The following is a 144,179-nucleotide window of genomic DNA, read 5'->3' on the forward strand; positions in this document are numbered from 1 at the left end:
TGAGCATCTTTCAATTTTTTATCCCTAGTTACTACCCTAACATTGTTAGGAGATAAACTCTCATTGATTAACAAAGTTTCAACCAGACTTACCCCACTAGGCATTTCCTCGAGTATGGCCTTATCCCTTTGCAAAATTTTCTTATTGCCCTCTCCTTTAGTATTCTCCTTATTTGCACTATGGTTCACAAGCCCAGATTATTGACTACCTTGTTGGAGAGAACTAACCCTACTCCAACAGGTAGTGACTAAGTGATTATACTTCCTATATATATCGCATTTGACATAGGACAATTACGAGGGAAATGTTGTCCACCACACCACTTACATCTGAATTGTGATGGGCCCGCATCATTGGGCTTTCTCGTATTCATCAAATTTTGTTGGCGCTTTAAGAAATTAACATCTACAGTGATCTGGTTCTATTGCTCACTGATCATATTTGTATAATGTTTCATCATGTCTTTTACTTCCCCTACAATATTTGATGCAAAGGACTCATAACCAATGGCTTCAGGAGCTACCCCCTGCCCCTAGGTTGCACAACTTGCAAAGGTATTGCTACCTATACTAACCCTTAGTTTACAAAAGGAGCTCTTTGGCTAGTTGTTGGCTTAATGATATTTGGAGGAACTAGCAACAAAAGCACATTCTACATCATGCTTCCTCTACCATTTGAGTTGTCACGAGGGCACTGATCATACCTTGATCTCCACTAACCAATCTCAAATTATTTATAGGATTGAGTGTTACCGTGTTTCCGACAGTGTTACCGCAGCACAAAGGAGCGGGAATTGGGAAGAAGGAAAAATAGCGAAAAATGCGTAAAAGCAGAAATGGCACCTTGACTGGCAACCAATCCCTGAAAAATTCAAATGTTCGGACACGACCCTCAAGAGGCTTCGGTGTTGGGCCACGGTAACGAAAGAGGAAAAGGCACACCATTAAAATGTGGAAGCGCCCCCGAGTCTATGTAAAAGAGTGCCAGGCTCGCTCTTGTGCAAAGTGTATGCATTAGTGGGAATAGGATAAATTAGAATGGTGGGAAATGGAAAAAGGGGCCTAGGCTACGGCTGGCCATGTAAAAGATGAAAAAGGGGATGATCGCTCGAAAGGGATTTAGGGTTTTGTATATAAAGTTGAAAAGTGAATGAGAAGCTCATTCTTTGGTGTGTGGCAAAAAGAGTCTTCTTCTTCCTCTCTTCTTCTCTCCTCCTTGCTCATGTGTGCTCTTGAGAGAGGGAGTGTGAGAGTGTGAGGGAGTGAGTGTGTGTGAGAGTGAGGGATCAAGAGGGTGAAGCTCTTCACCATCTCCTCTCCTCTTCTTCAATTCTCTTCTCTCTTCTTCTCTTTGCGCGCGCGGCTATGGAGGATGGAGCTTGGAGATGGAGGAGGCTTGAGGATGCTTGAGCTAGCATCAAGGATCGTGGAGCTACCGAAGTGCAAGAGAGAGGAGGGTACTCGATCGGGCATCAAGGTAAGCTCACAACACTCATAGGATCAATGGCGCATCGGCTAGGTGAGAGATAGCCATTAGAGCTCGCTTGGAACGCTTGAACAATAAGCAGTCCGTGGGTCTTGGCGGTTGAGTGAAAGCTCCCACATTTTGGTTCCGTTGTCGGGACCACGGATTCAAGCTTGAGCACTTGCGCGGCTCACATCAAGCATCGAAGTAGGGTATTCACCCCCGAAACGGAGCTTGAGATAGGTAGGAAGTTGGGTGCTTTTAATCTTCGGAACAAGTAAGTATTTTGGGATATTTTGGTTGTTTGATGATTGGAAAGCATGGAAGATCTATTTCAATTTTTTGCCTTCGATTTTTGTTGCATTTAGCGTAGGTTAGAGTTAGGAAATCGAACCGGAAAAGGGTAGGGTTCACTGGTTCAAAACAGGGCAAAAATAGGGAGAAAATCGTGCAAAATGCGCAAAATGCTCGCTAATGAGGACTAAGATCGACAAGAGAGTGATCAGGGGCGTCAACGCCACAGCTGTGAAGGCACATAAGAGCCAGGAGGCCAAAAGAGAGCTCATTTGTACCATTTCAGTGTGTGTGTGTGTGAGAGAGAGAGAGAGAGAGAGCTAGAGAGCCCTAGGCCGTGTGATTCGATCGCATCACCAATGCACTCACCGACCCATTCAGGTATATGAATCCCTCCCTCAATCCCCCTAGATAGGATTTGGAGGGTTGTGCTGGGTATGATTGTGTAAATCCCAAGAATTGATCGAAATCGACATCGTGCTGTCTCCGTCGCGCCGCATTCGGCCCGTCCGAGCGGTTGCCTCTGGGCCGAGTCCCAGAATCGGTCCTCGGCCCCTTGCCATTCGGCCACTCGGCCAGAACCCTAGTCGGCACTCAGACCATCCGAGTCAACCCATCCGAGTAACCCTACTTGGACCGTCCGAGCCAGAACTTTTTGACCACGTGGCACACTCGGCCTTGTGTCGTTCACCCCATCCGAGCAACCCGTCAAGTTCCAAATTCGGACTCGGCCATACCCAGGATTCGGCCCTTGGCCAACTGCGGTTCGTCGACCCGTCCAAATTATCCTGTCCGAACCGGCCATTTGGCCCATTCGAATAAAAATCGTCTTAGCCAGTTCTGGAGATTTGGCCCTTGACCCTGTGCCATTCAGCCCGTCCGAGTGACCCACTCGGACCCTACAATTCGGACCAATTGGTCCGAATGCAACTTTTTGTCAAAGCTGTCAGAAATCTGACCCGACCCGGTAAACACGCATTAGTGCAACTTGTCGAAACCCTTCAGGCGTTCAGAACGTAATTCTGGCACATGGGATAAGAGAAATTGGGGTACGATCGATCGGAAGCAAACAAGGACACATACAAGGAACCCTAAACCCTGACTAGATGGCCGGAAAGTGGACCTATAAGCCTATCAGGCCAGAAACAAGCGGGAGTGAGCAAGGCGCCGAGGAATTGCTTGCTACACTTACATTGAATTTGTGCACTTGAAGTACACTTAAGGAAACAGAAAGCCTGATTGGGCACAAGCGCATGAGGAACAACACACTCACCTAGTGACCATAACTTGAGGTTTGTATTCAATAATTGAAGGAACTCACTCAGATAAACCACTCAAGGAACCCACCAATAAGAGAGGACTCAAGACGTAGACAAGCATGCAAAGCGCAGGATAGAACCAAGCAAGGAGCACCAACGACGAGGATCCATCACGACTATTCGACCTAATTGACATCACAGTGGGGCGCAAGAATTTGACCATGTCAGAAGAAAGCTCAGACCATTGGTCTAATGAGGTGCTCGATTTGAGTGTATTCCCAGATGCTATACAGCAAATGGTGAGCAGTTACGATGCGCATGCCCAGTACGAGCATCGGGGCAGGATAGCAGATGCAATCATTGGAGACCTAGAGGAGAAGAGAAGGCTAGTCCGCAAGGCATAGCTGATTATAATAGGGATCAACAGGCTAGGAGCCAAAGGCAAAGCATGGAGCTGCATGAGGTGCAGCGAGTGCTGAACTTGCCTGGCCGGAACCGAACAGACCATGAGAGAGCACTAGAGGGAGACTTGACGCTGAGCGAGCTCCTCATGAAACAGCTACTTGATAATACCGCAGTAGAGCAGAGTGCCACTGTACTAGCAACATCTCTGCTTGCAGGATTAGGGACAAACCAGGGCTCAAAGAGCCAGGCCAAAATACCAATTGTGGCCAAGCAGCTCGACAAATACCAGCCGCATGATGACCCATATAGCTTTATCGAGTAGTTTGAGCAGGTCTGCGAAGCCAACGGCCTCAACTACCAGACCCAACGTTCTCAAGCATTCGAGCTTTGCTTAGGCGATAAGTGTAGGACGTGGTACACAAGCCTGGATGCCGTGAAGCGAGCCAACTTCAGCAATCTCAAGGATCTCTTCGTCAAGAGGTTTGCCGAGCCCAGATACTCCGATAACCTGCTAGTACGCTTGATGAATGTCAAGCAGAAAGAGAAGGAGGACATCTGCGACTATGTGACCCATGTGAGGAGTCTCTTTAAGAGAATCCCTCTAGGTGAGGGACCGACTGACAGAGCAGTTTCAACTGTGTTCATCAGCGAAATTAGAGACGAGGAGTTGTATAAGGCATTGGCAGGCAATTCAAGCTTGCAGCGGGACGTAGTGGCTAGAGTTTCTGAAGAGGCCATCAGAGTCGATGACCAGCTGAGAGAGGAAGCTCTAGGAGCTCAACTCTAGAGGAGACTAACCCGCGAATCTTGGAAAGAACGTCAGCCTCTAGTGAGTGGTCAAACCCATCACCTCAAGATAAGGGGAAGGCCACCGAGACAGACCAAGGCTTGGCTAAGGTCAAGATGGAATTAGCCAAGATACACAACATGTTAAGACGACCAACGCGCCCGCACATCTAGTGCGTGTACTGTGGTGGAAACCACTTGCCAGCCGAGTGTCAAGACCCTAGGTCGAGACCTTGCGCTAATTGCAGTAGGTTCGGCCATGATGTCGCACATTGCAGACTACCACGAAGACTTCCATACTCGCAGCCCTATGGCCAGCCTTATCTAGCTAACAGGCCGCAACCATTCTTCGGAAGGGGAGTCCCATTGGCTCTACCCGCACCTAACGATATGAAACCAGTTGTCCGAGAATGGACATAAATCCTACCGGCATTCCTAGACCACCTGGTCCTTATATGACCCACCCACTGAGCGACGCTCCAGTACACTACGTGGAGAAGCCTAGTGACGAAGAGACCTACATATGCCCTTACGTCTCGCAGGACGACGAGGGCAACGTGGTCCTCATGGATTATTGACCCGTGCCGATGATGGCATTTGGACGAGGACGGGGTAAAGGCCTAGGAGGGCAGCCACAGGATCCAGTTACTTGCTGGACTTGCAGCCACCCCGGTCACGTCTCATCACACTGCCCTGAAAGAGAGCAGCAAAACAGGGACAATGTTAACCAAAGGTGCGCAGAGTGTGGAATCACCTATCTTTTCATAGACTGCCCGAAGCGGAAGCCGCCCTCTAGCTTAGCTAATGTACCATCCGTCCCATTGGGGCTGTTTGGTGTCGAAAACCCCGACAAGGAAGCCACACCTATTCCCTTACGAGTTATGACCCGAGCCCAAATGAAGCAGGCCGGCATCTCTCTGCCATGACCTAGTAATATTGACGCTACCTCAATAGGAAAGAAAAGCCGCAGGCAAAAAAAGAAGAGATCGGAAGCTAAGGTCGCATTGAAGACCGAGAGTGCGATGTCTTTACCTACTGGGAGGAAAGTCTCAGACGCGGAGGCAGCAACTTTAGCCCCTAGGATAGCTGAAAAGGGAAGCGCTAAGATAGGGGAATACCCTCATCCTAAGCGGCAATTAGAGGCCATAGAAAAGGTGAGGGAGTGGGTGAGGGAGGCTCAACAGCATCTCACAGACGATGCTGAACCCATCATAGAGGATGAGATCTACGACCTCTCCAGCATGAACACGCCAAGGTCACCGCCTCAACCTAAGTCGGCCGAAGCCATTAAGCCACGAGTAGTGCCCCTGAGGCCAAGTCTAGATGCAACAGAGCTGCAGATCAGCCGCAGCCATTGGTCCGGGCAGCCAGGGCTAAAAGAAGGACGAGTGTCTAACCACCTCTTGACCACTCTAGTGACCACCCCTGTAACACTTACACTAGGAGATCTGCTTAGGCAGCACCCCATCATAGAGGACGAGATCTACGACCTCTCCAGCATGAACACGCCAAGGTCACCGCCTCAACCTAAGTCGGCGGAAGCCATTAAGCCACGAGTAGTGCCCCTGAGGCCAAGTCTAGATGCAACAGAGCTGCAGATCAGCCGTAGCCATTGGTCCGAGCAGCCAGGGCTAAAAGAAGGACGAGTGTCTAACCACCTCTTGACCACTCTAGTGACCACCCCTGTAACACTTACACTAGGAGATCTGCTTAGGCAGCACCCCACCCTTTGGCAGGACCTTAAACAGTGGGTCGAGGGATCACAAGAGCAGGTCACGGCAGACCCTCAAGACCAGGATGCAGAAACGCAATTGCCAAGTCTGATGCTGCACTCCGCGCCTAAATCCTTGCACATCAACGCCTTTTGGGAAGGCTCTGAGATGCATGCAGTCCTGCCAATCCTAGCCCTGGGTGACACAACAAGGAAGGGAATTGTAGACACAAGAGCTGAGGTTAGTGTGCTTAGCCACGCAGTGCTGCAGACTTGGGGGAACCCGCATGTCGAAGCTGCTCGGTTTAATGTCACACTAGCAAACGATATGAGAGTGAAGCCATTCTGGGTCTTGAAGAATTGGCCAGTGAAGATTGCAGGTGTCTAGTTCTCTGTCGACTATATAGTCATGAAGGGAGTGGACTACGATGTCCTATTAGGCCGGCCCTGGATGCGCAATGCTAGAGTCATAGAAGATTGGGGCAACGGCTTAATCTTCCTGGGCAATAGAACTGACGCCGTAAGAATGGACACTTGGAAGACCTCACCAGTCAACCTAGATGCCATCTCTGCCATGCTCAAAGGGAACATTCAGGTCAGGAAGCCCTATGGGCCCTTAACTAAGTACATCACATGCCCAGAGGATGAGCAAGATTGGATGCACGTTCTCGCTACAATTGACCTGCCATTCTCAAACCATGAGGTGTACGAGCAGGCCGTCAAAACAATCGGCAAGACAAACAAAGTGCTCTCTACACCCGTCTACATGATGGCAGCAAGCCTCCATGGTAGGCCTAAGCCTGTTACCTTCCAAGTACCATCCAACAAAAGGGAACTTCAGGAGGTACTTGAATACCTAGTGGACCAGCTAGCGAGCAACCCGGCTGCCAACTTCAAACCGCTCCAGGATCTTTTATAGGATCCTAAGTGGCGATGGACCAGGGTGCACGAGTTGAACCTCATGTACAACTGGGCCCTGATTCCAAACCAACGACACGGGGCATACCAAGCCCTAGGAGACGATGGGCAGTCAATTGACAAGGATTCCTACGATGAATACAAAGACTGTCAATCCTTTAGTGATGGAAGCGAGGGTGAAGTGGATACTGTAGAGTACGACACTGAAGGATGAGAGATTGAGCAGATACGAGCAGACACCTAGCCGTTGCAGAAAAGGTAGACCCTTAGATTGGAGCAAGGGGTCATGCGCATGAAATGTGATTGTGCGTGGTTGGAAGGTATGGGGGCCATAGACCTTGACCAAGCAGGCCTAGCCCAATCAGGGACGACATCAATACTTAGAACCGAATCGCCATCCAAATTGCGGCCACCAAGGGAGACCACCTCTTCCAGTGAAGATGAAAGGTTCGACTCTGAATCGGAAGTTACTTCAGATAGCGACCCAGAGATCCCTAGGCTACCCATGACCAGACGCACCAAGGGGGACTTACCCATCCACCTGAGACGTAGACGATCAAACCAGGATAAGGCAAGGTACCCCAAGGATGCACGATCAAAAGAGCAGTGAAAGCCGCAGGACCTCCCTAAACACTTCACTAAATTCAAAAAAGGGGATAGAGTAGTGGTGCTGCCATGTGCCAAGCGTCAAGGGCAAACAAGCGAACCAATCGAAGGACCATCCAAGGTCAAGGAGGTGAACCTAGCCCTGGAAGGGGAGATACCCTGACCAATGTTCATTGCCGATGACTTGATTGGTGAAGAAGAGTTGAGCCTTGTTGCTCTCTTGCGGGAGTACATAGACGTATTTGCCTGGTCCTTAGAAGAGCTACGGGGGGTAGATCCGAGTGTTGTGACTCACAACATACCTATGACGTCAGACACCAAGCGACGACCGTACCCCATGAATCCAAAACACGCTCATACTGTCAAAGAGGAAATCGACAAGCTGATGAGAGCTGGATTCATCTACGAAATTGAGCACACGGACTGGGTGTCCCCCATAGTCATTGTGATGAAGAAGAATGGCAAAATTCAAGTGTGCGTCAATTACAAGAAGGTGAACGCTGCTACAAAGAGAGACAACTATCCCTTGCCATATACCGAGAGGGTGGCAGGCAAGGAAGCTTACAGTTTCCTGGATGGCTTCTCAGGGTACAACCAGGTGCATGTACATCCTACAGACAGGCACAAGACCGCCTTTGCCACTGAGTGGGGTGTCTTTGCGTACATAGGCATGCCCTTCGGGTTGACCAATGCCCCTGCCACTTTTCAATGCCTCATGTGCACCATCTTTAAAGACATGCTTCGCAAGGAGTTAGAGGTCTTTGTTGATGATCTGTGTATCCATTCTACCTGGATCGACCACTTAAACAAGCTCCGGGCAGTCTTTGAACGGTGCTGCTTATATCATCTCTCCTTGAACCCCTTAAAGTGCCAGTTCTGGGTGAAACACGGATGCATCTTAGGGCACCTGGTGTCAAAGAACGGCATTGCCACTGACTTTTCTAAAGTCAGGGTCATTGTGGATTTACCACCACCCGATAACTACAAGGGAGTTCAGAGCTTCTTAGGACACACGGGATATTATCGACGCTTTTTACTAAATTACGCACTAATTGCTAGACCATTGTACAAGCTGTTGATAGTGTTCGAGTGGACTGCGGAATTAATGTCAGGAGGCATATTCCACGGTGGATTCCGTGAGGTTTTACGGTGGATTCCGTAAACTTTGATGACCGGGGCTCATACACAAAGTGGATTCTTTGTGCGAGAAGTTGATGGGGACGCCTGTCCTTTTCGGGCGTTTCATTAATTTAATGTATACATGGGTGATTCCATAGTGGGTGATTCCGCAAAATGCATATTAAATTAATAAACGTTTATGAGTTTAGAGTGCGCACTTGTAATAAATTAAGGTTAGGATTTATTTCTAACCAGTTGATTTATTTATATAGCTGAAGACTGCTAGGTATTCACTTTTGTCGGTTTAATTGTATTATTTTACTAACCATTGTGAATGCTTCAGTTGATGTGTAGAGATAGCAGCAGTGGCGGAGGAAAGCATTGGAGTCTAGCGAGTATTCGATCTATGGATTATATTTTGATACGCGCCACGCCTATATTTTGTCATGTCTATTGAGGCATCGATTATTTATTATTATTTTGTATGCACCCATGCGCACGGATATGTTATTTCTATTTGGACATTGTATTAGGCGTGCCAGACTCTATGGGCACCATCCATTAGCTTTATTCCTATTTTTGTAAAAGCAAACTCAAAAGCTAAAAGCTTGATATATTTTTGTAAATTGGGCTATTATTGAGCATGAAGAAGAAATGTACATAAAATACATGCTTTGTGAAGCGCTCACACAAGGCATGGGGGGAGATTGCACCCAATTGGTCTCTTGCTCTTGTCGTTCATGCTTTTTACCTTGTAACTTGTGCAAAAAGTAGAGTTCATTGTTCTTGGGGACCTTCCGGGATTCACTATGTGAGCATACAGCGACCGATTTGCCACCAGTGGTATCAGAGCTGAGCTGAGATCGAGCTTCCAATCGCTACCCATCTCGTGCGAAGGCGGAGCTCTTGGAACGATCGGGCTCTACGGTCAATCTCGTTGCGAACCGTCGATACAGGCAGACTTCTGGCGATCAAGAACCCCTGTTTCTGTCATTAGATCGCGAAGGACCGGGCTATACAGGCGGGGGACCACTCCTTCATCTCCATCATCAAGTCGTGGATAACCAGAAAGATAAGTCATCAAATCTATATTTTCAAGCTTTAAGCTTTAAAGCTTAGAGACTCTAAGAGAAGCATAAAATCTTCGAATTGAATCGTGAAGCTCCAGAGGATGCCCGAAAATCTCGCGACGGTAAAAAACGGGCCCCCCCTCACGAATCTGCGCCGTTTTTCTTCTTTAAGCCCCCCTCTAAGCTTAAACAATTAAGCTTAGTCTTCTAAGCAAGTCTCAAATCCTGCAAGTCAACAACTTCAGGCCACACACCACAGAAGTCAAGTTTTGCAAGTAAATTCTAATCAAGTTCTGCAAGTTCCTTAAGTCGGCTAAGTTCTACAAATCTGCAACTCTGCAAGTCACATAAGTCTGCAACTCTGTAAGTCAGACTAGTCTACTGGAGTCAGAACTGACTTGTGCTCAAAACTCCGAAAAGGACTGTTCCTGCGCAGAAACTCCGAACTGCAAAGTTGTTCCTTGGAAGGTACTCTACCCATACGCAAGTTTGCTGAAGCATTTTCAGCATACGAAGAAGGAAAAATCGTAGATTTCCTGAAGATTGAGAAAGATATACCCAAAAATACATAAGCCTTGTATCCCCGAACTTGAGCTACGCTCATCCCCCTAACTTGATTTTGAGTGAGAAAGGTCTTTTGAGTTTTACAGGATGACGTAACCACATATGGATGATCTTATGTGGCTGAAGGCGACTTACCTGAGCCTACGATGGAGCAAAAGCTGGACTTAATCATGATGCAATTGGAAGAAGAATGAAGGGCTAGGCAAGCATTGCAAGCGCAACTGGCAAAATTACAAAGAGCGTCTACCGACAAAGAAAAACCTCAAGTTGAAGATCTGATTCAACGTACCATCGACGCCACTCTTGAAGCTCAAACCATTCGCAAGGAATCAAAGATAAGTAAACGAAGTTTCAAATTCCGTACTTTCAATGGCATATGAGAAGGAAAGACTATTCTAGCATTCATTAGTCAGTTTGATGACTATTTCCATGAGGAAACCTATGCAGAAAAAGATAAAATCAAGTGTGTTACTAATTATTTAGTAGACAGAGCATCACTTTGGTGAACTATAGTACGCAAGAGCATAGATTGTCCTGCTACTTGGGAAGATTTCAAGAAGAAGTTCATGCAGAATTTCCTTCCACCGCAATTTCATGAGAAAGCTATCAAGCAATGGGATCTTCTCCAGCAATGGGATCGTGAGCCTATACCTCAGTATACAGAGCGTTTTTGGAATGCACTCCTCCAGCTACGCATGCTTGAAGACGTACCAGAGGCGACACATAAGCGCAAGTATATGTCTGGACTCCTTGGACATTACTACGCTGAAGTTAACATGTTCAAGCCTGCTACTCTTGAAGACGCCATTTCACTAGCTCACAACACTGAAGATAAGCTACGAGGCAGAGACAGATGACCACAGCAATTCCAAGCCAATGGTAACTATAGATCTAAACAATTCAATTCCAATTTTAGAAGATTTAATCCAGGTCGTTTCTCTTCATCATCTTTCCGCAAGAATTGGGCAAAACCACATGCATTACCATCCAATCTCAATCAAAATCCTAAGCCTATTCCACAGCCAAATCCAAATGTACCTAGACTTCCCGCCATTGCAAACAACGTAACCAAAGCCAAGCCAATAGTATGCTATAAATGCCACCAGTCTGGAGATCTAGCAGCAAATTGTCATTCAAAGAAGCCACCAGCTCATATCAACTACCTTGGAACCATGGATGAAGACGAACATGAAGATATGCCTGATTTCACTGAAGATGAGGACAACACTACTACTACTTCCGATACTTTACCAGGTATGCCTACTCCACATTCATTATTGACTATAAAATGTTTGGTGCATGGAAAGGAAAAGACTATTTTGCATGATGACGGTAGTACTCATGATTTTATTTCAGCAAAATTGGTAAAAGAATTGAAATTACATACTGTACCTATGCATTATCGCATCAAAGCTGCATTTTTAGGCACTAGGTATAATGGTACACAGGAAGTGCAAGACTTAGAGATTCAAATTGGTTCATACACTGAAAGAAGAAATTTCTTAGTTGTTCCATTACAGTCGAGTGACATTATTTTAGGAATGCCTTGGCGACACCAGCATAACCCAGATATAGATTATTCCACACACACAATGAATATTAATTTTCAAGGAAAATCTATTACATTATATGGTATGCATGCATCTAATGTTTTTCCACTGCTTTCACATACTCAAGATAAACGTGCATTACGCAAGAGTAGTAAATCTTCTCATTTGGGTGAATGAATTGCAAGTAAAGGAAAATCATATGCACCCTAGGCATAAAGAATTTCTTGCATATTTTAAGGACTGTTTTGCAGAAGACCTACCACCAGGTTTACCTCCTTCACGTCCAGAAGACCATAAGATAGATTTGATCCCTGGCACACAACCACCTTGCAAAGCACTATATAGGCATAACCAGATAGAGCAAAAAGAAATCCAGAGTCAAGTTGAGGAATTACTAAATAGAGGATTAATTCGACCTAGCAGTTCTCCATTCGATGCACCTGTATTGTTAGTCAAGAAAAAGAATAATACCTATCGTATGTGCATTGACTATCGAGCTTTAAATAAGATCACTGTAAAGAATAGGTATCCTATTCCTAGAGTTGATGACCTTATGGACAAACTGCAAGGATCTGCTATATTTAGTAAAATTGACTTTAAGTCTGGCTATCATCAGTGAGACTAGATAAGTCTGACATATTCAAGACTGCATTTAGAACACAGTTTGGTCATTACAAATTTTTGGTCATGCCATTTGGATTGACTAATGCACCTGCTACCTTTAGTAGAATGATGAACCGTATCTTTTTGAAATATCAGTATTGTGTAATTGTTTTCTTTGATGATATTTTTATGTTTAGTCAAAATGAGAAAGAACATTATGAGCATTTGTCATTGGTTTTTCAGTTTTTGAAAGAAAATCAACTGTATGCAAATCCCGAAAAGAGTGAATTCTTTAAAACAGAAATTGAGTATCTAGGTCATATTGTATCATTTGATGGAATTAAAGTTGATCCTAAGAAAATTGATGCAATATTGAATTGGCCTGTACCTAAAAACGTGCATGAGTTACGCTCATTCCTTGGTCTTGCTAGTTTCTATAGGAAGTTTGTACGTAATTTTTCATTACTTGCTTTACCATTAACCAAACTTCTCAAGAAAGGAATTGTTTATCAATGGACCGAAAATCAACAGAAATCCTTTGACTTACTGAAACATGTATTAACCAATGCCCCTGTTCTACAGTTGCTTGATTTTAATAGACCATTCTTTCTAGTAGTGACCGATGCTAGTGGATCAGGAATAGGAGCCGTACTTATGCAAGACAATCATCCTATAGCATATTCTAGTTATAAGCTGAAACCCTTTGAGCTACGGGGGTATGATGCCAGGGGGCATATTCTAGGGTGGATTCCGTGCCACGGTGGATTCAGTGAGGTTTTACAGTGGATTCTATAAACTTTGATGACTGGGGCTCATACACAAAGTGGATTCTTTGTGCGAGAAGTTGATGGGGATGCCTGTCCTTTTCGGGCGTTTCATTAATTTAGTGTGTACATGGGTGATTCCATAGTGGGTGATTCCGCAAAATGCATATTAAATTAATAAACATTTATGAGTTTAGAGTGCGCACTCGTAATAAATTAAGGTTAGGATTTATTTCTAACCAGTTGATTTATTTATGTAGCTGAAGACTGCTAGGTATTCACTTTTGTCAGTTTAATTGTATTATTTTACTAACCATTGTGAATGCTTCAGTTGATGTGTAGAGATAGCAGCAGTGGCGGAGGAAAGCATTGGAGTCTAGCGAGTATTCGATCTATGGATTATATTTTGATAGGCACCACGTCTATATTTTGTCATGTCTATTGAGGCATCGATTATTTATTATTATTTTGTATGCACCCATACGCACGGATATGTTATTTCTATTTGGACATTGTATTGGGCGTGCCAGACTCTATGGGCACCGTCCATTAGCTTTATTCCTATTTTTGTAAAAGCAAACTCAAAAGCTAAAAGCTTGATATATTTTTGTAAATTGGGCTATTATTGAGCATGAAGAAGGAATATACATAAAATACATGCTTTGTGAAGCGCTCACACAAGGCATGGGGGGAGATTGCACCCAATTGGTCTCTTGCTCTTGTCGTTCATGCTTTTTACCTTGTAACTTGTGCAAAAAGTAGAGTTCATTGTTCTTGGGGACCTTCCGGGATTCACTACGTGAGCATACAGCGACCGATCTACGCACCAAGAATCCCAGCGCGCATATGAGGAGTTGAAAAAGGCTCTCACTACTACACCAATTTTACGAGCCCCAGACGGGAACATAGCGTTCCATGTACACATAAACGCCTCTAAGTTTGCTATCGGAGCCGTGCTATGCCAGCCTAGCGAACATAATCTAGACTACCCGGTGAGTTTTGCCAGTAGGCAGCTCACAGAGACCGAGATGAACTATTCCACGACGGAAAGGGAAGGGTTGGCCATGGTGTTCGCAGTAAAGAAATTCAGGCATTACCTGTTGGCCACTCCCTTTGTCTTCTTTCAAGCCCTGTTGTATCTTATTGTGGGAGCTTTCACTCAACCGCCAAGACCCACGGACTGCTTATTGATTCAAGCATTCCAAGCCGAGCACTAATGGCTACCTCTCACATAGCCGACGCGCAATGCATACCTTACGGGTGTAGTGAGCTTACCTTGATGCCGTTCGAGTTACCTCCTCTCCTGCGCACTCCGGTAGCTCCACGATCCAAATGCAAGCTTCAAGCAAGCTCCACACTCCAAGCTCCATGTCCGCAAGCAAGACAAGAGAAGAGAAGAGAAGAGAAGAAGAGAGGAGAAGATGGAGAGCTTCTCCTCCTCGATCCCTCACCCTCACACACTCACTCCCTCACACTCTCACACTCCCTCTCTCAAGCACAAGCTCAAGCAAGCAAGAACAACAAGAAGAAGAAGAGGAGGAGACCTAATTTTGGCCACACACAAGAATGAGCTTCTCATTCACTTTTCAACTTTATATACAAAACCCTAAAACCCTTTTGGGCGGTCATCCCCTTTTCCCCTTTTTACATGGCCGGCCGTAGCCTAGGCCCTTTTTCCCATTGTCCTTCTATCTTCCTAGCTTCCTTTCCACCGCCCATCTACATTTACAAATTGCACGGGTGAGAGCCCGGCACTTTTCCTTGTGCGCCTTTCTCCCTTATTTAGGACTCTTCTCCTTGTTCGTCTTTGTCTTCCATTTCTCTTTGCCTTGGCCTCTGTTTTTGTCTTCTTATTTAGCTTTTCCGAATTTTCCACCTTCATTCGTTTAAGGGTTAACACTTGTGAATAAGCCTTGAACTACGGGACGCATAGCTAGGTGGTTACTCCTGCTACTGGAGTTCGACTTCTCTGTGGTTATGCGCAAGGAAAGCAGCATTACATGGCTGACCACATGTCTCGCATACCCACAGGAGAAGCCACTGGACAAGGCATACCGGACGATTTTTCGGATGCTCATCTCTTTAACATGTCTAGCGAGAAAGAATTATTTAAAGCTAATCTAATGCCGTATTAGGCCGAAGACATAGTGCAAGTACTAGAGAGCAGACTACCTGAGTGACCAATTGAGAAGGCCAGGCTGAGGAGGCTTATCCTGAAAATTCAGCCTTACCAATTGACAGCAGGCCAACTTTACAGGTTGGGACAAGACGGTTTATTGTGTAGATGCATATGTGAGCACGAGATGCACGACACATTAAACGAAGCACATGGCGGGATCGCTGGAGGACTCTTCAGTGGGGACACAACAACCCGAAAGGTGCTACAATCCCAGCTATGGTGGCCAATCCTATTCCGCGATGCAGCTAAATTTGTAAAGCACTGCGATGAGTACCAAAGGACCAAGGTGCCTATGCGAAAGGACAAGATGGAGTTGACCCCTATCATAGCCCGACAACCCTTTGAAAAATGGGGCATCGATTTTATTGGACGTGTCAGTCCTGCAACGCAATATTCCCAAGCTTGGTACATCATAGTGGCGATCGACTATCTAACGAAATGAGCAGAGGCACGAGTCACGAGGAAGAACGATGCTAGGACCACCACAAATTTCTTGTGGGAGCAAGTCATTTCATGGTTTGGTTGTCCAATTGAACTTGTAAGTGACCGAGGCACACACTTCATTAATGAAGTGATTGCCCACTTGCTCTCTACCTTCCTAATAATTCATCGGAAGTCCTCTCCCTATTACCCTCAGGCTAATGGCCAAGCCGAATCCACAAATAAAATCCTAGTCAATGTGCTTACAAAAGTCATGTCTACTTCGAGAAGTGACTGGGACAACAAGCTAATGGCGGCCTTGTGGGCCTATTGCACAGCTTATAAAACAACTGTAGGACAGACGCCCTTTAGGCTGACATACGGAATTGAAACCATTTTGCCCTTAGAATTCTTCATCCCTAGTTTGAGGCTAGCAGTCCAGGAGCGTTGGGAGGGAAGAGAGGCTTGGACCAAGCGCTTGGTGGAACTCAAGCGCTTAACGGAGACCCGACTCCTCGCCACTCACTCTCTGATTTGTGAAAAGGCTCGACGGAAGATGTGGTTTGACAAGCATGTCAAGCAGCGGGACTTCGAACAAGGGGACCTTGTTCTGTTGTACTCTGTGAAAGGACATAAACAGAAGATGAAGTTTCGGGAGCTAGGGCCTTTCAGAGTACGCGTGATCGGTAGGACCGGGAATGTCGAGTTGGAGACACTTGGCAGTGAAGGAATAGGCTTTTTTAACGGCAGCTGCATTAAGAAGTACTATCCTCCTTCACATCCATTACATGAGCCACCCATGCTAGAACCCCCACTGAACGTCCGCATGGCTACTGTAATTGACCTTACAGATCAGGATGAAGAAGCAGTGGCACCGGCGTACCTGCGGATCACAATCGCAGCACGAGCGGTGTATTCTTTTGAAGCCTTGATTGATGAAGGTGCCGACTACAACATCTTTACTCATGACCATTGGACACGCATTGGTCAACCGTAACTACAGCCCACTAACGCTAAACTCACCCCGTTTGGGGTACTACCTATCCACTCCTGGGGAAGTGCAAGGCACTCATTTCCATCGAGTCTGAAAGTTTACCAGCTTTCTTCCATGTGTTGTCTAACACTAAAGAAGACGGTAACGTGTCATTATTGGGTCGCACCTTCAAGAAGCTAACGCACTGTAATGTGGATTACAACCTAAACCGCATTCATCTTGCTATCTGCAACATCCATATAGTGACGACTTTCAGCAAGGGCTGTCATGATTCCCCCACCATCACGACGCCACCGATAGAAATCCCTGGGACCACAATCCAGCCCAGGTCTAACCTAGAGAAACCTGCGGCCTCGTGCCAGGCTCTCGATCCCAGGCCCAAACCCACCAAGAGTGTTCACAAGGCCAAGGAGCCCAAACTTGTGTGGGTGCCAAAAAGGCAGAAACCACATCCGGGTACACCACCCAAACGTAATCCTAACCACCGACATCATCAGCCGCCCCGGCCTAAGAGGCAGTCTAGACGCTATCGCCATAGATACACAACCACGTCACGATGGATCCCCAAGGATCTCTTACGGGCACAAGGATATTACGAGGGCAACCCCTGGATTTGGGTGCCTAAAAATGGCCAGCTAAAAAGCTCATCTACGAGCGATCTCGCCCTAGTGTGGAAGGCTTGCACACGTGGTGCCCAAAACATAGTCAATGCGCCATTGCCAGCTGTGGCTAGTAAGCCTCAGCTCATCTATCGACCAAAGCAAACGCCACAAGCCTTAAACCTGCCTAATCCAGAGGACTTAACAAGCCCTATGACTGCTCATTCAGAACCCAGCACAACCCCCAGGCCCCCAGAGCTTCCTGCAGCACCTCAACGTGCTTTGAAGTGCACAATCCAACCGGTGACGCCGATGAGGGAGTCACCACTATCCAGTCTAGTTGCACCATCCCTACCAGCAGGTCTTAAACCTTCATATGCGATACGACCTTTCCTCTCCTTGGCTAAGGACCTTGCCGCAACCTCTGGCGATGACTTAATAACCTGCATCAAGATGTTGGACGAAACTTTCACCACATTCACTAGAAGTTATGAGAGGCTAGACCTAGGCCTTCTTGCCAGAACCCTTGCTTCGAAGGTTCGTGCATTACCATGCACTTGGGAAGAATACGAACTTATAACTACTAAATCCCCCAGTATCGCTACCGAACTGATAGCAAATGATGAAATCTCAAAGGAGCAAGCAGCCCTCAGATGCCTACTCCCTTCATATCGAAAGCCTCCTCGTTTTGTTTCTGAACACGAGATGCACGAGCTCACACAGATGGCAAGCTCGCCTTCCACATTCTTGCAGCAGTGGTTTGCTCTGAGAATCCAATGGGAGAAAAAAGGTTGCCAAATAATGACCAATGCTGAGCAACGCAGGGCAGTTAAAACCATTGAATATGACCCCACTTATGTGGCACCCATCTCGTTTAGGGTTTTGGCCATCACCCGCAATCAGCATTTGGACGACCATGTGCTCGCCCACCCCTATATTGACCAATTTCTCACAGAAGAGGAATTACATGTCGCCAGTTGCCTTAATACTGGAGATCTATTTCATGATGTCCTGACCTACATTTCCCAAGTCTCTATCTAACCAGCTGCTCTTGATTGTCATGCTCAACTGGAATACAATCCAAAATTCTACACGTGGCTTCTTCACATGTAAACTCCTGCCCAAACAAAACCCATGCCTTTCACCTTTTAACCCCAATCCTAGGAAGGATTCTTCTCTCAACCAGAAGAGGAGGGGGTATGAGGGTGTGTATGTGGGGTATGTAATGAAGGTGAAAATAATCAGATAGGAAATGAATAAAAAGGGGGCATGGTAAAGTAAAAGTAGTGAAAGGCATAAGCATTAGTATGAGAAATGGCTTCCAAAAATTCAGTCAAGAGTTTTTTCTCGCATAAACAGCAAAGTGCTATGTGAAAAATACTAACGGAAGTTACGAATTATAGTAGGAGCAAAAAATGTCGCAAGAAGACCGCGCCCATCGACTCCCGTTCACTGACGAGGAAATGAAGCTATATTGTATCCAATTGGAGAACCGTGCCTTCGGCCAGCTCAAGTTCCGAACCGTCCACAACATCGGAGTCGTGGTGGCGAAGGAGGAGGCAGCCAGGAGGGTAGTGGAGTAGTGCAACCTTGCAAATTACATTGAAAAATTCTCGCAGGAGCCGGATCACTTTAAATGCATAGAATTCCTCAGAACATACAATCCAGACCAGGAAGGTGGCATTGTAACAGTGGGCCGAGGAGAGGGTGTAAAGCAGGTGCAAGTCCGGTTGGACCCAGCCTTGGTGGAAAAGGCTCTAGGATTGGTATCTAAGATGGAAAGGCGACAAAAGAGGGATGTTTATGCCTTGCTGAAAATGAAGAAGGAAGAGGTACTCACAAACGACGACATAAGCATCCAGGACATCCCTGACACTGACGCCACGCTGCAAGCCAAGTTGGTGCACGTGCTCTTCTCCAGCCAACGTTACAATTCCTTAATGCATCGGATTAGCGTGCCAATGCTGGAGAATATAGCAGCCCACACTCTAGACGAGGTGGATTGGAATGGCTACGTGCGGAAGACGATTGATCAAGCGGCCAGGGCACTAGCCCTGGGAAGTGCACCAACAAGAGGAGAATCCCCAGCTTCTAATGTGACGGAAAGGAAGAAAGCCTCCTCCAAGGCCTCTTTCATCGGCTACGGAGGAGTCTTGACTGCACTCATTCAGGAGGCAGTAAGGGCAGCACAGGAGCCGGAGGAGAGAGAAGGAGAAACACCAGAGAAGTCGCCCCATCGACAGGACAAAGACAGGTCCGCCGACAGAACGGAAAGAGAAGAAGAAGGGGAGGAACAAACTAGTAAGAAGACAATCAGGACAACGAAGAAGAAGACGGCGCAGGGGAAGAAGAAGAGCGATGAAGGTAGGAAGAAAGAAAGGGAAGACCTGGAAAGGGCGAAAAAGGAATCCCTGAAAGAAGCAATGGACAGAGAGAGAACAAAGACGCAGGAGGAGCAGAGGGAAAAAGAGGAGTTACAGAAAGCCAAGGAGGCGTCAAAACAAGAAGCTAAAGCGGAGAAAAGGAGGGAAAAAGAACAGAAAGGGAAAAAACAGGAGGAGTAGAAGAAAAGGCAGGAGGAAAGGAAGAGAAAAGCAGAGGAAGAAGAGGAGGAGCTGTGAAGGAAGGAGGAGGAGGACCTGGCGGAGGCCACCCAACAATCCATCAAACAACAGTGCCAAGCAAACGAGCTAAGGAACTTGAGCCCATGCAGAGAAGAGGGGCCAGGATCCAGCATGCAGGTGCCAAAGTTCGTGCCACCTCCAGTCTCCGAAGGCAAAGGCAAGGCCCCGCTCCATCCGATCCCTACCCTCGTGGTACCTCCCGCGGAACTCACCACTGTCACCCCCAGCATCCCCACTAGCGCAGACGTGTCAAATTTTGTGGCGTGGATGCAGTATTTTATCAACAAAGAAATGGGCCAGGGGCAGAGCACGGAGACTATGGCCAGAGGATAGAAAAGGCCAGCCACGGACGCAAAGTCTAGGCAAGAGCCCAAAAAGCAAAAAGTCGAAGCCTCCACCTCGCCCATTCATGCAACAATGATGCCACCGGCAAATTACGACGAATACATCTCCGAGCTACTCTCCCAATTGGAGAGAGTGAATGAGGAACGCAAAATAGTCGTGGCTGAGTTGGCAGCCGAGAAGGAAACCGTGGCCGCCTTCCAGCTGGACAAGACAAGGATGATAGCCTTGCAGTAGTGCGAAATTGCAGACCTGAAACAGGAACTGAAGGCTAGGGATGAGAGGGAGGAACATTGGAGGCAGCTACTCGAAAATGAGACGCAAGAGTTAGTGAGCTTGCAAAGAGGGCACAAGCTTCTAATAGTGCAGTACTAGGAGCTTGCGGCGAAAGCTACTGAGGTGGATGCACTCGGGGTGGAGCTGAATGCTAGGGACGAAGAAAGTCAACAGGGCATGGAGGAGCAGGAGAAGGAGCTCAAGCGCCTAACAGATCAACTGACCTCTGAACGAGAAGAATAAGAGAGGCTAATTAGAGAACTAGAGGATTATGGATAGAAAATCATGATGCTGACCTTAAGACAAGGGGAGGGCCTGGAAGCAATGAACAAAAGGGCAGAGGAGTGGGCCGCGCACAACGAGAAGAGGGTGAAGACCCTGGCGCGCCGCCTTGCTCTAACAGAAAAAGAGAAAATCATTGCAGAAAGCAAAGCGGAGGCAGCGCAAGTGGCCTTCGATGCCTCAACAGAAGGCCTTCCTTGATACCATCTTGGACGCACCCACACAGCACAAGGAGAGCCACTGGAAGCGGTGCAAAGGAAGCTCGGCATGGCAAGAAGAGCCCTACACGCTGGACTACAGATGCCACCACTACCGGCGGAGGTTAGGCTAAGTTTGGAGGAACAACGAAAATACCTAATGAGGGCCGGCCTGACCCCCTGGAGATAGATGCCCTTGGGTTCGAGGAAGAAGCAGTACACGTAGAGCAGCAGGGGGAAGAAGCAAAGCTGGAAATCGATGTGAATCGATTCAGGGAAGAAGTGGTCCCGCAACCCCCCTCACCACAGGTCCAAGATCCGCCACAAGAAGATCCTGCAGAAAGAAAAGCCATCTCTAAAGAAAGGTGAAAAAAGCTGGTGGAGGAGGCCAGACAGAGACTGAGAGCCGAACCAGCCGTGCTACCGTCCACGCCTCTCCCTCCATGCCCAGATGATCTTCCCGCGGGATTCCATGCAGAACTGGTGGTGTGGGAGGTGCAGGAACTAGGAAAGGAGCCATTCTCCTTCAGTTTCCTCCTACCCAACAGTCTGCGGAGGGTCCTGCCTCTCAAAGTGATGAATGAGGTGATCGGGTCGGTGGCTGGTTGGGGAAAAAATGGCTGGAAGAGCGGGAAAAGACCCCAACCTCTTGGGGCACCGAAGCGGCCGACTACTGGCAAGACAAATTTTTGGAAATCCCCCACACTATACAAAACTGTAGGAGCCAACCCCTGTGGAGGAGGCGAGTATGCGACATAAGCATGCTCGCCTGGATGGCTTTTTGCAGTACCCTACCATTCGAGCAGAACGACCCTACTTACATGGCATATCCTCGAAGGGTAGGCGTAGATTTTGACGCCACCCTCCACAGGCGGTATGACTTTCCCATCATTTATAACTCCACTATAGCATCCTTTGACAATGCCCTTCTGTTTACCACGGAAAGCCTAGACGAGTCTATGATGTGCTTCCTTGCGGACTTTTCCTCATGTCTTGACCCCGCTTTTATAACCACGTGTAACTATCTTAGGCTACTTAGGCTACTTCTTAAGCAGGACCCGATTCCACAAGAGCGCGGCCTGCCTCCCCTATTCTTTATTCCTAATGCAATAGATAATTGTGCCATGGCTCGTCTCATGATGAGGGCTAGTCTCCTTCCCTCTTTTTGCCTAGCCCTCCTAGAGGACATGAACGACAACCAATTCACTAGATGCAACCACCCCTTTCTCTCCACTACCTCCCTTCATGTCCGCATGAATCTAAAAATTTACATGCAAAGTCGCCAATTTTGAGCAAGTCTCTCCGCCCCCCTTCTCCTCCTCAGTCCGACTAAGACACTTAGGCCTACGTATCCTCTCAAAAAAAAAAAAAAAGAAGCACCACAGTCACTGTACCTAGGGTTCTCCCTAGCCCCCTCCCCCACTTCACGCTTAGGGCACATCAAGGGCAGGACTTTCAGACCTGTCACCCTAAGACTCGCACCGCACCACCAATGAAGCACAAGCTAGGTCCTCAAGTGTGGGACGTTACCAAGGGCTTGCCCAAGGTTAGACCCATCTCCCAGTTCCACTGCCACGCGCACAACACACTACACGGCAAGCAGCACACCCCTTACGGAGGGCACAACTTTTCTTGCAGGTTATGTCGACTCTCAAGAAAGGGCTACCCGCGGAAGACCATCACCCATGGCGCCCTTTAATGACCCAAAGCATGCCCGCCTCCAGCCATCCGCCTGGTGCTGATGGCCACCCTAATTGCAGCAGCTCGCGGTAATACTGCAATTGGCATAGATCTTGGAACTGCATCCAATGATCCATGCCCAATGCCTTAAGATCCACGGATAGCTTATTGATTCCACCGGCCCGAGGACCTTCAAACCCAAGACACGGATCTTCAATCGAAGCCACGGGTTTTCAAGCCAAACAGAGTTCGAGGGGTTTTACCATAATAAATCCTTCCAATACCATCATCGCATTGCTTCAAGCGCTTCTCATACTCACAAGCCGATCGGCTACATCCGTGTGATAGATGCAGAGTGTCTTCATGGAGCTTAACGCACATCGGACTCGCTTCGGGTCATCATCCCCAACCACCCACCTACCTGTTCCGCCTACCGACTGACCTAACTTGCCCACCGCAGTGCCATGGGACTGGCACTTGGCTAGGAGGGGGTAATGTTACCGTGTTTTCGACTGCATTACCGCAACGCAAAGGAGCAGCCGTGTTTCCGACTATGTTACCGCAGCACAAAGGAGCAGGAATTGGGAAGAAGGAAAAATAGCGAAAAAGGCGCAAAAGCAAAAAAAGACGCCTTAACTAGCAACCAATCCCTGAAAAATTCAAATGTTCGGACACGACCCTCAAGAGGCTTCGGTGTTGGGCCACGGTAACGAAAGAGGAAAAGGCGCACCATTTAAGTGTGGAAGCGCCCCCGAGTCTCTGTAAAAGAGTGCCAGGCTCGCTCCTGTGCAAAGTGTATGCATTAGTGGGAATAGGATAAATTAGAATGGTGGGAAATGGAAAAAGGGGCCTAGGCTACGGCCGGCCATGTAAAAGAGGAAAAAGGGGATGACCGCCCGAAAGGGATTTAGGGTTTTGTATATAAAGTTGAAAAGTGAATGAGAAGCTCATTCTTTGGTGTGTGGCAAAAAGAGTCTTCTTCTTCCTCTCTTCTTCTCTCCTCCTTGCTCGTGTGTGCTCTTGAGAGAGGGAGTGTGAGAGTGTGAGGGAGTGAGTGTGTGTGAGAATGAGGGATCAAGAGGGTGAAGCTCTTCACCATCTCCTCTCCTCTTCCTCTTCTCTTCTCTCTTCTTCTCTTGCGCGCGCGGCTATGGAGGATGGAGCTTGGAGATGGAGGAGGCTTGAGGATGCTTGAGCTAGCATCGAGGATCGTGGAGCTACCGGAGTGCAAGAGAGAGGAAGGTACTCAATCGGGCATCAAGGTAAGCTCACAACACTCGTAGGATCGACGGCGCGTCGGCTAGGTGAGAGATAGCCATTAGAGCTCGATTGGAATGCTTGAACAATAAGCGGTCCGTGGGTCTTGGCGGTTGAGTGAAAGCTCCCACATTGAGGATCAAATTTAGATTTGCCCTCAATGCATAGGCCCCTTGTAGGCAGGACTCTACTTCCTCTAATTGGGTTATAGTAGTATCTACATTTGCTAGAGGGACACTACTCAACTGCACCTGGATATTGAAGTCCAATCCATGCAATAAATATTGCAATTGGGCAATAAATGGGATAGGGATAGAGGCTTGCAATTTTTGAAAGACCTCTTTCATCTTTTTGGCATATGCTCGAAAATTTTCATAGGGCTCTTGACATGTCACATTTGGCACATGTAGCCAATATTGTCCACCTTTCTCAGGGGTGAATTCCCTTTGAAAGGCTACAAAGAATAAATCAATCGTGGTTATGGTACTGGCTTCTAAGCCATGATACCACATTGCAACCCTCCCTTTTAGGGTTATATTAAAGAACATCATTAGATGTCCCTTGTCCTGAATTTGATAATTAAACATGAGTTTCTCAAACTCACTTATGTGAAGCTTTGCATCCTCCTCTAATAACCCATTAAAGATGGGTAGAGATAACCCTAAAGTTGACAAATCTGGAGTTTCTGCAGAGATTGCAATAGGTTGCACCATAACGATAATTGGATTTGCTTTAGAAGTTAGTAACGGTGTGACTACAATTGCATTTGAAGTGTGTTAACTTGCTAGGAGAAGGGGAGCACTAGAGCTTCCTCCTCCTAATGGATTGTTTGTGGCACTAGGGTCACTAAGACATCTCCCTTGTTGTTGTAGAGATATTGTGCTCCTATGTTGAGGGGAATAACTCCTAAGGATTTTCGCCCTGGCCATCGTCTAGCCCTTTTGGCTCTTTCTTGCTTTTGGATCTTGGCTTGATGGTGTTCATTAAGAAATAATGGGTCTATCTTCATGCTCTTTGGCATAAACTGACTGACTAGTCCCTAATTAACCAAGGTTCGAAAACTGCCACTTATTAGCAAAAAGGAGAGAACAAAAAAAAAAAAAAACAAAAAAGGGGAAAACAAACACCACCATAGAATGAAAAATCCATAGTTTGATAAAAAACAAAAGCCAAAAAAAAAAAAGAATACCAAAATGACTGAAAAAATAACACAAACATATAAAAAACGAAAATTTTTAAAAAATTAACATACGTGTCGATGCTGTCGTGCCTCTTCTCCTCCTCTTCCCTCTCCTTTCTCCTGCGCCTCCTCCTCCTCCTCCTCCTCCTCCTTCTTCTTCTTCTTCTTCTTCTTCTTCTTCTTCTTCTTCTTCTTCTTCTTCTTCTTCTTCTTCTTCTCTCTTTCCCTCCCCCTCTTCTCTTTCTTCCTAGTACACTTGTGCTCAATCAGGCTTTCATTTTTCCTTAAGTGTAGGCTTTGTCGACGATCAATTCGGGTGGCAAATGTACCACATGTCAAGATGAAAAATGGGCCCGACACTGGCTCTTGGGCTCTAGGACCTCCTATACTCACCCAAACAACCCCATAGCATTGCGACCAAGAGCGTATAAACAATATGAATTGATTTATAAAAAAAACACGTTTGTAGATATTATTTCTAGATTGTAGACCAACATGGTTGCCTTCCCGACTCCAAGTAGAAGGAGTACCCAATCATATCAGTGGTGGCTAGCACCTTGTTGTCGCACGGGATTCTCGTGGACATTCGTGATTGTCGCTCGTCGCAAGGATGCTTAGATATGGGAGTAAAGATGATGAAGAGTACTCAAGTCAAATTCACAGAGAAGAAGAAGCTTAAATGCAATAAGAATTCTCAAAGTAATAAGAATATGAATTAACATAGATTTATGTTTCCTTCAAGGCACAAATTGTCGAAAAGACCCATTTCTCCAATCATAAGCTTGGACAAGGAAGTTTCACATATTTGATCAAGTTTGCAGCTTCAAGAATACCCTTCTTCTACTTTAGTAGCTTCTTCTTCCATGCTATGTAACTACAAAAGAGCTTTGTACTTCTTAGTTGTCTCAACACAACAAAGTTCAAGATGCAGTTGATGTGGTAATGACATCCATAAGGTAATGAAGAGTCATATTCTTTATTGATTCTTCAAGTAGTTGCTTTTCAGACTTCGATAGCAAAGCAAATATAAAAATTCTAATGAAGGAGATCCACTCTATGTGTGTGTATGAAGGAAAAATGATATAAGCTTTCAAAGATATTGCTATTGCTGCTCCTATTCACATCTTCTTGGAGGCATGCAGGTCACGAACATCCTGACAACTACTTTAGAAGTAGTAGTAGTTATGGAGGAGGTCTTGGCTATGACGGAGTGGATCAGTCAATCTTGAATTACGAGGAGGACTTTGAAAACATAATCCAACTTTTGATTGTAATTGTTGTAGCTGGCCATGTTCAGTAGGATGGAGCTTCTTTCGAGATTGATGCCGTCAAGTGACTGTGCCTTCCATAGAATAGCTTGTAGATGATGATGCTTGATTGTGATGATGTGTCTTCCATATAGTGTGCGACATAAATTCACACCCTAGAGTTATGTTTGAGAGGATTAGTGTTTTGTCAAATCAGCTACAGTCCTTATTGAGTCTCCTCCTCTCAATTCAAGAGTCGGCATGGCTTCTTCTTCTTTGTCTTCTGCTACTACTCTCAATCTCTTTATTGGATGCAGTCTTATTCTTCTTAGGTCTTAGAGAGGCCTCCGATTGATGCGTGGTAGCTCCTTGTTGGCATTAGCAAGCTTCAAGTCTATGTAGTCGGAGATGGTGTGTGCATGTAGTACAACAAATAAATGCATCAGAAGTACAGACACAAGATCAAGGCGAGGTGACATGCGATGTTGCCCTCTTGCGTTAGAAGAATCTCCTCGTTCTTCTCTTCCTCAAGCGTCATCAACTTCCACATTGTCTTCTCATTCGTCACCTTCCTTTCGTCTTCGTTCGCAACTTCGTCATCACCTTCAAGGAAGATCCGCCATCGACATTGCAACTTCTCATCCTTTTTCGGCTTCGCTTCTCTTTGCGCTTCCTTCATCACCTTCTTCTTGACTCATCCCATTCGACTATCGTTTTCGATGATGCCCTCCCTCTTCGTCACCTTGCGTACGTCTTTGTCTTTAGCTTCTCCTTCGCCATCCTCTGTTGCTTCTTCTTTGTCATGCTAGTTGTCACCTTCTTCGTTGTCACTCTCTTCGTTGCAGCAGACAAGTTGGTCCTTTCAAATTGATAATACCTCCATCAATAGCGCCACCTTCACGTGGCTACACATAAAAGCTCGTATCTTTTTCCACAGAAAAGCTTTAATTGATGTCAATGAATATATCACTCGTGTCGCCTTAAAAAAACATTTAATATTTTGCCTCTATCTAACATCAATGTTGACTCTATCATCGTGAGTAGCACCTACCACCATAAGCACATTGTTGATCGGTTCTTGGTGTAAAGCAATGATCCTAATCTGCATGGGACATGTTGATTAAGATACGCCTCGCAATCTTGAACAACAGGACATCGTTTTCCATTTTGTTTGCAATGTCTGTTGACTGTAGTTTTGGCACATGAATATTGTTGTTCAAAGCTCCAATCAAACCCATTTTTACAAGTACATTAGTAGAACTAGTGGTCCCCATCATAAAAAGCTTTCGTCCCTTAGGGGGTCTTCTTTTCAATGATTGTAGAAGAGTCACTATCATGAGCACCTTTAATCACACATGTAAGTAATTGCTCTCCTTCACTAGATACAGCCAATCCTTTAATAGTCCCTTTATGGCAAGATATAGTGTCCATGTGTCCATTCAAAGCTCTATCCTAACACCTTTCATGTATAATTCTTCTTGTGAAAAAGCCTTGACTTTCATGACTGGAAAATATAAGTTGTTGTTGAGATGTGGGTTGTGCCTTAACAAAATATGATTTGAAATAGAATTTCGTGCCCAATCATTCATGTGGTTTGTAATTTAAAATCCATTCTATGCAATCAATCGAGCAATGCTTACAAAAAATTATGAATGCATTGAAGAAATTGTGTCTAGCCTAACTACAGGTGCTTGTGCGTCATGCAAATGCAAACACAAAAGATACACACAATGGAAAATTAAATTCCTAATGATGTTGACTAATGTGATGAAATTCTTGGCGAAAAACTCTGCCCTCAGATTTATAGTGGTGGACGTGTAGCGTCACAACATCGTATATAAACAAAGGGAGCATCCTCCCCCTCCGCCACCAAGCCTAATGCTGTGGCCCCACTACGGCTCTCCTACACCCCAGGGATTATCCCCAAGATGCATTGTCTCAATATATAACACATAGGCACAAAGTCTACTCTTCATAATATGCATTTTAGGAGATAGTACATCAATCCGGTTCAAGTCGGACAATCGATGTCCATCCCAATCTTCTCTAAATAATTCCCACATAAACAACCCTCAAGAGGAGAGAAAGGGAGGAGAGAGAAATATTGATGTTGCACCTCCACGTGATCAAGCCATCAATTCTAGAGCCAAGACTAGCGATTGAAGGCCAATAATTCGAGAAGCAGGCTAGTATAATATGTTGATAAGGTTGTTCTTTACCCCTTTAGCCCCCCCTCTCAATTTGCTTTGTCGCCATCTATGACACCATGGCATTTTTTTTAATTTTAAAAAATGCCCCCTCGATGGCATGAATTTTGGGGGCCCTAGGGAGGGCCCAAAGGTCATACCCCTCCCCTTTTGAGTCACTTTCATATTGGCTTTTTTTGACTCTTCGTGCTTGGCCTCAACTCCAGCTTTCGGCATTCGATTTTCAATCTAAAAATTTATGCCTGACTATATTAGAGTCCCATACTGCTTGGAGCTTGTTCCACTTCATTCTCGCACTTGGAAATTTTACTAAAAATTTGAGATTGTTGTGAGGTCTGTCTTCTAAAGCGCTTTTAAATCTCGCCTTCCACAACCACTTAAAATTGTTGAATACGCATCCTTCACTTTTAGTGAGCTTCAATTTCCACCTTAAATTAACAAAATTTGGTACATTTTTGGCTATTTTCTAGTCATAAAATCCTACTCTCATTGTTGGTTGTTTGCAGGTATTTTGTTTATAGCTTTTTAGCTTAGATACACACCTTTCTTTGTGCTTATGGGATTTATTACATGTGCATCTAGCACCATATATTTTAACAGGCTCCAACATAGCTAGCTCATTTCTCTCTTGGAATTGGGATTAACATTACATCTTCAACTTCAACCCTTGTGTTGCCTATCAAGGATTTAGTCAGTCATGGAAGAAGCCGATGGGGAAGAAATCAATGGAGGAGCAAGTAGCTAACTTGATAGTGATGAGGATACAAACTTGGATAATGCAAAGTTAGATGAGGTCTTTGAATCCCAAGTGGATTGTGGTACTTCCTAACATCCTACATTTGAGTTGCAAATGAAACATTGTCAAGTGTTGGAGCAACAAGCACACCTTTGAATGAGTAGGTGGCATTGTTGTAAGATGATACAATGTGATACCACATGAACTTTGAAATGGAGGTGAGATTTCGGCAAAAACATATTTTGAAGTCAATGGAGGATATTTCACCTAGTATTATGTAGATTTCACTACTTGCACTTATTTCTTTAGACCTACTACCTTCAGCTCCACTCACCAAGAAGAAATGCACTTGTTAAAATGCAACTAGGGATAACATTTTGAGCAAAGCTTTTGAATCTCTACTAATCACTCCCTCCCTCTTCCCTCTCCCCTTTTTAATTAAACCCCCCCCCCCCTCTCTCTCTTCCTTTTTTAATTAAATCAAACTTTTCACAAATGTCTCTTTCTCTCCCTTTTTAAATCAAAAGTTTCTCTCTCTCTCTCTCTCTCTCTGTCAGATTGAACCTTTCAATTTAAAATTTCCTCCTATCTTAATTAAATATTTTTTCTTTTTCTTTTAAATAAACATTTTAAAAGTTATTTTTAAATTAAAGATATTTTTGACAGTTTTTTGCATGCTTTGACATAGAGAGAGAGAGAGAGAGAAGGGGAAGAGAGAGAATTATAAACATAGGAAATATAAAATTTAAATCAAAGAAAGAATAAAAATGAAAAAAGAGAAGAGAGAGAGAGAGAGAGAAGGAAAAGAGAGAAGAGAGGGGGGAGAAGAAAAGGAGAGAGAGGAGGAGAAGAAGAGAGAGAATATGAACACAAAGAGAGATTATAGAGAGAGAAAATATAAAATTTAAAAGAGAGTGAGAATAAAAAAGAAAAAAGAGGAGAGAGAGAGAGAGAAGCAAGGAGAGAGAGAAGAAGAAGAAGAAGAAGAAGAAGAGAGAGAGAATATGAATCCAAAGAGAGAATTATAAAGAGAAAATACGTCAATTTTAAAAAAGAGAGAAAATAAGAAAACTTAAAGAGAGAATGAAGAGAGAGAGAGAGAGAGAAGAAAAATAAAAAAAGAGGAGCTGAAGAGAGAAGGAAAAGAGAGGAGAGAGGGGGAGAAGAAAAGGGGAGAAAGAGAGAGAACAAGGAGATGAGAGAAAAACATTTAAATTTCCTTTTCCTTTTGATCCAATATTTTTAATAGCCATTTCTTAATTTAAAATATTTTTGACAAATTTTCACATACTTTGAAAGAGAGAGGGGGGAAAGGGAGATAGGAAAGAAGAAGAAGAATAAGAGAGAGAGAGAATTAAAAAAGGAAAAAAGAGGAGAGAGAGAGATACACACACACAAGGAAAGGAGAGGGGAGAGAGAGAGAGAGAGGAGGAGAAGAAAAAGAAGAGAGAGAATATGAACACATGCATAGAGAATTATAGAGAGAGAAAATATAAATTTTAAAAGAGAATTAAAAAATGAAAAAAACATGAGAGAGGGGGAAGGAAAAGAGAGGAGGGGGGAGAAGAAAATGAGAGAGAGAGAGAGAGAGAGAGAGAGAGAGAGAGAGAGAGAGAGAGAGAGAGAGAGAGAGAGAGAGAGAGAGAGAGAGAGAGAGAGAGAGAGAGATTAGAAACAAAGGGGGAAAAGAGGAGAGAAGAAGAGGAGAATGGATTGTCGAGAGAAGTTGATGTGTGCTGCAAAAAGCAGCCTAACATTCAATGTGCACGAAGCACGCGTGGAACGCTAGTCATAATTAATGCAACTCTCTCCCTAGAAAAATATTATAAAATAATGTGACCTTGCAAACAAAGTGTGGATTTGAGTTCACCGTGTTTGCCATGTGTTGGGTGGACTACTTATTGGAGAGTCATTGATTGAACGATGTGTCTCTTTGGATTAATTGTGCATGCTTGTTGGCTATTGTTGTAACTAATATAAACTATTCATGACACAAATTGGTTGGATTCATTCATTGAGTAATAAAAAATGTTTTATCTTTGAGCAATTGTTCTTTCTTTCCATGTTACTTGCATAATGGATCATGCTTAGTATGTTAAATCAAGTTGCACTCTGACTTGATCATAGATGCTAGATTTTGTGGCAAATTGGTGAGATGCTTATAGAAACCCATTGAGACCTTAGGCAATAGAAAGGCTAAGGTATAGTGATTTTTTTAAGGATAGTGAAAAAGGTAGCAATTCTATGAATTGCATGACTTCTAAAGTCTAAGGGCTGTTATTCTTAGTTGTTTTGGTAAATTGAAAATATATAAGTTGCAACACTTTGACGTTATGAATATTTTATTGTTAATACATATTTCACATTATTACATTTTTGAAAACATACTACCCATCTATTTGTGTCTAAATAAATATCACCTTGACATTTGATTGAACAATCAACTCTCAAGATTGCCAATTGCATAGCCATGACAAAATCTCACCTTACATGAACGTTTGTCTTTTAATCTACTAGTTTTGAATTTCACAACACATTAGGTGATTAATTACACTATATGTACCTTTAATGTAATGATCGATTACTTACTAAGTTTCATAACTTGATAAATGTTCCACTGAATGGTGGTTGATGAGAAGTTGAAAGCATTACCATGACATAAAAATTTCCATGCACTTTTTGCATTCCATATAAAATGGAAAAATTTGCAACATTACACTCCACTGCATCAACAAACTCCATCATCTTCACCATTTCTTTGAAATAGCATTGGAGTTTCATTGAATGCGCCAACTAAAAATTGAATGGATTGGTAGTGAATATAAAAGTGATGAATTACAAATTGTATATTTACAATGCATTAATCTTGACATTCCAACAATATTATTAGTATTATTACTCCATCTCTCATAGCATTACATAACAATTTGAAGCCCTATGTATGCACATAAGCATTTACATGTACTTTTTGGCTTTCATATACAATGGAAAAATTTAAACCTTGATTTTCTACCAATAGTTTTAATACTATTATTCCATCTCATACCATTACACCCATAAGTTGATGCCATATATTTGCACATACACATTTCCATGTAGTTTTTTCCTTTCAAATAAAATGGGAAAATTTGAACCTTATCATTCTTCCAAAATAGTTCCAATACTATTATTCGAATTTCTCATACCATTAGAGGGATAATTGGATGATTTGTAGATAGGTGGATGGTCACCAAAAGAAGAGAATGGAGTGCAAAGGGTGGTGGACCTAGGAACTAACATGTCAAGATGAAGGCTGGAGATTCTGCATCCTTAAGCCCTCTTACTAAGCAAGAACTTGGCCTGCCTAGCACGGATACTTGACCTGCCAGCACGGATACTTCTCCAACCCCCCCCTCCCCCCCCCCTTCCCCCGGCCCTCTGTCGTCAGCGCACACACACTCTCTCGTCGGCAGTCTGTGCAACCTCAGCGATTTTCTTAGAACCTGAGAAGGTTACAAGGTTTGTGTTTTTCTGTATAGTAAAGGTGCACCATCAACGCAGGAGAAGGTCCAGTTGCACTACTGCCGGCTTTTTCACCACAGCTGAAGAGAACTTAAACCCTGAGAAGCTACAAGGGTTTTGATTTTTGCCTTTCCAAAAAACGCGGCCGACGATCATTCCCGATGCCGGATTCCCTGCATCGTCCTCAAAGCACGGCATGTTCAGGCCATCCTCAAGGCTGAGGATGGAGCTCTCTTTGCATTTGCCTTGTTCAAGGCAGCCCTCTACTGCCGTCCACCCCTTGGTCAGCTCCGGGATTCGGAATGTTCGACCACCTGGAAGGAGATTCCACACGTTGATGGTCGGCCGTTTGGCAGCTGGCTTTCGGTATTGGCCTTGCATTTGCCGGAGGCGTTCCTTGCGTGGCAGTGAAAGCCTCGGCGTAGCTCTCAGACAGCATTCCAGGTTGGCTGGAGTAAATTTCCCTGTCCAGTTTAGGGTTTTCTCAGGTCATGTCACTGGTTTCAGGTACTATATTAGCAATGCCAAGCAGGAAGAGCCTTCCCTGGGCCTCGAAGCCGAGTCTTTGAAGTCTCGTACTGCAAAGAGGCCTGCAGATGTGCTAGCCGATTCCCAGGAAGGTGCAGTAAAAGCTATCAGAACTTCAAAGAGAGGCGTTTCCTCTGCCTCTACAAGTTTAAGCAAAACTTCACGCTCAAAGATCAACAAAAAGAATCTGATGGATGGTTCGATTGTCCTGGGGGCTGCAAAAACTGCTGTGAATGGCTTGGGAGAAGGTGTATCTGGTGCCAGCCGTGATGCAGACAAGATCTCTCATGTCAAGAAAGTGAAGAAGGTTAATCAAACTTACTCCTCTTCTCAAGACCATGTTCCAAATGGTTCCTCACCGAAGTCAGCTGCATCAGTAGGACATAGTGACAGTAGTTTGGAACAAGTTGACACTTCTCAAAAAAGTGTCAAAACGTTATCCAGACAACCTCAGAGCTCTTCTGATGCAATAACTGTTACCTCAAGAATCAGGGACTCACAACGGCTCTCCAAATCTTCTGTTTCTTATGATGCTATGTCTCAATCTGAGCAGAAGCCTGTTGCTCTTAAAACCAACGTTCCTTCTGCTTTGCATTCTGCTACGTTTGAATTTCAGCAGAATATTGATCCTGTTTATACAAACGTCTCTAAACTTCAAGAAATTTCCCTCGATGGCTCCTTTCAAAACCAAGTCCAAAAAGGCTGTATTGCTGTTCAGTCATCCAACAATTCAGTGGATCAGGATGGCTCAAGGGCATCTAGACGAGTCAAAAAAAAATCCGAGCGGACTGAAATTACTTGGAAGCTCAATTCATGTTCAAAGTTTGCAGATTTTCATGGTGCTATTGAAATTTATGATAAACTCAAAAGTGAAGGAAAGTGTTCGTTATTGCAACAGCATGCCTACAATGTTTTATTGTACCTCTGCTCTGGGGCTGCATCTGGAACTTTAATGAAAGGGAAGAGTGGGAACGACGACAAGAATAAAGAGACAGTCAAGGGTTCATTGGATGAATCCATGGGAGTGTGTCTAGAATCTTCAAACAATGCAACAGCCAGTGGGCTGAAATTGGAAACAGAAGGAGCAACATTGGATGCTGATGTGGTGCACTTTAGTCCAGAAGATATGAAGCTTGCAGCCTGGAAGGGAGTAGAAATATATGAGGACATGATGAATGCACGGATTCCAGCCAATGAAGCTACACTTACATCTGTTGTAAGGCTTGCTGCCGCCAAGGATGATGGTGATTTAGCCTTTGAGATCATTAAGAGAATGGCTGCTGAAGGCATTGTGCCAAAGCTTAGGTCATATAGCCCACCACTGTTACTTTTCTGCAAAGCAGGCCAAGCCAAAAAGGCATATCAGGTTGATAATCATATGCTAGCATCTGGTGTACACCCGGATGAAGCCCTCCTTGAAGCTTTATTAAAAGTGAGTATTGATGTTGGGAGGGAGGATAAGGTGTATTCTCTGCTACATAGACTTAGGACTACTGTAAGGGAAGTTTCTGTGTCAACTGTTGGCACTATAGAAAGATGGTTCAACAGTGAAGTTGCATCTTCAGCAGAGAAAGAGAAGGGCAATTTGCCATTAAAGGATGACCTGAAAAGAGCCACAGAAGCTGCAGGAGGAGGTTGGCATGGGCTGGGTTGGTTGGGCAGAGGAAAATGGAAAGTCACACGGACAAACATTACTAAACAAGGTAGATGTATGTCTTGTGGAGAAAGGTTATGTACCATTGACATAGATCCTCAAGAGACAGAGGCTTTTGCAAAGTCTGTAGCTAAGCTTGCCTGCCAGCGGGAGTTGAAGTCCAATGGGTTCTTGGCATTTCAGGTTTGTTTCTTGAACTACCTCTCATGATTGTCTGGAGATTCTGCAGGAATGGTATTCTGATTTAAAGGTCTGTGGTCTTTAAGAAGGAGATAGGATACGTTTTTGGCTGTATGTGTTAGATCGCAAGTCCAAAATATTGTTACAGAGCATTGGCACCTGAATTCCAAACCGCCAAGCACCACGCATATGTCTATGTTGCAAGTACATCCTACATTAGATTATACTACTGCAGCTTTGTTTTACAGGCTTGATTTTTTGGTTGGCCTCTGGTGCTCATTTTTGTCTGATACACTGAAATGCTTTGTGCTGGCCCCTGGAGCATTTTTGCATTTCATAGACAGTTTCATTCTCAGAATGTAGTTTGGACATGTACAGCAGATCTCTGCTGTCAAGCTCATCAGAGGGCCACACCTTGTTGCAAGGCTGTGCCATGCTGAGCTTTTTAAAAGAACACATGACTAGCTCCAGAGCTCATTAACAATTGCTAGGCTGAATCGAGGCTGAGTAAAAACCAATATTAAGAAAAAGTTAAACATGCATGTTTAGTGCTGGACTGACTTTGCATGCATGTTGGTTATGTCATACTTGGGGACAATTAATGACATGTCTTTTTACGTACGATGAGGCCAGCTGCCAAAGTCTTGTGCTGTACAGGTGAACAATGTCAAAAGGGCACAATTTAGCCCATGAATCTGCTTCATTATTTTATGTTTAGTCCAGTGAGGTCATGGCTTCAGGCCTTGTCTCCTTCACGCTGCTTCATTATTTTATGTTTAGTCCAGTGAGGTCATGGCTTCAGGCCTTGTCTCCTTCACGAGCATGATTTACTTACATATTTTTGAGAAGTGAAATGCGTACTGTACTATGTGTTTCATTTGGCATTGGGTGTGAGAGATCAAAAGTTTGGAAACAAGTCATGATGTACAAGGTATTACACTTGTACAAAGAGAAATGTGCATGTTTAGTGCTAAATTGACTTTGTTTGCGTGCAAGTTATGTCAAACATGGGGATAATTAATTAACACTTTCCTTTGTTTATGATGAGGCCGCCGGCCAAAGTCTTGTGCTGTATGGATGAACAATATCAGAAGGGGACAATTTAGCCCATGAATCTGCTTCATTATTTTCTGTTTAGTCCAGTGAGGTCATGTTGTTATGCCTTATCTCCTTCACGAGCATGATTTACTGACATGTTTTTGAAAAGTGAAATGCATGTTCTACATCTGTTTCATTTGGCATTGGGTGTGAGAGACCAAAAGTTTAGAAAAAGCCGTGATATACAAGGTATTAAACTTGTATCTTTGTACATCAATTATCATCAGAGGTGGCTGGAGAAGCATGGGCCATTTGAAGCTGTTATTGATGGAGCTAATGTGGGACTATATAGTGCACAAACTCAGCCAGGTTTTAATTTTTATCAGGTATACAGCAAATGCTTCCAGCTTTCAGCAGTCTATATTTTTTGGATTTCAATTAGTCATTCTTATCTGTGCCGATGTAATCTTTACTCTCTTCCTTTCATGCAAACATCACTTCAACGGTATTGCTAATTGTAATGGGCAATTGGACAATGGCTGGCAGAAGGATGAATTATAGCTACTCACTTGTACACAAATTAGAGTGGCCGAACTGATAGCTGAAGCTCTTTCAGCTATGCTGTACGTGAACTAGGATGACACACACACATTGGGGGTGTGCATCACAATGCCACACGGCCCACACCCCACCAAAACAAAACAAAACAAACAAACAAACAAACAAACACACACACACACACACACACACACACACACACACACACAAACCCCAACCCACCCCACCACCACCACAGCAGCCTCTTTTTTGGAGGTGGAATGCAATATTTCATTAATAAAAAATGTACATCCTCAGTTGCTCTAGTGTGGATCAACTTATGAGTACACAGTATGGATTCAAGAAAACATAGAGGGAAGAAGAGTGCAAAGGATAAAACTGTGATCTGATCAAATGGAAAAGAGGCTGAATACAACAGCCCCTGCATGTGTGGTTACTGCCATGTCAGTGAGGGTGCCAGACTGCAAAGGCAGGAGGGAGATCTGAGTAGAGGAGAGAGAAGATGAGGATTGCGACAGTATGAAGAGGAAAGACTGATTGCAATGACCAGCACAAAGAAGAGTGACCTGATATATAGGGGAAGATGCCAAGACTGGCCGACCAGCTCTTAATGGTGTTCAGAATTCTGAAAACTGCAAACTGCCAGTCATAAAGTGGACAACTTGCTGCTGATGTGCTCCCCTTCTCCTGGTGCCTGTTTCCTCATCTTTGTAACCCCAGTTTTGACTTGTTCCACCTCTAGTGGGAGCGCTGCTTTCTCTTGCTTCAGCGGCTCTATCTCCATCTTCATGCTTAGCCATTCCTTTTTCATATCTTCAATCTCCCCTTCAAGTGTCTGCGCCTTCTCCATCATTGTGCATTTAGCTATTGTAATATTGTTGTCCATGGTCTTCTTGCTTGTCTTTGCTCCATTCTTCCAAATTTTTGATTTTATAATCCATTCTGCTGTGTTATCTGTTTGTTAGGTTTTCCTCTCAATCCATCATTCTAATTGGGGTTCATGGTCCAAAAAGCAAGGGTGGTACAAGGTAGTGTGGTGGCAAGGGTGTTAGCAGATTAGTAAGCTCATGGTTGAGTCTGGACTTGTGGTTCAACAGGCTAGGCACAGAGACATTTTAGGCATTTTATTTGCCATTGTTTATTGTGGATTGGCATTATTTGCAGCTAGTCGGCCAACCTGTGATATTTTAGGCATTTATTTTGTCCTATTTATTGTCAGCCTCCCTCCACATTCATTCATCATTGGACAGTTCTTGGAGAGAGGGAGCAGGTGCCAGTGCCTCCACAGCCGGTGACTCACATTGTATCAGTACTGTCTCATGTCTTGGTATATGGATTCCATTTCCCGAGTATACATCTGAGTTCTCATCTGTATTGTGTTCTCTTTTTCTTTTCTTTTGTCTTGTGTTTAGCAGTTTATTTCAGCACATGTTTATGCTTCCACTGCTGCACCACTTTTTTCATGGTATCAGATTTCAGGATTTGTGTTTTTTCTGTGTTTTCTTGTTGATTTCAGGACTGTTTTCCCTCTTGCTGATCAGGCGGCTGCTGCTCCTACCAAGCACCCTGTTTTGCTTGCGTTTTTTGCTGATGTCAGCATCCATACAGCCTGCACATCTGTTTCAGCCTGTGTTTTGATGTTCTAGCATCTTCTCTTGGCTGGGTGCTTATATTATCAGGCCGTTTTTATTGTTTTTGGTAGATTTTGACAGATTTCTTGACTTTTTACATTAGTTTCTGTCTTATTTTGATCAGATTTTGGGTTATACTGTATGTGAACTCCTATTTTTTTGCAGTCTGTGCTCGTTGTTTGGCTGTGTTCCCTCTCCAATTACCTTATTTTTTTCTACTTATTTTCTAAATCCTCTACAGATGGCTGCTCCATGCATATCCATTGATGATACGTTACATGGAGATTCCCGTGAGGCTCTTGTAGCTTCAGAGAGGGGTTCGGAGACGAAGAAGTCGAAGGCCCAGTGTTACCACTGTGGCAAGCAAGAAAGGTCATTTAAGAAAGGATTGCAAAGAGTTAGCGGCTTCCGGGAAGAAAAAGGAGCAGAAGCTGAAGCGGAATGCAGACTCCTCCGACAAGTCATTTTTTGCCTTAGATTCCAATTTCGATCCTCCGGCCTAGGCGAAGTCCAAGGCACTGAAGGAATCCTTTTCTTCGGATCGTGGGAAGGGCTTCGTGGCTACTTCCTCAATTGCTTTCTAGTGGTGGTGATGCGGTCATTCCTTACGACTCTCGAATGCCACAGAGGGAGTGTGAGAGGGTGGTGAGATGGGGCAACTGTGCCTCATTTATATTGCTATACAGATGCACTGGATCCAGAGAGGGACATCCTTGACGCATTGACCAACGTCTAGTAGGTACAAATCCTGGAGCTGGGATTGATATCCAGGTTCATGATGGGCTGGTTAATTGACAGAGAGCGGGTAGCTTTCGTCTAGAGCTCACATGAGGGGATACTTTGGCGGTCTGGCCAAAGAAGGGGAATCCATGGTCATTTCTGCCCTGAGGCATTGGTGATAGGATAGTCATGTATGCTACATCAGAGGCATTGTTGACAGACATTGAGAGCTGCTATGATCTTTTCTACCTTTAGGAGCTGGTACGATCGACATCAACATTAGGTTCTCTCTGAGGCGCCTTGGTGGTGGCTTGCGCACCCACTACTTGGGTATCCATGGTTCTACTATGATGACATTGTTGTATGCACTATGATGGGACATTATCATTGTATATTGTATTATATCAGATCACCCATGATTTGAGAGAGGGTGTTAGCAGATTAGTAAGCTCATGGTTGAGTCTGGACTTGTGGTTTGGTAGGCTGGACATAGAGACATTTTAGGCATTTTATTTACCATTGTTTATTGTGGATTGACATTATTTGCAGCTAGTTGGCCAGCATTCAATGCTGGCCGACCTGTTATATTTTAGGCATTTATTTTGGCCTATTTATTGTCAACTTCCCTCCACATTCATTCATCACTCGACAGTTCTTGGAGAGAGGGAGTAGGTGCTAGTGCCTCCACAGCCGATGACTCACATTGTATCGGTACAGTCTCATGCCTTGGTATATGGATTCCATTTTCCTAGTATACATCTGAGTTCTCATCTGTATCGTGTTATCTCTTTCTTTTCTTTTGTCTTGTGTTCAACAGTTTGTTTCAGCACATGTTTATGCTTCCACTGCTACATCACTTCTGACAAAGGGGGTAAAGAATAGCATAGCAAGATAGACAGGGATGTGGAAGGATGGCAAGGTGGCCTGGCAAGGGAGTGATTGGGGAGAGGGGCTAGATGGTTGAGGCAGAGGGCAGGCAATGGCTAAGGCATGGTGGGTGCAGTTAGGGCGGTTGCTATTGGGGGCATCTGCCCTCATTGTAGAGAGGGCAGGGCAGGGTGAGGGCAGGTGCGCAGTAATCCGAGAGCGGCGCAATATTTGCAGGGTCGGGGCGGGTGTCGAGAAACCCTTCACCCTTCACCCGCAGTTTGCGTTTTTGCGTTTTGCATTTAGGTTTTGCGTTTAGGGTTTACATCCCCAAAAAGGGGCGCTATCCTAGATTGACTGTGCCTATCTATGGGCTACTCTCTCATTCATTCCTGACGGTTGATTCATTCAGTCCGTCACCTCTTATCTCCATCCTCTCCACTACCCTCACATCCCTTCAAGAGGACATTGCGGTTCATGGTTCATGGTTGTCTTCATCATCTTCCTTGTGCTACGGCACCCTTGTTTCCTTGTATCACATTCACTCCATGATTTAGAACATTATCAGTCCTTCATCAGAGTTTCTTCTCTCTTCTTTTCACTTCTCCATGTTTACTGAGTTCACTCCATGTTCCTTCCCTTGTAAAGCATATTGTCTTGCTGGTACGTTATCTTTTGACATGGTATCAGAGCTGGATTTGCTCTAACAGCGGCAAAGATTCTCCACTCCAACGATGGCAGAGACCGATGGCGGGTGCGGCATCCACTTCTTTTCTTCTTCCACTGCATCAAAATCTCGTTTTTGCAGGTTTCAGGTGTCTTCAGCTTGCTGCCCACATCCCTTTCACGGAGGACATCACATTCTCAACTGTCCCTTGCGGTCATCTACAGTTTGGCACTTGTTTCCAGCCTTCCACCCGTAGTTTGTAGCTGTTTACAATAGAGCGACTGTTGCTGATCAGTCTCCATTCAGAAAACAATCTCGTTTTTGTAGATTTCAGGTATTTCAGCTTGCCGCCCACACCCTGGACACGAAGGACATCGTGGTCCAAGCTGGCCATTGCTGTCTACAATAGTTTGGTGCTTGTTTCCAGCCTATCACACACTGTTCGGAGTTGATTTTAGCATGCTGACTACTATTGCTGGTTTTTCTTGCGTTTTTGCTGTTTTCTCTCTTGCAACTTGCGTTTTTAGTCTTTCTCTCCTCACCTGGGTTTTTCTATTGGTTGTAACCTCTTATTGATGGTAGCATCCTCCTTCCACGGGCGGCTCACTTCCAGCCCTTCCACTGCCCTCCCAACCATTACGGTGGACATTGCGGTTCGTGCTTCACATTGTCCTCACACCCCTTGAGGCGGACATTGCGGTTCGTGGTTTGTAGTTGATCTCTTCCACCTCTTCCTTCTTTAGCAAGGCACATTGGTACCCATGGCTTCTTTCCCAACAGATAACCAGACTACTGTGTGCTCCTACTGTGGCATCATTGGACACTCCACCGATGCTTGCCAACTTCGACCTTTGCTCCCCACCCCCGCAGAGTATATGCGTCTCCCACCTGGCACTACCTTTGCTACCTTTCCTTTCTAGGCCATAGAGATCGTTTTGCATCGGCTATCAGAGTACTATGCTCAAGGCAATAAGATGCATCTGATGTGCACTAAGTCCTTTCGAGCACATGGAGGATTGTCGCAATGCTAGCGGTGGCAGTTTTCTCCCACCTATTTTCGGGTATAGTGGCTACCACGGCTCGCAGTTCTGCAATCTGCTCCATCATCAAGAGACAGTGATTGTTTGATATCGTCTCGTTAGTCCGCTCCTTCGAAAGACAATGGTTGCTCGACTCCTTTCTCTTCTTTGGCTTCTCGGTCCGCTCCATTGAGAAACGACTATTGCCCACTCATTGCTCAGTCTGAGCCTCACCCTTCACTCTCGCCTACTTAGGTTCGAGAGGCCATCTCTGAGAGTTCTTCATCACCCTAGACACCTTCTTCGGCACAACCGACAACACTTCCTTCATCCTTAGGCATTTCGGAGTCTGTGATCCATGAGTTTTTGGATTTCCTATCTATCTCAGAGAGGGATGATCTTTCTTTGCCCTCCGTGGGGCCATCTACATCTACTATGACTTCAGGGGGGGCTCCTATCCCTCTAGTTTCAAAGGGGATCTCCACCCACTGCTCAATCCTTTGCACACCTTGGCGGAGGCGTTTCACCTTCTTTTTCTACCCTTGGATGTGGTGGCTTCCTTCTAGCGGTCATCTCACCTATTGATTTCTAGGATCTCGAGGATCTACCTAGATCGGGGGCTTGAAGGTTCAGCCATGACTTGGTGATGAGGCCTTCGTATTCCTTCTTGCATGGACGCACGAAGCTAGTGGATTCTCTTCCAAGGTTGAGTTTTGGGTTCTCTAGGTCACTATGTGTACTGTACTTTACTGCAAGTTACCTTTCAAGTGGAAATCTTGGATCTTAGGGATCCTCTACATCTTCTTCCTCCTCTTCTTCTTGCCTTGGTCACTTGGTCAACATGGAGCCAACTTCCAAGATCTAGTGCGGACATATCCTTATGGTTCTCGGCACTACACAAAGTCTAATATTCCTCCTATGCATTGCATGTTTTCATTATCTTTGTACTAGGATGCTTGGGCAAGTGAACAATTTCCCCATGAGGGATACTTTCCTAGTGGCACCTGCTGCATGAGCATTCTTCAGCATATAGCATTTCATCTCCACCTCACTCTTCTCTTCTTTTTCTTTTTGGGTTTGAGAGGGGGTGTTGAGAAACCCTTCACCTTTCACACGCAATTTGTGTTTTTGCACTTTTGCATTTTGCATTTTGCATTTAGGGTTTGCGTTTAGGGTTTGTAGCCCCATAAAGAGGTGCCATCCTAGACTGATTATGTCTATTTATAGATCACTCTCTCATTCATTCTTGACGGCTGATTCATTCAGTATGCTACCTCTTCTCTCCAGCCTCTCCACTACCCTCACACCCCTTTAGGAGGACATTGCGGTTTGTGGTTCGTGGGCTGTCTTCATTATCTTCCTCCTGCTAAGACATCCTTGTTTCCTTGTATCACATTCACTCCATGATTTAGAACATCATCATTCCATTCATTAGAGTTTCTTCTCTTCTCTTCTCTTCCCTTCTCCATGCTTGTTGACTGCACTTCGTGTTCCTCCCCGCAAACCCTACTGTCTCGCTGGTACGTCATCTTTCGACAGCGGGTACGACGAGAGAGAGAGAGAGAGAGAGAGAGAGAGAGAGAGAGAGAGAGAGAGAGAGAGTCTTGATGTACAATAATAGAATGTCACTTCAATGGATCAGATGAAATGATTGAATATATGTCACATCAAAGGTCCTTTTATAGACCTTTAGCATGGTACAAATATCTACTATCTTTTAGAGAATTCTTGATGTGTCTACAAGTGTCACTTTTTCTAGAGAGTTTTTGCTACTTCTATTTATTGTTTTCTCAAGAATAAGATCTATGGTTAAAAGGGGATGCACATGTGGAGCTAACATCATGCATACATGTTAATTTAATCGGGTTTACTTGTCTATGCAACATAATTATTTAACATTTATGTAAATACAAATGCGTATATATGTGTTTACACGGAACACTTCAACCTACAAGTCCAACATTCCCCCCTTGTAGTCTTACATGTGACACATCTAAGTACTTCTCCTTGAGGGGTTACATGTTGGGCTTGCAAAGAAGTCCAACTGTAATATGATATGCCAAATTTTTATCGAGAAAGGGGCTTTGTAAAGACATCCGTTAAATTCTTTCTTCTGGAATAATACTCGAGAGTGTTATCTTTGGCTTGAATCCTTTCTTGAAGAGTTAAAAATAGTGATAATGAATGATTTTTCCATAGTAATGGCATTTTGATATTGTCATTGTGAATTGGTGTGAGGGTTTTTGATTGGTACTTGAAGATCTTCTAGCAATTGATATAGCCAAATAGCTTCCACGGTTAAAGTAAATATTGCTTTGTATTTTGCTTCATAGGTGGAAGTAGCCATTGTAGGTTGGTTTTTGTTGAAACATGAGATGCATGAATGCCTAAGGAGAAAGCAAGTTCCACTAGTTGATTATTGAGTATTAATGTTACCAGCCCAATTTGAGCCACTAAATGCTTGTAGATGTGGTCTACTACCTTGGGGTTGAATAGTCCTAAATTAGAGGTGTGTTGGAGTGGTGTCAAGTTGCAAGATGACCAAAATTGGCTAGATTCGAGGTCCCTATATCACCTTAAGGTTTTGGAGTCTAGATGGCTATAGATCAATTTGTGAAATCTTCTAGTTAAGGGATGTTTGTGCTAGACAATATTGGGATGGGTGACCTTGTGGGAAGTTTTTTCCCTTTCTATTGATTGGTTTTAGAGCCAAGTTGATGATGTGCCTTGCACCTTGAGGGCAAAGTGTAGTGACGGGTTAGGCACGGAGATCGAGATAGCAGGTGTTCGTCAGGCGCGGAGAGACAGAGAGAGTGAGAGAGAGCAATAGCAGAGTGTGTGCACGTTTTGTAGATACAATGTCGAGTGTGCACCTTTAGGTTTTTAGATAGATATATATGTGTAAGTACAAGTGCTAAGGGTGTGTTGACACCCGAGCACATTTAAAGGCACGAGGCCTTTATTCCCAACAACCTTCCACCTAAAGGCAATGTGCCTTAAGAGGAGAAAAGAATCAGCTAAGTCTAGGTATGTACAAAGCTGAAATACATATATCTATCCAACTCCCATCATCTGGTCGGCAATGAGCAAACCGCTCTGTTGGAAGACTCTTTGTGAGAAGGTCTGCAGGACTATCATTTGTATGCACTTTGACAAGCTCAATGCTCTTGTTGTTAAGTATATCTCTAATGAAGTGGTACTTTACTTGTATGTGCTTTGTCTTTGCATGAAAGACAAGATTCTATGCTAGCATGATAGCACTTTGACTATCACAATGGAGAACATGTAACTCTGTGGTGCCAAGCTCTCCAACCAAACGTGAAAGCCATAAAGCCTCCTTACATGCCTCAGTGGCAACCACATACTCTGCCTCTGTAGTAGACAATGCAACACACTTTTGTAGCCTGGAGATCCAAGAAATTGCTTCTCCTGTGAAAGTAAACACATACCTAGAATTGGACTTTCTGCAATTTGCATGACCAACGTAGTTTGCACCTATAAAGCCAACAATAGATGCCTTCTGCTTCCCAAAGCAGATGCACAACTCCTTTGTGCCTTTGAGGTATCTCATAATATCTTTCACTGCATCCCAATGCTTCTTGCCAGGGTTTGCCATGTATCTGCTAACCACTCCCATTGCAAAGACAATGTCAGGACGTCTAGCAACCATAGCATACATTAAATTGCCAACAACTAAGGCATATGTTATCTTGGCCATTTCAACCTTCTCATCATCAGATGTAGGGCTGCCCTTTGCACTGAGTTTCACATATGGAGGCAATGCAACCCCAATTGTTTTCCCCCCCTCCATATTGAAACGCTGCAAAACCTTGGAGATATACTCTTGCTGAGATAGATAGAGTAAGCCTGTCGACCTATCTCTAAGTATTCGGATGCCAAGTATGTGATTTGCATCACCAAGATCCTTCATGTCAAAGATGCCATGAAGACTTTGCTTCAGTGATTTCAAGGCATGAGTATCCTTGCTAGCAATTAGCATGTCATCAACATACAAAACCAATATAATTAGGCTGTCATCTGTTGCCTTCTTGGTATACAAGGAGTGATCCACTTGACTTCTATGACTACCTTGAGACTGCATGAATGTATTAAACTTATGATACCAGTCTCTTGGTGCTTGTTTCAGCCCATACAAGCTCTTTTTGAGTTTACATACCATCTTTTCTTTTCCTTTTTCCACAAACCCTTCAAGGCTGCTGCATATATATGTCTTCATACAGATCACCATGTAAAAATGCAATCTTTACATCCATCTGTATGAGTTCCATATCTTCAACTGCAACCAAGCCCAAAATGGTTCTCAATGTAGTCATCTTGACTACAGGAGAGAAAATCTCATCAAAGTCAATTCCATGCTCCTGCTTGTACCCCTTTGCAACCAATCTTACTTTGTACTTTCGTGACGAACCCGAAGTGACCTTGATCTTGTAAACCCATTTGCACGGAAGTGTTTTCTGCCCTTTAGGCAACTGCACCAAGTCCCAAGTGCCATTTTTCTCAAGAGATTCCATTTCTGACAATATGGCTTTATACCATTTCTTGCTGTCCTGTTTGTCCATTGCTTCCTTGAAGCAAGACGGTTCACCACAGTTTGCTAAGATGACATAATTAGCCACATTATTTGCACTAGGAACAAATCTGTCAGGTTGTCTAGTACCCCTAGACGATCACCTAACCCAATAATCATTGTTTGCTGGCTGTTTCTGCAAATTTCCATTTTCAGCATGTTGTCTTGGCATTTCAGCTTGCAAATCAGCATTAACAGCTTGCTGTCCTGGCTGCACATATAGTGGCTCATTATCATGGGCAATAGTTGGTCGATCATTTCCAGCATCATTTTCTGCATTTATAGGTTCATTTACAACAGGTATTTGCTGCTGTACAACGGGCACATTTTGCTGTCCAAAAGGTATTTCTTTCCGGAATACAACCCTATGGACCTCCTTTGTATTTTCGGGCTATTTATGCATGCGATCTTCTCGGAAGATAACGTCATTGCTGCGTATTACTTTCCTTTTCTCGGGATCCCATAATCTATAACCCATTTCACCCTCGTTACCATATCTTAGGAAAATGCATTTACAGGACTTTGGCTCAAGTTTGCTGCTTTTTTCTTTACGAATGCGTATAAAAGCGTCGCAGCCAGAAACTTTTAGATGAGCATATAAAGGTGGCTTGCCCGACCACGCTTCTTGGGGAAATCCCTTCCCTCCCCCCCCCCCCCCCCATATTCCCCACCATTGTTAGAGCGAAGACACTTAAGTGTCTTATTTGTCTGATTTACAGCCAATGTCAAGAATTTTTTAAACTTATCAAGCACTTCATCTTTGCTACGAATGGGGTAAACCCATACCTTCCGTGTAGCATCATCGACAAAGGTGACAAAATATTTCTTTCTCCCCTACAAGTAATCCTGGCATTTAACATACATCCGAATATACTAACTCTAGAGGAAAAGATTTCGAAGAAAGAGACTTTTTATGTGAGGTCTGTATATGTTTGTCATAAATGCAATGATCACAATGCTCAAAATCAGCATAACGAAGGCAAGGCAAGTAACCCAAATGAGAAAGCACTTTCATTTCTGTTTGACTCATGTGTCCCAACCGGCCATGCCACAAAGAAACGCCTGGTTGCTCGGTCACGGCAATAACTTGTTCACGCATACTAGATACATGAAGTGGATACAAAGTATCACTCTTGCAACCTCTGGCAATCACTCTAGATGCCTTACAGATCTTTCATTTTCCATCACCAAAGGTGGTATGAAAACCATAATCATCTAGCTGCCTTGTGCTAATCAAGCTCTTCTTGAGCTGAGGTATGTGCAGCATATGTTGAAGTGTAAAGACAGAGCCATGCTGAAACTGCAACTGCACATTGCCAATACCTGTAATGCCACATGCATAGTTGTTCCCAAGATGGACAATACCATGTCGACCCCTTGTATAGTCAGAGAACCACTCACGATGAGGGGTGACATGAAAGGAAGCACCTGAATCGAGAATCCAGGTATGCATATCATCATTTGTATCTGCAAGTAAAGCACGTGCTCCAAAGTGTGAAGAGACAAAGAGTATGTCACTCCCACTATCACTGTCATGAGTGACTAAATTCACCTCTTCAATTTTGACACTGCTCTTCTTAGACTGATTGTCCTTCTTCTTTGCCTTGCTATCATTTGTCTTCTTGCCTTTTCCTTTCTCTTTCTTCCATTTGTAGTAGTCATGTTTAAAGTGACCCTTCTTGCCGCAATGATGGCATTCAATATCTTTGCCACGTGATTTACTGCGTCCCTTGCTATCATATTTGCCCTCTTGTTGTGATCTGCCCCTAGTATGCAAAGCACTGGAAGACTTACTGGATGCATTGTTCTGTCGATTCATTTCTTCTATAAGTAGAGCACTCTCTACATCAGCATACAAAAGGATCACATTAGAATTGCTCGTAGCAGTCCTAAATGTATTCCAACTCTCTGGTAGAGTGCAAAGCAAGAAAGTAGCCTTAAATTCCTCATCAATCATAAACGTCAAGGCAACCAGCTGGCTGAAAATGGAGTTAAACTCACTCAATTGAGTAGACATTGCTGTACTCTCTTTCATACACAAATCCATAAGCTTTTTCAGCCAATACACTTTGCTTGCAGCACTCTTTGTGCATATAGTTCTTCCAGTTTAGTTCATAAACACATATCTTGAAGTAGACTTCCTACAGTCAAGATGGCCAGCATAGTCTGCATCCGTGAAACCGACAACAGATAACTTTTGCTTGCAAAAGTAGATACACAAATCCTTTATGCCCTTAAGGTATCTCTTGATACCTTTCACTGCTTCCCAATGCTTTTTGCTAGGATATGCCATGTATCTGCTAACCACTCCCACTGCAAATGCAATGTCAGGATGTGTAGCAACCATAGCATACATCAAGTCACCAACAGCTGAAGCATAGGGTATCTTGGCCATTTCAGCCTTCCCATCATCTGATGTAGGGTTGTTATCTGCACTAAGTTTCACATATGGAGTCAATGGTACATTGATAGCTTTCCCCCCTTCCATATTGAAATGTTGCAGAACTAAGACCCTTTGATCTAGCTTTGAGTATATACATGCCAAGAATGTGATTTGCCTCACCAAGATCTTTCGTATCAAAGCTAGTGTGTAGATTTTGCTTCAAGGAGTCCAAGGCATGAACGTCCTTGCCTGCAATTAGCATGTCATCCACATACATTCCCAAGAGAATAAGGCTGCTATCTGTTGCCTTCTTGGTAAATAAGTAGTGATCAACTTGAGAACAATGAAATCTGTGAGATTGCATGAATGTATCAAATTTGTGATCACTGATACCATTCGCGTGGTGCCTGCTTCAGCCCATACAGACTTTTGTTGAGTTTACATACCATGTGCTCTTTTCCCTTTGCAACAAAACCGTCAGGCTGCTGCATATAGATTTCCTCATGCAAATCACCATGTAAGAAGGTGGTTTTTACATCCATCTGTATGAGTTCCATGTCCTCAAATGCAACCAACCTCAAGATGGTTCGCAAAGTAGCCATTTTGACTACAGGAGAAAATATTTCATCAAAATCAATTCCATGTTCTTGCTTGTATCCTTTAGCAACCAAACGTGCCTTGTACTTGGGCAAAGAATCAGAAGCAACTTTCGTTTTGTAAACCCATTTGCAGGGTAGCACTTTTTGTCATTTCGGCAAATGTACCAAATCCCAAGTGCCATTCTTCATAAGAGATTCCATCTCTGATAGCATTGTTTTTTGCCATTTCTTACTATCTTGTCTGTCCATTGCTTCCTGGAAGCATGATAGTTCACCACAATTTGTTAACATGACATAATCATCCACATAGTTTACTCCAGGAATAAATCTATTTGGTTGTTTTTGCACTCTGATTGACTTACGAACCTAGTGGTCAATATTTGCTGGCTGTTCGGCCTGTAAATCTGCATTAACAACTTGCTGTTCTGCAGGTACAGCTTGTTGTATAACTGGATCAGGTTGTTCCAGGTGCACATGTTCTTGTTGAATTTGTTGGACATCGTGGGCAAGATCCTACTGATCATTTACAGCATCATTCCTTGCATTTTCAAGGATATTTTCAGCAGTTATTTGCTGCTGTCTAACAAGCATTCTTTGCTGTCCTATTGGTACATCCTTTCAGAATACAACCCTTCGGACCTTCTCTGTTCTTTCGTGCTGTTTGTGCATGTGATATTCTTGGAAGATGACATTATTGCTACGTACTACTTCTTTTTTCTTGGGATCCCATAATCTATATCCCATTTCACCTTCATCACCATATCCTAGGAAAATATATTTACAAGACTTTGGCTCAAGTTTGCTGTGTTCTTCCTTGTGTATGTGCACAAATGCCTCGTAGCCAAACACTTTCAAGTGTACATACGAAGGTGGCTTGCTCGACCATGCGTCTTGGGGAACCCCCTCCAAAAGACTTGTTTGGTGACCGATTAATCAAGTGTATGGCTGTCATAATAGCCTCTGTCCAAAAACCATGGGGTAAAGCAACATGTGACAGCATTGAACCTTGTTTTGAATGGTCTGATTCATACGCTCCGCAACACCATTTTGGGGTGGATTATGAGGAGCAGTAAGCTCCCTTTTAATCCCTTTGCTATCACAAAACTCTTGAAAGGCTTTGGACACATATTCCCCACCATTGTCAGAGCGAAGGCATTTTAACGTCTTGTTGGTCTGATTTTCAGCAAGTGCTAGGAATTTATTAAATTTATCCAAGGCCTCATCTTTGTGACGGATTGGATAAACCCAAAAGTTGTGTGTGGCATCATCAACAAAGGTCATAAAATACTTCTTTCTCCTGAGAGATAATCTTGGCATTTGACATCCATCTGAATGTACTAAATCTAAGGGTGAAGACTTTAGAGAAAGAGATTTTTTTGTGTGACATTTGAGCATGTTTACCATAAATACAATGATCACACTGTTCAAAATCAGCATATCTCAAAGATGGTAAATAACCCAAACGAGAGAGCACTTTCATTCCAGATTGACTCATGTGTCCCAATTGGCTGTGCCACAAAGAAATACTTGGCTGCTCAATTATGGCGACAACATGGTCACGCACACTAGATACATGCAAAGGATACAAAGTATCACTTTTGGACCCCTTGGTAACAATGAGGGAGCCCTTACATGTTTTCCATTTGCTATCCCCAAAGGTGGTGTGATAGCCTTCATCGTCTAGTTGCCTTGTGCTTATCAAGCTCTTCTTGAGCTGAGGTACATGTCTCACATTATGCAAAACAAACACGGAGCCATGTTGAAATTTGAGTTTCACACTGCCAATGTCTGCAATTTTACATGCATATTTATCCCCCAAGTGGATAACACCACATACAGCACCATTGTAGTCAGAGAATCACTCATGATGTTGTGTGACATGAAAGGACACCCCTGAATCAAGTATCCAAGTGTGAATATCATTTTCAAAATTTGCAATTAATGCATGTGCATCCAAGGAAGAAGCTAGAAGTGCATCACCATCATTGTTATTATCATGAGTGACTACATTAACCTCTTCTATTTTCACATTGCTCTTTTTGACAAGGTGGCTGTCCTTGTTTTCAACCTTGTTGGCTTCATTGTTTTTGTTTTTGCCCTTCTCTTTCTTTAGTTGAAGGCAATCCTTTTATAGTGCCCCTTTTTGCCACAATGATGGCACTCCATATTCTTTCCACGAGATTTGCTGCGTGCTTTGTTCTTAGAACTGCTCTTATGTTGAAATCTGCCTCTAGTGTGTAATGCATTTGAAGACTTGTTTGTTGAGTTATTTTGCCTATTGAGTTCTTTCATTAGCAAAGAACTCTCCACATCAGAGTATAACAGCTGAGCATTCAAATTACTCAAAGCTGTCCTGAAAGTATCCCAACTTTCAGGTAGAGTGCATAGCAAGAAGGTAGCTTTGAACTCTTCATCAATATGAAAATCCAAAGCAATCAACAGATTGAAAATTGAGTTAAACTCATTCAAATGTACAGACATTGCTGTACCCTCTTTCATGAGAAAGTCCATTAGTTTTTTCAGCCAATAAACCTTGCTGGCTGCACTTTTCTGAGCATACAATTCTTCAAACTTTGCCCCATTGCATATGCTGAATGCAGCTTCTCAATGTTGAAGAGCAAGCTGTCTGACACTTAGAGCTCAATGGTAGAGCGAGCAAGCTTGCCCAAGTCATCCCACTTGTCTTATTCCATGTTTGTTGGTTTGATTCCCTTTGTTTTGATGGGCTTTACATGTTTCTTTTGCACCAAGACATTGTAGCATTGTTTCTACTAGATTGCAAAATCATGGGCACCCTCAAGCTTCTTAATGTGCAAAAGATTACTGCTGTCACTGTTTCCAGGCATAATTTGCAGTCCCAAATAGACTAACTAGTCACCAAAGGCAAGCCAAAATATGACAGAAATGACCACAATGCACAAAAGTGCCGACCAGCAATGAAAATCCCAAGATTGCAGAAATTTCAGATCTGCAAATGAATTTTCAGAATTAAAAAATGTCGTTTGCTGCACTCCTTAAGCAATCTCTGACACAATTAGAGACCAAGCCAACAATTACATTTGAAATCCCCAAAATTTCACTGCAATTTATGCTCCAAAGGTATTCCGAGCACAAATTTGACAATTTGGGTCAAAAGCCCCAAATTTTTAGAGGATAATTTGTTCAAATTACATCAATTCAAGTACCCAAGTGCATTACCAAGCAATTCTTGCACAAATTGATGAAATTCTGCAAAAGCCCAAATTTTCCGGGTCCGGTGTGCACCAAAGTTCAGTGAAATTGAAGAAATTTCACTAAAATGTAAAAAGGCTCGAAATTTCTCGAGAAAATGTGTACCAAATGTGCAATTTTTGAGTCAAATTGTCATGCCTTATATTAAAGTCCCCAAATTCGAGAAAAAGCCCCAAATTTCTGGGTCAAAATTGTACATTGTACTTGTGCATATGAACATCGACAAAGGGGAGAAGGAAAAATTTCAGGAATTAAAAAAAAAAGACGAAAAAGAGGACGCCCATCGAATCTCGGACTCCATGCGTTGACTTGCTTGTGTGTATCGTCAACTTTGCCTGCCCGCGTGTGCCGTCAGCTTGCTCGGTGTTGAGCTGCGCAATAGCTACCGCAGCCCCATTGACTGTTGACTGCTCCCGGTTGCTTCGCCTGTTGCCTCCGACTTGCATGCTACTGTCTGCGTGTTAACTTCATTCGGTTCACGTGCTGCTTGCTTGGTTGTGTCGACCTGACTACAGAATCGACTACTCACCCAACTTGCAACTGTCCAGCTCACACCTATTCATTGCACCTTGAGAAGTGTGCACTCCTGAGCTGCCTTTTCTGGCTCTAATACCAGTTTGTTGAGAAGGCTGTACGTGAGTTGAGCATGAAAGTGCAGAGAGTTGAGGAGTAGTAGAGTGAGAGAGTGAGCATGACACTTGATGTTTGGTATAAAGACTTGTGTACCACATTTGAGGTTTTGAATATATATAAAGTGAAAGGATACATTTACACCCAAATACGGTAAAAGACATGGTGAGCCTTTATTCCCAACAGTAGGGATGCAACGCCGGTGTCTTGGGCGCTGCTTTATAGTGTAGATAATAGTGCAAGGTAGAAGGCTTGGTGGCGGGAGCGCAATGTTGGTAGCTCAGGTGTGGGACCAGACAACTGCAATGCTTTTGGCGCAGAACGAGGAGCTGAGTAGGTAGCAGATGAGACAAGTGCCGTAGTTAGGTACTAGTGGCAAAAGACTTAGTTGACTATGATATGACGATGCTATGCTGATTTTGGGTAAATTAAATTCCCAAATAATAGTGTAGGCAGTGTTGAGAAACCCTTCACATGCAATTTGCATTCTGTGTTTTGCGTTTAGGGTTTCATGTTTTGTTTTTAGGGTTTCACAATGGATAGCCCCAAAAAGGAGCCGGGTGCCCACAGTGGGGCACCACCCTAGACAATCGGCGCCCTCTCTCCGGGCACCACCCTAGACAGTCTCTTGCCTATTTATAGGTTGCCTTTGTCACTCATTCTTCACGGCGGATTCATTCAGTTCATCACCTCTTTTCTCTAGCCTCTCCATTGCCCTCACACCCCTTCAAGAGGACATTGCGGTTGGTGGTTTGTGGTTGTCTTCATCATCTTTCTTATGCTACGACACCCTTGTTCCCTTGTATCACATTCACTCCATGATTCAGATCTTCATCATTCCATTCATTAGATTTTCTTCTCTCTTCTCTTCTCTTCTCATTGTTTACCGAGTTCACTCCGTGTTTCTCCCTGCAAACCCTACTGTCTTGTTGGTACATCATCTTTTGACATGGTATCAAAGCTAGATCTGCTTAAACAACGGCAAAGATTCTCCACTCTAGTGAAGGCAAAGACCGGTGGTGGGTTCGGCATCCACTTCTTTTCTTCTTTCGTTGCACCAACATCCTAATTGGCGGTTGCTCCCTCCTGCGTTTGCTGTTTTCCAACTTGCGTTTAGGGCTATTGTTGCCGCCTCTAGCTCTCTATTGTTGGCAGCTCAGCCAGACTGTTTGCGGCTCCTCCTTGTTGCTGGCAGCTATTCTCTACAACCTGGCTGCTATTTTTCTCTCCTAGCCTGTCGTAGCAAATTTTCTCTCCTTGCTGCCACTGTTGCTTTTCTCTCTCCTTAGCCTATCGTAGCACATTTTCTCTCTCAATCAGTCGCAAAAATTTTTCTCTCCTACAACATGCATTTTTAGTTTTTCTCTCTCCTCACATGTGTTTTTCTACTGGTTGCAACCTCTTATTGCTAGTCGCATCCTCCCATTGGAACTTACTTCTAGCCCTTCCATTACTCTCCTAGCTCTTGAGGCGGACATTGTAGTTCATGGTTTGTGGCTGACCTCTTCCTTCTTCAACAAAGCACATTGGTACCCATGGCTTCTTTACCAACAGATGACCATACTAGCGGGTGCTTCTACTGTGGCATCACTGAACACACCACCGATGCTTGCCAACTTCGACCTTTACTTCCCACCCCCTCGGAGTATATGCGTCTCCCACCCGATACTACCTTTGCCACCTCTCTTTTTTGGGCCACAGAGATCATTCTACATCGGCTATGAGAGTACTATGCTCAAGGCAATAAGACGTATCTGATGCGCACTAAGCCCTTTCGAGCACATGGAGGATCGATTGGCGCTACTACCTCCTAGAGATTGTCATAATGTTAATGGCAGTCTTCTCCTTCCTATTTTCGGATACAGTGGCTATCACAGCCCACCGTTCTGCACTCTTCTTCTTCGAGAGTGATTGTTTGATACCATCTCCTCGTCAGTCCGCTCCTTCGAGAGACTATGGCTGCTCAAGTCCTTCCTCTTCTTTAGCTTCCCAGTCGGCTCCATTGAGAAGTAGTGACTATTGTTCACTCATTGCTTAGTTTGAGCCCCATCCTTCACCCTTGCCTACTTAAGTTCGAGAGGCGACCTTTGGGAGTTCTTCACCACCCTAGATAGATATCTTCTTTGGCACGACCGATGACAGTTCCTTCATACTTAGACATTTCAGAGTTTGTGATCCATGAATTTTTGGATTCCCTATCTTCCTAAGAGGGGGATTTAGAGAGGGATGATATTTCTTTGCCCTTGGAGGTGGCATTTACATCTACTGCGACTTCTGAGGGGGCTCTTATTCCCCCAGTTTCAAAGGGAGTTCCTATCCACCGCTCAATCCTTCGCATACCTTAGCGGAGGCCTTTTACCTTCTTTTTATACCCTTGGATGGAGTGGCTTCCTTCGAGCGGTCATCTCATCTATTGATTTCCAGGATCTCGAAGATCTACCTAGATCAGGGCCTTGGAGTATGCAGTGGTGGAGTTATGAAGGGAAAGAGTCAAGGCGAAAACGAGAAGACTTGGTGTTGTTTGAAACTTGCTCTCTGGATCTATATTTCTTATGTCCTTCAAGAGTTACAAATGAGAGCCTTATATAGGAAACCTAGAATGGGTATAAACTTTTTTTCCCCGCTAAGAAGTGGAGCGGAGAGAAACTAATAAAGTTACATTAAAGCCTTTTGGCGGGAACAAACAAATGGATTTTGAAAAAGTAAAAAAAGTATATTGTACAACATGTCTGATGGTTATGCCAAGGTGGTTTTCGGGAAAGTAAATCTGCTACAGTGTTTTGGATTCCCGGTACGTGCTCAAAGGTGACATATCACAGAGACCATTGGGCATGGCAGAACAGTTGCTAGAGAATTCTGGATAAAGCAAGAAATGAAAAAGCATGAAGAACAGATCACACGCATGAAAAATAGACTTCAACAGTTCATACATGAGGATCCAATGATGTACAAGGAGAAACGACAAAAATATGCTATTTCTTTACCCATTCAACCAGGACCAAGGCATGAAAGAAGAAGATTTAATGCTTTGTAAAGAAGAGATACAATCCCTACTGGAAAAAGAATCGATAGAACCAACAACTTCTCCTTGGGCTTGTCAGGCATTCTATGTCAACAAGCACTCAGAGCAGAAACGTGGCAAGAAGAGAATGATTATCAATTATAAACCTCTGAACAAGTATCTCATAGGCCATGGTCATCCTGTTCCTCTGAAGGATCTACTGCTAAAAAGAATAAAGAATGCTAATGTTTTTAGCAAGTTTGATCTTAAATCTGGCTTTTGGCAACTACCCCTAAAAAAGGAAGACAGCTTTAAGACATCTTTCTGTGTCCCCCATGGACACTACCAATGGACAGTTTTTTCTTTCGGCATTAAAGTTGCACCCACTAAATTTCAGGAGTGGACTGATGCAATCTTTGGGAATTTTCCTTTCTATCTAATATACATAGATGATATTCTAGTATTTTTTGAAACTGTTCAAGAACATCTAGATCATCTATCTCAGGTTGCCACTGCAGTTGAAGCCGCCGGAATGTTTTTATCACCAACCAAGTCCCTCATGTTTCAATCTTCTATTGATTTTCTTGGCATTGAAATTTCACAGGGACAAATCAGACTTCAAGAACATGTCTTGAAAAAACTTGTGGATATGCCAGATACTTTAACCTCAGTAAAGCAATTACAACAATTTCAAGGTTGCTTAAATTGGGTTAATTCCTCTGCACCCAACCTTGCCATATATACAAAGGATCTATATCCCCTATTGAGGAAAGACAAGTTCCAATGGGAACACATCCATACTATAGCTATACAACATATCAAGCAGCTCATTAGCAATCTTCCTTCTTTAAGATTGCCCTCAGGTCATCCACTGATTCTTTATACGGATGCATCTGACTTTGGATGGGGAGCATGTCTTTGTGAAGAAGAACAAGAACCTATTACACTACACCCATGCAGATATGCTTCAGGGATTTTCTCACCTACCCAGAAAAATTATCCTTCGTACCAAAGAGAAATCCTTGCCATGATTAAAGCCATAAAAGCTTTGAGGTTCTTTGTGGAATTTGTTCCTTTCACCATCAGAATAGACTTAAAGCATGTGCCAGGCTACTTAATCAAAAAGGCTCCGAATGAAATAGGAAACAAAAGACTCCTTAGGTGGTCATTATTTTTTGATGCTCTGGATGTCACCTTCGAGCACATACCGGGAATCCAAAACATTGTAGCAGATTTACTTTCCCGAAAACCACCTTGACACAACCATCAGACATGTTGTACAATATACTTTTTTTACTTTTTCAAAATCCATTTGTTTGTTCCCGCCAAAAGGCTTTAATGTAACTTTATTAGTTTCTCTCCGCTCCACTTCTTAGCGGGAAAGAAGTTTATACCCATCCTAGGTTTCCTATATAAGGCTCTCATTTGTAACTCTTGAAGGACATAAAAAATATAGATCCAGAGAGCAAGTTCCAAGCAACACCAAGTCTTCTCGTTTTCGCAATGATGGCATTCAATATCTTTCTTGCCACAATGATGGCATTCAATATCTTTGCCACAATGATGGCATTCAATATCTTTGCCACGTGATTTACTATGTCCCTTGCTATCATATTTGCCCTCTTGTTGTGATCTGCCCCTAGTATGCAAAGCACTGGAAGACTTATTGGATGCATTGTTCTGTCGATTCATTTCTTCCATAAGTAGAGCACTTTTCACATTAACATACAAAAGGATCACATTAGAATTGCTCATAGCAGTCCTAAATGTATCCCAACTCTCTGGTAGAGTGCAAAGCAAGAAAGTAACCTTAAATTCCGCATCAATCATGAACGTCAAGGCAACCAGCTGGCTGAAAATGGAGTTAAACTCACTCAAGTGAGTAGACATTGCTGTACCCTCTTTCATATGCAAATCCATGAGCTTTTTGAGCCAATACACTTTGCTTGCAGCACTCTTCTGTGCATACAGTTCTTTCAGTTTAGTCCATATAGCATATGCAGAATCCAAACCTTCAATGTTGAAGAGCAAGGCATCAGAAATCGATAGCTCTATGGTTGAGCGTGCAAGCTCATTCAACTCATCCCAATCATGCTGATCCATGTCCGCGGGCTTTGCCCCTTTGGTTTTGATCGGCTTTGCCTGCTTCTTTTTCAAAAGGATATTGTAGCATTGTTTTTGCCAAACTGCAAAATTGTGTGCGTCTTCAAGCTTCTTTATGTGCATCAGATTACTGTTGTCATTGTTGCAAGCCAGGATTTTCAGCCCAAATGTGATTAAAAAACCAGCAAATGCGGGCCCAAACTGTCACCCAAGTGACCAAGGGTCAAACGAGTACCAATCAGCAATAAATGACCACGTAGAAGTACGGATTTCAGATCTGTAATTAAATTTTCAGAAGTACCATACCATGTGCTACAGCATTATCCAACTGATTACAGCTGTTCATGCATCACATTACATGAGAAATCCCAAAATTTCAGCTGCAATTTCTGTTGTACATGTACCCACGGGCATAAAATTTGACACGAACGGTGAAAAGCCCCAAAATTTTGTGCTCAAAGCTTCAAACACACATTTGCATTTCCTCTGCCATGCATAGGACAGTTCAATTTTGCCAAAATAAAGTAATTTCAGCAAAACCCCCAAATTTTACTAAGTATTGATGTCCAAATTGGGCAGAATTCAACCTACATGTACATAAAATGGCCAAATGTTGCACAAATTTTGCCCAAACTGCAAAAGCCCCAAGTTGCACGAGGTCCAATGTGCATCAATGTCAAGAAATTGGGTAAATTTCAGCCCAATTTGCACATGTACATTAAAAGCCCCAAATGTGGGGGACAAAATGTCACAAATTCCTACAATTTCTGAGACGGATATCACTGTCGCATCTTGGTCACACCAAATCCGGACAAATTTCCAAAATTTCTAAGTCTTATGTGCACCAATTTCAGTGAAATTGAAAGAATTTCACTAAAATGTGAAAAGCTCCAAAAATTTTCCGGGCAAATGTGCACCGACTTCGCAATTTCTGAGTCAAATTGTCCATATATGTGTTAAGATCCCCAAATTTGGGAAAAGCCCCAAATTTCTGGGCCACAGTTGCACGAAATTCGAAAGCTGTGCCTCCATGCTTGAACACTCATCAGTGGGCACAAGGAATCTCAAAGAAAAAAAATGATTTTATCATAGATTATGACGGGTGCGTTGATCCGCCAGGCTTCACCGTGAGCCCCGGCTTCCGTTGACAATTCCGTCCGTCGCACGCCTGCCAACGAGTGTCGTCAACACCCGTTGGTCAACATCCCGCCGACTACTGCCCTCCGCGACCAGTCCCGTTGACTTTATGCACTAGTCGACTTCTGCTGTCGCCCAGTTGTCAAGACAGGAAACGATGCCGCCTGATGCCATGCCTACAGCTCTAGCCAGTTAGTTGCCCAGACTGTCAACTGACAGTGCAGCACACACACGTGCCTGAAATCTGTGGCGACTTGAAGATTTCGTGCGAGGGAAACATAGAGATGTCTAGCACAGATTTTGAGGAGCGCGAACACCTTAGCCGAAGCTTTGATACCAGTTTGTTGGGACCGATTAGGCATGGAGATCGAGGCAGACAGTCGTTACACGCATTGAGAGACAAAGAGAGTGCGAGAGAGCAGAGTAGAGAGTGATCACGCTTTTAGGTACAAATGATGAGTGTGTACCTTTAGGTTTTTAGATAGATATATATGTGTAAGTACAAGTGCTAAAAGGGTGCGTTCACACCCGAGCACATTTAAAGGCACGAGGCCTTTATTCCCAACATTGAACACCAGCAAACGTAATATGGAAGCTGCATTTGATGTAGACAGGCAATGAGGAGAGAAAAATATTGAAAACACAGGTACCTAAGGAGAGAGAAAAATTGGGCGACAACAGAAAATTGAAAATGCAAATGCTGATGTGGTCCTCCCAGCCAAGCGACAACAAAAACAATAGGGCGAGAGTGTTTGGATGGTCGCTAGTAGCAAGAAGTGGTCGAGAAGCAATTGCCAACTGTGAAGAGGGGTTGCCAGGTAGCAAATGCAGCAATTGTGTGGCTGGATCAGCAAGGTGATGGCTGGAAGGTGAGAGATTGGTAGGGTGGAGGTTAAACACAGGTGCTAGACTAATGTAGTAAACAATGGGCAGCTTCGGATGAGATGTCCTTCGTGAATGGGGTGTGGGCAGTGAAGCGAGAGGGCCTAAAACCTGTAAAACCAAGTTTGGATTGAATGGAGAGTGGCATGCCTATTTATAGAAAGTTTCTGGATCTTGTACTGTGCACTGTTTTAAAACTTTCTCGAACTGCATACCAATTGAGGGTTTTCATTAATTAAGCAGTTTTAGAACTATTTAAGTGACTAATTTAGCATGTAATGCTTATGTTAGTTCAATACCGCAAAGACATCAACAATGTCATGGGTGATCGGCATCTAAAACCAATTCTGCGAAAATGCAACATTTTAAGAAAATGACATCCTTGTTGACAAAACTTTCTTCGTACGTGGGTCATACAAGCAATAGCCCTTGCCCTCCAATTTGTAGCCAATAAATATGCAGTTTACAGCTTTGTAATCAAGCTTTCCACAAAGGTATAGTACCTTGCTTTTTAGCATATACAACGTGAAACCGGTCTATGACTCACATAAAGCGGTAGTTCCTTCAATTAACACCTGGTCCCTCTCGGTATTTTTTTATCAATTAAAAGATGAAAAATTACAAAAATGAAATGTTCCAAAATACATAACTTGTGAACAGTTGGTTTTCATATTTTTTGAGTAAATCTCAGTTGCATAAGAATAGTACAGCATGACCAGATCAACATCCCTTTTAGGAAAGCATTTTCTGTAACCAAAACTCAACGATTCATGTGCAGAATTGCAATCTGTAGATCTCTGAATTCACTGTTCTTACTGTCCAATATGTTTAGAACAACATCCCTTTTAGGAAAGCATTTTCTGTGATCAAAACTCAATGATTCATGTGTAGAATTGCAGTCTGCAGATCTCTGAATTCACTGTTCTTACTGTCCAGCATGTCCAAAACAACATCCCTTTTAGAAAAGCATTTTCTGTGACCAAAACTCAATGATTCATGTGCAGAATTGCAGTCTGCAGATCTCTAAATTCATTGTTCTTATTGTCCAACATATCCAGAACAACACTAAATTAGAGCTGATAAACCTTGTTCTTGTGTGGCATGGTCATTATGTCCTTTAGTTTTTGCATTGGAGAAGCCAACAGCTGCTCATGAACCTGGACAGTGAGACTCTTGCCTTAGCAAAAGTGCAAAGAAAACACAGAACTGTACCTTCAATGGAATCAGCCCATCATGCAAAGATTTTCTCTGAGAACAGAGAGAGAGTTGATCAGAGGGAGTAAGCTCTATCTTTGTACATGAGTTAGAGACGAAGTACTCTCCATAGTTGATGAAATAGCAACAATCTGCACTCAGCTTCTCAAACTTTATTCTCAGATCTACCTCTCATGCCTATTGCATTTTTTAAAAAAATGCTCTCTCTCTCTCTCTCTCTCTCTCTCTCTCTTTTGGGAATTTGTGCCACATGGCATTCATGTAACAAATTTCCCGTTTAAACCTTCTGGTCTAAAATTCTCCATGTCGGTGCAAAATTTAACCTCAGCATAGACCAGAGAATTAATCCTCGTGCAAAAATGAAGATAATGACACGAACAGATTCTGGGGTCCAAAAATAGTAACTCTCTAAATTTCAGGGATGGTGACCCTTGCATTCCTCAAGTCGTTCTGAGCAACTTTTATCATTGCAACCACATCAAAAAGTGTAATGTGGCTCAGTTACGATGACTTTTATTCTGTGAGCATTCTTACATGTGCATTTTCTGTCTTGGCCAGGCTCATTGTTCTACACCATCTCCAGTGGCTAAGCACACAGTCCTAAACCACAGGCATTCTATTCTTCAGTGCCCATTCAATATGGAACCGGTCCTAAGGCTCAGACAAACCATTAGTTCAATTTGTCCCAATGGTTACCTCTTCAAGCCATGCAAAGATCCTGGCTTATTAAAAGAGAACGCTGAGGGTAAAAAGCAACAGTAACTAAAGAAAAGAAAAATAAAATATTTATATAAGTAAATAAGAAAAGCAACTGTAATAAAGTATCACCACCTGGTGACACAACGAGTCATCTCCATAAGTGAACGATTTTTCTATTCAGCAACACCATTTTGTTGAGGTGTCATTTTAATAGTGGCTTGATGCGGAATGCCATGGTCAAGCAAATATGTTTCAAAAATACGAGACATATACTCCCTCCCTCTATTCGTGCGAATTGTTTGCACTTTCAATCTAGTTTCAGCCTCAAGCTTTGCAACAAGATGTTTAAAATGCATAAACACATTAGATATTGTGTTCAGCCCACACGCCCATTCATCAATAAAGGTGACAAAGTAAAGATGACCCCCAAGAGTACATGTCCTTATGGGACCACAAACATCAGAGTGAATAAGCTGCATTTTCCAGACATCACGCATTGCACCATCTTCTTGAAAGCAAACTTGTGCATTTTGTCCAAAGTACATTCCTTACATGTATGGGGAGGTGGGGTCTCCATTGGAGGAAATGCTTCTACCATATGACACCTCTAAAGGGTCATTAGAACCAAAATGTTAGAGAGTGACATCTCTCAGATATGCAAGTTGCCATGTGGCTGGTCAGCCAGTCGTGGGATGCCATGTGGTAGGCAAGTCAGCCAATTGCAAGCGCCACATGGCAGACAGTTGGACTGCAGCAGGGCAGCCTATTGATCTGCATTGTTTGGGGCATTTTTTCTGGCCTATTTATAGGCTTTGTTTTCAGCAACCTTAGTTAGTTGTTTACGTAGAAGGAAGAAGGTTGTGTTTTGGGCCTTCAAGTTCGTCTATTCCTATACAGGGACGGGGCAACATGCATTATATTCCAGATGGACGTGGTGCTGCCCATACATCTGAGGTACTTCATGTGCCGGCTTTGGGGTATCATCTTCTTTCGATGCACAAGATTTGTGCCCTCAGTCTTTTGGTCAAAATTGATGTGGATTCTTTTCGAATTTTTGATCGAAGATCGAGATAGGTTCTTTCTTCAGGTTATGAGGAGAATGGAGTCTATAAGTTGTGGCCTTCTTCTGCCTTGACTTCTCTTATTCTTACTGCACAGACACAGTCTGAGCTTTGGTATGCTCGGTTTGGCCACCTCAAGTCTTTGGGGTATCATCTTCTTTCGATGCTTAAGATTTGTGCCCTCAGTCTTTTGGTCAAATTTGATGTGGATTCTTTTCGAATTTTTGATTGAGGATCGAGATAGGTTCTTTCTTCAGGTTATGAGGAGAATGGAGTCTATAAGTTGTGGTCTTCTTTTGCCTTGATTTCTCTTATTCTTACTGCACAGACATAGTCTGAGCTTTGGTATGCTCGGTTTGGCCACCTCAATTATGATTACCTTCCAAAGGCGTCAAAGGAACAACTTGTTCAAGGTTTCCCAGATATTGTGGTGAGCCGGCAGCCTTGTGTATCTTGCATCCGTGGGAAGTAGATTCATGATGTTGTTCCCAGCAAGGCTTTGAGGTGGTCTTTAACACCCTTGGAGTTTCTTTCTACCAATCTTTGTGGACCATTGTCAGAGGGGTTTTTGTCGAAAGGTCGAATCCACCGGGATCAGAAGTAGAAGGATGTAGAGATAGGAGATGGAAGAGAAGATAGAGAATACCCAAGTGGTAAACACTATAAAAACAAATCACAATGAATTGAATCAATATGTATTGAAAGAACTTGGAATCTTTGTACTACTCAGAAGCAATCTCTAGGTATTAGATCTCCTGGAGCTTCTTCGTAGAACAAAACGTGCATAAAAATTACAGCTCCTTCTCTGCTGCTCGGAACCCAAATCTGATGGCTCCGTTGGCTCCGATGGCTCCGAAAGGGGGGTAAAACCTAGGACGCTTGGTCACGGATCTCCCAGACCACTCCTTTTTCTTCTTTTAGTTCAATCTGCAATTTTCAGCTTGTTTACAGCGATCGCGACGCGCGCGATTTCGTCCATTTGTCTTTTTTATGAAAAATCTCCTAACTGGCTGAAAAAGCAACTAGCTTTTTGCATGCCATCCTAATCTAGAAGCTTTTTCTAACTTTTTCGGATTTTTACAATAAATAATATAAAAAATAGACTAAAATTATCCAAAAATCTAGTATTTTTGGATAATCCATGCAACTCACACTAGTACTAATGGCTCAGATCACATTGACTCTCTAGATCAATAAAGAAGTCGGATGATGATGCATTCAATACTTTTTCACATTGTGTCCTCATAACATCACGACACGGTGACGACGGAGTCCCTTTGAGAGAGCTTATATTTTATGCTCATTGTGGATGATTATAGCAGGATGACCTGGGCTTATTTCTTGAAGTTGAAGTTAGAGGCTTTCTCCAGCTTTTAGGATTGGTTGCTCTTTGAGGAGATCTGATTGGGTCGGAAGCTGAATACCTTACGATTGGATAAGGGCTGAGAATTTGTTTCTAATGAGTTTGCTCGTTTTTGTGCAGATCATGGTATTCACCAAGAGTTTGCCAATTCAAACACCCCTCAGGAGAATGGTATCTTGGAGCGGAAGAATCACAGTGTGATTGAGATGGCCCGTACCATGATGGAGTATCGTCAGAGACCTTAGCGTATATGGGTTGAGGCTATGGTCACCGTAGTTCACATCCTTAATCATTCCTCTACTTTTGCTGCTGTTGGTATGACTCCATATGAGGCGTATTTTGGGTCCAAGCTAGATGTTTCTTCGTTTAGGGTTTTTGGGTGTGATGTCTATGTTCACATCTCGAAGACACAACGTGACAAATTTGAAGCGGCTTCCAAAAGACAAGTGTTTGTGGGCTATAGCTCGCAGTCTCAAGGCTATCGATTGTATGATCTTGTTAAGTGGGATATCTACACGAGCCGTAATGTTAGGTTCGTTGAAGTTCAAGCCTTCAAGGGGGGTAAGAAACACCTTGTTCTTGGAGATCTTGGTGATAGCTGGGTTCCAACGATTGTTTCTTTGGAGCCTGTGACTCGTAAGGACTTTTATTTGGATGAGGAGCTTAGTTTCCAACAATGGGATTCACCGGTTGCTCCTCCGCAATCGGTGGACCTTTCAAAAACTTCAGTAGATGAAGAGTGATGAGGCGAGATCGGGCCTCCTCCTCATTGGGCTCGTGACACTCTTCGTGATGGAGGGATTGAGGGGGTCCCTGAGGAGTGATAGCCGTAGGATGGCCCACGACGTTCTTGAAGGAACCAAGCACGCCACATTGAGCTTTTTTACACTAATTACTGTTTGATGACTCGTGTCATGCAGGATTGGGAGCCCACTTCCATGAAGGAGGCTTTACAGCGTGATCATTGGCAGAAAGCCATGGAGCAAGAGCTGGAGTCAATTGAGAGAAATGACACTTGGTACCTCGTGCCAAAGCCTCCTCATAAGAAGGTCATTGGAGTTAAATGGGTCTTCAAGACCAAGTACCAGAGTGATGGCACACTGGATAAGCACAAGGCCCCTGCCTTGTTGCTAAAGGTTTTACCCAGTGCCCAAGCAGTGATTTCCATGATATTTTTGCTCCTTTTGCTCAAATTGCCACTGTTCGTGTCATTTTTGCCTTGGCTAGCCACAAGAGATGGCCGGTTTATCAGCTGGATGTGAAGTTTGCCTTCTTGAATGGAGAGTTGAAGGAGAAGATTTGTGTTGAGCAGCCTCCAAGCTTCGATTCTTTTGATGGTAAGGTGCACAGGTTGCGAAAGGCTCTCTATGGCCTTAAGCAAGCTCCTTGTGCTTGGGACGAGAAGATTGACTCGTTCCTCCAGGAGAAATTACAAAGTTGGAGTGATTTAGATTGGGCTGGTGATGTGGATCATCAGTGGTCCAGGACAGATTATTGCTTTACCTTGGGTGGTGGTGTTGTTTCATGGAGCAGCAAGAAGCAACTTACTGTTGCCCTCTCTTCGATTGAGGGGGAGTATTGGGCAGCCTCTTCTATTACATGTGAGACTGTGTGGCTTTGCAGGCTTTTGGAGGAGCTTGGCTGCCCGCCGATTGGTCCTACTGTTCTACAGCGCAACAATGAGAGTTGCGTTGCTTTGACCAAGAATCATGTGTTTCATGCTTAGATGAAGCATATTGAGATCGAATACCATTTCATTTGGGAGAAAATTTTGAATGAGACCATTTCCCTGGTCTATTGCAAGACAGAGGACAATCTTGCAGACTTGTTTACCAAGGCGCTTCCCCATGCTTTACTTCACCGGCACTCCAAATCCCTTAGCCTTTTGTCGTGTCCAAGATCTGAGAGGGGGTGTTAGAGAGTGACATCTCCCGAACAAGCAGGCTGCCATGTGGCTGGTCAGCTAGACGCAAGATGCCACATGGTAGGCAAGTCGGCCAGTTGTCGGCATCACGTGGCAGGCAATCGGGGACTGCAACAGGTACAGTCGACTTACATTATTTTGGGGCATTTTTTCCAGCCTATTTATAGGCTTTGTTTTCAGCAGCCTTAGTCATTTGTTTACATAGATTTTAGGCTATAGACTGTGGAGACTGCTCTCGGGGCTGATTAAGATTGAGATTTTTGAGGTGGAGACATATGCATATATTCTCTTTGCACCCGTGTATAATTCTGCATCCTTATACAACATTCTTCATTGGAGATTTTTTGCGTTTCATTGTCTCTTTCTCTCTCTCTTCTCTCTCTGTTCAGTTCTTTTCTTGGTCATTCGCTTTTGCATTGCTCCACTCTGACACAAAACTCATATGTCTATAGCGGGCATGCCATGGCTCCACATTTTGCATTGCAAGCTAAAGAGTAGTAACTATTAGAGCATCATGAGATTGTCTATCATACGTATCCAAGAAAAATAGACCCATATATAAGGTGCCAGATAGCTTGAGTGTATAATCCATCTCTCTATCTTTGACAATGCATTTGTCGTCCTCAAAGATGACGTGAGAGCTATACTTATAAAAAGTAGAGATAGACAATAAATTCTTTGTAATGCCAGACACAAAAAAGACATCTAGAAGCATGAAATCGGAACCATTTGTAGCAGTAATCATGACTGAACCAATGCCAGATACATCATAATTGCTGTTGTTCGCCCATGTAACACCTGTCCAAACAAGGAGAGAATGCAAAGAGGTGATGAGGTGCTTTGTGGAAGTGATATGCTTTGACACTCCATTGTCAAAATACCATGCGTGCTACGTTCCAACAGCATTAAATGTTGAATCAGCCATTGAAGAATCAAAACTGCATGTAAATAGTTCTCTTCCACAAAGTTGACTGAAGTATCATCATTAGTAGATTCGCTGGTTGATGTCTCTTGGATAGCCAAACCGGAGTCCTTCTCTTTGTCCAATTGCTTGTTGCATTCATCAGTATAGTGATTGGGCTTCTTTCAATAATGACATTTTTCATTTTTCTTGGAATTTTTTGTGTCTTGGGCATTCTTATTTGATGGTTGTCGAGCATTAGCCTTTGGTTGATTATTTGCATTTTGCCTGACTTTTCCTTTGCCTTTATACTTTGAAAGCATAGCCATGTCACCTGAACGCAATGCAACATTCTTGTGTGGAAACCAAGATATGACTTAGGAAGACAGTTCAATGTGATGTTTACCAATTTTTCATCCTGAATGACCTTATCAACATTGAGCAGTTGCTCACGCAAGTCGTGTGTGTATGCAAAGTGATCTGTTATCCTATCACCTTCATCCATGTTCACATTGGCAAGCTCTTTGCGGAGATAGGATATCTTGATCTCATTGCGTGCTACAAACATGTGCTCAAGTACATCCCAAGCAGATATTGAGGTCCTACAAGATTGAATATGCAAAATAATTGCCCTTTTCATTGACAAGACAATCAGAGATAGTGCCTATGTATCCTTTGAGTCCCACTTCCGTTGATCCTCAATAGGAGGGGGAGTAGGGGCAGCATCACCAGCAACATCTCCTTGAGCATTACCTTGAGGTATATGAGGTGGAAGACATCCTAGTCTCTGCAGATTCATTAGTGACATAGTCTTGTTGAGAAACCACTTCTTCAGTTTACACACTTCAGTCAGGGTTTCATACTTATAGTCCCAAAAAGGTTTGGTGTTCTCATTTTGGTCATTTCGTCAGTGGGCATCGACTCAATGGTGCACCACTCTAGACAACTTAGGCCTATAAATAGGCTGTCAATTCATTCATTCTTCATCACTTCAATCATTCTTGACCCCTCTTCTTCCGTTACTCTGACATTCTTCCTTTCTCTCTCTAGCCCTTTCATTGTCCTCATACCCCTTCAGGTGGACATTGTGGTTCGTGGCTTGTGGCTGCCTTCCACCTTCTTCACCCTTTGTTTCCAGGCGCTTTGTTTTCATCAACAAGTCTTGTGTTTGGAGCTCTCCTAGCCTAGTGTTAGCATTTGCAACATTGGTGTTAGCTTTTTCCTCATCAGGCATCACTCTAGATTTTCGTTGACTTGTCTAGAGGCCTTTCCGTTGCCTCACGTCACCTCCTTTAGCCAGACATTAGCATCCTTGCACTTTGTGACCATCCTTGGCATTAGTCATCCACATCTGGGCTGATCGTTCCTTGCATTTGACAGCTCACACACTTTTGGGATTTGTGTTTGCTGCTCAGGCTATCTCCTTGGCATCTGAGGGCTAAGCTTTACTTCTTGGATAGTTGGCAACCATCTTCCTCATTGTTGACGGCATCTGAGGGTTGTGGTTCACTCCCTTGATAGCTATCCTTCACCTTCTAGTGATCACTTCAATAGCCCACTACGCGGAGGACTGCATTTCGCTTCCTTCATTGTGCAGATTTCCCATAGGTGGGGTTGCCTAAGTCACACAGGATAGTGCAATCATCTTTTGAACTTTGGCTCCATTGTATCAACTTTTCCTCTCATAGTATGATTTGGTGCATCATCACATGTTCATCTTGTGTTTTTGGAGTTTCTCTTATCTCTTAGTGTTTGCCATGCACACACTGTGTTTCTCTCTACAAGCCCTTCTATCTCTCTGTATCATCGCATATTTTGACATGGTATTGGAGCGTAGGAGCTTTGAGAGGTAAAGATCCTATTCATTGGAGAAGGCAAAGACAGGTTGTGGGCTTGGCATCATCTATTGATTTGCCCTTCCATTGCATCACGGGGAGAGAGGGATACCCTTCTCTTCCTCTCCCACCCACCCTTCCTTTTACAAGTTGACGCTCAAATGCTATGACTTCTCTAGAGGTAGCTAGACAGATCATTGGGTGCTTCTCTTTTGGCATAACCATACCTCCCATCGAGGCTTGCCAACATGGATTGTTGCGCCCTACACCCCTGAAGTATATGTGTCTACCCCCAGGCACTCGTGCCACCTCTCCCTTTTGGGCCACAAAGTTTATTCTGCACCGACTTTCAAATTTTTATGCTCAAGGCAATAAGATGCACCTATTGTGCACTAAGTCCTCTTGAGCAAAAGGAGGATTGTTAGGTGCCACGGCCTTCTCGCAACCACTGCAATGCGCTATAGAGGTTGCTTCTATTTGCTCTAGGGTTTTAACAATGCCACCTCGACAACTTGCGGTTTTGCAGTCCACTCCCTCGAGAGATAATGATTGTTGGATACTATCCCCTTGAGAGTCGGCTCCTTCGAGTGACAAATGCGGTTTGACATCTTCCATTACTCCAGTTTCGTAGTTCGCTCCATTGAGAGACATCGACTATTGCCCACCCTTGACTCAGCATCAGCCTCACCTTTATCCACCCTCAACTACTCAGGTTTGAGAGGCCACCTTTGGTGGAGTTCTTCGACATCTTCGACACCCTAGATACCTTCTTCGGCATGATTGGCGGCACTTTCTTTGTCATCCAATGATTCAGAGTCCATGATCCGTGAGTCTTTAGATTCCCTCTCTTGTTGAGGGGGATTTAGAGGGGGGTGTACTCTCTCTCTTTGCCCTTAAAGGGGGCGACTACTTCGTATAAAGGGGACCCCTCCCTCACCACCCTTGGAGGGGGCGGGGCACCTACCCATCATGAAGTTATTTGCCATCATTTACACTTTGAGGATGATTGTCTTCAAGTAGTGATTTTTCCTCTTGATACTCATGATCTTTAGAGACCGCCTAGATTAGGGCCTTGGACGTTTGAATACGACTTGGTGACGAGGCCTTCGAATTGCTTTTAGCATGGAGTAAGGGGGCTAGTAGCTTCTCTTCGGAGGTGGAATCAAGTTCTACAATTCATCTCATCTACTGTTCCTTACTATAGGTTAGCTTTCAGGTGAAAATCTTGGATCTTCAGGATCATCTACATCTTCTTTATATCTCTCTTCGCTCCTCTTTCTTCATCCCTTTTTCGGCCTAAGAGGGGGTGTTTAGAACCACTTCTTCAGGTTACACACTCTAGTTAGGGTTTTGCCCCGACAACCCCAAAAGGGCTGGTAATCTCATTTTGGTCATTTTGTCATTGAGCGCCACACTAGATAGCTTAGGCCTATAAATAGGCCGTTAGTTCATTCATTCTTCACCACGTTAGTCATTCTTCGACCCTCTTCTTCCATCACTGTGATGTTCTTTCCTCTCTCTCCAGCCCTTCCACTGTCCTCACACCCTTTTCGGTAGACATTGCTGTTTGTGGCTTGTGGCTGCCTTTCACTTTCTTCACCCTTTGTTTCAGGCACCATGTTTTCATTACGAGGTCTTGCATTTGGAGCTCTCCTAGCCTAGTATTAGCATTTGCAACATCGGTGTCAGCTTCTTCCTTATCAAGCATCACTTTGGATTTGCATTTGCCTATTTGAAGGCCTTTCCCTTGCTTGACGTTACCTCCTCTAGCCAAGTGTTAGAATCCTTGCACTTGGGCGACCATCCTTGGCATTGGTCGTTAGCATTTGGGCTGATCCTTGTGTTTGAAAGCTCACACAGTTCTTGGATTTGTGTTTGTTGCCGAGGCCATCTCCTTGGCATTTGAGGATTGTGCTTTACTCCCTCAACAACTGTTGATCATCTTCCTCATTTGTGATGGCATTTGAGGATCACGGTTCGCTCCCTCGATAGCTGGCCTCCACCTTCCAATGATTACTTCGATAGCCCATTGCCTTGAGAATTGTGTCACTCCCTTCCCTATGCAAATTCCCCATAGGTGTTGCTACCTGAGTTAGACATGACAGTGAGCTTTGGCTCCGCTGTGTCAACTCTTCTTCCCATAGCACGATTCAGTGCATCATTACCGTGTTGTTCTTGTGTTTTTGAGTTTCTCTTCTCTCTCTGTGTTTTCCGTACATGCTCTATGTTCCTCCTCGCAAACCCTACTGTCTCTTCGCATTGATGCATATTTTGACAAGTCCCAAAAGTCCTTTGCCCCAAGAAGGTTGCGGACAATGAACCTCCACAACGGGTAGTTTGTGCCATCAAGTTTGTCCTCCTAAGTGAGGACACCAAGGATATTGCTCTGATCGTTATGCCCTTGACGTGCCATGTTGTAAATGATGCACAAAAATTAGCAGCCAAATACTTCAATGCTGAAGCATAGAGTGTACTCTTATGAGTACCAAAATCCCCAATGGGTTAGAATGCAAGTACCAAACTGTCATAAATATGCCAAATGTGCCCATTGTGACACAAATCAGCACTCAGTTTGCAAATGACAGCAATGCATTGCTATATTGCACTTGCCTTGTAATGCGTGCCCAAAAAATACAGTTTATAACAATTTAATGCCGAGTCTCATAAAAATTTATTGAATTTTTCCAAAATTCTCTGCTCAATCTGACTGTAACAGCAATTCAATGCTATTGTATCACTTGTTATCTGCCTTGGAATGCATGTCAGGCAAAAGCCTCAAATTTCTTCAGAAAATTTCAAAGAAATTGAAGAAATTTATACATTACAATTCAAATTTCTGTAGAAATGTTGCATCGGAATGTGTGCCGACAGTGAATAGCAGTTGGCATCCACCTTTGATGCGTGTTGGAGCCTCTAGACTAAAAAGCCCCAAATTCTTTTGCAAATCACGAAGAAATTGTGCAATGTTGGGTTGTTGGGTATTGATTCATGTGTTGGAAGCTGAATTGATGAAAAGTCCCAAATTTTGGGCACCTTGGAAAGTGTGCACAGTGTTTGGTACTCAGTGGCAGCCTAGTTGGTGTTAGGATGCAAATCGACAGATGCAATGCTTGTTGGGGAGGGCTGCTCCAAGCGGAAGGTGTTAGTGTTGGAGTGCTACGTTGGAGGGAGAAGGCGGCAATAGGTCAGTATGGATGCTTGTTGGGGACGGCAGCTCCAAGCGGAAGGTGCTAGTGGAGTGCTACGTTGGAGGGAGAAGGCAGAAACACGTTAGTGGGGCTGGCGCAATAGGAGTGGGTCAAACGGTTGAGTGAGCAAGGGTGCAACACTAGTGTCCTGGGTGGTGCTTTATAGTGCGAGTGGCAATGCAAAGTAGAAGGCTGGTGGTGGGAGTGCAGTGTTGGTGGTTTGGGTGTGGGACTAGGTAGGTGTGATGCTTTCTGGTATATGATGGGGAGTTGAGTGGGCAATTGGTGAGACATCTACCATAGTTAGACACTGACGGTAGAAGACCCGGGTGACATTGGTGCGCTAAGCGGGTGATAGCTATAGGGCGTTGGCTTCGTGCAACGTTGGTGGGGCTGCGATTGGAGGAACATGTGATGGGCAGCCATTGGTGAGCTTGGTGGAGGAGTTAGCTAGGCAATTGCAGAGTGGTACATAGGTTGGGAAGCACATTGGCTTAGCTGAGTTGCAGAGCGATACTGCAAGGTAGAAAGGTGCTACAGGAGTTCACCTTTGGACAACACTTGAATCTTAGCTGAGCTGAGCTGTTCACAACTCCCTCACTTCCTTGCACACGGACAAAAGCCAGTGGTAGCAAGACCTTGGGTGGAGCAGGACTACTTGACGGTGGCTGAACGAAACCCGTGCAAGAGCTGCTTTGATACCGAATGTGAGGAAATGCACCGACTATGGAAGAGAGAGAAACGAGACAGTGACACTGAGTGAGCTGAAGCAAAAAGGTAGAGTGTACTTGCAAAAGTAAAAAGAAGGTACAACCTAAGTTGGGTCATGGGTTGACCTAACCAGCGTTCCACCAACTAACTAGAGTTAGGTTACTCTAGTCCCTAGTGCCACTACTTTAATGTCTAAAGACACTAGGTACACACACACACACACACACACACACACACATGATATTGACACTTTAATAAGTGTCCACACCACACAAGTTACATGGGCACTGCCTAGAATTGGCAAATTCTAACATTGCTTGGGTTCAAGGTCAGCATTTGCACCTCTAAAGAAACCCTCTTCATGACAATCATGTTATAGAGTTGATCTAACTCTAGCCATATCTCTTGAGCATTGGTTAGATGCTCAATTTGAGCAATCATGACTAGTGTTTAGGAGAGAAATAAGAATGAGGGAACATGGGCATTTAGCTTGTCTTAGTGGTCTTGCACCTTTGCCAACAATACTTTCTTTTAAGAAGAGAGTTTGGAAAGATCATTGGCCGTTGAATGATCAATTGCCTTAGTCACAAGCTTTGCCAAATCATAAGAGTCTAAGATGGTAAGCATCATTACTTGCCAAATGCAGTTGTGGTGGATATCGATAGTTGATTGGGTCATTGATTGGGCTTTTTAATAGTCGGATTGATTTGTGTTTTCCAGTTGGTTTACTTACATGGTTCATGAGTGAGCTGAAGAAGCCTCATTTGGTAGGTTGCCTTGAGGATTTTGTGAGTCTTGAAGGGAACCTTGAACTTGGACTAGTTTATCCAGCATGTGGAGGTGGTTCAGCTTTGGTGCTACAGGGCTAGACAAATTCAGGCTGGGCTTGTTATGTAGATCATAGGTGATCAACTCAAGGCTATTGGTTTCTCCTAGGTGCAGGTGCTATTTCTTGTAGTAGTAAGAAGCAACCTACTGTTGCCCGTTCTTTGACAAAGGCGGAGTTGCGAGGGGCATCTTCTACCACTTGAGAGATAGTTTGGCTTCGGAGATTGTTAGATTAACTTGGATGTGAGTAGTCTCAAGCCACCAAACTTCTATGTGACAATGAGAGTTGCATAGCCTTGGCACAAAATCCCTTATACCATGTGAGGACGAAGCATATTTGTGAGAAGAACTTGGATGGGACCATCGATGTGGAGAACTGTAAGATAGAGGATAATCTAGCAAATTTGTTTACCAAGGCACTTCCTTGGGCCGTTCTTCATCAGCATCCTAGATCCCTTAGCCTTATGTGATGTCTAGGATTTGAGAGGGGGTGTTAGAGATTTAGTCACCTCTTGGACAAGCTCAGGCTTGGGCAAGGCACTTTAGGCCAGCATCGTGTTGTACAAGAAAAGGCTGGGCAGGTTTATAGTTGCTCTGGCAGTTTTAGGCAGTCACTTGGGCAGCAAGACAGTTGCCACGATAGCATGGGCAATGGGTAGCAGAGTCGGGCAGGCAGGGCAGCAGTCAGCCAGTTTTTTACTGGTCAACCTGCATTATTATATTTATTATTTTCTGCTATTTATAGCAGACTTCCTGCCTGGTCGTACTCACTTGAGATTGCAAACAAATAGATCTTCGGCTGCGCATACTTACACAACCCATTATACATATTTTTTCTTTTTGCATTTAACATTCATTCTTTGTAAGTTTTAGCATTCTGCAGTCTTTTTTTTTCGTAAAAAGTAATTGTATTAATTACGAAAAAAGTACAAGTTTACATGATTACAAGATACACGATAGCTGTACGGCAGCGTGTGTCAACTGTAAGTACAAAACCCGGACAGAGATACACAAGTCATGGCAAAGACACAGTGGAAATTGCCATATGCTAGGGAAGTAAGTCTTCCCGAGGGAGCAAGTCAGAGTGCCGAATAAGATCTATCTGCCAAAGCAAAAGGCCTTTAAGCCTGGCAATGTGTCTCGGAACATTAGATGCCGAATCAAAAAGAAAGGCATTCCGAGTGGTCCAATTGTGTCAACATCCCCAGTATCTAAGAAAATGGAACAAGATCTTCACATGCAACTGTGCCGGTGTGGGGTATTTTGGGCGTACAAAAATCCAATCAAAAGGGCTCAGCGAGAAACCAACCACCACTCGCCAAACCGTTGACAAAAGCGACTAGATATGCTTAGCGAGAGGGCAAGAGATAAATCGATGATGGGCCGTTTCCACCGTGGTGGTGTAGAAGAAACAATTGCCATTAGAGATTCGACGCTTGGAAAGGGCCAAGGCAAGAGGAAGACCACCAATCATCACCCTCCAAAGAAAGACCTTGCATTTGAAAGGTGTCTTGTTCACCCAGCCCTCCATCACAGTTGCCTTCCACCATGAGTGAGATTTCCGCAACCCCCATACAGTATTGGCTTTAGTGACCAGTCATTGATGACCTTTAATCAAAAGATGGTACACCTGGTTAGCCGAGGCCTTTTCCAAATTCAACTGGCCTGCGAGGACCCAGTCCTGCCAAGGGCGATCCATAGCAAGGGGGAGGAAAGGGTTACCTGCTCTGGAGGACTAACAAGAGCCGTTCCCACAAATCATGGTATCCTTGAGGGATTTGGAAAAGTCGCTTGGCAGTGCGAAATGATATGAAGACATTACGATTGGTAAGGGTGACATCTGCAACAGAAGTCAAGCCCAATCGGGCCATGCGGTTAAATTTTGGCCTGAGCTTTTGTTTGCCTTCCCATGATAGTAATCTTGAGGCTGCCAACAATTCCAGTTGAAAAGAGTTAATATGTAAGCGGGCCTCCGTTGGATGCCAACACGCCTTCTGGAGAACCAATTGCCAGGAGCCGACCAAGTGAACAAGCAGGGATGAAGGACTCGAAAACCGAGAGTCTGCATTAAGAACATGCCACTAGGAGCTTCGAATTTGTGTATTACCATGCAGAAGCCCGCGGTCCTCAAGAAAATAACGGGCTATCACGGCCCACAGGTGATGTTTCACACACATGGCACGAAAAAGAGACCAACGAAGGGCCAGCATATGAGTTTCGGCATCCAAAATGGCCCCCCCACCCAGGCGTTTGGGAGTACATGTATGCAACCACGAAATCCACGAAATACTTGCCTGCAATGAATCCTTCTTCCATAACACGAAACGAATGGGCCGCGTGAGAGCATTCAAAGTGGTAGGAGTCCAAGGTAGCAATGGCAAGAAATATGTGAGCATTGGCAGCATAATTATTTGGGCCACTTTGAGGCGAACATGGAAGGGCCAAGTTTGCGACTTCCAATACAAAAACTTCGCTGCCAATTTTTGTGAAATCCACTGTAGTAGTTGTTTTGGCCGAACATCAACACCCAAAGGGTACCCAAGATGCCTGACAATGAAACCACAGGGAATAACCCGGCCCTGCCAGCCCAGTGACTGTAAATTGGGCTCCGTGCAACTGAGAATGGCTGATTTGGAAGTATTGATACGAAGACCAGAAGATTGGCCAAAGAGCGTCCAGACATCTAATGCTTTGCAAATATTGTCCTTGTCTGCATGTAAAATCATAAAGCTGTCATCAGCCAAAGATTGACTAATGAAGTGCTGACCAAAAGGAAGAGACAATCCGGCCAATTGAGCAAAAGCTACCATGGAGGATAACATCAAAAGAACCGGATGAGTCGCCAGGGCAAAGAAGAGAGGACTCAAAGGATAACCCTGTCTCACAGAGCGTGCAAGAACAAAGGGCTTTGTAACACCACCATTTAGCATAACTCACGAAGAAGCCGCAGCACTAATGGTGTAGATCAAGCGGGACATCCGAGTGCCAAAGCCCATGGTAGACATAAGTTCTGCGATGAAAGACCAGTCTAAATAGTCAAAAGCCTTTTCCAGATCCAATTGGACCAAGACCACTTCCTGACTAGAGTGCGTTGCATAGTCAATAGCCATTTGCACATTTAAGATATTATGCAGAATGTTGCGGCCCTTAATGAAACCATATTGAAGAGGATGCACAATGGCCGGAAGATGCTTGTGGAGCCCATTCGCCAGTACTTTGGAAAAGATTTTATACATCGAACCCATCAAAGAGATTGGTCTCCAATGTTGCAACAGTGATGGCGAAGGAACCTTTGGAAGCAATTTAATAAGCCCTTCTTTGCATGAAGCATTCTGTAGTCTCTCTCTCTCCATGTTCACTCTTTCCTTTTAGTCCGGTTGTATGCTTACACATCATTGCACTTTGACATCTAGTAGTAGTTAGAGCATGAAGCTTATGGAACTCAGAGTCTGTCGACATGAGTTGGGAGAGAACCTATGTCATCAGATAGAGGCCATTAGCTTGTACCTCACCGTAAGCAATTACTAAACTAATCTTGGTAATCTTGACTGTGGTCATTGTAAAGAAGATTGCTCCCCCTATATGACAAATATGATGGATCGATAAAAAGTTCACCTCAAGGTGGGGGACATGGTAAACATTGTCCATCAAAGTGGTTCAAGGCCTTTGTCAACAGCAAGCTTGGCTCAACCTATGCCCTCAATCTTAGCCGAGGAGTTGTCCCTATATTTGACGTTCTCGATTGCAGGGGCTTGGGAGATAAACATATCATCAAGTGGGGTGGGTAGCTTCATTGTCCAAAGTCCAAGCAGTGGTAGGGCCACAAGATCATGAAGGGTGGACCTCTGTGGTTGCCTCATCAATGGGCAACTTATAAATGTGGACCAAGCTCGAAACCCCAAACGTCTCTATAGAGACAAGGTGGGCCCAAGGACAAAAGTTCATTGAAGGTCTTAGGTTTAGCAAACTAGTATGACATGTCCTTTGGAGTTGAGAATGATGTTAGTTGTTCAAACAATTTCAAAAAATTCTCTCACACCTACAAAGGGGGCCCTTGTTTCCATTTCCCAATAGGGGAAGAAAGAGAAGGGCAATAATAGTCAAAATCAGACTCGGACTTCTAGTAAGTCACAAGGGAACACTTAATCATAGCTTAAACTTGGATCCTCAGAAAAGTAGATATTGCCAACATTGTCCAAAGGCTAGCCAATTTGATGAGTAAAGATAGCCAACCAAAGAAGAAACCCCCCCACTCAAACCCGCACTCCTAGTCGTAGGGTAACCCCCCACAAGGGAGGTAGAGTGGTGGCAACCAACAAAATTAGGGATAGTGGAGATGTCAAAATCACACCACCAACGGTCAACCATCACAACATAATGCAATAGATGACATTCAAATTCATAAAATGTAGGCATAATTGACTATGAGATCACTCTTTGAACAAAATTAAAAGATTTTTGTGGAAACTTGTTAGAAATAATGTGACTTGGTCATCAAGGGACTTAGGAAGCCTTGTAGTGGGAAATTTGGCGAGTAAATGCCAATATTCAACTAACGCGACCTAAATGTCATCCTAGTTAGTGATTTTGAACTCTTGGAGATGAGGCTTGCACCTTCTTCTTGTGAAGAGAGTTGGCCAATGCTCACATGAGGGTGATTCTACGACAAATCACATCACGCAGACTCACGATTTGTGTGGGCAGCTCAACATTGATGAGGTGATTCAAGATGGTGAGATAGTGAACATCACCTTGAACTCTCTTCTAGAGCCGTAATTTGGTTTTCACACTTCATTAAGTTTGTCATTGAGGGAGACAGCTTAGCCTCTTACATTCATGGACTTGACCGGTGATTCTATTGTGCTTTCTAGGTACGAAGCCAAAGGTAAAGGAAACCAAAATGCGATTGCCCCAAAGCTGATGTTGGGCAGCCTTCAAACAAGGGTACAATGATGGAAATAAGTCAAAGAAGAAGGGAAGTGCCACCATTAAAAAAAGCTAGGTCATTACATTGACGAACGCAGAAAAGGGTTTGCAAAATAGAAGAAAGAAGACTCTAGTATGGTTGTCCAAGAGATATCAGCCACTAGCATGATCGATGGTGATGGTTCAACCAACCTTGTGGAGGAGGACTATGCTTTTCTTACATGCAATTATGACTCTTCTATGGATGGGTCATTTAGAAGGTATCTTGTGTCAACAACACTTCTCATGTAGTTTGTGGTATTTCTCCCCATTGACATCCTCATTGGTGGTTTTGTTGCACTTGGGATTTGTAGTCTTGGAGGATGACGCTCTCTAGTAGTCTCCCTTAGTTTGCTCCATAAGAGATCATGATTTTGACAGTCTTTGCTCCTTGAACTCCCTCCTATGTATCATATTCCTTCTATTGGCTCATTCATTCTCTAACTTCTTCTTTTTGCGTTCTTGTGTGAGTTCATTGTGTGTTAGTCATGCTTGCACGCTTTTATTTTTCCCCTACAAACCCTAGCATATCTTCAAAACATGGAGGTCTAAGTATGTCAGATTACAATTTTGAGCTTGCATGAGAAATGGTTCTTAACAAATTTGAATGGAAAACGAAGGTAGTCCAAAAACTGATCTCACAAAGAGAGCATATACATATATCTTGAATTTATAAATATGCACATGTACATACTTATAAGTGCGTGTATGTGCATGCATGCATGCATGTGGATTTGGTAGGACCTGCGTGTAGAGGCATGCCTATGTGTATGAGTGCAATGTCATAGTCTTCCTTTTCCACTTTTGAGAGGCACTGATTCCGCTCTCTGTCATTTCCTTTCTTGTTGCTCTGACTTTGGTGTACACGCTTTTTGAGAGCAATGTAACTTAGAGCTGTTTACTTTTCTTTAGGAGGACCTATTTAAGTGAATTACAGAGAATATGTTTAAATACAATAATTTACAGTTTCCAGTGTCAAAGTAAAGATTTCCGGTTATTTTTTTGCTTACATCTTTGTACATTCTTTTGGTCAATCACTGCGGTTCTGTATTTACTAGCTATGTATGAATTAGACACACTAGTTCTGGATCAGTTGCTTTGTCGAGCTGTTTGTCTACTTACTCCCCCCCGCTTTTGCTTTTGTTTCTTTGTTTCTTTTCTTTGTTATGGGACAGCTGAATTCAGTGGTAAGAGCCGTAAGTGCAAGGACATCAAATAGGAGACCATTAATAGTGTTACATAGTAGGCGAACGTCAAATTTGGAAGCTTTAACACCAAAAACTCGGTCGATGGTCGAATGTTGGATGGAGGACAAAACACTTTACTCTACACCAATTGGCTCCAATGATGACTGGTTTGGTTCTGCAATCCCTTGGATTAAGGACATCTTTGCTGGTTAAAAGGAAGCCAGGATTAGAATTTGGACTGAGATTAGGTGCCTTGTATTCAGGTATTGGTTGTACGCTGCAGTGAGCTGCAAATGTTTAATTGTAACAAATGATGAGATGCGTGATCACCTTTTTCAACTTCTAGGGGATGATTTCTTTCCGAAGTGGAAAGAAAGGCATCAGGTATGAATATGCAAAGTTTGATTGTTCAGTTTAAACTTTCTGTAGCAGTCATTTTCTTTCTTAAGTTGTCATTTTTTAGCCTTTAGGTATTGTCTTGATCAGTTTTTTCTTAAATTAAGGTGAAATAAGTTACCATGTTAAACAAATGAATGCCATAGTATCATATTCAGTTGTCAGTCTACATTTATGTGTTCTCGTGTGAACAAAAAAACTTGAATGTATGCATTTTGGCGTGGACATTATTCTTATTCTGGACTTACTGGTTACAATTCAATGGCAGCTCGATGCACACCATGATATAATAATCAGGGTTGCATTCTGTGCACGTACAGAACGTTCTATACCATTCCATACATTCATTTTGTATGGTTCTGTACGGTACTCATGGGTTTCCCTCTTCCTCTTCCTTTCCCACTTTAACCTACTCTCCTCCTCCTCCTTCTCCCTGTCCTACTTCAATCCATATCTTCTCTCTCTCCTCTTCCTACCCCTCTCCCTACCTCTACCCCTCTTCCTCTTCCTCTCCCTCTCTCACTTTCATCCGTACTCCCTCGCCTTTTCCCTTTCCATAAAGTATCTTTAAGTTGCATATTTTATTTGTGTAAGCTGATTTTATATATAATTTTATATGTATTTTATAATGAACATACAAAAGAACGTAATTTATTCTTGAAATTTTTGTGTACGTTCCATTGTGCGTATTTGAGTACTGAGACCACTCTGATGATATTTGTCTATGTGCATCATGTGGCTATTGCATAATTGTGTAATTGTTTTGTGTATGTGCATCATATGCCTATTGCATCATAATATGATTATTGTTTTGAAGGTATAGGTGACTCCATTTTATTTGTGTTTTCCCAATGTTTTTGGTACATTTTTTGTGATACTGGTCATTTTGAACATCATTGGCCATTGTACAATGACTTCATTAGATGATTGGTCTGACGAATGTTGTGCATATGCATGTGTGCTTCCATCTGTGTGCAAGTTCTTGTTGTCTTGTGTGTGCAAGATGGGGAAGTGCATTTCAATACAGTGTTTAAAGAGTTTATTCCCTAGGTTTTGAGGCATTCTAAAGCTGCTGGTACCATCTGATTCCTTGTAGAGAGATCTCTACAACTGTTAGGATCCAGCAATTGAGAGATTGTGCTAGAGAGGGCTGAGTTTATGCATGTGCAACTCTATGTCTGAGGTGATATTGCATATTTTTGCCCTATCTAGTTGGATCCTACTTTGTCATGTTTTCCTTGGCTAGTTTGACTGGTTGTTCAATTAGGCTTTCTTAAAATTGGCCAGATTTTGTCCTGTTGCCTGTATTTTAGAAGTGTTCAGATTTGTGACGTCTGCAAGAGGCCAAAATGACCTGTGAGACCAACAGTTACTAAACAAACCACCAAAGGTTTTGGTAAAAGATTTATGAATTTTGTTATGGTTTTGTTTGGTATTGCTAAGGCTAAAGTAGCTACCCATGGTACATTCACTAATTCGTGTACTCTCAGAAGGTACATTAGGCCAATCTATCCTTTGGCCTAGTTTTATTAGCAATATGTACTAATGCTTTGGGTTGGGTGGTGCAAAATGAGCTGTGAACAAAGGTAAAATCAATAGGATTAAGCTTACTTGATGATTCTCAAATGGTGCTGAATTTATTTATTGATGTCACTAACATATTGTGGAAAATGATGGGACATCAATTAGAAACGTTTGGAACTGCTTGAATACCTTATGTATGGCCTTTGGCTCTAGGATAAATCATAACAAAACATGTATGAGGAGTCTAATCAAGCTTCCACCCCCTTTCTTGGTTGATTGATCAAGGCTACAAAATCACCACTTCCACCACAACAACAGTCAATAACCCAAACCACCACCAACAACAACCACGCCAAAAAAAAAGGAAAAAAGCTTGTTTTTTGATACGAATTCGTACGGTATGGTACCGTACGAACCGTATAGTACGAACTAGTTCGTACTATGTATGAGTGCAACTATGGTATGTCGATAAGCTGTTACATAGGTTTACATAGGTTTAATATGCAAAATTGCAAAACTATGTGCACTCTTATGGAGTCGGGTTTAAAGTTGTCTATACATGATGGTGACGAGATGTTTGATGTTACAATTTACAGCCAGTCTGTTGGTTGTCTTATTTATCTTTGCAACACACGCCTTGACATTCAGTATGCGGTATCTTAGGTGAGCAGGTATATGCATAGCCCACGGAGTATACATCGGCAAGTTGTTAAGCGGACCTTCAAATACTTGCAAGGTACTCAGCCGCATGCATTATTATTTCCAGGGGGAGACTTGCAATTATAGACTTATAGTGATTATTGGGTTGGTGATGTAGACACTAGGTAGTCTACTAGTGGACACTGTTTCTTTTTGGGCCGTTTATGCATCTCATAGCAAAGCAAGAAACAGCCTATAGTGGCTACTTTGTCCTATGAGGCTAAGTTTAGGACAACCTTCACGACAATAGTGGAAATGTATATGGTTGCGCAAATTGTTGGCTGATCTACATTTACCATTGGAGGGTTCTACATCCATTCTTTCTGACAGTCATAGTGCTATTGCAGTGGCACAAAATCTTGTGTTTCACACTTGCACGAAACATATTTCGGTGCATTACCATTATGTTAGAGAGAGATGCTATGCAGGAGAGATCAACTTGATGCATGTTCCTACATAGGAAAATGTTGCAGGCATTTTTACGAAGGCATTACCTTGTGAGAAGTTTTAGGTTTTTCGCAAGTCCTTAAGCTTGCTACCCTTTGGTGATTGATCATTCTTGTACTTTACCACATTGGCACTATAGGGGGTGTTAGAATTTGTCAATTCTATGGGCAGTGCCTAATGTTTTAATCTTTAGTTCTTTTTGAGTTCTTAGTGTGAACACAACTAAAGTTATAAGTTGTGTCATCACTCTTAGAGTTAGAGTTAGTTAACTCTAGTTGAGTTAGAGCTATGTCTATCTTAGACCTATCTTGTACCTTTCATTCTCATTACTCTTTTGCTTCAGCACACTCTCATTGTCTCTCTTTTCTCTCCTCTATAGCTAGTTGTCATTTTCCAACAAGTTCCTAGGGTGAAGACCGATCTCCTCCTCACCGGGGACAATGTGTGGAAGATTGGGATCTTGGTTTTTCCAAGACAATCCATGCTGTGTACAAAAGTCATGAAGGGTGTGGAGATGTTGTAGACCAGCTTGTGATTCAAAGACCAAAACAATATCATCAGCATAAAGCATAATAGAGATCAATATACCTGCTATCTCCTCCTCATCGCTGCCTCCTTGTGTGATGTGATCTTCTATCTTGTTGATGTAGAGACTGAAGAGAGTAGGGGAGAGAGGACATCCCTGCTTCACTCTAATGGTCATGGAGACTGCTTGAAAATCCTTTTGGGCATCTTACTTGGCCTACCTCCCTCTCATATAGTGCACAGATGTCCCAAAGCATGTCTGATGGGATCCCAAATGTCTGCAGTCTCTAAAATAGTCTATCTTGTGGAATTGTATCGAAGGCTTTTTGAAAATTCACAAAGCAGCAATAAAGTCTCATCTTTCTCATCTTTGGCTGCTCAATCATGAGAGAGAGAGAGAGAGAGAGAGAGAGAGAGAGAGAGAGTGTGTGTGTGTGTGTGTGTTTTGTATGTGTGTGTGTTCTTAATAAAGAAAGGGAGATTTCAACCTGTGTCAGCGGTTGATAAAACAAGTGGCTTAGCACTAGGTAAGCCGATTATGGAAAAGGAAAAAGAAAGACTTCTTGCACATACACCAGACTGAATAGATTGATGTGTAAGCACAAGGCTAGGGGTTCAGTTTGTACCAGAATAAAATGGTGGTCTAAAACAAAATTAAATGTCTTTAAAAGCCAAAAAACATGCATGATTTAAAGGTCTTTTAAAATGCTTGACAGGAACTGATGATTTTGTTGCAAGTCCGCACTATAGGTCACTTCAGAGGAGTTAATAATGTCCAATTTTGCACCTTTATCTCGTTTGCTACTCATTATAGCCTGTAGGGCTACATGGCTGATGGGTTCAGTCATCACTGATGAATAAATCAACCCCATAATTGTTTTCTAGAGCCTCATGTTGTGACATCTGATTTAGACTATTGTACTTTTCAAATGTGTGTCTTAGGTCATGAAAGTTCTGTTTTAAGTAAGACAATTTCCGTGCCAGTATGGTTAGTCTTTTACTTAATGGCAAGAAACACGTGTTTGAAGTTGTCTCCTATTTTTTGGAAAACCCTACAAAAACACCCGTTTTTGAAATCCCTAGCTACACTGCTTGAGAATCTAGAGACATTCTTGAAGTATGACACATTTCACAATTTTGGATGCTTGCAATTGCTTCTGCAATCCAAAAGGCAACTTCACAAGTTGATTTTGTAGTTGTGTAAGGTGTGCTGGTTTTGTTCATTTTTATCAGATCAAGTTTTGATGATTTTCAACTGTCACATGGCACTCAGGTTCGATTCACTTTCTCAGCAAATAATCTGGAGCTGCACATGCCGCCTCCTTACTCAATTGTGATCCAGGTATGCAGTAGCTAAGTATCTTTTAAAAAATTGCACAATACTACCAAGAGGACTCACACATGGTTCTTATTCTCAGGAATCTGAACGTGGTTCCTGGCATATACCCCAGACGGGTGGTGATGACATAGTGACATTGCGTGAATGGCTTTGTCTGACGAGACCTGAAGCAGCTCCAGTAGTATGAGATGCTTGGAGATTTTTCTGACAGCTTGGTAAAATTCTTTTCCCTTCATGGGGAACTCATTGTTTTCTACAAGGAAGTTCTTTGATATCAAATTGCAGGTCAAGTGTTGAACTAGAGGACCATGGACTGTAAATATTCTTCACCATTTTTGACGTAGAGCAGTTTTGGAATTAATATATTCTATATTGAGATCAAGTGTCTCATTGTTATGTGGATGTTGAAGTTTATGACAATGAAGTGTCATGGCAACTCGTATACAGCTGTATATGAATGAGTTCAACAATGTAGTATGATTTTGATCAAGTTCATGAAAAGGTTCACATAATATAATGACGACTAGCAAGATGAGAGATGACCTTAGACGGTCGATTGATTCTTTGGATGTGAGGGAATTATCACTACGTTAAGTAGATAATGACTTCAGGTTTATATGACAGATTCCATTTCTTTGTCATTGAACATAAGAGGTGATCAAATAAATTATGTGAAAGATAGTTACAAGTTCTAGCCCTTATGATATTAGATACTTGGTAGTAGTAATCTTTAACCAGTGAGAAATGAACTTTTCTAGAAAAAGGTTCTTGGCCATCAAGCTTGGCTGATGGAGACAACCTAGATGTGGACATAGATGTTGGTGGCACATACATAAAGTGGATACATGAGATCATTGCTCGGGGTAGAGCTAGGCCCTATGCATCTCCATGATACTCTTAGTATTGGCTTTTGTACATTAGGTTTTATCACTGGATTGCATCAGCTATGGCTTCTTCTTTTATCATTAGCTTATGGCTTGTAGCTTTCTACTGTTCATTTACATTTACTATTCTTTCAGGACAGTTGTATCATCACATAGATGGAGTTAACTCATGGTCTTTAGGTCACTTTGGCATTTTGCAGATATTAATGTCATTTCTCCTCTCTCTCTCTCTCTCTCTCTCTCATAACGGATACTTGCATTAATTATTAGAAATGTAAAATACAAGAGTCAACATTGAACTATATGGCTGACAAAGAAACTAAAGGAATCGCAATATGCCAAGAAATCAAATCATCCTAGGAAAGGATGCTTGCATGTTGCATGGTGCTAAATTGCCAATGAAACCCTCAATCTTATGTGATTGTGTACTTGGGAAATGTATCTCCAATTTTTCTCTTATTTCTTTTCATTCTCTTGTTTCTTTTTGTTAGGTAAGCTATAGTTTTTTTCTTCAAAGCATCTTAAAAAACAAGTGACATGCTTGGGACAAAATAAAACTAAGGTCTGCGTTGAAAGTGGTTGCGAGCTCACCTTTGTAGACTAGAGCAACTTTACTAGTTTGCATTGCTATGTTGAAGTGATATGAAGTGTCTTTTCCTTTGCTTTGAGGTGGACTACCCTTGCCTTTTATTTCTTGAATGTTTTTTCAATATCATTCGTTTTTTTCTTAAAGCTCTACGAGTCCTTTAATATAAGCTTTCTTATTGAAATTTGAATTTTTGGCTTTGTAATGTTGTTTATGAATGTAAGAATTGTAAATTGACAATCTAAATTTACCCAAAGTCATTATGCTTCTCTTATGAAAATTTTAACTAACTAAATGACTACCTATAGTTTTGACTTAGTGGTTGCACAAATGCGCTCCATGTCCTCAAGATATGTAATGGTATCTTTTGGGATCACCCTATTCAACTATGTATGGATAGGATCAAAGGCAAGGCCTTAATGCTATACTAGAAACTGGGGAAGTACGTGCATTTATATACTATGTATTCCAAACTATGTGCTCACTTGTGAATGCCAGCTAGGTGTTCTCCACTCTCCCATCTAGTGCTAGCCATTACGACGACTCTAAAGTAAGTCGAGTATCTCTAATGCAAAGTGTTTAGAACAAGGTCTCAGCCTCATCAATCTAGCCTTAGGACCAGGGCTTTGTAGAATTCTAAAAAGAAGCAATAAATATATCGATCATGTTCCCTCCCTTCCTCAATAATGCCTTGTAATGTAAGGACATGATCTATTGAGTGGTATCCTTCAGAAACATGTGTATGCTTTTGAGTCCATGTCTCTCTACCCATTGACATAGTTCATGCTCCAAATGAGCTATGTATCTTGGCCATGTAGTAGCTCTTCAAATGCGTGTGTTTTGACGCCTTATTGAGGTACATGTGAAAGAATGTGAGTGATAAGAGGTAGCTATGCTTTGTTGCTATGATGCTTAGCATGATCTTTGAAGAGATCTTTAAGTGCCTTGAACTTGCATGACATTGATTCATGCAAAGTAAGAACTAGTGTTTACTATGCTCTACGGAAACATGCATATCCTTGAATCTTAGCGCATGTCTTTGTGTCCATTGACTTAGCTCATGCTTCAAGATTGGCCTATATATCTTGGCCAAGGAGTAGCTATCATGAGGTTCTATAATTACTTAGCTCTATTCATTAGCTTTCAAGATATGTATAATATTATCGGATGCCTAGGTAGTTGGAAAGCCCTCACAAATGCCTTAGTTAAGCATGTGTATTAGTAAAGACACCAAGTCTCAAGTGCATGGAAAAAGTGCTTTGGTACTAGAACATAATGGTTGCATATTCTTCCATTTTGAAATCAAGTTGTTTGGGAATCAAGGAGAGGGAGGCATTCAATAATCCATTGTACTAAAGCTAAGACAAAATGGCATGTGTGGAGACAAGGGGAGGTCATTATAAATAGTCAAATGTGTGTGCACACTACATAAATAAATAAATAACACACACACACACACACACACACACACACACACACACACACACACACACACACACACACACACACACACACACACACACACACACATGTATGCATGCGTGCATGTATTTATTTATTTGTGTGTGTGTATGACTTTTTATAACACCTTTTCCTTATGGTCTCGATTTGGTCTCCACGCATGCTATTTTGTCTTGGCTTTATGACAATGGATTATTGAATGCCTACCTCTCCTTGATACCCAAATAACATGGATTCTCCATCTCATAGAGTATTATCTTGGTTTAAGTCCTCTATCTCATCTTAGTAGTATATTCAATCTCAATTGCAAGCATTACCTTGCCATCCTTTCTAGCACTACATTTCTCAATTACCTTTACTTGCTAACATTGATTACCTCACAAGAGACTTGGAAATACCTATGTCAAGCTTTTACCATGTTCACAATAATCGTGTGCTCCTTCATAGCAAAGATGCTACAAAATGATAGATGGAGATTTCAAAATGGAAGAACATGCAATCATGATGTTTTGGTACCAAAGCAACTTTGCCATGCACTTGAGACTTTGTACCTTTATTGGCACACATGTTGAACTACGGCATGCGTGAGGGCCTTCCAACTACCTAGGCATCCAATGGCATTATTCATATCTTGAAAGGAGATCGGATAGAGCCAGGTGATTAGGACCTCATGATTGGTTACTCCTTGGCCAATATATATAGGTCAATTTTGAAGCTTGATCTAAGTCAATCAACATAGAGATGTGGGCTTAAATTCAAGCATATGCATGTTTTCATAGAGCATACTAAAAATTAGTTCTTACCTTGTATGAATCAATGGTAGACAAGTTCAAGGCACCTAGAGGTCTCTCAAAGATGACATGAAGCACTATAGCAGAAAAGTATAGCTACCTCTATCGCTCACACTCTTTGGCATGTGTCCAAATGGTTCAAATGCCATACGCACCTTTGGAAAATTGTTGCATGGCCATTTTATATATAAACTTGTTCAATATCATGATTTGCTTTATAATTGAGCATGCTAGCGACCTATTCTATAGCTTGTTTATGCTTCCTTGTTAAATTGGTCATTTGTAAATAGCGATCCTCCTACCTTTGCTATTAGAGCCTTATTAAAGGAGAGTCCATTATTGCCATTGGAGAAGTTGCTTATAGCAAGTAGAGACTTTTTGAGGCAAAAGAACAAAGGGGTTGCTTGACACTATGGATTGACATAATTCTGTTGAGATAAGACCGATGTAAGACCTTCGCCTAACTTGTCTAGTAGCTGTTACTTTCATTCTAGAATGGATTGTCTTCCTTAGTAATGAACTTGTCCCAAAAATATTAATCTCTTGCAAATTCTACCGTCATTGTAGATGAGATCAAGCCCTCTAATAAGTGGGTACTACCCTTTGTAAAGCCAATTGAAGTATATGGTGAGAAGTCTATCTTTAGGTTTAGGGCATCCACCTTCTTCATAGAAGACCATGGTTCTATTTTTGTAGGAGATATTTTTGAGGACAACTAGTTCATCTCTCTCTTAGGATTGGCTTATGAAAAAAATCTAGAAAATCGAAGAGGAGTTTTTTAATATTCATATGGGCTATTTAGCTATCAAATTCTTCCCTTTTTAAGAAGAGGGATATTTGGTTTTTGTGTGACAACAATATTGGATACTTGCCATAAAGAACTTAGAGATACGATTGTTGGAGCTCTAATGTCACCTTTGTTTAGTGGGCGTATTTTCTTTGAAATTTGACCTACATTCCTCATCTTTGAATGATCCTTATCTTTGAGGCATCTTAACTCTAAACATATGCACTACTAGATTGGAGATGAAACAAATCTCCGTTCATCTTGTAATTTAATATAGATTTGTCTTTTGTCTTGTTTCAATGGTAATACCAAGAGTGGTGGAAGGAATTAATTCTTATATAAAGATCAATGGCAGACTATCATTATGAAAAGTGATGAGACAACTTAAAGGTATCATCCAACAATTGTAAATTGGACTGAAGTGGATCTACCCAAAGAATGATAGATGAATATTTCTTTGCTGCAGACAAAAGAACTAAAGCAACCACAATCTATTCAAGTTTATTCTCATGGCGATAGAGGATGTTATATCGTAGGTGGATCTCTAAGAGATCATTCAAAGGCAAAGGAATCAAGATTAATCAAGGTACAACCAACTTAGTCTATTCATGATAATCTCATTGTACCATCTTGCCAACATACTACCATTGAAGATAGAGGTATCTGCAACCATTGCAAGAGGTTAATTACCTCTACAGTAAGCAATTTCACCTCTGTAAATGCTCTTGATACTCAACCAAAATATTTCACCCATAATGGCTTCTAGTACAAGGCTATCCTTTTCATTCATCCACTCAATGGAGACTCAACAAAGCAATAGGCAGTAAATTAGATACATCTCACTCTTCACCAAATACGAGAGTAGATGGACCAAATCTATAGAAATATGTAGTTCTTTAATAATAGGACGGCGGGCTCTATTGATGCTACTCTAAAACAAATGGAATCCACAAATCTTAAATGTTCGTTTGTTCAACTCTCTATTACTCCTTCCTCAACCAAAAGGGGTGAGGGTTACTTTCTCAGTTCAAAAGGAAAAGTGATGGAATACTTTCTACCTTCCAAACCTTCCTCGACTTAACACAGCCTGTATATTTGAGTCACATCCTCCTTTGGCCCCAACCATAAGTTATTTTTTCTATTGGGACTTTGAAATAGTTGTGATGATGATAAAGAGGAAGTTCTTCAAAATATACCAGCTATCAATATTAAAAGCAATAATGGTCAACTAGCCTAGCAAGAAAAAAAGTAAGCATACGGAGAAACTCCTAATCAACCACCACCTATTCAGGGAAAATGTTGGAATTTTCAAGACATGATGTAACATTTTCCCATGAGAATTTCTTTAGAAGAAGAAGATTTATTTGAAAGACAAAGATTTCATTTAATAGCATGTGATAGAGACTTCGTTAATGGAAGAAACTCTGTGTCACCCAAATGGAATAGAAGAAAATTGTTGTGATCTTGCAAATGAATACATAAATATATATGGAGTATATATATTATCAACTAATGAAGAATTTGATCTTGATGATCTAGCTAGTAGTAATCCAATAAATGCACAAGATACAAATGATGAATCTAACACTAATGATTATCAAGTAGTTCCATGGTTCATCAACATCAATGCTCACTTCTACACCTAAGCATACAATGGCAAATAATACGATGTAGAGTTTTTTAACTAGTTGGATGCTCTGGAGAAGGAACATCAAAATGCTCATGGCATTAAGGAAGAAGCTTCTACCTTAGGAAGCAAAGATTATGCCTTGCCTACCATGGCTAAGGTTGGAAATTTCCCAATATGGAAAATTTAAGGTAAGTCTTAGAAAGGAATACAAACCATGCTTCACATGATGTATGCCTATCTATCATAAAAATTCCTTGACAAACCAAACATAGGAAAAGTTTGATCTGATCAACTCTATAACTCATGGTTTTTTGGGCACCCTAAGGCTTTCATGGGAAGGTGTCTCACTTGACATAAAAGAAGACATTTCTAATGATGAAGTTTGAGTTCTCACTTTCTTTGAGCTCCTAGTTAGAGATTTTGTAGGTAGTAGATATGATGAAAAAATTGAAGCAAAATAAGCTTCTCAGAGAGCACAAGTATGTGACTTGAAAATATATATAGAATACCTCATCTATATGGGGGATCTTCTTTATGAGTGCCAAGGAGCTCATGATACCACCATGAAAGAATATTTTCTCAACTCCTTTCTTGATCCAATTCGTTCTCTAGAAAATGAAAAAGAATGAGGAAGGACGCCATTTCTTGGATAGCTTTGGGAAAATTAGTCACATTATAGAAAAATTAATTAAGGATGTTTGCAACTAGCAAAAATCGGATTGAGTGCATCATCAAATGCCGGAACAGTTGAGAAACACAGACCTAGAACTAGATTGGCTATGGTGGACGCAAGTCAAACACACGATACATTATCAGAATGAGGAATTGTATCTCAAGTGAATTAGGTTCTAAGATAGATTAGCTTGGAATCATAAACACAATCTTGAGTGACTCAAACTAAAAGTACCATTCCATTGAAATGAGTGTCAAGTACATGCTTATATAGCTTTTGGATAGTACCACTGTTCCTCACAATGCTTATGGGATTTTGGACATCCTTTGGCAGCCTAGTCAATTTAAGGCTTGAAACTTTACATTCTTGGTAGGGTTTTTACATCCACTATGGGAAAAGTCCACTACACGAAATAAGGATCCACTATGGGAAGGTTTTTGTTATCAGCAGAGCGGATAATGTTTTCTTCATCTTCTTTGTACTTCTTTCTCACTCTTTGGTGCAATCTTTAATCTTCTTGGACTCCTTGGTCTTCATGCTCTTTTTCTTTATTGTGATTCTTGTCCCTTTGTTGATGTGTGGTACTTTTTCTCCTTTTTTCTTTATGCTTTTACAAATGAACACACTGATGGGTACATGTGCTTGGTTTGACAAAATCTCATACATTGAAGTTTAGGATACATCAAAAGTTTGGATTTTATTTGGCTCAATGGATAGACAATCATTGAATGGGCTTGGCATGGCAATAATTTTGGAGAAGTGTAGGTGTGAATAAGTAAGTGTGGGAGAGAGAGGATGAGCTAGTGTGAATGGGCTTTAAGGGTTAAGTCTTTAACCTTAGCCTTTAGAAGTAAAAAATGACATAATATTGACTTTCCAGCTTGCCTCACTGCTCTCAAAGCCCCATCTATCCCTTTCGTTGCATCATTGACTTCCTCTATCTTCCCTTCTGGAAACCCCGGCACATTAGAAACCTTCAGATAATGGCTTTTCCATAGAATTTGCCTCCAGCACTGATGCTACTACTATACTGGTCTTGCACACCTTCACGCCGCTGCTATTGTAGATGACCTGCTTCTTGTCATTCTTCAAGACTTGGTAGGCCTTAGAGATGTCCCGAGAGTGGCATGCAACAAAGCAGATTGCTGGTTTGGTTTGGAGGCTTGTGAGAGGCAGTCTGGGTGGAACTAGAGGGCAAGCTTCACGGAATAGGTGGAGGCAAAGATGCTGTAGCCAAGGTTGATATTGCACTGGCTATGAGGGAAGGGAGTGTGAGGCTTGGGCAACCCATGTATCCCCACCTCCTCCATGTAGGCCGTGCCTCATGGAGCAACCATCGTTTTTGCCTCTCGGCGTGCAGGATTCTCATTTTGAGTGAGGCAGGTGGGCCCCCTGCTTCGAGTTTGAGTCGCCATGTCTTATTATGAGGAGAGGTGGGTTATGAACCATGTCGCCCTTGTGGCACTGTGTTCCAAGATGGTTGATTGTGGATCCTTGTGAGCCCAGAACTCTTCCCCAGCATGATTCGGCGACTCCAAGTGCCATGTTACCCTTGTGTGAGTTAGACAAACGCGTTACGCGTGCTGTGAGCGAGCTACGACGCAGGAGGGACATCAAGGGTGTAACGACCCGTGACGCAACACGATGCGACGGGATCATGCTGTGATGCGATGGCGTGTCGCCTTGACATGTCTTGCGAGTTGGTTTCTGTTGCGTGTTCAAGACGTGACACGGTGCTGTGTGCCCATGGGCCATGTTGCTTGTGCGGGTTTCACGTGCGGACTCGTGGGACCAGGTATGCACTGTCACACTTGGTATTAGAGCTACCTCCTACCTGACTGCTGGGGTGGTCAACATGGGTGGAGGCAAGTTGGTCAGGATTTCAAGCTATGAGTGCCCAGCAAGTCGAGACGTCAAGTTGAACTTGTTCAAGTTGCATGTGTTGAAAAATGTGCTGTCATGTAAAATGAAGCAGGGTCGGGGTTGCATGCTACCACCCACAACTTGTATAGAAATGTGAAGAGACTGCTGTAGCTAAATGGTTTGAGCCTGAATCTATGCCTAACCACGGGCAATGAAGTGGAATGCTCATCTGTGCTGAAAATGGATCTCTTGGGGCTATGAGGGCCATGTCATGAGACCAAATATTGTTGGCAAACTAGAAACGGGGTTGACAGGTTTAAGTAGACAAGAGAAAGTTGTTTTACTCTTTTCCCAATCGAGGGCGGCTTGTTGACCTAAAATCTGTGTGAGCTAAAGATGGAGAATGCGGGCTTAGTGTCTCGAGAGAAGACTCGTGGGGTTGGCACGAGGATAAAGAAAGCAGGTACATGAGGATGAGTAAAGAAGAAATCTTTGACGGCTCCCGGACCTGGTAGGAGTATAAACAATGCGGGCATGGTAGAGATGACGAGGTGAATCTAATGGAGTGGATGAGCACATGGAGGAAAATTTCTAGTATGTTGAATGAAAACCCTTGTGTCAATACCGAAGACTCCCGGACCTGGCAGGAGGATAAAGAATGTGGGCTTATGGTGAGACCACTTGTTGGAGGATGCGGAATGGAGATCTTTTGATGAGCTAAAGAATGAGCCAAGAGGCGAAACAGAGCGGAGTATGGATGGCCGTGGATTAGATTAGTCAGAGTTGAAGGAGAAGGTCTGCTTGTTATGGGACTACTATAGACTACTTGAATGAACATGCGGTGCTGAAGTCATGTGAAGGGAAGCTGAGGGGATATGGTCTTGCAACTCCTAACTCGGGGAGTATAAAGGAAGCGGGCGTGTGGCACCACGAGATGGATTCAGGCGAGAAGGCCCTTTGTGTTGAAGAGAAGAGGAAGATGATGGAGTGGAAGAAAGTGGAGGTAAGATGGAGAGGAAAGAGTGGAAAATATTGATGCGGGCTTCGGCCACAAAGTTTTGATGAAGATAATGAAGATGAAGATGATGAGGAAGATAAAGATGAAGATGAGGAGGCGAGAGATGAGCTGGGGAAGACTCATGACGCCGCGAGTATAAAAGAACGGCCATGCTGAGTTAGAAATTGCAAGACTCCTTGAGCCGGAGTATAAAAGAATGACCGGGTGCATGGGAGAAGGTGAGGGAGTGAAGATGTGTGGTGCACGACACTCGTGAGCCATGAGCCTAAAAGAATGGCTGGATGAGTGAAGGCCATGAGGGCCAACGGAAGGGTGGAAACTCCTAACACCGGGAGTATAAAGAACGGTGTAGAGACTCGTGGACTTGGGGCGAGTATAAACAAGCCGAGCCGGTTGGGGAAGGAAGGGAAGACTCCTAACACTGGGAGTATAAAGAACAGTGGAGAGACTCGTGGACCTGGGGTGAGTATAAAAAAGCTGGGTTGGGTGGAGGAAGAAGGGAGAAGAGGAGTGAAGGCCCCATGCCGACCGCGGTGAAGCCAATAAGGGTGAGGGATTGGGTGGATGGTGGCAGAGGGCTCGTGGACTTGGGGCGAGCATAAAGAAGTTGGGATGGAAGGGGAATGAAGGGTGGACACTCCTGGAGCCGGGAGTATAAAGAACAGGTCCGTATGTAGTGACATGGAGAGAGGGCCAGGACTCGTAGGCGCCGGGGAGTATAAAGAAGCTGGGGGCTCGTTGATCCAGCGAGTGGGGTAAAGAAGTAAAAATTCTAGTGCCTAGGGTATGATGAGATGGACTGATGGTGGGGCGTGAGGAGATGTGGGGAAGACTCGTGGAATCGTGAGGATAAAGGAATGGCTGAAGATGTGGATTGAAGGGAGGAGATGTGGACTGAGGAAGGCCTATGAGAAGGCCGGAAGAGTGGATGCTCGTGTACCTGGGGCGAGCTTAAAGAAACCGGGCCCTATGACCTCGCCCGACTATGTGGAAGCCAAGGTGTATGGGACCCGAGGTGGAAGCTAGGAGGGCGCAACATGTGCATGTCTGGAAGTGACATAGCGGGGTATGGAAGCTAGGAGGGCGCAACATGTGCATGTCTAGAAGTGACGCAGTGGGGTATGGGACCCAATGTGAAGCTGAAGGACTTGTATCATATAGGGGCGAAGACAGGAGAATCGGAACCCGTATGAGTGGATGCATTTCTTGTAGTGGAGCCCTTCATGAGACAAGGGCAGTTGATCTCGACCTCAGAGTATGAGTAGGGGATAGGGCGACTGCGGCGCAACCAACCAAGGCGGGCAGCAACGTGCTAGGGAACAATTGCGGTCTACTGCGGGAGGCTACTACAGGAGTTCTGCTGCAGAGCCATGCATGAGGTGATGGTGTTGATCTCTCGTTCCCACGGAGCCTCTACAGTGGGATGGCTAGTCTTGCCATAAGAGGCTCGGAGCCGTCTGTGGATTCGATGCATGGGCGGTTTGCCCCAGGTTGTTGGGGGAAAAGCAACCCTTCTTGGGTACAATGTGAAGCGTATGATGGGATGCGACTTAGGCCCTGGTTGAAGCAACTAAGTCTACTTGCCTAGAAAAAGGAAGGGGGGAGACAACTTCGATTCAAGTTTAGAAAACAACTCAAGGATGCAAGTGGCAGTTGTGTCTTTGACACGGAAGCTGGAGCAGGTGGCAGCGCCTTAGCTATTTGAATGAGGAGAGAAGCAAATCAAGGCAAGTGACCCTTCTTTGGTCTTCGGACCTGCGGTCAGTGGGTTGAGATCTGGCCAACTAAGGCGAGCTCTTTCATGTGCTAGGTGGATGGGGAATCTTGCGAGGGTGCCGGGATGTATTACAAACGACCCGAAGAAATCGCTACCTCGGCTCTAGATTACTCTGTGCCATAGGTAACTCGAATGGTTGATGAATCCTCATGCTACTCCTTTTCAGGGTGATTAACCTCGATCCCCTTTGTAGGGAACCAACTCAATTCGAGTGGACTCGAATTCGATCGAGGGGGGGTAGGTATGAGGGAAGGTGAGTCTTGGGCAACCCATGTCTCCCCACCTCCTCCATGTAGGCAGTGCCTCATGGAGCAACCATCATTTTTGCCTCCCGGCGTGTAGGGTTCTCATTTTGAGTGAGGCAACCGGGCACCTTGTTCCAAGTTTGAGTCGCCATGACTTATTATGAGGAGAGGTGGGTTATGCACCGTGTCGCCCCCGTGGCGCCGTGTTCCAAGATGGTTGTTTGTGGATCCTTATGAGCCCAGAACTCTTCCATGGCGTGATCCGGCAACTCTAAGCGCCATGTTACCCTTGTGTGAGTTACATAAACGCGTTACGCGTGCTATGAGCGAGCCACGGTGCGGAAGGGACATCAAGGGCGTAACGGCCCGTGACGCGAGGCGATGCGACGAGGTCATGCTGTGATGTGATGGTGTGTCGCCTTGACATGTCTTCAAAGTTGGCTTCTGCTACATGTTCAAGATGCGACGCGGTGCTGCGTGCCTACGGGCCATGTTGCTTGTGCGGGTTTTGCGTGCAGACCTGTGGGACTAGGTATGCACGGTCACACTGGCCAGGAAGGGAGCTGGTACGTCCTTACTGGAGCCTGAGGTTTTTGGCATTGTCCTCAATGCACTGACAAGCGCTGTGGTGGGCTAGCTGGTGGGAGTCAAGGGTCTACTTGTAGAGGCTATGTACGCTACTGCAGTAGGCTGGGGAAGTCTGTGATGATAGGCTATGAAGTATAGAGCTTCATGGCTCTCTTTACTCTTCTCTCTAACTCAAAACCTGCTTCACAATCTTCTTTGTTAGTTGTGGCTTTTGTGAGCAACGGCTTTCAGATTTGCTACTATGAAAAAAACCAGATTTGTCAAGCTGAAGTGGCGGCAAATGACTTACTGCTTCATCCACTTCTTCTTCTCTTCTCTCTTGATCTTAGAACCAGAAAGTAGACCCCCTGTTTCTTTACCTTATACACACTAATGGATGTTTAATAGCTTGAGAGATTGGAATAAAAATAGGCTGAAAGATTGTAGAGCTTGCAAGGAAGAAGAAAACACACCACTAGCTACCTAGCATAGCCATGGCTCTGATACCAAGTTGAGAAACACAGACCTAGAACTAGATCGGCTATGGTGGATGCAATTCAAACACACGATACATTATCAGAATGAGGAATTGTAACTCAAGTGAATTAGGTTCCAAGATAGATTATCTTGGACTCATAAACACAATCTTGAGTGACTCAAACTAAAAGTACCATTCCATTGAAATGAGTGTCAAGTACATAACAAGAACAAGTCTGCAAGTCTTCAACACATCCTTGACATCATAGGAAATATCAATGGGTTTGAACAAATTATTATCACTTATAGAAATCTCGCAAACATCATAGAAAAAATTCTTCAACACATCATTGACATCTCAAGAAAAAGGAAAAGGAAAGGCTTAGATGCTACATTTATCACAACTCCAAGCACTTGGCTAATAGGTGTCCCAATCGCAAAAAGAGTATCAATGGGCATACACACAAAAGGAAGAAAAATATTAATGCCGACTTCAAAGCAATCAACCGTTTTAAGTGAGACACAAAGATGGTTATACTAGTGATACCTCTTCCAGTTTAGAAAGCTCAGAAGAAAGTTCCTATAATGACTCAGATTTAGCACCATCACTTGAAAAAATATAGTTAGAATGCCCATAGATACTCTTATCCTCGCCAATTGAATTGGGAAGGAGGTTTCTCTCCAAATGCTTGGCATTGTTGGAAGGGTTCTACCACTAGAGAACATGGTCCTTTTGTTGTTCTAGGGAACAATAGCCATTTGAAGAAGAAAGCTCCTCTAGTGATAGTTTAGGTATTTTGTCAAGCTCCTCAACTAGTATTAACTCTTAGAAAGGTAGAAGTAAAAAGAGAGAAAGACTCCAGGGCTAATCCACTTGTATAATCTAATCTTGAGAACTGTTTTTCTAATTGATATGATATCTTATACTTTTTATGAACAAGAAAGAAACCCAACTCACTATTACAACCAAATAGTTGTACTACCTCTACTCCCAAAAATGGCTAGAATAATCTTGATAATTCTGAAATGTGACACTTCAAATCCAAGATTCAAAGTGTGGTTTGATGTTGAGCTCTCAACACATGAACGAGGGATTTCTGAGCTACGAGACATGGTTCAATGCTATTGTTCTGATGATCCTACAACCTTCAAGGAGAAGCGTTCCCACTTTGCTATCATTCTCCCTATGAAAGAGAATGCCATTCCTACTAAAGCATCTCATCACAACATGAAAGCCCAAGATCTCGAGATATGCAAATAAGAAATTCAAGACCTACAAGAAAGGCATGATTGAATCCACTTGCTCTCCTTGATTATGTTGATCCATTTATGTCAATAACCATAGCAAGCAAAAAAACGTGGAAAGAAGTGGCAACTCATTAATTATAAACTCCCAATAAATATTCGATTGGTCAGGTCACCCTTTGTCCCTCAAAGATCTATTGCTTAAGTGCCTTGGCAATGGTTCAATTTTGAGCAAGATTGATCTCAAATTTGGATTTTGGAGGCTTCCTATTGCCCTTTAATATTGCTACAAAATCGTATTCTATATCCCTCAAGGACACTATCAATGGATAGTCCTTTCCTTCGACATCAAGTGGGAAGCATAAAGAAGCCATAGAAGAGGTCATCAACATGCTTAGATATAAAGCAAATCCTGATATCTCATAGATTACTACATGACTAGTGTCTAACCATTAAGCTAACTAGAATGAAGATCATGATGTTTGGAAGGAGAGATAATTGGATGGAACTTACTACAAAGTTTGGTAGTAAAATTCAAAATGCAGGAACCCAAGATGTTATATTATGATGATATGAGTTACAAAAAATAAGTAGAAGGCTCTAAAGAGATGAATGTTTGAGACTCCTTGTAGATGTAGTTTGAACTTAGGCATAGCAATTAGAGGGACTCTCTTTGAAAGGGTTGGAGGGACTTCCTTAGAGACCTAGGGTTTGGACCTAGAAAGGACTAGAGGGAAAAGCTCTCACTCTCTTCGAACTCGATGGTGCAAATGAGGGAGGATGCTTCATTTTATAGAGTCAAGGAGAGGCTTCATGAGGAGGATAGTTGGGCCACGTATATTTTGTTTTTGGTGGAGGAGAGCACACTTTTACAATATACTAGGCGCTCCATGCCTAGACTCACCTTCGTGCCAGGGCGGGTGCTGGACGCATGGCACCCGCCCCCGTGTTTCTTTGTGGGGAGGTTGGGGGCTGCCACGTGGCACCCGCCCCAACCTCCCCTTAACTAATAGTATAGATGGGAACATGGCTTTTATTACAAGTAGACATATACTAGGTAGATTTTTACGAGAAGAGACATGGCCGCTTTAATGATCTTTCCCTATCGAGGGATTTCGGGAAAGATAATCTGCTAGAATATTTTCATTTCCCTTTATGTGCTCAGCAAGTGATGTTTGAACCATGAAAGGAGCCTTTTATTCTCGATTGCCATGGATGCTTTATCTCAAATACAGATCGCTTTTAACAGTAAATGGGACAAATTCAAGAAAAATGTAAAAAGTTTGGATTGATCTTTTGATCGCGGCTAGGATCTCTCGCTGAGAGCAGGCGTAATTCTTCTCGGTGTTAGAGAAGTTGCCGCTAGCAAATCGGCAAACACTTTCCTTTTTGTCTTCCTGTAACTCATAGAGAACTCCTGCCCACCATACCACATCACTTGCATTGCTATATAGATGATGAATGGTTTTTCCCTGGAAAGCTATAATGGTGGTAAATCTTGAATGAGCTGCTTTAATCCCTGTATGGCTAGAGTATGATTCTGAATCCAGTGGAATTTTCCCTTTTGAGTGGATAAAGTTGGAACGCGTATTGAATCATGTGGGGAACAGATCCACTTATCTAGTTAAAAACATCCAAGAAACTACTTAAGTTAGGTAATGGAATGCATCCTGACAAGGAAATCTTCTAAGGCTTTTAGGACATGTTCTTCTATGATTATTTTGCCATTTGTAGTCCCAAAAACCTAGTGGGGGGACAATAGCATACATGTCTCCTAGATTCGAGTGAAAAAGGTTCACAAACGAAGAACATGTTGCTTAATAGTGGCCAAAAAGACCAATAAGTTGTCAATGTAGACGAAAAAAAAACGGAGATCTGCAAAAGAGCTATCACTCCATAGCTCAAATTAAGTTGGGGCCACTTTGATGCCAAAGGAAAGCACAATCCATTGATGGTGTCCTTGAGAGACATGGAATGCAATTTTGTAATGATCTTGATGGACAATAGAAAGCTATCAAAACCCAAATTTGAGATCAAACTTACTTAAAGTCCGAGCATTAACAAGATGCCTAACTAGTAGATCTTTCAAGGACAATAGGAACCTGCCGAAACCCACATTTGAGATCAAACTTACTTAAAATTCGAGCATTGCCAAGGTTGTTAAGTAGTGGATCTTTGAGAGGGCAAAGGGTGCCCATGACCAATTAAATATTATTGAGGTGGTTTATAATTAATGACTAGTCAATTCTTCCCCCATTTTTGCTCGTTATGGTTGTTGACATAAAAGGCTTGATACACCCAAGGAGAGGGAGTGGATTCAATGAGGTCTGTCTTGAGTAGGTCTTGCATTTCTTGTTTGCATACCTTGAGATCTTCAACTTTCATACCGAGATGAGACGCTTTAGTGAGAATGACATTCTCTTTCATAGGGAGAGTCATGGAAAGTGGGAATGCTTCTCCTCCAAAGTTTATATGTTTTCTCAATCCCAATGTTCAAAATATGTACTAATATTTCAAGGACTAGGATGGTGTGAGGTTTTCTCATCTAACATTCACCATGTGTACTGATATTTGCTGCATATGCAGGTTTCTGTTTCAATTAGCAAAGCATCATCATCAAAGGATGTTTCAAAGAAGAGTAAAGGCTCCAAGGAGGAACCAGAAAAAAGAGAAAGAAAGGTGTATAGTTTACCAGCGCAAAAGCATGATCCTCCAGATGAGGTGGCGTATATTCTCTCTATCTTTTTTATTTGGGTCTTCTTAATTTGTCAAAGCTGTTCTGATTACATATATACAACGTAACTTTCTAGGCTCTTCTTTCAAAGGGAAAGAAAGGAATAACTGGATTGTCATAATTAGAAACTCCTTCTTTTATGTTGGGTGAGGCACTTTTCCATTAAAGTCCGAGGGTGCCCACAAAACCATGAGTTATAAAATTGATAAGATATACTTTTCCTATGTCTATTTTGTTAATGAGTTATTGTGATAGATAAACATACATCACATGAAGCATGTTTTTGGGATCCGCCATATAGATGAGGCATTCTCTATATCTTTTGAGGTCACATAGTTGTGCTCTTTGAAAAGATTCTTTTGCTTTAGTTCTCTCATCATATCTACTACCTACAAATTCTCTGAGTAGCAGCTGAAAGAAAGGAAGAACTGGATTGTCATCATTAGAAATGTCTTCTTTTACATTGGGTGAGACACTTTTCCATCAAAGCTTGAGGGCGCCCACAAAACCAAGAGTTATAGTGTTGATAAGATCTACTTTTCTCATGTTTGGTTTGTCAATGAGTTTTTGAAATAGGATAAACATACATCATATGAAGCATGGGTTTGGGACACCATTAGGGGCTGTGATAAATGTAGCATATAAGCTTTTACTTTTTCTTTTTCTTGAGATGTGAATGGTGTGTTGAAGACTTAAACCTGATGTTGATGACATTTCTTTGGGTGACAATAACCAATACAAACACACTGATGTTTGCTACAACCAAAATCCTTTTGAGATTTGAGTTGATACTTATAGACTTATTCTGGGACTTGATGATGCAATCGAGCTACTTTTTACTAATTGCTAACATCATTAGTAACCTTTTCTATAATTTGATTAATTTTTCCAAATTTATCAAAGAAATCACATACTTTTTGCCAAAGAATGAATTGGATCAGAAAAGGAGTTGACACAATGTTCTTTCATGGTGGCACCATGAGCTCCTTGGCACTCATAGAGAAGATCCCTCATATAGATGATCTATTCTCTATATCTTTGAGGTCACATAGTTGTGCTCTCTGAAAAGCTTCTTTTGCTTTAGTTTCTCATCATATCTACTAGCTACAAATTCTTTGAGTAGCGGCTCAAAGAAAGGAAGAACTGGATCATCATCATTAGAAATGTCTTCTTTTATGTCGGGTGAGACACTTTTCCATCAAAGTCTTAGGGTGCCCACAAAACAATGAGTTATAAAGTTGATAAGATCTACTTTTCGTATGTGTGTTTTGTTAATGAGTTTTTGTGATAGATAAACATACATCATATGAAACATGTTTTTGGGACACCATTAGCAAGTTGCTTGGAGCTGTGACAAATGTAGCTTATAAGCTTTTCCTTTCTTTTTCTTGAGATGCCAATGATGTGTTGAAGAATTTTTTCTATGATGTTAATGAAGTTTCTTTGAGTGATATAATAGCCTATACAAACACGTTGATGTTTGTTGCAACCAAAATCCTTTTGAAATTTAAGTCGATACTTACATACTTGTTCTAGGATTTGATGATGCAATCAAGCCACTTTTTGCTAGTTACAAACATCCTTAATTACATTTTCTATAATCTGGTTAATTTGACCAAAGTTATTGAAGAAATCATATCCTCCTTATTCATCTTTCCTTTTGCCAAAGATATCATCAAGATCATATTTTTCATCCAGTGGATGCTATATATACTCCATAGATATTTCTGTCTTCCTTTGCAAGATCTCAATTGTTTTCTTCTATTCCATTTGGGTTGCATAGAGTTTCTTCCATCAAGGAAGCCTCTATTGAATGATGCTAATGAAATATTTGTCTTTGATATAACTCTTCTTCTTTTGGAGCAATTCTCATCAAGAAATGTTGCATCATGTCTTGGAAGTTCCACCATTTGGCCTTCAATAGGTGTTGGCTCATTAGCAGTGTACTGGTATCCTTCATTTATTTATTTTTGAGCTAGTTGACCATTATTGCTATCAATATTTTGAAGATCTTCTTCCTCTTTATCATCTTTAGACTCCATTTCAAACTCCCTCTAGAGAAAATTACTCATGGATGGCAATTTGTGGCTCAAAGATAGAGAGTTGAAGCAAAGAACTTTTAAGCTTTTTGGATTCCATTTGTTTTATAGTAGCATCAATAGAGCCCATCTTGTTATTGAAGAATTGCAGATTTCTATAGATTTGGTCCATCTATTGTCTTATTTGGTGAAGAGTGAAATGTGTCCATTTTAGTGCATGTTGCTTCACTGTCTAGTCTCCATTGATTGGATGAATGAAAGGGACAACATCATTATGGGTGAAATCTTCTGGCTGGGCATCAAGAGCATCTATAGAGGTGGAATTGCTTTTTGTAGAGGTGATTAACCTCTTGCAATGCTTGTGATCACCTCCATATTTAATAATAGTATGTTTACAAGCTAGTACAATAAGATTATGATGAATAGATCGAGCTGGTTATACCTTGAACTGATCTTGATTGCTTTGCCTTTGAATGATCTCTTTGAGGTTCACCTAGGATATAACGTCCTCTATTGCCATGATAATAAAATTGAATAGACTATGATTGATTTAGTTCCTTTTCCCATAGAAAATATGTGTTCATCTGCCATTTTTTGGGTAGATCTACTTTAGCCCAATTTACAATTGTTGGAAGATAACTTTGAGTTTTCTCATTACTTTTCATAATGATAGTCTACCCTTGATCTTTGTTAGAATTATTGCCTTCCACCACCCTGGATGTTGCCATTGAAACAAGATGGAAGACAAATCTATATTGAATTGCAAGGTGAATAGAGGATTGCTTCATTTTCATACCAATAGTACGCATATGCAGGGTTAAGATGTTTGCAAAATATGCATCACCCACAAAGGTGAGGAAATTGAGTCGAATATCAAAGAAAATAGGCCCATTAGACAAAGGCAATACTATAGCTCTAACAATCATATATCTAAGTTCTTTGTGAGGAGTATCTAATAATATTGTCACACAAGAAACATATAGCCCTCTGCTAAAGAGAGGAGCAATTGTGATATAGCTAGATAGCCCAAATGAATGTAAGGGATATATTTTTTGGTTTCTTTCATAAGGCAATCCTAAGAGAGAGATGAACTAATCATCTTGAGAAATATCTCCTAATATAGAAATAGAACCATGGCCTTTTATGAAGACTATGGATGTCCTAAACCTAAAGATAGACTGCTCACCATGTACTTTAGTTGGCTTTGCAGAGGGTAGTACCCATTTATCAAAGGGTTTAGTCTCATCTACAATGATGGTAGAATTGACAAGAGATTGATATTTTTGGGATAAATTTTTTGCTAAGGAAGACAATCCACTCTGGGATGAAAGCATCATAACTACTACACAAGTTAGATGAAGGTTTTACCATTGTCTTATCAATGGCCTTATGCCAATTTGCAACGTTAAGATGCCTCTTTGCCCTTTTGCATGAAAAAGCCTCTACTTAATCTGGGCAACTTTTCTAGTGGCAATAATGGACTCTCCTTTGGTAAGGCTATGTTATGAGAGGCAGGATGATGGCAGTTTATGTATGACCAATTTACTAGAGAAGCATAAACAAGCTATAGAAGAGGTCATTGACATGCTTAGTTATAAAGAAAATCCCGATATTGAACAAGTCACTCTCAGAGATTAGTACATAAGTAGTGCCTAACCATTAAGCGAGAAGAATGAAATTCAGATCATGATGGTCAAAACGAGAGATAATTGAATAGAGCTTATTGCAAAGTTTGATAGTAAAATTCAAAATGCAAGAACCCAAGATGTTATATTATGTTGTTATGAGTTGCAAAAGTTAAGTGGTTAAAAAAATAAACCTTCTACTTCTCTAGCAAGCATGCCTTATGCTTCAAATCAAGCTATCCCTGTGCTTCTTCTAGGCAAGCCCCCATCTCAAGTAGGCCCCGAGCGCTTAAGTAGCCCTTGAGATTCTAGTATCCAATACATGTACCAATTTGAGGCCAAAAGTGATCAAAGCATTGCTCTAATACATTGTTTGCAACCTTCAATGGGTTCTTGAATGCATCCAAATTTGGTAGTATTGCCCAAAAATCAAAGCTACAATAGCTTTACCAATCCTTGTACATATTTTGAGTGGGTTGGTTGAAGATTTGTACTTGATTTATTGGTAGACAACAAGCTTTGAATCTAATATATATAGACCTCGATTTGATGTGCTCTTCAGTCCGATTCTTCACTCTTGCACTATCACTTTGATACCAACTAAAAGAAAGCGATTTAGATGCACAAAAAAAGGGAGATGGCACAAGATATGGAGGCTCAGTCCATCATCGTCTTCTTTATCTTCATTCTTCTCATTCTCTCAATAAGTCTCTCCCAAAGTGGATAGTTACCTTGACTTTAGGACAATTTACATAGAGCCCCTTTTTTATTTCTTACAAGCATAGGATATGACTTACGCTATGACTTATTTCTTAACATTTCTCAAAGAAGGAATTGGATCAGGAAAGGATTTGAAAAAAAATTATTTTTGGTGGGATCATGAGATCCTTGGTACTCATAGAGAAGATCCTTCATATAGATGAGGTATTCTGTATATCTTTTTAGCTTGCATAGTTGTGCTCTATGAAAAGCTTCTTTTTCTTTTAGTTTTCTCATCATATTTGCTACCTACAAATTCTTTGAGTAGCAACTTGAAGAAAGGAAGAGCTAGATATTTTTCATTAGAAATTTCTTCTTTTATGTTGGGCAAGACACTTTCCCACCAAAGCTTGAGGGTGCCCACAAGACCATGAGTTATAGAGTTGATAAGATCTACTTTTCTTGTGTTAGATTTGTCAAGGAGTTTTTATGATAGATAAGCATACATCATATGAAGCTTTGTTTTTATATCTTTCAGAGGCTTACCATTTAAATTCCATATTGGAAAATTTCCAACCTTAGTCATGGTAGGCAAGGCATAGTCTTTGCTTCTTGAGGTAGAAGCTTCTTCCTTAATGCCATGAGAATTCATATGTTTCTTCTATTCCATTTGGGTGGCATAAAGTTTCTAACATCAAGGAAGCATGTATTTCATGCTAGTGCAATCTATCTTTCAGATAACTCTTTTTCTTTTGGAGCATTTCTCCTAGGGAAATACTTCATCATGTCTTAGAAATTCCAGCATTGGCCATGAATAGGTGGTGGCTCATTAAGAGTATATTGGTGTGCTTGATTTATTTCTTCCTAGGTTAGTTGATAGTTATTGCTTTCAAACTCCCAATAGAGGAAATCAATCATGGTTGATGACAAAGGAGACTATGGCTCAGAGATAGAGAATGCTTGGAGTCAAGTAAGATTTGGAAGGCAAAAATTATTCCATTCTTTTTCCTTTTTAGTCAAGGAAGTGACAATATCTTTTTTCACCAGGGAAGAAACCTTAGAGAGTTGAATAAAGGAAATTTTAAGCTTTATGGGTTCCATTTATTTTGTAGCCTTGATAGAGCTCATTGTGTTATTTGAGAATTGCAGATTTCTATAGATTTGGTCCATTTTCTCTCTTATTTGGTGAAGGATGAGATGTGTCCAATTTAGTGCCTCTTGTTCTACTATCCAATCTTTATTGAGGGGGTGAATGAAAGGGGTAGCCCTATAGTGGAAGTCATATGGGTGAAATCTTCGGGTTGAGCATCAAGAGCAGTTACAGATGTGGAACTGTTTGCAATAGAGGTGATTAACATGTTGCAATGTTTGTAGATACCTCCATCTTCAAGTATTGTATGTTGATAAGTCGGTATAAGGAGATTATGATGAATAGGTTGAGATGGTTGTATCTTGACTAATCTTGATTCATTTTCTTTCAAATGATCTCTTTGAAGTTCACCTAGGATATAGCATCCTCTACTACCATGAGAATAAACTTGAATAGACTATCGTTGCTTCAATTCCTTTGCCTATAGCATCCTCTATTGCCATGAGAATAAACTTGAATAGATTATGGTTGCTTCAATTCCTTTGCTTGTAGCAAAGAAATATTCATGTGCCATTTTCTAGGTATATCCACTTTAGCCCAATTTACAATATAGCATCCTCTATTGCCATAAGAATAAACTTGAATAGATTGTGGTTGCTTCAATTCCTTTGCTTGTATCAAAGAAATATTCATATGCCATTCTCTAGGTATATCCACTTCAGCCCAATTTACAATTATTGGAAGATATCTTTAATTTTTCTCATCACTTTTCATAATGAGAGTTTGTCCATTGATCTTCCACCACTTTGGATATTGCTGGTGAAACAAGATGGAAGATGATTCTATATTGAATTGGAAGATGAACAAAGGATTGTTTCATCCCCAAACCAATAGCATAAATATTTAGAGTTAGTTGTGTGGAAGATAAGGATAATCCACAGAGGTAATCCTTGGGTCGAAGTTCAAACAAAATAGGCCCAGTGCAGAGAGGTGACACTACAACTATGATAATCATATCTCTGAGCTCTTTGTGGTGGGTTTCTAATGCAAATGTCTGCAAGGCAAGGATCATCCGCAAATATGAGGATCTTGGGTTGAAGTTCAAATAAAAGAGGGCCATTGGACAAAGGTGACACTGCAACTCTGACAATTATATCTTTGAGTTCTTTGTGACGAGTTTCTAGTATAGCTCTCACACAAGAAATGATAGCCCTCTTCCAAAAAGGGAAACAATTCTGATAGCGAGATGCTGAGATGAATATAAGGAAAATATTTTTTGGTTTGTTGGATTTTTTTCATAAGGAAATCCTAAGAGAGGGATGATTTGATATTCTTGAGAAGTATCTTTCACAAAAATAGAACCGTGGTTATCTATGAAGACGATGGATACTTTAAATCTAAAAACAAATTGCTCACCATAAACTTTAGCTGGCTTTATAGAAGGGAGTACCCATTTATTAGAGGGTTTAGTCTCATCTACAATGATGGTAGAATTGGCAAGATATTAATATTTATGGGACAAGTTTCTTACTAAGGAAGAAAATCCATTTTGGAATGAAAGCACCATAGCTACTAGACAAGTTTCTTGCTTAGGAAGAAAATCCATTTTGGAATGAAAGCACCGTAACTGCTAGGCAAGTTAGGTGGAAGTTTTACCTAGGTCTTATCAGCAGTCTTATGCTAATCTATTGTGTCAACAAGCAGCCTCCTTGCCCTTCTACCTAAAAATTCCTCTACTTGATCTGAGAAAATTTTTGAGTGGCAATAATGGACTCTCCTTTGGAAAGAGAAAGGTTGTGATACGAGAGAGAGGATAATTGTGATGATGGATGGTGATGATGCAATTTAACAGGATGCATAAACAATATATAGAATAGGTCGATGGCATGCTCAATTATTAGAAAAATCTTGATATTGAACGAGTCAATCTCATAGATTACTACATGAATTGTTTGTAACTGTTAAATAAGTGAGAAACAAATTATGATCCTGATGTTGAGGAGAGATAATTGAACAAAGATTATTGCAAGGTTTGATAGTAAAGTCAAAATGCAAGAACTTAAGATATCTTATTATGATGATATGAGTTACAAAAAATAAGTAGAAAGCTATGAATGGATGAGTAGCCAAGACTCCTTCTATATGTAGCTTTAAGTTAGGCATAAAGATTAAACATAGTAATTAGAGGGACTTACTCCTAGAGCGCGGGTTTGGGTTAAGATAAGAGGACTAGAAGGAATAGCTTTCGCTCTCTCCCAACTCAATGATAAAAATGAGAAAGGATGCTTCCTTTTATAGACTTTTTGTGGAGGGGAGAAACAATATAGGAATGTGGTTTTTATTACAACTAGACATATAGGTAGACTTTTACACGAAGGGACGTGGCCTCCTTAATGACCTTTTCCCATAAAGGGATTTTGGTGAAAAGGGATAGAATACTTTTTGCTTTCCAAATCTTACCTCTCAATGCACTCTCTACCTCTCATCCCACATCCTCCTTCATCACCGACCATGAGTGACTTTTTCAATTGGGAGTTTGAAATGGAGTCCGAAGATGATAAAGAGGAATAAGATCTTCAAAATATGCCATCTATCAATGCTAAAATCAATAATGATCAACTAGTCTAGGAAGAAATAAATCAAGCATATCAATATACTCCTAATGAGCCACTACCTATTCATGGCCCATGGTGGATTTTTCATGACATGATGCAGCATTTCCCCATGAGACTTGCTCTAGAAGAAGAAGAGTTATCCAAAAGGAAAAGATTTCATCAACATGCAATATAGGCTTCCTTGATGGAAGAAACTCTATGCCATGCAAATGAAATTGAAGAAATCAATTGCGATCTTGTAGATGAATACACAAATATCTATGGTGTGTATATAGCATCCGTTGATGAAGAATCTGATCATGATGATCTAGTTAATATTGCTCCATTATATGCTTAAGATAGTAATGGTAAATCTAATGTTGATGATTATCAAGTAGTTCCATTGTTCATCAACATCAATGCTCACTCCTACACTGATGCATACAATGGCAAAGAATATGATACAAAGTTTTTAGTTGAGTTGGATGCTCTTGAGAATAAACATTCGATTGCTCATGGCATTAAGGAAGAAGCTTCTACCTTAGGAAGCAAAGACTGTGCCTTGCTACCATGACTAAGGCATAAATTTTCCAATATGGAATTTTGATGGTAAGTCTCAGAAAGATATACAAGCCATGCTTCGTATGACGTATGCTTATCTATTGCAAAAACTCTTTGACAAATCAGACATAGGAAAGGTTGATCTTATCAACTCTATAACTCATGGTTTTGTGGGCAACCTAAGGCTTTGGTGGAACATAAAAGAATATATTTCTAATGATGAAGATCCAACCCTTCCCTTCTATAAGGTGCTACTTGGACAATTTACAGGTAGCAAATATGATGAGAAAATGGAAGCAAAAGAAGCTTTGCAAAGAGCTCAACTGTGTGACTTGAAAAGATATAGAGAATACCTCATCTATATAAGGGATCTTCTCTATGATTGGGAAGGAGCTCATGATGCCACCATGAAAGAACATTTTCTCAACTCCTTTTGTTGATAGATATGATATAGGTTAAGTCTATATTCTATCTTTCTATGAGATAAAGAGAGACTATATATAAAGTGTTCTAAAAGTCAAAGTATCTAGTCTATCCACTTTAGAAGATCCTTAATTTGTGAAAACAAAACAAGCAGCCTTAACATAAGGCTTAAGGAAGGGTTCAAATGGGTAAGGGGGTCGTTAGATCCCCTCTCCCCTCCCCCTTTCTTGTTTAAAAATAAGAGAAAAAGTAATAAAATTTTCCTTAAATTAATAGATATTTTCCTTCCTTCTAAACCTAACTAGAAAGAAGAAACTCCTCCCTAGCAATAAAATAAAAATAGTTCCCCCTTACTAAACAATCAAATAAAGGAGAAACCCCCTCCCTATAAGGGATTTGTAGTAGGTGTACCATGTCGTTGCCTATGAATGCACCTATACAGGGAGTAGTACTGACTCAAGCTCTACTTGGGATGTGCTTCTACATGTGATCCCTTATTCTTAGTTGTGAACCCACACATATGCAATGTCTCAAGGGTGTAGTTCTGAGATATACCTCAATGTTGTATCTTTCTACATCACGAATAAAAATATTATTTATTGATATATTATGTGTGTATTTTTGCTGCATAATTTATATGCCTCATGACATGTTACCACTTGAATTCTCATGAAGGTCTATAACCCTTGGTATTAGAGCAACTCTAGTGCAAAGAAAATTAGCTTGATATTGAAGTAGGCTCATAGCAATAGAGGAGATCCTAACACAATGTGATACAGCATGACACAACATGACACCCAACGTTGTGATGATCCCTAGCATGATATCTACTAAGAAGTGAAGGTAAACTTGATGTACCAACAAAGTTGAGGGATTCGTGGCATGATAGGGATGCGAGGCATACCATTCAAAATGATAACTAGATGGAGAGAACTCAAGTTGTGGAAGGATACTTCATTTGAAGAGGAAGATAAGACATGTCACTAGCTCAATGATGCATACAAAAAGAAGGAGCTGTGGCTCAAATAGTTCAAGAAAATGTGAAATACAATCAATAAATTTTCGGACTCACAAAGGAACCGAGGTGCTATGCAATGCAAAATAGAAGGTTGAAGAGCTAAATGAGGACCTACAGGAGGTCAACCACCAACAAAATGATCATGGCGCATAAGAGAGATAGGATGTGGCAAGTCAAGGTGGCCTAAGGCCTCAACATGGAGTTACAAGGAGACATAATCCTAAGGTGGGACTGGGAGACTACTTGCAGATTTGAAGAAGCACAAGAGCGGGCCGAACCATACTTGAAGTAGTCGCAAGCCAAAAGAATCCAATAGTTTAAGAGTGAAATGAAGCTAATCAAAGACAAGTAGAAGAGAGAAGAGAAGCCAAAAGAGAGCCAAGAGAAGGAAGAGATGACATATGAAGATGAATTTGGATCACACAAAGAAGAGAAAGAAGAATATTGGCAACTAGGAGATGACTACTATCTTAAAGACTACTACCAAGGAGAAAGAGAGCTAGAAGGATGTGACTACTATCCTAAATACTACTTCTTAGAAGAAGGTGAACTACTACTCTGAAGATTACCCTATGGAATAATACCCAGAAGCAAAATACCTCTATCGACTATTATTGTGAAGGAGAAGGATGCTACCTAGAAGAATGTCAACCATAGAAGAAACCAAGGAAGTGCAAAAAGAAGAAGAAAAATATAGAATACTATGTGAAAGGAGAAGGATGGATGTAAGTTAGAAGACAGATGAGATCATGAAGGAGTTAGGCTATAAGAAACAAGGTGAAGATTGGTGGACATGTGGAAAGGATGAGGCCTTGTGCCCACAAGTTGCAACCCAACTAGAAGATAAGGCAATGTTGGAAGAGATTGAGTCTGAGAAGAGAGAGGATACACATGATTACATGAGTCAAGAAACACATTTTCCTATTAAAATTAAGGGTGAGGCCAGTGTGGCATCCTCCCTTCTGAGGCATGAGATGCCTTTGACGATGAGGATGATGAAGAAGTAGATGAAGAAATAGACTTAGAAGATGTAGATGGTAGGGTGAGAACACCTTGGGCGAGGAATCCTCTACATGGATCCAACACTTCATTGTGCAAGGGTGAGACCCCAACCTTAGCAAAGTTAGGAAAAGGAGAAGAGAAGATAGAAGCCCAAAAATCAACCAACCCCAAAAAGTTAAACTATGAGAGACTAAAGGGAGAGTTCAAAGATAGAATCATGAGAATATGGGAAGAGATAGAAGAAGATGATAGAAAAGAATAAGAGAAAGATTTGCTAGGTGGGTTCATAGAGAAGATAGAAGAAAAGATAAGACAAGAAAAATGAAGAAAAGAGCTAGAAGATAGAGTTAGCTGGGAAGAAGATGGAAGAGAAAGAAAAGATAGGGCAAGATAAGAAGAAACAAGTAGAAGAAGGCAACAAGAAGAAAGTTAGAAAGAAGGAAGAGAAACTAGAAAGAGTCAAAGGAGCCAACTTAGATGAGAGTGCGTGGAGATCTAGAAAGCCAAAAGAAGAAGATGAGAAGCAAGAAGAAGTTGACTTAGAAGTTGCACAATATAAGATAGAGCTAGGCATGAAGGCCAATGAAGAGTAGATAGAAGAAGAGTTAGATACCCTCGCTCGAGGCTTCATTGCAAATTGTGGGATTTCCACCCACACTCGACATTCTTCACTTGGGGGCCATTCTCAATCTTCCTTTCTTCTAGGCGCAACCCCTGTTGGAATTTTAGTAGTCTCTTGCTCAAGTGGATGGAAAAAAGGGGGAAAAAGCTTGTAGAGACGAGGATAAGGGTAATTGCGTGTGGTCACCCTCTAAGGAGGGGAAAAGAGGAAACCTTCTAGAAGTCTCTCTCTCTCTCTCTCTCTCTCTCTCTCTCTCTCTCTCTCTCTCTCTCTCTCTCTCTCTCTCTCTCTCTCTCTCTCTCTCTCTCTCTCTCTCTCTCTCTCTCTCTCTCTCTCTCTCTCTCTCTCTCGTCAGAGAGAGAGAGCATTCTGGGGCGATTGTTACTTTAGAAAAATAAGGTTTCTCATTAGTTGTGCATGAGTTCAAGCCTCAATACAGGTGAACTCTTTAATCATTATTAATACGAATACAACATTGGGTATGGATAGTTCATCTTCGAATACCCAAGTATTAATTGCCATCTTTGCTATTCATTGGGACACATAGGTTTTATTACTTTGACATGCGCATGAATTCATTTTAACAAGTAGCTTGAATTTATTTTTTCAATAGTTGATGAACTCATAAGGGATCGTAGGACAAGTCTTTCCGCATCAAGTTCTCCATAACCATAACTGACCTTGCATAGATTTATGTACATGGCACATTGAGGTTTGCACAAATCCTTATACCCAAGTACAATCAGTGCATCCCAGTGCTACGCGACAAAATCATTACATAGCATGAAAAGCATATAAGGTCAACTTGAGGGTTATGCACATAGATGGTACATACATGGGGAAAGAGTATATGAAACATATGTCAATGGTACATGAAATGATCTTGCATTAAAATTCTTGCATCCATCCTATGAAGGTTTCACATTAAATAATGGTTAAAGTTAACCTTATAAAATGTGATAAAACCTAATTAAATAACTAAAGAATGCCTATTGAGGGAAGCAGGTGGACGGAACCCTCGACAAGTCTGAGGGTGGTGGTCCGAGAGAGCTGGGAGGCTTCTCACAAGGTTTTACCGGTGACCGACGCTTAGTAATTGTTAGGTTAAAACCCCGATTCATGTTGTTTTAGGGGACCAGAATGGGACTATGCCCTACATGTAGAGAGGTTGAGTGGCGCATCCCTCTCGTTTCCCATTCTCTTTGAACCAAGTGCAACATGGATCTGCTTCGGATTGGGTATCTTTGCATAAAGTAGGATGTCCATGACCCACATGTTGTTAGGAGACCTTGACCATTAGGAACCTAAATTTCAGGTCAATAACGTTCCTGCCGAACCCATTGGGATTGACTTGAAATTTGGGTTCCTAATGGTCAGGGTCTCCTAACAACATTCTAGCATCAGCATCTGGATCTACTTTACGCAGAGATACCCAATCTGAAGCAGATCCATGTTGCACTTAGTTTATAGAGAATGGAAAACGAGAGGGATGTGTCGCTCAACCTCTCAACCATAGGGCATAGTCCCATTCCGGTCCCCTAAAATAGCATGAATCCAGGTTTTGTCCTAATAATTACTAAGCATCGGTCGTGTCAGTAAAACCTTGTGAGAAACCTCCCAGTTCTCTAGGACCACCTTGTTGTAGGATGGGGAACCGTCGAGGGTTCTGCCCACCCGCTTTCCTCAATAGGCATTCTTTAGTTATTTAATTAGGTCCTATTACATTTATGTGTGACATTTAAAATCATCTTCCTTGATTAAGCCTTTTAGGGAACAGGGTTCATTTGCATAACTTATAGCACATATACAAAAATAGTGCAAGAAGTCCTTTTGAAAAACAAGTCCCTTAACGTATCTTCAAGTTAATCTTTGTCTCTTGCCCATATAGGAGAAATTATATATCCCTTCTGCTCGGCAGAAGTACGTGGTCCAAATCACATGGCACCAAAATTTCCATCCTTTATTTAGAATAGGATCTTCCAATTCCATAGACATTGGGGCCACGACAGTCTTCAACTCCGTTACAGACTTGGAATGGGGTGTCCAGAGCTCCACCTGACCCACAAGTTGCTTAGGAGTGAAATACTATTCCTGTGGTTGGCCTTTTCACCACTCGACCTTCGACCCGTAAATCGAGCAGTGCCCTTCTCGGGTTTATTCTGTGGTGCGATCTTGGAGGTGATCCACCTATGCAAAGAACCTTTCCTTAATTAAATCATTTAAGAATCAAGCACAGTCAAGGCACTCAGCCTAATATCATCTTCCAAGAAAACATTTCTTTATCCCCATGGAAATTTGTCAACCCCTGCCATGAGTTTACCATCAATCACAAGCACTTGGAATAATTATTCATACAACAATCCAACAATCAGTTGATTGTAAAAGCATTTAGGGTGTTGTTCGATCAACCAACAAAACCAATTGTATTTTTCCAAACAATGTAAGAAATAGACTCGATAACATTTTCGTCCGCTTATTCGCTCTCCCCCCCTTGGGATCAAAGAGCGATACTATGAATTTTTTTAAAAAACACTTTGGCTAAGGCATATGTTAGGGTCTCATACAACTATGCAAAATGTAAATTCTATTTACCACTTACATTGATCGACAACCCAACATTTTTCCAAGAAGCACAAGAGAATTGATCCTTACTTTGACTTAGGGTTTCCTAATCCTTGAGCTCTCCAATTGCCTTTGAGGCCTAGAGTTTTTGTTTGTACCTAGCCTAACCCCGAATTGGATTGATAAAGGTAGTGATTATCGAATGGATCTCAAGGCATCTTAGTTTTAATCCTTATGATTCATTGTTTGTACTAACTATGCACATATTCAAGACCCAATCTATTAAATATGAGCTATCCGATCATGCTATTAGTAAGAGCTTGGGCAAGGATCTAGAGTTTCTAGGATGAATTTCCTTTAGGCTAGATTTCTTGCCATGCAATTTGTCAAGCGTGCAAGCGACAACATACTTTTAGTATGGTGAAAAACATATCTATTATTTACAAGAAAAGGGGAGTTGACAATACCTTGGAATCTTATGTGCTGCTTATGCTGTGTATGGATTTTATCACATAGCAACTAGATGCAATTTACTTCTCTTGATACATGCACTTTACAAATTCCATCTTTGAATGTTTGAGATGAAATTTATCATTTTCAATGACCTATTCTCGTGGAGCATCATACGGCCTAATGTGTCTCATGCGAAAATCAAAGCAAGCAGGTAACAACTTAGAAATGTATTATTTACATCTGGTACCATAGTCATATTAGTGGTGATACCCTCACCCGAGGCTTCATTGCGGATTGTGGGATTTCCACCCACACTCGACATTCTTCGCTTGGGGACCATTCTCGATCTTCCTTTCTTCTAGGCACAATCCCTACTGGAATTTCATTAGCCTCTTGCTCAAGTGGATGGCAAAAAGGGGAAAAAAGCTCACAAAGACGAGGATAAGGGTGATTGCGTGTGGTCACCCTCTAAGGAGGGGAAAAGAGGGAACCTTCTAGAAGCGTGTGGTCACCCTGTGTCTCTATCTTTGTCTCTCTGTCTTATCAGTGTGCCGTCCTTTCACCTCCTTCTCTTTTCCTTACAATGGAGGAGGAGGGGTTTATAGGGGGGCAAGGTGGGTTATCATGGGGGAAGGAGGGTTATTATGGGGAGAAGCGTGATAGAGGCCCTCTCCTCCACCTGGGTGACCAGATTTGGCTTGCCGCCATGCAATCTCCGTGGGGGGGAGGGGGGAAGGGAGGGAGGTGGCACACGTGTGCCCCTCCTCCCCATTGTCATCGTCATCATCCTCTTTGCCGCCGCCCTAGCTTCCTCGTCATCATCGTCTTCTTCATCTACTTCTCCTTCCTCCCTCCACTACCTGTTTGGCAACAACAGGGGGGAGGATTAAAAATTTTTGAATTAACTTTAATTAGAAGGGGGGATTCCTATGTGAAGGGGGTGGGGATATTACAATCTTATACTCTCAACATTAGTCATCACCTAGACATACAATTGCACTGCGTCTAGGAATTTATCTTCTGATACCACATTTAGATTAAGTGTATGACGCTCTATGCTCAAATAGCTTAACTGAAAACCAGCCAATGTGAAATGCACAAATAATCTTTTCATGATTTCTTTCTACAATGCCTCATGTTGTGTTGCTAAGGAATAGTAATCAAGCTAACCCAAGTTGTTGAATATCTTAAAACTTATATAATCCACAGCTTGTATGCTAAGATATGCAAAGAAATTAGCAACTTAATCAAATATCTTTCCATTTCAGCACCCCACATCCTCTACCATTTATGTTTTGCTTGCTTGCACAAATATAGAAAGATATCGTGATATTTTTTCATAGAAATAAGCTCTAAACATGCACTTTAATATATAAATAAAAAAGAATTGAGATAAACTCTCATGCTAGTTGGTATTAGTGATGTCCAATTGTGTTTTGTTTTAGGTAGCATGTTTACTCTTCATGATGTACATCATGTACTGACTCTCATGCAGAGGCTTATCTCTATTGGCACCTTGGATGATGCAAGTTATGTTCTCTTTGTTGGTGATTCCTTATGGAATATTACCAGTGGGAATCTTGTTATTGCACATGGTGCTAAGTCTAGTACTCTATATCCTTTGCTTGTATTTGGGTTAGTTGACCATGTTTTGGCTATGAATGTAGTTTCACATGTATCTCTTTAGCGTCGTTGTCTTGGGCACATGTTTTTGAAAGGAATGAAAATGCTAACTAGTTTTTGCAGTATCTTTCACCCCTAAACTATAAGCGCTTTTGAGTCTTGTGATCATTGTTTATATGGCAGATAAATACATAGTACATATAAGAAGTTTGTCATGAATTGTATGGGTGAACCTTTGGCTCTTATTCATTCAAATATATATGGTCCCATGCCCTATCAATTGCGAGGTGGAGCAAAGTACTTTGTCACATTCATTGATGATTATTCATATAAGGTATGGACTTACTCTATTAAGTAGAAATCAGATGTCTTGTCTACCTTTCAACATTGGCTTATTATTATTGAGAACTAGTCTGGGTAAAGATTGAAATACCTAAGATCTAATAATAGGGGTGAGTATGTCTCCAAATATTTTGAATAGTTTTGTGATGAGTGGGGTATTAAGCATTAGTTGACCGCCCATTACACCCCTCCCTAGAATGCTATTGCCAAATGCATGAATATGATGGTTCAAGAGAGAGTCCACCGTATGGTTAGCTAAGTAGACTTACTAGAACACTTTTGGACCGAGGTAATTACTACTGCAATACACTTGATTAATCGATCACCTTACATTGCTATTAATTGCTAGGTTGTAGAGGAGGTATGGATTGGAAAACTTCCATCCTATGCTTATTTGTGTGTCTTTGATTGTGAGGCATTCTACCATGTTTCCAAGGACAAGCACAATAAGATGGATCCTAAGTTCGTGAAATGAATCTTTCTTAGTTATGGGGATGTAGGGGAGATGGACTATCACCTATGGGATCCATAGACTTGCAAGGTTATCTATAGCTATGATGTCATTTTCCATGAGAAAAAGATGTATAAGAAAATTAAGCAAGTGGTTGAGGTATGCGGGGTGATCTTTCCGGAGGAGCCTCCTTCTCCCATATAGCTAGCTAGATAGCCTACAATAATAGTTGATGCTCCAGTGGATCATGCCTTGCTTGTTATGCAATATCAACTTGCTTTGAGATGCTCTACTAGAGGAAGGCATCTCGCTCTGCTGAGCACTTTATGCCCTCCATGGATTGTGTTATGGTGACGGATTCATGTGAGCATCTCTCTTATGATGAGACCATGCATAGAGATTATAGTCACTCATGGGACATGGCTATGCAATTGGAGTTTGATTCCTTACAAATTAACCATGCATGGGATTTGGTTTCTTTACCTAGTGGCAAGAAAGTGCAATCCAAGTGGGTATACAAGCTTAAAAGTATCCTTGTATACCCCAAGCCTGCGTATAAGGCCAAATTGGTAACTAAGGGTTTCGAGTAGGAATATGGTGTTGACTTTGATGAATTATTTTCTCCTATGGTCAAAATGACAATTCTACACTTGGTACTAGCATTGACTTACATGGTGAGATCCATATGGAGTATCCTAGGGCTTTGAAAAAAATGTATGGAACACCTAGTGTGCAAGTTGAGAAAGAGACTTTATGGCCTTAGGAAAGCACCTAGGTAATGGTACCACAACTTTTATGTTTTTATGCATTCATGAGAACATAATCGTAGTACTATGGATTTGTGTATATACAGGAATAAGGCTTGTGATGTCAGCCTTATGATTTTGGTACTCTAGTGGATGATATGCTTACTATTGGAAGCGCTCTTCATGATGAGTTGGATGCCTTGAAAACTTATCTCAAGAAGAGATTTGAGATGAAGGACATGGGACATGCCTCGCATATTCTTGGGATGTGCATCACTCACACAATCGCTTTAAGGGTCTTCTTTATCTATCACAAAAGGAATATATCAGGACGCTCCTTGAGCGGTTTCATATGCAAGGTGGTAAGCCTATTGGTTGTCCTCTACCTTCTCATGTGAAGGTTAGTCAAGTTGATTGTTCACATTTGATGAGTAGAAGGCCGAGGTGGCCAAGCTCCCTTATGCATCCATCGTGGGAAGTTTAATGTATGCCATGATAGCCACTTGTCTTGACATAGCATTTGCACTGGGAGTTGTGGCACGCTATATGGATACACTTGACAGATGGCATTGGGATGCCATCAAGAGTATTATGAGGTCCCTGAAGGGCATAATAACTATGTACATATGTTATGGTGGCCAAGATATAGGAGTTGTGGGGTACACTCACTCTGATTATGTAGGACATGCAGATAGTAGGAAATGTTGAGATATCGAGCTCCACTCGTGATATGCCAGGGTGACCGTTGTACATTTATGTCACCGACTTGTCAGTTGCAGATGCGGTTGGTACACTGCCCATGAATAATAGCTAGATGACAGCTATCCTTATCTACTCTAGTTTGTGGCTCAATTAGTATGCCACCTTGGTTAGTTGAGTTTGGTTTGAGACCCATATATAGGGTTCTTCTATTTCTATGTACTTGAGTTCTTTTGGCTTACACAACTAAGGAGAGGGAAACTATTTTCAGCCTCCATCTTTGTGTGTATTTCCCCATTGTGCAAGCAAGAAATCTACAAGTGAGACTCCTTTCTTCTCTCCCACAATCTTGACATGGTATCGGAGCCTTGTTCATGGTAAGGAGCTCAAGAAAGAAAGCCAAGCTCGCGGTGTTCTGGTAAGAGGACCAGTGTTGCTTTCATTTTTCTATTTTGGGAGCAAGTCTCTGCATCAGGTAGCACGGCCGGGAAGTGTAAGAGTGCATTGTCTCAGGTTGAGACACCCTTCGCGGTGAAGCAAGAGGGCAGTATATGCTGCGGGAAAGGGCTTTTGCCCTTGGTGACCCTTTTTTTTAAATTTGAGGCCATTTCGGGCCCTGTTTTGGAGGCGCAAGTTTTCTGCACGCACTCAGGAAAAGGCCATATTTTATGCTGTGCGACCACTGTTCTACAGGTCGGTGAAAAGTTACTATAGAAATTGCATCGTATGCTTGTGCGCAGAGACATTGGGAGTTATAGAATCATCCTTGTTGCCTGTTGATGCAAAATCGTCACTAGGAAGTGACTGTGTGGTCAAATACAACTTTCGTTAGTTTTACAGATTAGCCCTTGTGAGGCTGAAGCTGTGTTCTTTGCAATGACATAATTTTTTGAAAAATGTTCTGTAATGGCGTCTGATTCTCTCTCACAGATTGTCACTGAAAAGCTTGACAAAAACAACTTCCAAGCATGGAAGTTTAGAATGACGAATTTCCTTATGGGAAAAGGATATTGGGAATTTGTTGCAGGGAATGAAGAAGAACCAGTTCTTCCTGATGTTCCCAATCAACAGCAAATGCAGGCATTTAAAGCATGGCATGAGAGAGCCAGGAAAGTTATGTACTGGCTGTCTATCAGCATTTCAGACTCTATGATTGTGCATATTCAAGATGCAAGTACGCCAAAGGAGGCATGGGATACTTTGTAAAAAATGTATAGCACAAATATGCAAGCCAGGAAAATGCAGCTCAAGCAAGAGTTGCATAATGTGCAAAGAGAAAATATGAGCATCAATGACTACCACATGAAGGTGAAGAAGATTGCAGATGCACTTGCTTCCATTGGGTCGCCAGTGGAAGATGATGATTTAGTTTCTGTGACCTTGAATGGTCTATGAAAGGATTATGCACAGTTTCGAACATCCATTTCTGTCTGTGAAAGATTTCCTGATTTTGAGGAGTTGATTGCTCTTCTAATTTTTGAGGAGCAGAGAAATGGTGGTGCATCTTCTTTAGGAGGAACTTCAAAAGAAGCTGTCTTCTACTCAAATGCTGGAAGAGGTAGAGACAGAGGTAGAGGAGGCTGATCTGGAGGCCGTGGTAGAAATCAGAATATGCAACAAACTCAAGAAAACCAGTCCTATGGAGGAGGGCATGGTAACTCTAGAGGCAAGGGGAGCCAAAGAGGTCGTGGTGGATGGCAAAGAGTCCAAAATGCAAACAGCAATGTTGAATGCTACTACTGTGGTAAAATGGGTCATATGGCTAAAGACTGCTATAAAAAGCAGAATAACATCATGAATGAAAAATTGCAACAAGGGAATTATGCATCTTCTAGTAGACAGGGTGATGACAGAAATGAGCATTTGTTTATGGTGTAGCACATGACCAATTCTGTGACAAGTGCAGAAGAAAGAAACGATGTGTGGTATGTTGACTCAGGTGCATCAAACCACATGACAGGTCATGCAGAATGGATGCAGGATGCAAGGAAAATGGCAAAACCAGGATTTGTGGAGACGGGTGATGATACTGCACATTCTATTGTGCAGATTGGAAAAATTCATTTGTCTATGCAGGATGGGAAAAAGAAATACCCGTCAGATGTATTTCATGTCCCGAATATCACCAAGAACCTGGTTTCTGTTGGTCAAATGGTTGAGCAGGGCTTGTAGGTCAGATTTAATTCTCATGGATGCTTTGTTGAGGATATGAAAAATAAAGGTCACTTGATAGCAAAAGGAAAGAAGAAGGGTAGAATGTTTACGTTGGAAGCAGACATGCCTGAATTGAGTGCAACAATGTTTGCACATGGGACCGGTGTAGTTGCCGATATTGATATTTGGCATAAACGCATTGGTCATGTTAATGTATAGCGACTTAAATCAATGCAAGCCCAAAATATTGTTGCAGGATTGCCTAAATTCAAGGTTGCAGAAATGCATAAGGTATGTGAAGCCTGTTAGTTTGGAAAACAGGCAAGGAAACCATTTCCTAGACATGTTCAAGAGAGTAAGAAGCCATTGTAATTAATCCACTCTAATGTGTGGACTACTAAAGATGCATCTCTTGGAGGCTGTCATTATTTTTCCACTTTTATTGATGACTATAGCATAAAAGTTTGGGTGTATTTTATGAAAAAGAAAAGCGAAGTTTTTGGGCATTTCAAAACTCTTAAAGCTATGGTTGAAAAAGAAACAGGCCTGCAAATAAAATGCCTAAGGTCAGATGGAGGGGGAGAGTACCTCTCAAATGAGTTTGCAAGGTTCCTGCAGGAGCATGGCATAAAGCAACAATATTCATGCAGTCATACCCCACAACAAAATGGAATTGCAGAAAGGAAAAACAGGCATATTGGAGAGGTATCTCGTGCCATGCTCAATGAAAAAGACTTGCCAGATTTTCATTGGGCTGAGGCAGTTGCTACAACAGTCTACATTATGAACAGGACTCCCACTGCAGCAATACATGGGATGACTCCAGAGGAGAGTTATACTGGTAGGAAACGAGATATTTCTCATTTGAAATTTTTTTTTTGCATTGCCTATGTTCATGTGCCAGATGAGTTGAGATCCAAGTTGGATCCAAAAGCTGAGAAGTGCATCTTTATTGGTTACTCTTTGCAGCAGCAGAAAGGGTATAGATGCTATAACCCTTCTACTCGTAAGTTTATAGTGAGCAGAGATGTTGTTTTTGATGAGATGAGTAGCTGGTATAAACCAATAAATGTGATTGATGATGTAGATGCACAAAATGGTAATGCTGCACAGAATTCATAGCAGCAGTCACAAAATATTAGTGGACCTAGAGCATCCTCTAGCAGTGGTTCACATTCTTTGCCATGGACAGGCAGATTGAGATCAGGAGAATCTTCTCAAAGCAATGCAGATAGTGGTATTCAGGTATCACGAAAAGGAAAAGAGAAGGTAGATCAACCCATATTTGATGTGAATGCAGGTCACTCTCATGTGGATGGTGAATCCATTGGCTTAGAACAGAGCATTGATGATGAGTTGGGTATTCCTTCTATTGTTACACCTGGAGTAAGAAAGACCAGGGATGTTTTGAGAGCACCTGGGAGTGAACCTACTTTGCGCAAGTCTACCAGAGCTAGGTATCCTGTGGATAGGCTGAAATATGATAAATTTACAGCCATTCACTATGCCTATATGGTCAAAGTGATACAGGAACCAGAACCCACTTCTTTTGATCAAGCCATGGGAAAAGAAAAATGGGAGAAAGCCATGGATGAAGAAATGGATGCCTTGGAAGCAAATGCTATATGGGAATTGGTAACTTTGCCTAAAGGTAAGAATGCACTTGGCTGTAAGTGGGTTTATAAGGTGAAGCACAATGCAGATGGTCCTGTGAACAGATATAAGGCAAGATTAGTAGTCAAGGGGTATGCACAAACATATGGCATTGATTATGAAGAAACATTCAGTTCGGTTGCAAGGATGGCAACCTAAGAGTAGTCATTGCTATGGCTGCATCAACGGAATGGTCTTTACATCAGATGGATGTAAAGAATGCCTTCTTGCATGGCGATTTGCAAGAAGAGGTATATATGGAGCAGCCACCAGGTTATGTGCATGTTGTTCATCTTGAGTTTGTTTGCAGGTTGAAGAAAGCATTGTATGGCTTGAAGCAAGCACCTAGAGCATGGTCTGACAAGATAGGACAGTATCTTGTCACTATTGGCTTTCAGATTTCCAAGGCAGATTCCTCACTTTATGTGAGAAAAACAGAGAAATGTATTATGCTGCTTGTCATTTATGTTGATGATTTGATTATCACAGGTGACAGTGATGAAGATATCCTTCATGTGAAAATGCTATTGAAGCAGAAGTTTGAGATGAAGGATTTGGGAGAGCTGCGTTATTTCTTGGGCATTGAGGTGATTAGATCACCAAGTGGGATATGGCTCTTACAGAGACAGTATGGATTGGACATGCTGTCCAAATATGGGATGACAGACTGTAAGCCTATTTTATATGACTATTACCAGGCCAAATCTGAGCTATGCTGTTGGATTGGTAAGTCAGTTTATGCAGGCTCCAAGGAAACCGCATTTAGATGCGGCTAGACGCATACTCAGGTATGTGAAGTCCACATTGCAGTATGGACTACTTTATGAGACTGGGATTCAGATACAGTTGCATGAATACACTGATGCTGATTGGGTTGGTAGTATTTCTGATAGACAATCTACTAGTGGATATTTGTTCTCTTTTGGGAGTGATGCAGTCACTTGGAGCAGCAAGAAACAGCCTATAGTTGCCTTGTCAAGCACAGAGGCTGAGTACAGGGGTGCAACAATGGCTGCGTGTGAGGTATCTTGGTTGCATAAGCTACTTTATGATATGCATCAGTCTACAAATAGGCTAGTTGTCATTTATTGTGACAACATGAGCAGTATACACTTGGCAAATAACCCAGTCTATCATGCTAGAACAAAGCACATTGAGGTGCATTATCACTATGTGCGGGAGAGGGTTTTACTAGGTCTTATTGATCTAGTTTATGTCAGCACAGAGGATCAGGTAGCTGACATATTCACGAAGGCATTGGGTGCAGAGAAGCTGCGCAAGTTCAGAGACCTGCTTGGTGTGCATGAATTGGGATTGAGCTCGAGGGGGAGTGTTGAGATATCGAGCTCCACTCGTGATATGCCAGGGTGATCATTGTACATTTATGTTGCAGATGTGGTTGGTACACCGCCCATGAATAATAGCTAGTTGACAGCTATCCTTATCTACTCTAGTTCGTGGCTCAGTTAGTATGCCACCTTAGTTAGTTGAGTTTGGTTTGAGACCCATACATAGGGTTCTTTCTGTTTCTATGTACTTGAGTTCTTTTGGCTTACACAACTAAGGAGAGGGAAACTGTTTTCAGCCTTCACCTTTGTGTATATTCCCCCATTGTGCAAGCAAGAAAGCTACAAGTGAGACTCCTTCCTTCTCTCCCACAATCTTGATAGGAAGTCCACCTCTAGCTATATCTTCATCTTTGTTAGAGGTGCTATTTCTTGGATATCCAAGGTGCACAAATGCACAATCCTCTTTACTATCAAGGTCGAGTATGTTGTAGCCATTGAGTCTTGCAAGGAGGCTCTCTGGTTAGGCAAACCTTGGTATTATTGAGGTACCTGAAGGGCATAACAGCTATGTGCATATGTTATGGTGGCTAGGTTATAGGAGTTATAGGGTATATTGACTCTAATTATGCAGGATATGCATACAATAGGAAGTCCACCTCTAGCTATGTCTTCACCTTTGTTGGAGATGATGTTTCTTTTATGTCTAGGGTGTAGAAATGCATGGCCCTCTCTATTACTGAGGCCGATTATATTGTAGCCATTGAGGCTTGCAAGGAGGCTCTTTGGTTAGGCAGACCTTAGTATTACTAATGTGGTCCCTATACTGCATTCAAAATCTATGAGTGATATCCAGTTAGCCAAGAATCCAATATTCCATATACATAGACCAAACACATTGAGGTGCATTCTTGGGTAAATTACTAATGAATATATGTGTGCATCAGGTGGGTTCGAAACAATGCTATTTTAAAATATAATTTTATACATTTTTTATATATAGAAGGGTGTAATATAAAGGGGTTATTTATAGAGTGAATAGAAAATGATTATATTTTATTATAGAAAAATTCACAGATAAGGATATTTATAAATAGGCCTTGAATGCATGTGATGTAGAGGATATATATATAGTAACTTCCTCAAGGGTGCATTACCACTTAATCAAAGAGGTCATTAAGGATAGGTTAGTTGACCTTGTCAATATCTCAATTGACTAAAGTTTTGTAGATTTTCTCACAAAAAGTCTCTCATCGGAGCATTTTTCCTTCCTTAAGAAGTTGATGAGCGTTGGATGAGATGACATGTTTCCTCATCCTATTGTACTTAAGTACATTTATACTTTGTCACTTTTTTTCCTGTTCTATCCTTAGTGTAGTAGGGGCACATTCACCTTCAAGTGGGAGGTTATGGGGGGGTAAAGGTACATGTGCCTAGTTGCTCATGTATTACTATACTAACAGTACCCACACACTTGTACATTGCAAGTGGTAGGTGTCCATCACTCGCACTTCATTATTTATTCTTTGAGTGACATTTGAATAAAGGGAAGACTGATCACACATTGTGACGATTGGTGTTCCCACATCTTCTCTCTCTCTCTCTCTCTCTCTCTCTCTCTCTCTCTCTCTCTCTCTCTCTCTCTCTCTCTCTCTCTCTCTCTCTCTCTCTCTCTCTCTCTCTCTCCTTCCACCATCGCTCTTGCTTCTACTTATGTGCTTATACTCTAAGCTCACTCCCTTCAAACATGCAAGTGAATAATATCGTGCCACATCACCAAGGTGCATACTGGATGTCAACTCATGTGACATCTCAACAACTCTAGCATTGGCATTAGAGGTATCCAATTATAAAATTGAATCCATAAATGGAGTTTGTTGCTCGCTTGCATGCTGAGAGGGTTTCAGTGTTGACTTGGGTGTGGATGTATCGTCACTGCTCACCAATGTTCATTTAGGGGGGTATTTGACCATTCAAGGTTGCCATCATCCTCTCAAACTTACTCTCTCATGTGCTTTACAAGTATCTTCTACAATTTTTGGAGTTGGTTTTGGCCATACATGAAGGTATGAAAAACTATTGGGAGGGAAGAGGGGAGAGAACTTGGGTTAAAAACTTGGGTTAATGGTAGCACCATGATGAGAAAGAGGTGATGCAAATGTTGGTGCCAAACTCAACTTGACTTTGTTGTCATTATTTTTTCCCACTTTGACCACATTTTCTTAAAAACAATGAGTGATCTCATAGATAGACTCCCACTTCTTTCTCATCAATGAAATGATATCCTTAGAATTCTTCAAAGATGTGACTCCACACAATTGAAATGTCCCCCATCCAATTGGTAGTCAAAATTAAACTCCTTTAGTTCCTTATGAGGAACTACAATTTCATTCACATATTCTACCTCTAGCATTTGATATTCTCTATGATTTCTATTTGGTGGTTAGGATTAGGGCATTCTCATATTCTAACACTTTTCCTTTTTCTTCATATTGGGTGTTGAGGTTTTTGCTTTTACATCACTGACTTGTCTTCCTATTGAAATCATGGTCATGCTATCACTCTTGAAACTAAATTTTTCCTCAAAAATACTATTATTGTTATTATCTTTTTTCTTTTTTATTGAAGGATCTTTCAAGTTACATGATCTTGCTAATCGTACTCCTACTTTCTTTTCTTTTGGTCTAGCCATTATATTAAGCATTATTGGGGTTGCTTCTTTGTCTAAGTAGTTAGCTCCAAAGAGACCTAAATTCATGGATGGAATGATTATCTTGCTCATGCAAGCCTTTCTTTTTAGAGAAATCAACATATAGATGTGTGACATTGCATTTTGAGCATCTCAATTCCATTAAATTGGCCTACTCTTTCTCTAGGCACATTAATTAAGATGAGATGTGTCCAAATTGGCTACAATTCTAAAAACTCAATAGGTCTTGAGGTTGCACGTGTCCAAATCCACGATCCTTCCTTTGCCTACTATCATCACTAGTACACCAAATCCATAAGGATTACATTTCCCTCTTTGTTGTCTTAGACAAGAGGATTCATATACTATTCTTCATCTACTGGCTCCTCCATGTAGTGAATGAGAGCATTGATTTGTGGAAGCATTACGATTGACACAAGGGGTCTTGGTATCCTTGTCAGATTTATATATGCCATAGGTGCCAATCATCTCTAAATTCTTGGTTTCAATAGAGCTAATAGGGACTCCTCTACCATAGTGGAATTGTTGATTCATTTGATAGGGGAAATTTGATGGTAGGGTTGAGGATATGGAAGCCTTCTTGGCAATCAACAATAGTTATGTCATGCCCAAACCTCCCACTTACTAAAAGATCTTGGTCATGGCTTGAGCCATTTTTAATCCAAAGTGTGGTCGCCTCCACAATGCACACATTAGACATTAGGTTATGTAGGCCATCCTTTGAAGGTTTGTTGGAGTTTTTAAAGCTCCACCTTGAGACTTGACATCTCTTGGAAAAGATTTGTTCCCTTTCCCTTATTAGGAACTATTCATTCACTATAAGTAGTAGCTTTATTGCTATGAGTTGTAATGATAATTACTGATTGAATGGTTTTATTTTTCCTCTCTTTTAATAGGTCATTGATTATAATGTCCTCTTCATAAACCTCCACTAATTTGCATGTCTTGGCTTAGAGTTCTCTCATCAAATCTTTGTGTAGATCCTCATTCTTGTCTTTTTATCTCACATTCTCGAGCTTGACGAGATGAGGTTGTTTGCATATCCATCTTTCAAAAATCTTGTATGATCAAGTCTTGAGCATGCTGAAGTCATTCTTTTCAATATTCTCAAGACTTGTAAACCAAGTTATGCCATCCGCTTCTAGGCTTAGCCTAGAAGATTATACTCTTTTGTTTGTGTTTGGCAGTTTTTAGCCTCATACATTTGCTAAAAATGTTCAATAAAATTGTATAGAGTCATTTCTATCTTTGTACTTGTCAAGTTGCTTAGTTATAATGGGGATTTTGATTGGCCTCTTGAGCTTAGTGTCCTAATCTTGTCAAGATGGAAGTAGGTAGAGTAGCATTATTATTTTGGCTCCTTTTTTATCAAGTAGTTATGTAGTGAGGATTTTTGAGCATATAAGATTTGTGCGTGGTAATTCAACGTTGTTCCCTTATTCTTCAAGATTAGGCCCTCTTTCTAGATCAAGAATTCTTTGGATTTGTTCTATCTTATTCATTATTTGAGCTTAGTGTATCTTTGCACTTGTATACCTAGTTGATTGCTACAAGAGGTCTCTTTCTAGCATTCTTTTTATTGATGTGTCAAACAATATCTCTTCAACTAGTCTTCTTGCATGCTCTATTCTCATCTAATCATGATGTTATCCAATAAGCTATTGTATATCTTTTTGGAAATTTTGTGGGGTCAAATCCTAGGTTTCTAGCATTTGAACTTGATTTAGGCATTATGTTTGCTCTTCTCTAACTATTAAGGTTTAATTAGATTTATAAGAGTAGGCATAGATGGGAGTTGCAATTTTCTCCTTAAGAAATGCACTTCTTACCTTAGGATTATTTAGGAAAATGAGGTCTTTAGCATGTGGTGCCAATAAATGTTGCATTGTTACCCTTTTTACTAGATAAGTACAACCAACTCTAGGTCTTCTTATGTTTCCAACTAGGGTGCATCTTTTTCCTCAGGGTATATGATGGAAATTGCTTTTGGTTTTGTGCCACTTGGGATTTCTTTTATTTCTCACCACTTCTTAGGCTAATGTATCTAAATATTGTTCTACTGTGAAGGCTCATTTATTATGAATACTTTAAGTCTACTTAGATTATAGTGTTAGATCCTAGGTTTGTACCTTGGGCATGCTCTGTCTCTCTTTGCAATACTTCCCTCCATATTTAGTCCTTCTTTTTCTCTCTAGATCAGAAATGTGTCTCCACCCACAAGTCCAAGTTGATCTTGCCTAGGGTTACGTGTCTACCTGCTATAGATTCTATTTGTGTCTAGCTCCTACGCAAATGTGCATCCAAAAGTAACAAACCCCATGAATTCTAGAATTTGGCAATGCAAAGAGTATTTCTTATTGGGCATGGCTCACAACTATCTAGATCATGAGAAGTAGGGTAAGTCCATACATTAAATATTGTTTTGTTGAAGGTATGACTAAAATAATGTTATTTTGATGAGTTTCTTTTGTTTTTTGTTTTCCTGGATTCATAATAGTAGAGAGAAAATCAAAACAAGTATTTTTTTACACAGTTGCACATTACTAAACACAAGCATACTCAGGAAATTTTAACTTGTAATGTTTAAATATAAGAAAAACTATACATTTTAAATTGGAATATTTAATGTTGAAGATGGAAATATTAATGAGAAATATGATTTTCTCTTGAAAAATTAATCATCCTACCATTTTACAATATGTAAATTCAACATTGGGTGTGTATTAGGCATTACCTACAAGATAGTATGTAAAAATAGAGAAGGCTAAAAGCAAGCCAAGAAGAGGGGGAGATGCTTTTAGGAAGGCATGGTCAACTAAGTTCCTTTAATAAAAAAACCAAAAAAGCAAGGGAGGAGCAAAAATCATGTCAGGCTCATCCTCTTCTCTCTTCTATATAAACCTTCTCATTAAAGCAAAAAAACATTAATTATCTTTCTTTCGAATCATGCTAATCCCTTGGAACATTGTGACCCTCTCATTGCAAGATTCTAGATTTGGTCCATTCCAAGAATTGTTGCTCATGTCAATCGCAAACGTTATCAACATTCTTGTAAACTTGCAACTTGTTGTTGATCTCTCTTTCATGCTTTAAAAAATCAATTGTTACTTTATTTAAAGTCTATTTACATCGTCTTATACTCAAACTCACTTAATATAAGTATTGTCTTTGCATAACAAGACTTTGAAGCTCCCAGAAGGTCCAAAAAATGTCAAGTTGAGCAAAGAAAATTTGTGGAGCTTACTATAGCCCTACTCTATACTTGTATAACAACAAAATTGGGTTTAAGGACAGTTTATATGTGCTCATAAAACATGTCTTCCAAAGATCATTTCTAAAAGACATACAACAACTATATGAGTTTCTGCCAACAATGAAGAGGTGGCTGATATTGAAGCTCAACCTGAAGTTGAATCACATCTCAAAGATGTCACTGAACTCACACAATATGAAGAGACGATAATTGCATAGGAACTCGAGGTTGTAGTTACACCCCACAATAATGATGGATGGTTGGGTGATGATACTCAGGTTTGGTGTAAAAATTAAGAATTATTTTTAAAATTATTCTCAAATTTTTGTACTTTCCTTGATTATTCTATGTTGGGATGAAGGGCAATGTGATCGACCACCCATCTTACTCACTAACCCAAACTATATATGTATACACTAATTCATTATTCTTTGAGGGACAAAGTAATAAGGTACTACTCACAAGAGAGCTATTGAGACACCAAGAAAGAAGCATTCTCTCTCTCTCTCAGGCAATGTGATTGACCACCCATCTTACTCACTAACCCGAACTATATATGTATACACTAATTCATTATTCTTTGAGGGACAAAGTAATAAGGTACTACTTACAAGAGAGCTATTAAGACACCAAGAAAGAAGCATCCTCTCTCTCTCTCTCTCTCTCTCTCTATGCATTCTCCACATTCCATGCAGCTCCATCAATTGGTATCAGAGAAATTGGGAGTGTTCGGCTAGTGTCACTAGCAGAAATCTTTATGATCTCTATTCCAAAGGAAATTCATGCATGTGAAGAGATCAACAAAATTCTCGGGTCAATGAGGGTGATGGAGTGAAACTCATTCAGGTGTACAGACATAGAGGTCCCTTCCTTCATATAAAGGTCCATCAACTATTTCAGTCAATACATTTGAGATGCAGAACTTTGCTTGTCATATAGATTGTTAATCTATGTCCAAAGCTCATATACAATTTGATTTCATGTTACAACATTATAGTGAATCTGCTTAGAGAGTGATAAAGTGATCGTGGACTTACATAGCTCATCCATTTTATCCCGATCCTTGGCCATAATATTTTCAAGTTTAGCACCCCTATTTTTGAGTGGTCTTACCTATAATTTTTTCACTTAAACCTACCATATATAGGTCTTCTAATAGTTATAATTGGTCCCATCCAATTTTTGAATATTGAAGATAGTATTGTCATGAGAACCGCTAGCCATAATGAGACCAAGAAAGTACACGAAAGGGGAAGATGGGCTACTATAATACCCTACAAATCAGCCCCAAACCACTGATAAATCAAGCGAGAGATAAGAGATACTGCCATAGTAATGAGTTATCCACAACCTATAAGCAAAGACTGTCAGGTCTAGGTAATTGCCCTTAAATAGATTGCATAAAACTAAAATGATAGGATGTTATAATAAATTGCAACAATATTCTAGCAACCAACTGTGAGCAACCAAGAAGGAAGAAGTTAAGGACAACTAGCACTGAACACTATCACAACTGCAACGTGTCAAAAAACCATATATACAATGGGCATAGATGTCATGCCCAAGGTATGTTTCAAGGGTAAATCAAAAGAATTGCTAGATGCATAACCCACTGAGAAAAAGCTCAATACCCTAGAAACATATAAATACCACTAACAATACCCTGACAGGCATAGGTACCAAGTCCAAGCCAAGATATCAAATCAGCCCACGCTAGGGTAACTACATTCAATAAATATCAAGAGAGCATATACATGTCACAATGAGTCCCACTATCTCATTGTGATAAGCTTAAGCACAACTATATAAAGTGTCAATGTGGCTCAGTACAAAGTTTACTAGCTCCCACTAAAGCAAAAGTCGAATGCCAAATGAGCAAAGAAAGCTCAAAACATCATGTGAATGACATCAAAGTATCCAAGATACATGAAGCATAAGCCAATAGCATAAAAACTAATAAAATCTTCAAGCCTACTACATAAGCCACTAAAGTAGCCAAGGCATATAACCATAGCTAATATCAATATAATAGAGCTCAAATCTTAGCTCAAAAGCATGTCATAGCATATTGAAAAGTATGCATAATAATCGAAGTAGCAATACATCCATTGATTATCCTGTAAAGCATCAATGAGCATTAGGCAGTATTTAGACTTGTAGATCTCATCGCGCTCTTCATTTCTAGCTATAGAACATCTACATCCAATATCCTATGAAAAAGTTATGGCCAAAATACTACAATGCTATCAAGCTGGCATAATTGTCCATTACTTCTACACCATGCTTTGTATCCACTCAAAATTGGATAAAGTGGCTACTTCTCAGCTCAATAAGCACTCAACAAGGCTCAACTAAGCCTTGGGAATCTCCTTAACAAGTGTGAAGCAAGGTGGAACAAGTCGCAAGAATGAAAGATTCTATGTATACCTCAAGAAAGAAATAGTGGATGCCATAAAACCTTGAGTTGAAGCTTTGAATCTGGGCTGAAGCAAAGGACAAAGAGAGAGTAAGCCCCAAGCGGAAGCATGCAAGTGGAAGCAAGATCTATGGTGGAAGGAGCAAAAACAAAAGAGAGAGACACACAAGATGTGGGAACTCCAATAATCACAATGTGTGACTAGCCTTCCTAGAATGAAGTGAAAGTAATAGGCACCTACCATCTACAGTGTACAAGTGTGTAGATAAAGTCAGTGAAATAATACATGAGTGGGTAGACGCAGGCACTTTTACCCCCAACAATGTTAGGTGACTGACAAGCTAGTGATTCTATAACTAGATTACATCCATGTAGTCCATCCTTGGTTATGACATGTTCATAGTACCACCTCTTTCTTTCTTAGTGGCTTTATACTTAATGACCACATGTACATACATAGTTGTAGTACTTTTATATTAGCCTTTTATCATGTTGTAGAATTATTTCTTTGTGTGGAAGAAGAAGAAGATTTTAGCTCTATCTCTCTGTGTTCTCAAGTCTCCAATACTTTTATGTGTGTGCTCCTCGGTCCTTCACCTCTCTCCTCTCTTATCTGTTTTCATGGTGTAAGAGCCATCCCACAATTGTGCGAAGCTCAATTGAAGGTTGAGGTGAAGACGTTGGAGCAAAAAACAAGAAATGGGTAAAAATCTCTTTCACCTTGCTCGATTTTCATTCGATTATAGCCACATGAGGCTTCTAAGGTCAGCAGGGCTACAATCTCCAATTGCAGTGAAACTTGCTGGGTAGAAAGAACAAAATATATACTAGAAATTTGTCATTTAGCACCTTTTGCTATGATATCTAGCATTTGATGTTATCTCAGCCTCTATTCTGGACCTACAAGTGGTCCTATAACAACAGTTTTTGGATACATTGCAATTTCAGTTATATATACAATTTATGGATGCACATGTTTTAAATTTTGAATCTGTAAGTTTTTAGGTGTTTGCAGGGCTGTAAAGACAAAAGTGAAAGGTGAGAAGGATCGAAGCTTGCACGCGAGCTATGGTGGGAGAGCAAGAGCAAGAAAGAGAGAGACAAGAAATGGGAACTCCAATAGTCACAATGTGTGACCGGGCCTTCCTTTATTCAAACTGTCACTAAAAGAATAAAGAATAAAGTGACGTGACGGGCGCCCGCCACCTGCAGTGTGCAGTGGCGGGTACTGTCAGTGTAGTAATACACGGGGCGGCACGGCGGAGGCGCCTTTACCCCCAACAACCTCCCACTTAAAGGCGAATCTGCCCTAGTGAAAGAGAAAAGAAAAAAAGAAAAGACAGTACAAATGTACATAGGTACAAGGGATGAGGAAAGGCGACATCTCATCCAACGCCCATCAACCTCCTGAGAAAGGCAAAGCGCTCAGTAGTGAGGCTCTTCGTGAGCAAATCTGCAGGATTCTCGTCAGTGGAGATCTTGACAAGGTCAACAGACCTGTCCTCCACGACACCACGTATGAAGTGATACCTCACCTCAATGTGTTTCGTCTTCGCATGGAAGACCGGATTCTTAGCCAACTGAATGGCACTCATAGAATCCGAATGCAGTGTAGGTGTAGCATCAATCCCAAGGTCAGCAACTAGACGGCCTAACCATATGGCCTCCTTGCAAGCCTCAGTGGCTGCAACATACTCGGCCTCAGTGGTAGACAAAGCCGTACACTTCTGAACCCTGGACATCCAAGAGATAGCCCCTCCAGCATAGGTGAATACGTAGCCAGAAGTGGACTTCCTACTATCTGCATGTCCTGCATAATCGGAGTCAGTGTACCCCACGACCCCTGTATCCTGGCTGCCATAGCAAATACACATATCTGCTGTGCCCTTCAGGTACCTCATGATACCCTTCACGGCATCCCAATGTCTGCTGCCAGGTGTAGCCATATAGCGTGCCACAACACCAACTGCATGTGCAATATCTGGACGAGTGGCTATCATGGCATACATCAAACTGCCCACGGCTGATGCATAAGGGATCTTGGCCATCTCGGCCCTCTGCTCATCTGTCTGCGGACAATCGGCCTGTGATACCTTCACATAAGAAGGTAATGGACAGCCAATAGGCTTTACGTCCTGCATGCGGAAGCGCTCAAGGACTTTATGAATGTACTCCCGCTGTGAGAGATACAAAAGCCCCTGATGCCTATCGCGCTTAATGTGAATCCCAAGTATATGTGAGGCCTGTCCCAAATCCTTCATCTCAAAGCTCTTCTTCAGCTGAGATTTAAGAGCATCTAGCTCATCATGAGCTTTCCCTACTATCAGCATATCATCAACATAGAGTACCAAGATAAGCAAACTGCCATCACGGGCTTTCTTCGTGTAAAGACACGGATCCATAGCACTCCTGCTGTAGCCCTGTGACTGCATAAAGGCATCAAACTTATGATACCATTCCCTAGGTGCCTACTTCAAGCCATACAAGCTCTTCTTCAACTTGCACACTAGGTGCTCCCTGCCAGGTTCTGCAAAGCCCTTAGGCTGATCCATATAGATCTCATCATGCAAGTCCCCATGTAGAAAAGCCGTCTTGACATCCATCTGATATAGATCTAAGTCAAGCTGTGCAACCAAAGCCAAGACTAAGCGCAAGGTGGTCATCTTAACCACAGGAGAGAAGACCTCATCAAAGTCCACACCATGTTCCTGCTTAAAACCCTTTGCTACCAATCTAGCCTTGTATGCCGGCTTGGGGTGTCCAGGGGTACTTTTCAGCTTGTACACCCACTTGCATGGCAAAGCCTTCTTGCCCTTAGGCAAGGCAACCAAATCCCAAGTCTCATTCTTATGCAGGGAGTCTATCTCAGACTGCATAGCCCTCTCCCAGGAGTGACTGTCACCCCTGCGCATAGCCTCATCATAAGTGAAAGGCTCTCCTGCATCTGTAACCAAAACATAATGCATAGAGGGCTGAAATCTGTCAGGTGGACGTCTATCTCTAGCAGACCGTCTCACTGCAGGCTCTGCTGCCTGTCTAACTACCTGTCCAACATCCTGGCCCTGTGGAGGAACTGCTGCAGGCTGTACTACTGGCTGTGCTGGAGCTTTAGGCTCCTCCTGAAAGATCACTCTGCGGATCTCAACCACCTTCTCAGGCTGCCTGTGCATCTTGTCTTCATGGAAGACGACATCATGGCTGCGTACTATTTTCCGCGCCTGCGGATCCCATAGGCGATAGCCCATCTCTCCTGACTCACCATAGCCAAGGAATATGCATTTAATGCTCTTTGGATCCAATTTACTCCTCTTGTCCTTGGGCACATGGCAGAATGCCTCACATCCAAAGACACGGAGATGCGCATAAGAGGGTGGCTTACCAGCCCAAACTTCCTCTGCAACCTGGAAATCCAATCCACTGGAAGGCGATCGGTTTATGACATGCACTGACGTACTAACTACCTCAGCCCAAAAAACTCGGGGGTAGGCCTGCATGGCTAAGCATAGAGCGCACACGCTCCTGAATAGTCCTGTTCATGCGCTCAGCCAAACCATTCTGGGGTGGGGTGTAAGGGGCGGTCAACTGACGCTTAATACCCCTGTCATCACAAAACTGCTCAAAAGCATGCGAGACATATTCTCCCCCATTATCTGTCCTAAGGCATTTCAGCCTATACCCAGTCTGGTTCTCAACAAGAGCAAGCCATCTCTGAAAAACTGCCAAGACATCGGACTTCTGCTTTATGGGATAAGCCCACACTTTCCTAGAAAAATCATCAATGAAGGTAACGAAGTACTTCGCGCCACCCATAGACATGCAAGGCATAGGCCCACAAACATCGGAATGCACCAATGCCAAGGGCTCACTCATGCGTGGCCTACCCGATTTCTTATGCGTAGACCTATTCTGCTTACCATAAAGACAATGATCACACGAGTCAAAACATGCATAATCCAAAGGCGGAAGATACTGCAAACCAGATAACATTTTCATTCCTTTCAAAGACATATGCCCCAAACGGGCATGCCAAAGTGATACATGTGGGATAGAGCCCACTGCCAAAACATGGTCTACAGAAGACCTAGATACAACAAGAGGATAGAGGCTGCCAGCCTTGGCGCCTCTAGCAAGCACAAGTCTGCCTTTGGTAATCTTCCAGGTAGAATCCCCAAAACAGACATGAAATCCTGCATCATCCAACTGTCCTGCAGACATAAGACTACGCGTAAGCGCAGGTACATGACGTACATCCCTGAGCAAAAAGGAGCTGCCAGTGGAAAACTGCAACTGAATATCTCCACAGCCCACAATATCAAGAGACCTGTCATCTCCAAGTTTGACTGATCCAGATACAGTACGATAAGAGTGAAACCACTCACGGTAAGGTGTCACATGGAAGGACGCACCTGAATCCAATAACCAGCACTGTGCATACATACTAGGTGTCTCAGTCAAGTGTGAAGCATCAGAAGAACTAGCTGCAAGTATAAACTCATCACCACCATCGGACTCTTCAGTCTGCGTGACATTAATTTCCTCAATCTTGACATTGGACTTCGCAGGTACTATGCTGCGATCAGAGGACTTCTCCTGCACTTTATCTTTCCCCTTATCCTTGCGCTTCTCATTGCGCAACTCATAACACTGTGGTCTAATATGGCCCTTTTTCCCACAATGATGACAAGTGACATTTGCATTGCGTCCACGCGACTTACTACGCGACTTGCCACCACGAGATTTAGACCGACCCTTCTGCGAGTCACGGCCTCGGCCATTACCACGGTCATACCTGTCATTCCTGCCTCTAACTGTCAAAGCATGACTACCACGAGAGGCATCCAAGTTTTTGCGATTCACCTCTTCCTGAAGAAGAGCACTCTCAACATCTGCCAATTTTAGAGTAGCACTAGAGGCACAAAGAGCAGTGCGGAATACATCCCATGACTCATTCAGAGTTCCAAGCAAGAAAAGAGGAGTTACTTCCTCTCCAAAGGTGATATCCTGCGAAGTCAGGTTCTTCAGTATAGCATGGAACTGGCTCAAGTGAGCAGACATAGTCGCATTATCCTTCATGCGCAGATCCATAAGCTGCTTCAACCAGTACATCTGACTCGCCGGACTTTTCTTATCATAAAGATTCTTGATCTTATTCCATAGATCCCATGCACTCTGTGCTTCCTCAAATACATTATAATGTACCTGTTCAGTGAGAGACAATACAATCGTGGACTTGCATAGCTCATCAAGTTCAAGCCAGTCGTCAATGTCCATAGTTTCAGGCTGCTCCCCACTCAACCGAAGTGGCTTAATCTGAGATTTCTGCACCAAAACCTGCCATATTTGACTCTTCCAGTAAGAGTAGTTGGTACCATCCAACTTTGTAATGTTAAAGATGGCACTATCATGCGAAGATGACGCCATTATGCAGGCTGGAAATGCCCAAACAGTCCAAAACTGCTTGCTGTTTTACTGCAGAAACTGCCCAAAAATGACCAAAACGGGGTCCAAAGGGTGAGCAAAGTGTGCCAAAAGTTGCTGCCCACTTAGCACTAGGTGCGGTACACCAAATCAGGATATTTCAGCATGAAAAGTACACCTCAGTCCACCAATAACTGCTTGCTGTAATAAATTGCAGGTATGCAGTCTAGAGAGCAAACTGTCCCAAAATAGGATCCAATGTCAAGCAAACAATGCTAGGTCCAAAGCCGGCATGAAACGGACATAAGCAAGGCCAATGACAGTGAAAAGAACATGAGCTCAACACCAAGCATGTCAAAATAACATCTGCTAGTGAAAGGCACACCCCCAGACACTCTAGGCAAAGTGTTCCTGTAACTGCCAAAACCTGACACAAATAGGTATCTGCTCAAAGAGAAAGATCCAAATATGAGACTCAGCTCATAAGCATCCTGTGAACCAAGAGTACATCAATGCATATCCATAAAGATCGGAGTATGATCCCAAAGTCTCAATGTGTATGTAGCTGCTCAAGACATAAACTGCTCCAAATACATGTAAGTGCTCCAATAAAATGCAACTGTCAAAGGTCAAGAAAGCATGTAAAATGCTCCCACTGGCACAAAAGGCGTACAAAGCGAGCTCAGAAGCTCAAACAACCCAAGAGAAAGCACCAGTGATAAGTGACCCTGTCAATGCATCAAGCGCATCCGAGAGAGCATGACATACATGAAGCACCGGTCGTATTAACCATGAAGCAATACATAAGCCCAAATAAGCTCTCGGTCAACTCAATGACATCCAAATAGCAACCAAGATCAGTGATCAAGTAAGCCGGGAATGCTCAAATACATCCAAATCCAAGCTCCAAATGTCGATATGGCATATACGAACCAAATAGCATATGTCACGAACCAAAGCATGTAATGCAAAAGCCTAACTGTCAAGCAGAGACATGAGGCATAGGCGGTCCACGAGCATGCCGAGTCGGTCCAAATGCCAGTGAAGACGAAGCTAATGCGAAGCTCAAAAGCATCCCATAATCTCATACATATGCTCCAAGTCGTCCCCAAATGTTAGAGATATCATGCCAAAGCTCAAAGCATACATCCGGTATCGGTAGGTAAGTGCCAAAGCATGTAAAGTACCTTCAGCCCACTGTTATTCCAGCATGTATTTACTATTCTAAACAGTAGATTTCAGCCCCAAATTCAAGCCAAAATCATGGTCAAACCAAATGCATACATCCCCAATACATCCGGGTAGGAAGTAGACCGCATACGGGCATCAAACAAGGTAACCGGAGTAGAGTATAAGCATTAAATGCCAATGCCAAGTGTGGCTGCCCTGTTTCCAGCACTGTATAACAGTAAATAACAGTCCCAAATCAGCCAATATTTCAAGCCAAAATCATGGCATAATCATGTGCATACATTCCCAAGGCACTAGGCATCATGTAGACCGCATACGGGCATCAAATAGCACAACCGGAATGGAGTATAAGCAACAAATGCTAATGCCAATGGTGCTGCCCTGTTTTCAGCCTGTTATGACAGTTTATGACAGTCCCAAATCTGAAGAAATCAGCCCCGAAAGATCAAGACCAATACCCAAAGCTTGAATGACATCAAACATGAAGTCTATAGCCCTCTTGATCAAGGTAGAGAGCAAGAAGCAATGGCCAAGTGTGGAGCTGAAGTAGATGAGTGCTCACAGCCTGGAAAAAATGATGCAATCTGCCCTGTTGGTGCTGAACTTGCTGTTGCTCCACATGGGCTGAAAAGGGGGTAATGGGGGGCTCAATGATGGCCCAAGGTAGGCACATACCAAGCCATGAAGGCCCAATGCAAAGGGGAGGGAAGATATGAGCTATGGAGCTCAAGAAGAGTGGCTGCCCTTTGTTCCTGCCCTATTTCAATCTGAGAATACACTCAAATGCCTGCAAATGCTGAAGCAATACCTCAAGGGCAAGGCCCTGATGAAGCTCAAGAAGGCCAGGATGGAGCTCGGGAAGCCGGGGAGAGTCGGGAGCTCAAGAGGTCGGCTATGGCTGCCGGGATGGAGACCCAATGCGTGAAGCGAGTCGATGCGAAGTTCGGGAAGCACCGAGTCGAGCTCGAGCAAGAGAATGCCAAGCTCTGATACCAGTTGAAAGGTGAGAAGGATCGAAGCTTGCACGCGAGCTATGGTGGGAGAGCAAGAGCAAGAAAGAGAGAGACAAGAAATGGGAACTCCAACAGTCACAATGTGTGACCGGGCCTTCCTTTATTCAAACTGTCACTAAAAGAATAAAGAATAAAGTGACGTGACGGGCGCCCGCCACCTGCAGTGTGCAGTGGCGGGTACTGTCAGTGTAGTAATACACGGGGCGGCACGGCGGAGGCGCCTTTACCCCCAACAAAAAGACATCTATATACAAATTGAAGATTTTGGTTATTATTGTACAATCACTAAAAAAGCCTACATGTTTGGTTACAGTGTACATGGTATCAACTTACTTTTGCAGATTGCAATTTTTTACAAGTTGTTTTGTCAAAATGTCTGACAACTTCATCTAGATTCTTAGAAAAAAGATTGATAAGAATAACTATCCTACGTGGAAGTTTAGAATTATAAATTTCCTGAAGGGAAAAGGTGTTTGAAATTACATTGAAGGAGACATGGCGATAGCACTTGTAGTTCCTCTTTGAAATGCTACTGCAAAATAGATAAATGCTAATAAATATTGGGAGCAAACACAGAGTAAAGCCATGTATCGGCTATCTGTAAGTATCACAAATAGCATGATGGGCTATTTTCAAGAATATGATACCCCATTGTTGCATTAAAGAATTCGACAATGCTGTTCAATGTAAACACAAAGATCAAAAAGCTATAGCCCAAAAGCCAGAGCTAAACCAAGTGAAAAGAGAGAACTTCTCCATTAATGATTATGCCTTGAATATCAAGAGTATTATGAAAGATGTTGAATCTATTATTGTGGTAGTTGACGATGATTGTAACGTGTCCGCTTGTTTGCTTATGGGACACGTCTTAGCAGCCCATCGGGAGGAGGGTCTAGAAGGCTCCGCCTGGCACTCGCAAGGAATGACACAAGGTTTGCAATCTAGGTCTTCCCGAGTCTGGCCCAAGTGGAAGTGTCCGGCCGTTCCCACTTGGGATCAACCTAAAGTCAGGGTTCCTTTCCTATCAGCAAGGTCTCTAGGAAGAAGCTAGCATCGAGCTCTAGATGTACCTCCGTAGGAACAATAGAGTCGAATCAGTTTCATGCTGCACTTGGTTCATGGAGAATGGGAAACGAGAGGGATGCGGAGCTCAACCTCTCTGCCATACGGCATAGTCCCATCCCTTTCCCCTAAAACACAATAAACCAGGATTCTACATATATTGACACTAGGTCTTCATAGTCTTATTATCTCATCATTTGAGAAAAGTTCCCAGCTAACCGGGACCACCCTTCCGTAGGACGGACCTAAGTCATGTCCACCGCACTTTCCTCAGTTTGCTTTAGTTATCTAATTACCTACCACATTATGTTTTGACACGCAAAAGCAGCTTTCTTAATCAGTCAAATTAATCACGGGTTCCTTCACACAACTTAGGCACTGATACACAAACAATGTCAAGCAAATTCCTTTTTCTCCAATATCTGCTCTTTATTTTTTTAAAAATCCTAGAGTACATCCAATATCACGCCCGAAGGCTATCCCAGCAATCTACAAGATTGTTGCTCCAAGTTCCACCCGTTGACTAGTACATGCACCTCGAGATCCCATCCCGAGTCATGTCGGCCTCTTGTGCGGGATCCAGAGGCAAGGGATTTACAACCAGAGCCTCCCCTGGCACCCAAGTGTCCTCCCGCTCCAAGCAGCACCCATGGAGAGACCTCTCACAACAGGTTAGGTCCATATACCCGGCGTGGCTAACAACCCCCTTGGATAGGGCCAGGAAAACAATCGGAGGTAACTGTTCCTGCCTCTCCCTCCAGGCTTTCAACCTGAAGCATTAAGTGTTTTCCTTGAATTAGTTCCTTGATCAAAGAGATCAAATAATATACCTAAGTACAAGCACGAACATTTCGGAGGTCGTTTGTACGACTGACTGCTAAGGTGTGACTCCTTTTTCCCCGGATGCTCCCAGCATCCGATCTTGGGTCTTTTCGTGACTTGGCGAGATCCCAATAATCTCAAACAAGATTACGCAAGTAAATGATCTTGGTAAGTTAAATTATTTTGACTTGCCCTTTTCCCTTGGGTTTTACCTTAGGGTATCTTAACCCTAACTCAAGCATTTAGCTGGTCAGCCAAGGCAATGGATATGCCTTATTCGCAACCCAACCAAGGGTCTATTAATCTTCTAGTTCCAACCAAGCTCAGTTAACACACATGGCAACACATGCTTCTTCATTTAGACCTTCAAGATGCAGTCTAGATGCATGCAATCCTTCCAATTCTCTTAGTGCGGTTCTCTGCAAGATTTCCCAATCAACCTTATCCATCATGCATATGGTGTGTTTCGTATAGTTGTACCTCCTAAATGACTTTTATCTCTCTTCATTCTTGGCAACGAGTACTTATTTCTAATGCACCGGATCACATGTAACTTGCATATATGAAACTCTAGGGTTTTGTCCAACAGTGCAAGTGTACCTCATGAACAGAAACTAACATTTCATGTGTTTCTTTTAACCATGATTGCGAAACGTGAATTCTAAATGACTATTCATGTATTGAACTGGTTAAAAAGCTAATGTGAAGTAAGGCGATAACCTTATCATTTTATGTGTGTAAAAGCTATCATTTCATGCATATAATCTTATGCGAATTCCAAACTCTACCATTTTGCACATGCAACTTAGTACTTAGAGTAAACAGAATCCTAAGACTCGTTCTTGTTCCATGCACGT

The 144,179-nt window shown here is 42.1% G+C and overlaps 1 protein-coding gene across 3 annotated transcripts; it reads left to right on the forward strand.

The window, feature by feature from the left end:
• Positions 1 to 32,631: 32,631 nt before the first annotated feature.
• LOC148025969 (proteinaceous RNase P 1, chloroplastic/mitochondrial-like) lies at positions 32,632 to 85,559 on the forward strand. Of its 3 annotated transcripts, XM_087693207.1 has the most exons (6): positions 32,647 to 35,199; positions 36,522 to 36,620; positions 80,116 to 80,294; positions 80,391 to 80,511; positions 84,992 to 85,060; positions 85,137 to 85,559. In XM_087693207.1, exons 1-6 carry the CDS (start codon positions 33,031 to 33,033, stop codon positions 85,242 to 85,244), a joined length of 2,745 nt encoding a protein of 914 aa, XP_087549333.1. In that variant the 5' UTR covers positions 32,647 to 33,030; the 3' UTR covers positions 85,245 to 85,559. The 3 variants fall into 3 exon arrangements, with proteins under 3 accessions (XP_087549335.1, XP_087549334.1, XP_087549333.1); XM_087693209.1 differs by lacking the exons at positions 80,391 to 80,511; positions 84,992 to 85,060; positions 85,137 to 85,559 and having other exon boundaries at positions 32,632 to 35,199; positions 80,126 to 80,258; XM_087693208.1 differs by lacking the exons at positions 80,116 to 80,294; positions 80,391 to 80,511; positions 84,992 to 85,060; positions 85,137 to 85,559 and adding an exon at positions 78,847 to 80,085 and having other exon boundaries at positions 32,632 to 35,199.
• Positions 85,560 to 144,179: the final 58,620 nt, after the last annotated feature.

Source organism: Lygodium microphyllum, chromosome 14 (genome assembly GCF_053477565.2).
Source record: "Lygodium microphyllum isolate KBCC chromosome 14, Lygodium_microphyllum_v1.1.10, whole genome shotgun sequence".
In the NCBI taxonomy this organism is placed as follows: Eukaryota; Viridiplantae; Streptophyta; class Polypodiopsida; order Schizaeales; family Lygodiaceae; genus Lygodium; species Lygodium microphyllum.

Excerpts from the sequence above, each read along its gene's own strand:
- LOC148025969 (XM_087693207.1), top strand. The coding sequence starts at position 33,031 with ATGTTCAGGCCATCCTCAAGGCTGAGGATGGAGCTCTCTTTGCATTTG. Across the intron at positions 80,512-84,991 it reads AGTGGAAAGAAAGGCATCAG|GTTCGATTCACTTTCTCAGC; the intron begins GTATGAATATGC and ends CATGGCACTCAG. Across the intron at positions 85,061-85,136 it reads CTTACTCAATTGTGATCCAG|GAATCTGAACGTGGTTCCTG; the intron begins GTATGCAGTAGC and ends TCTTATTCTCAG.